Raw genomic sequence first — 141,900 nt, 5'->3', positions numbered from 1 at the left:
CTTGGGCAGCTGTTATAAATGTTTTTAAAAATTATATTATAGCATATGAATGCATTATGCATGAAGCAGACTGGCTCCCTCGGTCAAAATCGAGGGGTTGAGGGTCTGTCCATATAAACTTCCCTCGTCCACCACAAAGTGGAATGAACTTCAAAATGGCAGCGGGGATTCCCCGAGGGGAAGTGCTTAGGGAAGTTTGCAAGTGCGTGTCTAACAGTGGAGTGGAACGCAGCCTAAGACTGAGCTTAGGTCCCTGGTTTAAACCTTTACAAAATTAATCAGTTTGTCACAGCCTGAATTCATAACCTTAGTTCATGTGAATCAATTTCCTCACTCAGAATCAACAATTTGATTCAGAACCATAATGTGAGTCAGTTTAGTGAACAATAAACAAATTCAGTTTAGCCTAAACAGTTCAGGTCAATAGTTCAACTAAGGATCAGTAAATGAGTCAGTCTCAGCAGAGTTCGGGTTGCTTCGCCATTACACATTTCCCACAGAGTTTCTCCAACAGGAATACAAAGACAGAAATAACAAAGGGAAAAAAACAGTCTTGCAAATACAAGGCGAAAACAAATATTAGTAACTCATTCAAATAAATGTCAGTTAACCCATCAAATTAAACATCTCAACAGTTATACACCATAGTAGTTTTCACTTGATTTTTTATTGGCTGCAGCAAGTAATCACACAGACACACACACACTTACACACACAACGTGTTGATGTTTTTTAGCTGATGTTATTCATGACCCACCAGATGGCGCCACTCAGTACAATAAATAAAAATGCCAATATGAGTCAAAATTGTCCTACTGACCTGCACCTGCAGGACAAAACTGTGTGTTAAAATTTTTTAAAAGGTATTCTGTGTTTAATTGAGTTTGTTTTTATTATTGTTTGGCTTATATGATTGAATATGCAATATTCAATTTTATATTTATTTAACCAGGAGTAGACGGTGATAGAGGCAGGACACAGTGAAGGGTGAGATCAACAGAGCAACAACATTTCATACATAATATCAATTTATAGGAATGTATGTGCAAAAAAAAAAAAAAACAAGAAAAAGAGAGATGAAATCTTTAAATGTGACAAGAACAAAGCAGAGATAGACCAAAAAAAAAAAAACATCCTGGCAGAGAATAAATGTGAACTAAAACATGTGAGTCAGGGATCCGTATGAGTTCTAAAATATATTTGATCATTGCTGATTATTTATCCTGATATTTGCATACACAGGCTCTTTTGATTTCTGTAAGGAAACACAAACTCAATCAGGAACCTGCTGATGAGACAGTTAAATAAAACTTAAAAATAACAATAACAGAGTTTTGCTTTAAATTCACTCAGAATGAATATCAACTTGAGTTAAATAAATAATTGTATAAACACCACAAAAATAAGACTGCAGCAGTAGCTCCTCACTGCAGAACAAAGATCCAGGGGGAGGGGTTGGATCCACATCCGGGGGGTGGAGATTGGTAGGTTTAGGGGTGGGGATGGGTGGGCTTAGGGATCAGGGGCTGGAGACGGGTAGGTTTAGGTAAATATAAGGTGGGAGGAGTTGGATCTAGATCTTGTGATCTGCAATGAGGACCATCTCGACTGCAGAGCCAATGGGTGGAGCTGGACTAGGTTACGTCCAGAGAAGGGGTTGCTGGACGTCATTAGCTCTGCAGTGAGCACTACTTGCAAAATAGTGGTCCTAAAAGTTATTAAAAATGTAAAAATGTACGTGTTGTAGTTTAGTTGCAGCAAATGTAAACGATATTGTAAACGAGTGTGTATCCAAATATATTTGTTCAGTTTGTTTACCATTCAGAATGGTTCATGCCAATGCCCTAATCCCTTCAAAGGGTTTACCCTCTAGAGTGAGAGCTTCGAAGGGTGTAGGGGACCAAACAACTGTTTCTTGAAGTGCCCTTTTGCGTCATCATCCCGTGCCCACATGCTGAGCATTTCGGTTTGGAACGACACTTCAATATGGCGGCCATGATTGTTTTCACTCCAAAGTGCCCTTCGGAGAGCGATTATATCCTGTTTGGAACGCACCGACAGTTGTTTGGTCCCCTACACCCTTCAACCCTTCGAATCTCTCACTCCAGAGGGTAAACACTTTGAAGGGCATAGGGCATAGGGGTGAGCCCTTCTGAATGGAACGCAGGGTTCTTTTCTTCCAATTTTAAGCTAGAGTGTGTACGTGGGTACGACCGATCATTCACATCTGAACACAGTTTAGACACTAAAAACTCAGTGGTAAATAAAAAGCAGAAGAGTGTCTAAAGGCACAATTTCTTATTTAGTTTCCCCGACCACAGCAAAAACGGAAGTATACTATTTTAAACCAATTACTCACTATTTTGGAGTTTACTTACTTTTTTCCGGGAAACACAAAGGGTGGTGCAACACAGAAACTAAAAAGAGAAGATGCACGGAATGTTAATGGTGAGTGAAGCTTACTGTGAGTACTTTGAGCAAATTATGACAATACATAATAATTTCATCGTCAATAATAATTTCATCAATAATAATAGTGCTTTATTATTATTGAGGAGAAATACAACACTTTACTGCGTGATAATAAATCTAGATTGATGCAAATTAATTTACGAAAATACTTTGTTAATATTTACAGATGCAAACAGTGGTGTAAATAGCATAAAAGCATGATATTTTTTTTCAAACTGGTCCCTACTGAAGGTAATATGATCAAGCCTGACCACCCACATCTGTTCACTGTCTGTCATATTCAGTGTTGGGCACGTTACTTTACAAAAGTAATTAGTTATAGTTACTAGTTACTTCCCACAAATAGTAACTGAGTTTGTAACTGAGTTACATCATTATAAAAGTAACTAATTACCAGGGAAAGTAACTATTGTGTTACTATATATATATATATATATATATATATATATATATATATATATATATATATATATACAGTATGTTTATGTATGTATAAGTCAAATAACGTTGCCCCCAATGTTAAATGAATGAAATGGACAATAAATAGAATAGATGATTATTATAAAACATTGTAAACTAATCTAAACTATTTTAATGTTTCTGTGGGACAATGTGAGAGACACCTATCAAATACAATAGATTATTGTATTATCTGATATACTATATATATATAGTATAATATAATATATATTAGTGCTGTCAAATGATTAATCGCGATTAATCACATCCAAAATTAATTTTTTGTTTACATAATAAATATGCTCAGCACACACACACATATTATGTATATATAAATGCACACACATGCATGTATATATTTCAGAAATTTTTTTTTTTTAATATATTATAGAACTTTAGTAATTAGAATAACCATGTATCAATGCATATTTGTCATGTTGACTGAACTTAGGACTGGTGGTGGTGCTTAAGATATTGTTTGTCAATTATTGTTTCTATAAAATAATAATAATAAAAAATAAAATAAAATACTGATAAGATAACGAAACTACTATGAATTCTACTACTAATAACAATATAAAATGCACTAAGGATTAATGAGCTGCTGGGTTCATGAATATTAATCACGCTGTCTGCGTTCGCTCTAATTGATTTGCCGAAATCAAAACAGGGACAATAATAGGCAGAGATTTTCTTACTATAGTGAGATGAGAGGGTCTGTGTTACTTACTATTGGAGAAAGCGTAATGGCTAACTTGGATCACGTGTTCCTTAATAACCAATCACATTACAGCCTTGACGTCATTGAATTTAAGTCAGAGTTGTGTGACACTCAGTCGCCGTTTACGGATACCATAGGAATTAATGAAAAGGGCCATAAGCTGAATCCCACCTGTCGCAAAAAGTCTGTGACTTCTCTTATAAAACGACATTTTCTTTGATGTAAACTCTAAAAATAGTTCAATCCAAAAGTATTGTTTAGTGTAAAACATGCTGAAGATTAGCAGATAGGCTGTCCAATCATTAAATGGTGAGTTGTTTCCTCTAAAAAGCTGTTTATTCAGTGTAGTGAAGCCTCTCCTCCATTGACAACCATTAAAAAAAAATGGCCTCTGGTCTCCTTTCCCACGTACTGCCAGACCGAAAGCGTTAGCTTTAGCTTTACGCTTTTTCAGCTAATGGTTGCAGGCTTGCCTTCTAGTGGCTTTGATAATAGGTGAGCGCCGGCCAATGAGATTGGCCCTGTCCCAAACAGAACAGACTTCTACCCAACAGTCAATGCAGCATAGCATCACGAAAGTGCGGACTCAGAGGAAGACCGTGAGGGTTTAGGGTGCCATTTGGGACAGGGCCATTGTCGTTTGCGCATTAGTTCCACCCACTACCAGAGAAACCGGCAGTTCTTAATAGCTGAAGAATTCCAAAGGACCTCCATTATTTTGTACAACAAAGAATATAATTTACATATAGTGCGTCATTTCCGTATGTTATGTAAGACTCTCTCACTCTGTATCTTTCTTTGCGTGTGTGTGAGACAAAGCGAAAGTGAGTCATGCACCTTCACACTAGAGTTTACGGTAGCCTACATCAAATACAGCTACACTGCGCATCCATTCAGATGAACTGAAAAATGTAATTAAAATAAATTATAGTAACGCCACATTTTATTATCAGTAATGATAACGGCGTTGTAACAATAATTCGTTTGATTACTCGTTACTGAAAAAAATAACACCATTAGTAACACCGTTTATTTATAACACCGTTATTCCCATCACTGGTCATATTACACACAAAACTTCAGTCACCAAGCTTTAATCAGACTGCAACATCATCTTGCAACACAGTCACGAATGATCTTACCGTTTTTCGTGGTTTTGGTTTAGGCGGTGTAAAATCATTATCGTATATCTCGTGGATCACGACTGCATTAACAGAAATCACAGTCATGTTAAAACAACAACGCTTTCAATCTTACATTTAAATGTATGCCTTAAAAGCGATAAATATTTCAACATAGGCATTATTTTCTGACCTATTTTTCTCTGTTTGCAGCAGCACCTCACGACTGCAGCTACAATCAACAGAGATCCAGCAGCAACAGAAATCAGCACAATGTACAATAAAGGTAGGCCCTGATCTGTAATGAACAAAATGAGCCATTAGTGCGACTGAATCTGTCCGTATGATCTACAACAAACTCTATTAAACAACAGCACTGTATAACTGAGAGTAAATCGATGTTAATCTGCTGTACCTGAACATGTGTGACAGAGTTGACTGATGTCCAGATGTCTCGTCTGGTTGCTGATGGGATTGTTGAGCACACAGCTGTAGGTGTTGTTATCCTGATATTCCACCTCCAGAGGTAGAGAGAGACTGATGCTGAGATCAGACACACTGATGCTGGACAATAAACTGTTTCCTTTGTACCAGGAGAGAGTCACATGACCCACATTCACCACTGAACACAACAATGAACAATTCTGCTGTGATGATGATGATGATGGTGAAGAACATTGTGAAGAGTTACTGATGACAGGAACAGACAGACGAGCTGAAAACATGAGAGAATAAAGAGAAATCTAGTCTACAATCTTATTTTTGGAGTGTTTCTGTCATTTCAAACTACAAAATGATGAAACACCTCAATAGTTATTTATAGGAATATTCTGGTTTCAGGAAAAGCTACCAGTTAAACTCAACTGACAGTATTTGTAGCATTCAAGGTCACACGTGATCTCTACTCACCATAAACAGAGACACTGAATGTTTGTGATGACAGTTTCTCTCCACTAATCTCTACTGTATAGAGTCCAGCGTGTTGAGTTGTGATGTTTGTGATGGTCAGAAATCCAGTCTGATTGTCCAGCTTCAGTCTGTCTCTGAATCTCCCATCAGAACCATTAAATGTGGAGAAGATTTGCTGTTGTTTTTTAATTTTAGCTATAACAGACTTTTCAGCTCCAAATACCCACAGTACGTCGTCAGCTTGTTGTACTTCAGTAACAGTAGTTTTTAAAGTGACAGAATCTCCCTCCGTCACTGACACTGACTCACTAAACACACCTGATGAACAAACAGATTTTACACAGATTAAGGCCTCTGGTGGTTTACAAAGCCTAAAATCAGCTATAATTTGTAACTAAATGTGTAAAGGTTTCAAGGTTGTAAACTTTGAAATTAAAGTTACATTCACTATATCAATTTCCATTATTTTCCATGACATCTGCTAAGAATGTTACTGATATTAAGCCAAAAAACCTCCCAAAATATATATTTATAACTTACCAATCAAATGCCACCAACACAAACAGAACAAAACAAACACGTGAAACATTTTCTTCAGTTGTGAAAAGTAAAACACTTGAGCTATTGAACTCCCATGAAAGCGCTTGACCCTCCTACAGTGGGTGGAGGCTATTTGCAAATGATATATGGTATAAACAAATGCTTGTCTGGCTCTTTTTAAGACCTTATAATTGTAAACATTCTTAGTTCCATCATTTAACACTGAATATGTACAAAAGAAGATATTTTGAAGAATTTTGGTTACCAAACAGTTGCTGGTAGCCATTGACTTTCACTTTGTTTATTTTTCCAATGAGGAACAACAACTATTGGGTTTCTAACTTTCTTCAAAATTATCGGTTTGTGTAAATTATGATTTTTTTTTTGTTTGTTTGTTTTTCATTTTTGGGTGAGCTATCATTTTAATACCACCTACCATTTCACATTGTGGGACTAGCAGCTCATAATCTGAGTCAGACTGAAACCTGCGGTAAATTTTCTTTAGAAATGTGGTTTGGTCTTGGACAGACCATTTAGTGTGTGCACATTTTTAGTTTGTAGGTTAAGAGTTTATTTTTGTTCTGCTTTTTATAAATCTCACAGTTGATGCCCTCACAAAACAGCTTTAGGGTTATATAAAATACTAAATCCTTCATAAACGGTCAAATCAGAGACACAGGTCTAGTTTGATTTTTTTTTTTGAAAATGCACAGACTAAACAACACACTTAGTATTACACCAGACGCTTTCTTGGCTGCTATAAGCAATTAATGGCATAAAGATAATGTGGGTCAGTGCGTTCAAATCCAACAGCAGCATACATAAATAATTGAAATAAAAACATAAATGCTTAGAATGACACTGAATAAGTAACTTGATATGCACACAAATGCTTGGTCCAAACTGAGCTGCCTGTTATTTCCACTTCAGTTGTGTCATTTTTAAGTGAAGTGCTTCCTTTCTATAGTTTATATAGTTTATTTTTATATGTATGTAATTTAGTTATTTCTCTCTCTCTCTCTCTCTCTCTCTCTCCATTTTTTGTGGCTCCACTCACTATCACTATTACGAATCTACATCCCCTCCAGAAGTCTGAGATCTACTAGTGTGCGACGCCTTGTGGTACCATGACAGAGAGACACAAAATCATTTCCTTTCACTGTTCCTGGCTGGTGGAATGATCTATGCACCCCAATCCAGAATGCTGATTCCCTGACAATTTTCAATCAACAGCTGAAAACTCATCTCTTTTGTCACCATCTGACTTCATCCTAAAAAAAATAACTAAAAAAAACTTTGCTTCTCTTTATTTAATCTCCAGTCTAGCTTTTACTTTTTGAACAATGCCTGAAATTTGGTATTATGAGCACTTCCTGTGTTTATTTGCCTCTTTAAAGGGATCCCTGTATTAGGACTTGTATGGCTTAATATAACGTAAATGATGTCTCTTACTGAAATGTGTAGTAGAAAACCCATGAATGGTTTATGTTATTTAAAAAATTCATATCGTTTTGAAGGAGTGGATTGCAGATCAACAATGGCCCTCATAAAAATGTTAAAACAAGTATAAAACATCTTCATAAAGGAAACATCCACCTGAAAAGTTTGAAGTTTCCTTAAAAAATACATATGTTGAAGAGCTTTCCGTCTAATCATATCAGTGTTTGCCTCAAATTGTAGTTTATCATCAAACACAGTGCCTAAGTATTTGTACTCCTTGACCAATTCTGCCTGATGCCCCTTAATAGCAACAGGCAGCCCAGGTACAATATTCTTCTTACGGAAGTCAATGAACATCTATTTTGTTTTAGAAGCATTATATTTAAAAATGAGGCATCACACCATTAAATAAAATGATCTACCACTGGACCATGACTCCTGTCTGACCCAGTGAGTAGAGACACAATCACAGAATCATCTGCAAATTTAATAATGTGTCTCCCCTCAAAAACACTCTGACAGTCATCAGTATATAAAGAAAACAAGAGAGGGGACAAAACACAACCCTGTGGGGTACCAGTAGAAGACAACAATACATTAGAAGACACCCCTGTAGCATCAGAACGAGTCAGACAAAACTAAGATTCGATCAGGACATCGAAACATGAGGAGCCGAAATTCCAGGAGAACATGACAACGTCGTAAAGATGCCTATCTCCGACCTCTGGAGCAAGCCTAACCAACAAGCCTCTTCCAGAACAGTTTGCAACATTAAGACAAAAGAACACTTATTGATAAGTGTTCAACGCAGGAAGGAGATCGTCAAATTTGGGGTAAATAATCAAGATTAATGGTCAAAGAGATGGCCATCACATGTGTTCCACGAGAGAAATCACAAGCTTCTTTAGATTGACTTTTCCCCCACACATACAAGACAAAGAACCAGACGGAAATCCTTCTGTCCAAAGAACATGTCTTTTGGTCTCCACAGAACTACACAGAGACTTTCTTTTTCATATGCATATAAAATCATCCTAAAAGGAACTTTTCTAGGCATAACACTATATTATGTATGTAACCACACATTAGACTATCATGTTTTAAGCACATATTATGTATGTCTTTCTAATAACTATTGAATGACTTTAAGGTTAGTCGTGTTTGGTATGAGTTTGACATTTCTAGCTTGAAACGTTTCTTCCAACTGATTCTTTGTCAAATGTATCATATTCTGGTTATAGAAATCACATCCAAAATTATACTTTGCAAGAGTGTGTAAAATTCAGACCATGTGACTGATAACATGCTGATTTATGATGGAAGGAACAACCCTAGCTAAGATAGATGGGATGTGTCCAGAAGCCAAGTTTAAAACCTCAGGACACCATCAATTCTTCCCTTCTTCCCTTCTCCTCTTCTTCTTCTCGCCACCGCGTTTTGACGCTGTTTTAGCGCTCTTTGAGCGTGCTCTGGCCTACAGGCTAGTTGCTACTTAACACCACGATGAGAGAAAAACCACCTAGTCTCGTTACTCATTTTATTCTTTTACTTTAGTTTCTTTTCTTTCCGTTGAGTCTCATGTTCAAAAGTTAAGTTTGCCGCAAAGTCCAGCTCCGACTGCACCCACTTCAAACTTCAACCAGCAACTGACTCCGCATCCTCAGCCAACGCCCAACCATTGGCTTCCCAAGACATCACTTCAAAGACTACTGAACTTCCAGCCAATCACCAACTCGGGAAAAACCCTTTCCTGCAACCACGACGACAGAAGGGAATTCCTGTAACCAAAGGCAACGCAAGTAAAACAACTCCAGATTCTAACTGAACTGGTGCATTTAATATAATGGCTGGCTGAATGGTGTGGCACTAACAACCTGTCCCTCAATGTGAGTAAGACAAAGGAGGTTGTGATGGACTTCAGGAGAAACTCCGGTGATCACCCCCCACTGACCATCGACAGCTCGCCTGTGGAGAGAGTCAGCAGCACTAAATTCCTGGGGGTGCACATCACAGAGGATCTCACCTGGTCCACCAACACCATGTCACTCTCCAAGAAGGCACAACAGCGCCTACACTTCCTCCGCCGGCTGAAAAGAGCAAGTCTCCCTCCACCCATCCTCACCACTTTCTACAGGGGCACCATTGAGAGTGTGCTGACCAGCTGCATCACTGTCTGGTACGGGAACTGTACTGCAGCAGACCGCAAGACCCTACAACGGACAGTGAACACAGCTGCAAGGATCATCAGTGCCCCTCTCCCCTCCATCCTGGATATTTTCCTCACACGATGCTCCAGCAAAGCCAATAGTATCGTGAAGGACTCCACACACCCTCCCACAGTCTCTTCCAGCTCCTACCATCAGGAAGACGGTATCGAGCATCAGAGCCCGCTCTGCCAGACTGCTCAACAGCTTTTTCCCCCAGGCTGTGAGAGCCCTGAACTCAAATCACCCCGCCCCTCTCTGAACCCCCATACAATCCCCCTACCTCCTGAAACATGTAACGTGCAATTCAAGTGTGCTACACACAGGTGAGTGGGCCTGTACAAACCACCTGTAGTAGCACACTCTCCTCCTCTATGCGCACTAGTCACTTTTCACACACACTGCTGTGTGTACACAAATCCCACAAAAGAACTCCGTAATATATGTATGTTTACATGCTCATGCACTACAAATCCTCCTGCACTGTTCCCCAGCCAGCTGCTTGAACTCAATGTTTCTCCTTGCACATGTACAGTATTTATCTGAAGCATTCGTATAGTTTGTATAGTTTGTATTTTTTAGTTTGTATAGGTACTTTTTTATAGATAGTATATTTATATTTATAGTCAAAATCTATCAGTAGGATAGTTGTGTATAGGTTTATATTGTCTTACTCCATTGTTGTATGTCTGTATTTATGTAGCACCGTGGTCCTGTGAGGCACGACATTTCGTTCCACTGTATGCCCCCGCATGTAGCGGAATGACAATAAAGCTCAACTTGACTTGATAAATGTTAGCCTCATTGAGAAACTCAATGCGAGGGTTAATTAAGTGACTGATGGTTTGTTCAGGTCTATGTGATATAGCACATATTGCTATAAACTTGGGATTTCACATTCTCATTCTCTAAACTCATCCGTTCTCTCTTTCTGCAACGTGTGAATGTGAGAATGCGTGTGTTCATGTTAGATTAGTTTATGTCTTATGTTTATATAAATAAAGTCTTATTTATATTGAAAAGAGATGTATTTTGTGTTTTGTGCTTACAAGTTAATGTCTTAATCTGACGATCTTGTTACTGTGCTTATTAATAGTGTTTTCACTATATTTTGGATTTTAATATCCAGTGCAGAATTAATGTTATACGGCTCGTTCAGTGAATCGCTGCCGACTCAGTGATCAGCCGCAAAACAGTGATTCTGTTCAAATTCCCTATAAAATCATAAATGATTCCCTTTGAGCTAAATTAAATTAAATTATATTTATGTATCAAACCCTGCACCCCATTAACACGTACTCTTTGGGATCTACTAGTTAAAAAGTCCACCAACCAGCACACAATATTTAAGTCTAAATTAAAATTGTCAACAAGTTTCTTCGCCAGAATATGGGGTTGAACACAATTAAAAGCAGAAGAAAAATCAATAAAGAGCAAACGTACATAATTATTTTTACCTTCCAAATGTTTTAAAATCATATTTAGTAAGGTACAGGTGGCATCTTCCACTCTTCTGTACGCAAACTGCATAGGATCAAGTGCTGAATGTGTTAAGACTAAAATCCCCTTTTTTCAAAAGATTTCATAACCAGGGAAGTGAGTGCAACAGGCATATAATCATTAAAAGAAGTAGGGTTTCTTTTTTTCGCAATTGGCACTACTATGGAGTCTTTCCAAAGACGAGGGACTTTAGAAAGTTGCATTGATTCATTAAAAATAAATGAATAAATCCCTGAAAGCTGCTCTGCACAATTCCTCAACAATCTTCCACTGATATGATCAGGGCCTGTACTCTTCCTTACTTTAACCTGACCAAAGCAGCTACGTACATCAGCTTCACTAATTTGAAATTTAACAGAGGTGTCCGAAGTCACGATATTCCCACCATACTTCGACAATTCAGATGTAAAATCATGAATATCAAAGCGTGTATAAAATAAATTAAAATCATCTGCTAATTCATGATCAGATTTCCCACCTAAAGTAATACTTTTAATCTTCTGTTTAGTTCCAATTATAGACTTCACTCCATCCCAAGCTAAATGAGATTCCCCACTTATAAACATAGTTTCTACCTTTTCCTTATACTACAGTTTGGCTAATTTCACCTCATTTCTCACCTATTTATGGGCCTCTCTGTACCGAATACCATCACCTTGTTTATAATAAATATTTCTCAGATTAACCGCATTTTTAACATGTTTAGTAATCCATGGTTTGTTGTTCGGAAATACTATACAAGGTTTCTTTTTAATGACCAGATCTTCACAAAATACAATATAATTAGTCACAGTCTCTGTGAGATCATCTAAATCAGTACATTCAAGACATCCCATCAGCTCTTGAGTTGAGTCTTCCGACCACACAGGAACTAATCGTTTCTCAATTTTTTCCCTTTTAAGGACATGTTTATAAACAGAGGCCAAATAAACAGCATGATGGTCAGACAGGCCCAAAGGGGCCCTCAAAAAATGACTTATAAGCCCCTTTAATAGACCCATAACAGAGATCCAAATATTTCCCACATCTGGTAGGACAATCCACATATTGATCAAAATGGCTAAGTGTTTTGTCCATTTTACAGTGATTAAATCACAATATTGGGTGCATCAGGAGAAATGCTTTGCAACCTATGTACTGTTTTACATAAAATATCGGATGCATTTTTCACATTAGCCTTTGGGTGGATATACACAACAGAGATGAATATTTGTGGAAACTCCCTCGGCAAGTAAAAAGGGCGAAGTGATATCGACAACAGTTCAATATCAGGACTGCATACAGATTCCCGCAAAATAGCAGACTTGCACCAACGCTGGTTGACGTAGATGCATACACCTCTACCCAGAGTTTTTCCAGTCGCAGCGGCATCCCTGTCCAATCTCGACGGGACACAGATGCCCTCTGTTTCCAAATCAGAGTCTAAATCACGTTCTTTAAGCCAAGTCTCAGTCAAGGAAATAACACAAGCATTCATATAATCCGAGAGAAACCGATTGTTTGCTTGTAAATCGTCCAGTTTATTCCGGAGAGACTGGGCAGTAGCTACAATTATTGAAGGGAGTGGAATGCGATGTAATTGCTGTTTACGCAGTCTCTGACACAGTCCCCCTTTCTTTCCCCTTTTCCTCACCTTCTGACTGATGTTCTTCTCTGCACTGAAAAAAGTGCACAAGGCATGTCATTACTCTAAAGAAGTTGTTCTACTTGATTTAACTCAAAACATTAAATTTTCTGTCTAGCCATCAGTGTTATGTAAAAAGTTTGGTTGATTTAAATTAAAAGAAAGTCTTGTTAGTGTAAAGTAAATACATTTCTGTAAATTAAATAAAAATATTGGTTCCCATTGTCACGTGACTTCTAACGTCATCCGTGAGGACGTTCAGCTTTCCGCCATCTTGTTACACTGCATGGATGAACTCGGCGTGGTAAAACGGGAATCAAGAAAATTGGTAAGTAATTTTAAACATACGTTTGGGCGTATTATTAACATTATACATGTATGATTTCATAAAATATTATGTTGTACTGTTGTTTTACATACGGTTAGTATTACTAGTTTGACGGCTCTAACTCGGCTAGAAGGTTTACATGTTTCCCTCATCACGAATAAAATAATAATAATAATACAAGTAAACTGCTTGAGGTGAAACGTAGTATAAAGACTGTTTCGGGTATGCTGTAGTGCGATACGGCGCCATGTATAAAGTACAGGCACGCTTCAGACGCTTTGTATGGACTTCTGATTCTGGGGGATCTGATTCTGACTCCTCTGAGTTCGATTGCTTCAGTCTGTTGTGCTGCTGAGAGGTTTGTGTTTGTAGCTCCGTGTACCTTCGCTTTTTATTGAATCTCTACTTTACTTTCAATCCCTTTTGTCTAAAGTGATAATATATAACTTAATTCCCACCATATTTCTGGTGTTATCTTTCAAACTAATCTAACTAATTTGATCGTTCTCCTTTAAAAACCGCGAGTGCAGCTTGTTAGCCCGTTAGCTTGTCACTGGTGGTTCCATTTGCATTTCTATTCGCGCCTATTATTATTTTATTTTTTCCTCGCTCCGTTTTTCATGAGCTCATCAAACAACAGTGGTAAGTGGTAAGTTAAGTTGGTATCATTCATCAATCACGGTGAGTAATGGCTTCTTCTCCTGCTATTGTTGTTTGCACTGTTTGCCACATGTATAGTTTATCTGTCTCTGTCAGCAGCGAGGGATTCACATGTGATAAATGCAGGGAAATAGTTAGGCTGACAGAGAAGGTTTTAGAACTAGAGACACGCATCCAAACTTTAGTTGAGGATAGTAAGAATGTGAGGGCTGTAGATACTGCTTTGGATGCGACTAGCTCAAGGAGTCCTGTACATTGTTCGGTTTCGGTTGAGCCCGTGCAGCAGGGCAACTGGGTGACTGTGAGGCGGCATAGTCGCGGGTCAAAACACCACTCTTCCGTTCCGATCAGAACATCAAACAGGTTCTCCCCACTCGGTGACGCACCCACCGAGAAACCTGATGAAAGTGCTCTAGTTATTGGCGATTCTATTGTACGGAACGTGAAAATAGAGACACCAGCCACCATAGTCCATTGTTTACCGGGAGCCAGAGCGCCTGACATCTTGGCAAATTTAAAAGTGCTGACTAATGCTAAACGTAAATTCAGTAAGATTGTTATCCACGTCGGCGCTAATGATGTTCGACCGCCAGTCGGAGATCACCAAAAATAATGTTAAAGAGGTGTGTGAACTTGCAAGTACGATGTCAGACACTGTAATATGCTCTGGTCCGCTCCTGCTTACCGTGGTGATGAGATTCATAGCAGACTGTCGTCACTTAATGGCTGGATGTCTAAGTGGTGCCCGCAAAATAACATAGGCTTTATAGACAATTGGAAGAATTTTTGGGGCAGACCTGACCTGTTGAAAAGAGATGGTGTTCATCCCTCTTGGGGTGGTGCCGCTCTTCTCTCTAGAAATATGGCACATAGTCTTAGAGTTTGTACTTGACTAACTGGAGCCCAGGTCAGGAAGCAGACAGACTGGCTAAACCGATCGCCTGCTAGCCGCCTCACGCCACCAAAGTCAGTTAACTCTCAGCACATAGAAACTTTTCACCTAGATATCACACTATAGAGACTGTGTCTGTTCCCGAACTAGAAAATACAGAAAACATCCAAACCAAAGTAATAGTAACAATTTAATTGATGTTCAACAAATAAAAAACGATATAATACAGATAAACACATGATAAAGCTTGGCTTATTAAATATTAGATCCCTTTCTTCAAAAGCACTTTTTGTAAATGATATGTTCACTGACCATAAACTAGATGTGCTTTGTCTGACAGAAACCTGGCTAAAACAAGATGATTACATTACTTTAAACGAGTCTACACCCCAAGATTACTGTTACAAACATGAACCGCGTCCAAAAGGTAAAGGGGGAGGTGTTGCTACAATTTATAGAAATATTTTCAGTATCTCTCAGAGGTTGGGTTTCAAGTATAATTCGTTCAAGTAATGGTGCTTCATATAACGTTATCCAAAGAAACAAGTGTTAATGATAAATCCCTGTGATGTTTGTACTGGCTACTGTATACAGGCCACCAGGGCACCATACAGACTTTATTAAAGAATTTTCTGATCTTCTATCAGAGTTAGTGCTGACTGCAGATAAAGTCCTAATCGTTGGTGATTTTAATATCCATGTTGATAATGACAGAGATTCGTTAGGATCAGCATTTATAGACATTCTAAACTCAATTGGTGTTAAACAACACGTGTCAGGACCTACTCATTGTCGAAATCATACTCTAGATTTAATACTGTCACATGGAATTGATGTCAGTGGCGTTGAAATTTTGCAGCAGAGCGATGATATCTCAGATCATTATCTAGTCTCCTGTATATTCCATATAGCTAAAGCTGTAAAGCCAACTTCTTGTTACAAATATGGTAGAACCATTACCTCTACCACAAAAGACTGCTTTATAAATAATCTTCCTGACTTATCTCAGTTCCTCAGCATATCCAATAGCTCAGAACAACTTGATGATGTAACAGGAACTATGGACTCTCTCTTTTCTAGCACTTTAGATGCGGTTGCTCCTTTACGCTTAAGGAAGATTAAGGATAAGAGTCCAACACCGTGGTATAATGAGCACACTCGCGCCCTAAAGAGAGCAGCCCGGAAAATGGAGCGCAGCTGGAGGAAAACTAAATTAGAGGTATTTCGTTTAGCTTGGCGGAAAGTACCCTATCCTACAGAAAAGCATTAAAACTGCTAGATCTGATTACTTTTCGTCTCTTCTAGAAGAAAACAAACATAACCCCCGATATTTATTCAATACAGTAACTAAATTAACGAAAAATCAAGCATCAACAGGTGTTGGCATTTCCCAAGAGCATAGCAGTAATGACTTTATGAATTACTTCACTTCCAAGATCGATACTATCAGAGATAAAATTGTATCCCTGCAGCCGTCAACTACAGTATCGCATCAGATAGCGCACAATAGACCCCTGAGGAACAATTCCACTCATTCTCTACTGTAGGAGAGGAAGAATTGTATAAACTTGTTAAATCATCTAAACCAACATCATGTATGTTAGACCCGATTCCATCTAAACTACTAAAAGAGCTACTTCCAGAAGTCATAGATCCTCTTTTGGCTATTATTAATTCATCATTGTCATTAGGATATGTCCCCAAAACCTTCAAATTGGCTGTTATTAAGCCTCTCATTAAAAACCACAACTTGACCCCAAAGATCTAGTTAATTACAGACCGATCTCAAATCTCCTTTTCTGTCAAAGATACTAGAAAGGTAGTATCCTCACAATTATATTCCTTCCTAGAGAAAAATGATATCTGTGAGGAATTCCAGTCAGGATTTAGATCGTATCATAGTACTGAGACTGCTCTCATTAGAGTTACAAATGACCTGCTTCTATCATCTGATTGTGGTTGTATCTCTTTATTAGTTCTACTGGATCTTAGCGCCATGCTCGACACTATCGACCACGACATTCTTTTGAATAGACTACAAAACTTTGTTGGCATTAGTGGAAGTGCCTTAGCATGGTTCAAATCGTACTTATCTGACCGCCATCAGTTCGTAGCAGTGAATGAAGAGGTATCATATCGATCACAAGTGCAGTATGGAGTACCTCAAGGCTCAGTACTAGGGCCGTTACTTTTCACGCCTATATGTTACCCTTGGGAGATATTATCAGGAGACATGGTGTTAGCTTTCACTGTTATGCTGATGATACTCAGCTCTATATTTCTTCGCTGCCCGGTGAAACACACCAAATTGAGAAACTAACGGAATGCATAGTCGATATAAAAACTGGATGACGAGTAATTTTTACTGCTAAATTCTGAAAAACAGAGGTGTTAATTATCGGACCTAAAACCCCACATGTAACCTAGAACATTATCTAACACTTGACGGCTGCTCTGTCAATTCTTCTTCATCAGTCAGGAACCTAGGTGTGCTGTTCGATAGCAATCTGTCATTTGAAAGCCATGTTTCTAGCATCTGTAAAACTGCATTTTTCATCTCAAAAGCATATCTAAATTGCGACCAATGCTCTCAACGTCAAATGCAGAAATGTTAATTCATGCGTTTATGACCTCAAGGTTAGACTATTGTAATGCTTTATTGGGTGGTTGTTCTGCACGCTTGATCAACAAACTACAGTTGGTCCAAAATGCAGCAGCTAGAGTCCTTACTAGAACCAGGAAATATGACCATATTAGCCCGGTTCTGTCAACACTGCACTGGCTCCCTATCAAGCATCGGATAGATTTTAAAATCTTGTTAATTACTTATAAAGCCCTGAATGGTTTAGCTCCTCAGTACTTGAGCGAGCTCTTATCGCATTATAGTCCTCCACATCCGCTGCGTTCTCAAAACTCTGGCCGTTTGATAATACCTAGAATATCAAAATCGACTGCGGGCGGCAGATCCTTTTCCTATTTAGCACCCAAACTCTGGAACAGTCTACCTAACACTGTTCGGGAGGCAGACACACTCTGTCAGTTTAAATCTAGATTAAAGACCCATCTCTTTAGCCTGGCTTACACATAACACATTAATACGCTTCTATTATTCAAATCCGTTAAAGGATTGTTAGGCTGCATTAATTAGATCAACCGAACCGAACACTCCCCATAACACACGATGTACTCGTTACATCGTAAGTTGAATGGCATCTGCGCTAATGTTTGTCTGTTTTTTCCTAGTCTGTTTCTCGGTCCGTGTCCGATCAGATGGTGGGTCGGCGCCGGAGGTGACGTCTGCGGCCCTGATCGCCGGGCGGAGACCAGGACGCCCGGATGACCCCAGAGATATATCCCCAGATATATCAACCAAAAATAACAAAATAACTAAAATATAATAAAATACCTAACTACATAATACTACTATTGTTAGAAATTGCAACAAAATTAAAATAGAAATAGAAACTTTTGAACTGCGGGTTTCGTCTGGTCAGAGGAGAACTGGCCCCGACTGAGCCTGGTTTCTCCCAAGGTTTTTTCTCCATTATGTCTCAGAGGAGTTTTGGTTCCTTGCCGCTGTCGCCTCTGGCTTGCTCAGTTGGGGACACTTAATTTCTAGCGATTATCGCCGATTTGATTGCACAGATACTATTTAAACTAAACTGAGCTAGACAATGACATCTCTGAATTCAATAATGAAATGCCTTTAACTGAAAATTGAGTGTTTAATCTTATCATTATACATTACTGACACTCTATCCTCCAATTTGATACTGTTAAGTGCTTTGACACAATCTGTATTGTAAAAGCGCTATATAAATAAAGGTGACTTGACTTGACTTGACTTAACGTTGTTATGAAGTTTTATTATGATGATTTTATTGATTTATTATGAAGCTCGTGTTCGCAAGGTATTCGCTCTGCTTACTTTTGTGCTCTCTCATTTATGATTAATGTTAACACACAACGTTAGCTTTACACGAAGGCCCAAAAACATGTTAGTGATGTGCCTAAACACTTATTTTAACGTATCGCGTCGACCAGTATACCCGGTAAAGAAGTCGTCTGTTTACTTTTATGTGAGCCAGTTTATTTCTCTTTGTGTTTTGTAGGATGGGGTACTGCTGAACAACAATTATGACAGGTTTTGAATAATCCAGTCACATGAAAAACGTAAGTAATTTGCACCTTTTAATTATTGCTTTGGAGGGTCAGTTTTGTAATTTATCTTTCTTCTCTGCTATGCTCTACCTCACCATTCTCGTTGGCAAGTATATATGTGTATATGTATTTTTACAACTAGTTCTCAAAGTAAAATATTTTTTTCAGAAGTCTATTTTCTGTTTCTCTTTCTTACAGATTAATGCCGAATTTTTGCGCATCACGACCTTACCTTTACAATCGAGATTTATGGCCTCTTTGGACAGACAGAGCTCTCAGCTTCTCCAGGTTATTAGGAGCAAAGGTGGAGTCCTCCGTGAAAAAACTAAGGACACTATTAAAGTTATGGATCAGGTATTGGTTGCATGCGAACAAAATTGCTTGTGGCAATCAATTTAGTAGTGTTTTGGTCTAATAAAAACAATACATCTTGAATATTTTGTAGAGTCTGGACATAGACATCAGAAGAGAGTGCCTGCTGAAGTGCCTGATCATGTACCTTGGTGAAGATGCAAGCTGTCTGATCAAAGAATACCAGGTAATGTAGACAATTCAAACTACTGAAATTTTCTCCAACTATGTTTGCCTTAAAGTTATATTTCACTACCAAATCAACATTTCCCCATGTTTTACTCGCCCTCAAGGCATCCTAACTGAATATGGTTATATTCTTGAAGAACAATACAGGCAAAGTTATAATCCTACGTATCATTTTACTTCCAAGCGGTAGAATGGGAGTGAATTGTTGACTTTTTTGAAGCTTCAAATAGTGCATCCATCGATCAAAGGACTGCTCGACACGGCTCTGTGGTCTTAACAAAGATCTTCTCAAGCCTTGAGGGTGAGTAAAACATGGGGAAATTTTGATTTGGTAGTGACATATCGCTTTAAAGTAGTTCAAGTAATTGTGTTATCATTTACACATCAGCCTGTGTGACTTTCTTCCACAGAACACAAAAGAATATATTTTGAAGAATATTGAGCCCCTCATTCACTTGCATTGGTTTTGTGTCCGTACAATAATAGTGAATGGGGGCTGTGCTGTTCTGTTACCAACATTGTTCAAAATTCTGCAGAGGACAGTAATTCATACAGGTTTGAAATGACAAGAGGGTGTGTAAATGACGAAAGAATTTTGAATGTGAACTACTCCTTTAAAAGGGGTTGGTTCACCCAAAAATGCATTTTGAACACTGTTGAGTAGATTGATGAATGCCTCTGATTGGCCATTGTGGTACTGCACTCAACAATTATGTCTGTGATTTGTCTACAATGGTCAACGCATGGGATCGTTTGATTGTACAAGTGTTTAAAAGCATTTTCAAAGCCAAAGAGAGTGTAAAAGTACATCTTCACCCCAAAACGAAAATTTTGTCATCACTTACTCTACTCTTGTAATAAACCGTACAAATTTTATTTTTACGCTGAACACAAATGAAGATATTTTAATGAAAGTTAGCTACAGCCGTTTGGGCTCTACATTGACCTCCATAGTAGGAAAGCTAACTAAATTTTGTAATAAATTTTCAGATGAAGGGTGTTTTTTTTTTCTTGCACAGTCCCTCAATTACTCTCTGTTCTTGTATGTTTTAGGCTGACCGGAGGGAGGAAGCAGAGAGAAAATTTGAAAAGACCACCATGGCATTTTTTGTGATCCGTCAAAGTGATGCTCTTAGTCGTGCACTGGACATTTCCATTTTCATTGACGGTGTGGAAGTACTAAATGAGTTACCCTCTGTTGCATGTGCCTGTGCCATGATGTTTGGACTCATTTATGCACTGAACTTAAAATATCCTGAAGGACTCAAATATACCTTTGAGGCCTTTCAAAAATTAATCATGGACTTAGAGAGTAAGCAGATGAGCCGAAGGGTGCAAAACCTCTCTTCAAAGCTGCAGGAGTAAATTTGTTTCCTTTGACCCAGCTACAAAGTTCTGCTGATGGTAAATTTCTTTGAAGATGTTGGACTGTATAAAGCCTTTTATACAAAGTTAACTGTACTACTGTTTACTAAACCTGATTTGTTTTATCTTGGTTAATTTGTGTTTTATTTAGGGTTAGTTAAATAGTTTACCCAAAAATGAAAATTCTTACATTGTTTACTCATCCTTAAGCTATTCAAGTATTTAACTTTAATTAAATTTGGTTCAGAGACATTTTATGACAATTATGAGAGAAGTTTCATTTTTGGGTAAACTATTCCATGAAGGTGAAAAGACATTTATTTTATTTGTTCTTTCTACAATTGGCTAACCAGTTTTTGGGCCAAACTTTTTTTTAACTTCAGAAGAATTCTAAAGGTTTGATTGTGTAGTCAGTTCTAAGTGACTGTTCATGGAAAGATTGCATGTTTCTCTTCGAAAACATAACTGATTATTATGGTGAATTTACATTGTATCCAGTGTGTCTATGTATATGGATACTAAAAACTGTTATACAGTTTGTGTTTTTATAACAATACTATATACATTGTAGAAATGTTTTATGACAAAAATCATCAGTCTTGTTTTGTTCATAACATGACAGTTATTTTTAATAAAATTCTAAATCCAACAGCCAACTTGAGCCAACTTGCTTGTTGGCGTTTGTCTGTGCAGTGTGAATTGGCCTTAAAGAACAATTCACACCGCACAGACAAACGCCAACAAACACCAACAAACAAGTTGGCTCAAGTTGGCTGTTGGATTTAGAATTTTATTAAAAATAACTGTCATGTTCATGTAACACTCCCAAATATAAATCAAAGGAGAGACCAAAAAGGTCCGGACTGGACAAGATAAATTTAATTGGGCAGCAATAGCAAGAAGACTCAAGCCCACAACTTTAACAGATACAAAAATACAACCAATTCTAGACGATTTCATTACACAGCAAACACTAGAAGTACAACAATTCATAAGTGCATAAATTAAATACCACACATTAATCCACACCAAAAGAAAAATCACTCAATACAAGCCAAAACCACTCTGACTAATTACTTAGCCATCGTCACAATAAAATAGAGTATGGTACATGAAGAACAACCTACACTAATACCCTCTGCGCACACACACTCACCTACAAACACATATACACAGATACAAACGCTGGGGGACCGGCTACAATTAATCGATCACATTAAACCAGGTCTCCCCAGCGATTTAAACACTAAATACACCCACAAATGAATTAACCGGAGATGCAGGCAAATAATGGGCTACTAGCCTTCTTACCCGCCACCGGTGTTACGAGATTTTCGGTTTCCGAGATTTTCAGTTTCAGTGGGCGGAGCATACATGAATATGAGTTTCCCGGACATGCGCGTGGAACTGACAAATTCAGTTTACGCTCCTTGTATCTCAGGTTTAATGGAATATTTTTTAAAAAGGTAAATATATTTAGAGCGTTGCATAAACCTATGCCTAAACTACATTTCGTAACAGTTTTGATTAGTTTGCAGTATTTTGTTCACACAAACCTTCAAGTCGTCCCTGACTGAATGATTGCAGACATTCTTTGTGTAATGTTAGGATAAATCACCGCAAACCAGTTGTATACATTGATTTCAGTTCGTTAATTGTGCTGTTCATTTGTTGCTCGCAAAGCTTTAAAACTGTGTCTTATTAATTGTTATAATTTGTTGAATACATTATCTGCTACAAATGAAATAAACCTATATGAATGTATCTGTGGACATATTTTTGTATAGGGTGTGATCCATGTCTTAACTTACTCTGTTATATATGTTTCCCATATATAATATTTAAACATTTGTACAAACAAATATAAATTAAGATGATCACAAGTAAAGGTGTAAGGTTTCCTTGCACAGTGAAACCAAGAATCCCAGAACACCTGGATGATTATGTCTACACTGATTTCCAATAGTAGTGCAGATATAGACATGTGAACCAACAACCATTTCAATTATTTATATCTTCTGTTACCTTTTATGTTTTAAAACGGTCATCCTCTGGCAATGAATGAAATAACACCATATCAGTGGCCTAAGAAGAATTTTGCAACCTACACTGATGTTATTCTCTGTCATCTGTTCTTTGACCATGTGTTGCACTGTACTTATGATACACAATGATGATCATTTATACAAATGCATGATCTATTTTGATGCACAACATTATAAGCCATAAAGTTTAATAAACATTATTAATTAGGCTTTAAATAGAGGCACTTTTCTATAAATATAAAGTGGAATAAAGATTGGATTGTGGCCTTGACTATCTTTTGATATCTAGATGTTGCTATAATGTGTGTTGGTGTGGAAGTTTGATATTATTTGAGACAGTGACATTTTATTTTTAAAAATATGAATTCAATAATGATTCACACTCAAAATTTAGTCATGGAGGATGTGATTAATATAAGTTTTCCTCAGTTTTGAGTATGAATCACTATTGAATTCTTGTTACAAACTAAGAAGATTTATGCACCAAAACAAGACTACATAGGAGAAAAGAGTGTGATGTAAATATCCTTTTTGGATCTGCTGTATAAAAATATGACACATAATAAAGTTATTCTAAGATCATATGTAAGAGAGGTAAAACAACAACAACATATTTCTAAACTTGATTCTGGCATTTGACTAGTGACATTACCATTCAAAGGTTTTGGGATTACTATGTTGTTGTTGTTGTTTTAGTATTATTATTATTTTATTTTATTATTATTTTTTAAGAAATGTATGCTTTTGTTTGACAGGGATGCATTTAATTAAAAATGACAGTAAGTACATTTATAATGTTACAAAATATTTCTATTTCAAATAAATACTGTAGAACTTTCAGTTCATCAAGGAATCTTGTTACTGTGTAATGGTTTCCACACTTCATTAAGCACAACAATTTTCAACTCTAATAATAATCAGAAATGTTTCTTGAGCAGCAAATCAGCATATTAGAATTAATTCTGAAAGATCAAATGACACTGAAGAGGAAAAATTGAAATCTGACATCACAGACCTTAAAGCCTTAGTAGGCTAATCAGAATCAGAGCTTTATTGCCAAGTGTGTTTACATACACAAGGAATTTGTCTTGGTGACAGGAGCTACCAGTGCAAAGAAAAAAATGATAATACAGACATACATTAAATTATATATATAGAGAGAGAGAGAGAGTTGCTGTTAATAAAATAATTTTGTTAACATCAAATTAGTTGCATATTCTATTCCATAAAATGCCGTGAAGGCCTATTTGTTTTCTCATTTACAGTGTACCAAATATAGGCTACTTTATACACTTTTGTCCATACAAATTTGTTTAATCCAAAATTTTGCTTATGTATTAAAGGAACACTTTCATCCATGTGTGTGGTCTTGGATTCCTGTTCATTTTGTAAATATAAGTCAAACAGTTTGAAGAATCACACCAGGGCAGATTAAAAATGATTAGTCCACAGATACAAGTTTATTTCAGCTGTTGCACTCAAAAGATAACAATAGCAGTTTTAAAGCATTGCAAGCTAAGCTACAGCACAACAAACTGAATTCAATACAACTAGCTGAGGTTTGCTGTGCTTATCCTAACATTACACAAAGAATGCTTGCTATCATTCAGTCAGGGACGACTGCACAAAACGTGCAATTAATAAAAACGTTATAAACCGTTACAAAATGATGAACAAATAGGCATACGTTTGCACAACGCTGAAAATATTTTAAAATATTCCATCAAACCTGCTGAGATACAAGGAGCGTAAACTGAAATTGTCAGTTCCACGCGCATGTCCGGGAAACTAGTTAATATTCATGTATGCTCCGCCCACTGAAACCGAAAATCTCGGAAACCGAAAATCTCGTAACACCGGGCCGAGCCTCGCTGGTGACGTCACTGCCGCTGAACATGCTGCGTGGTATTTGGACGCATCTGCTCTCCACCGAAATCAATGGGGAGGATTGGCGTATCATATGCACGCAAAATTGGCATTTGGCGTATGCATTATACGCCATTGCAAAGTGTAAAGCCGTGTTATTTATACGCAGATTGATGAGAACTAATTAGTAACCTCTGTTAGAATATAACTATTGGTGTCTAGAACATGTACGCAGAGCGACCTACGAACTCCATCGAGAGTGTTGAAGCTGACTTCTGCTGATGAAACTGCAAACTGTTTTGTTCAGTAAATCTTTCTTCAATTGATTGCTTCTCTGGCTCCTGGTCTTTGTTCATCATACCTGGTCCTTGGGTTTTAACTGTAAATTCCCTTACAGTTTTATACATATTTTGGAATATGGGGGACACCATTATTTTGATGACGTAAAATGGTTGCACTCGGTGAGCTACAGGCGCTACCTGTTGCTATTTTTACCACAGAATAACTCGGAAAATAAAACTCTGATATGATGACCACAGCTACTGAAAGAGCTTACAGGTGGATATGGATATAATCATAGGCTTAAATCAAATGCCGTACTTTAGATTTTTCCCCACAAGAAGTCTAAACACCCCCAGATATCGAGTGAAATCCGCACTGAGAAACTCCTCCGGTGGCCGTGGCGTTAATGATAAGCGTCGGTATGTTTACATCCAAACAGGACGGCATCTAGAGTCTCGTCTCAGCTATTTGCAAGCTCTTTCAGTAGCTGTCTTCTACTAAAAGCCTCAAAACTTCAGGGATATACAAAGAACTTCCTTAGGAAGTTTTATTCGTCCACGGGCATCTTCCCATCATTTTCTCATCTTCTTATCGCTAGGAAAGCAGTGAAGTCTTACATTGCCTCTTTTGTCGCCCTTTGACTGAAAATTACAACCAAAAACCACACAATATGGTATTGTATCAGTATTTTATTTTTCGAGCTGTGTTGCGGTAAAAAGTGCAAATTGCTCACCGAGTGCAACCATTTGACGTCATCAACCCAGAATGTACTGTGCACATGTAATAGTAACAACATCTACCATCTGCTAAGTTGACTTAACTTAAACAAATTGAGGAAACCTGTTGCCTTAAAATTATTAAGTAAATAATATATATTTTTTAAAAAGTTAAGTGAACTTGACAATTCACTTAATTTATTTTTTTTTTAATTATCATTTACTTAAAAAATTTAAGGCAACGGGTTTCCTCAATTTTTTTTTAAGTTAAGTAAACTTAGCACTTTTTACAGTGAAGGTCTTTCTCTACCACTGTGTTTGTCAGTGAAAGATTACTAAAGTTTAAATAATAACGCTATTGTTCTGCTTGCAGGTGGAAATGTAATGTTGTAATTCCACAAGACTGCTCTCACATATTGTTCCCCCTTCCCCTTATGTTTACCTTGTTTTAGTTTTAAAATGAGAAGGGTCTGGCTGCAGACATGCACTTGCACTCTCAGACACCTGCACTTCCACAAGTGACGTCATTTGCAGTCTTTTTTATTTAACCTCTTAAATGTCACCGTCCACTCTGTGGGACGCATCATAACAGGAGTTCTGACCTTTGTCACAGAAAGTCTTCTTAGTTGCCTTTTTCTCTATTACGTATTAGAAATCATAAGAAATTATATATTTTGAAACCCATTTTAAAATCAGACATTGCATTACCATGGAAATGGTACATCAAAATCACCTTGCAAAATGTTTTCATTCATGAATTATAAAAATTTAAGTTTGGATAGTGCACTATAATGTCTATGTTCAAAACTGTGAGTGACAGTTAAGGGGTTAAGTTTTTTTTTTTTTTTTAATTGAATCTCTCAACATTTTACACAAGTAGCCAGGTGGTGAAGACAAGAAAAAAATAAACTAAATTACAAAGTCACTTGCAATCTCTACTTGCACTCTTCACTGCCTGCAATGTCACTTGCAATCCACACAAATCGTGCGTGTTGCCAATGGAGACAAGACGCTGTGGAGGTTAAACAATTAAAATGAATTTAACATCATAACATACAGGGTCCTGCAGCACAAAGTAACACACGTGTTTAAATATTTCCACACATGCTAGCATAACCAAATTTACAGTAGCCTATAGTTACCATATCAACATTATATGCTTTCCTGTAGCTCAAATAGTAGAGCATGGCGCTAGCAACGCCAAGATCATGGGTTCGATTCCCAGGGAAAGCAAGAGCTGATAAAATGTAAAAACTGTAACTTGAATGCAATGTAAGTAAAGCGTCTGCTAAATGCATAAATGTAAATGTATATATACAGAAAAAAAGTGTGCCAAAATTCAAAAGTCTTTTGAAGATATCGCTGAACATTTATTTTACCATAGTACATTTATATTTATGGCTTAAAATGCATTTTTCATCTCAGTTTTTATTACTATTTTAAAATGAGACAAATCTACTATTATTTTAATATCCAATCTGTTATTTATCAGTTTAGTTTATTTTTTATTGCCTTCACCACCTGGCTACTTGTGTAAAATGTTGAGAGATTCAATTAAAAAAACAAAAAAACTTAATAAATAAAATTAAATAAAATAAAAAACAAAAAGACTGCAAGTGACGCCTCTTGCGGAAGTGCGGGTGTCTGAGAGTGCAAAGTGCATGTCTGCAGCCAGACCTACTGTTACTGCGTGTTTAAACCTGTTTCTATTATAATCCCACAATACATTTGCAAACACTTGTGATTAGTTCAGTTCAGTAGGACTATTAAGTGCGGCTTGTTAGTGTGTGTGTGTAGCAAAGGATCATAATAAATAGGTTTATGGTGTATTTTCGTGCCTGTTGCCTGCGGAGTATGTGAGCCTCGACGGGAAAACAAAATAACTCTTGTCAGAGTGAGCTAAGTCAAGTATTAAGTCTCAAAAAAGCTTGTGTCGATCGATCTTTCCACAGCCCATAATGAAAATAAACACTAGTATATTTAACGATATGTTTAGCTTCCTAGCACACAATACCTCAGATTTTAGGCAGAAATCGTGGTCACGTTAATGATTAATTGAGGCACTTGTTTCATCTAGTTCGCTTCACAAAAAGAAGCAAAACAAAGTAAAGCTACAAAAAGCAAACTCCGTTTACGAGTTTCTGCAAAGTCACCACCAAAGACTGGAAAGTATTATTATATGAAAGTCGACGGGAGGGTAAAAGGCTATAGGAAACGCTGAGCGAGCGAGGTGCACTGGGCAAAATAGAAACTCTGGGAGTGGATTAGTGTGTCGTTTGCGAACGAGCCGATTCTTTGTAGCGAACGAGAAAAGCCGACTCCCATCGGGGAGAGCCGAATCTTCAGCCGGGACCTTATATTTAGCCCAATTTAGCAATTGTGAATGGTTTATGTGTTAGTAAGCATTTTTTTTATTTACTGTTTTCATAAAATCCTTATTTTTCTACATTTTCGTTACCAAAAAAAAAAAAAAATTCAAAAATTGAATAAAAAATTAATTGCTTACCAACACACAAACCAATCACAATTGCTAAACTGGGCTAAAATATAGAAGGCTCCGAGTGATACTAAATAAAGAGACATTTGGGAGCCGTGAGAGCCGGTGTCCTGACATTTTATCCTACCCGTCAGATTTTCCTACCAGGGAAATATTGCGTCTTTTTTCTCATGCTGAACAACAATATTTAATGTATGGGTAGGTGTAGACATTAATAAATCATAATTTGACAGGTAGCATTTTTTGTTGTCGAATTGTACTGCCTACTGTTTTAATGGGAGGTAGGACAATCTGACAGGGTAGCGCAAATCGCCAGAAAACCGGCTCTTAAGGGAGCCGAGCCTGGCGAATCTTTGAAAAGAGCCGAACTTTCCATCACTAGAGTGGATCCGGAGTCACGACAGAAAGCATTTAGCACTTTGCTCACACACCGTACATTGCCTGCTAGAGGAGCTCCTCCTGCACTTCCTAAGATCCTCAATTGTATAATTGCTAACTTCCACAGGGAAGCTCCTTGAATTTTGCTTTCACTTTTAATACCGCTAAAACTGCGTACCTATTAAAGCAGATGAACAGAACGCGTTTATGAATCAGAATCCGTATTCATTTTCTGAGGGGAAAGTTGATAAAATGAAGCTTGTCTTTAATTTGCTTGCATGGATCTTGTTTTTACTCGAGCACGGTAAGACCTTTTGTTACAATAACTCTCCCGAATCCGAATTCTGTGACCTTGTATAGTCTCTGTAGTGGCAGGTTATGGTTAAGGTGAGAACAGCGCATATAAAGAGTCCCATGGGTCTGAAATACAGTCTGTTCCAACGACTTTGTAAATAATCCGGCCAATATAAAAACGTGGCATGGCATTATATATGGTCAGTACATGTTGATATTATTAGATAAACGGGTCAAATGTAGCCTAAATTCGTTAATCTTATTTACATGGGAATATATATATATATATATATATATATATATATATATATATAAACAATATTTTATAGAAAACATCTGAACAGCATATTTTTTTATGAATCCAGGCATGTTTCTCTTTTCAAAATCTTTATGATATAACATTTTCACAGCAATATTGTTGCAGCATTGTATTGTTTGGTTTATTTAATTTTTTTCTTCAGTTGCATCTGGTGTTGGTTCAGATGAAGTGTCAGTGTTTGTGATGGAGGGAGATTCAGTCATTTTTCACACTGGTGTTGAAACAAGCCAACAAGAAGATATTAAGTGGTATTTCAGCGGCACTCGCATCGCTCAAATCAATGGAGCTCTCAGTTATATCTGTACAGATGTTAAGTGTAATAAAGGCACTGAGAGATTCAGAGACAGACTGAAGCTGGACAATCAGACTGGATCTCTGACCATCATGAACATCAGAAACACAAACTCTGGACTTTATGAACTGAAGATCATCAGAAGCAGCAGCGGCAGTGACAAAATCTTCAATGTTACTGTCAATGGTGAGTCATTAATGATTTTTGTTTTTTTCTTTCTTAAAAAGCTGTGGTTGAGCTCAGATGGAGATGACAACGCCTAATCATCTTTGACCACAAGTATGTGTTTATAAGCACAAGCCATGCATCATTAAAAAAAGAAAAAGAAAATAATTTTTAAAAAGTCAAGAAAGGGCTTGTTGCGTTCATCTTTCCAGTTCTTTCAAGTTGTGGAGTTTGCTATTATTTTCAGCAGAAAGATCATTCTGCAGCTGTTGGTTTGTGCTTCAGGTGTTCCTGCTGTTGAACATGATGAAGTGAAGAGAAATGAGGGGGAAGCTGTCACTTTAGATTCTGGTGAAATAAGAAAACCAAATGATGTGATGACATGGTTTTTTAATGACGCTCTCATCGCTCAAATTACTGGTGATCCCCATAAAACCTGTACAGATGTTCAGTGTAACACTGGCACTGAAAGATTCAGAGACAGACTAAAGGTGAATCAGACTGGATCTCTGACCATCAAAGAGACCAGAACCACAGACGCTGGACTTTATAAACTACAGATCATCATCAGCAGCAGCAGTTTCAGTATCACCAGAGAGAAGAGATTCAGTGTTACTGTCTTTGGTGAGTATATAATTCAGTCATTCAATGCATTTTCTTTAAGGAATAATAATATATATATATATTTTTTTTTTTTTGTGTGGACTGTTTAAAAAAGCAAGTTTTGACTCAGCAACACGTGACTAATGTTAGTAACATTCCAAGTGCATACTATCAGTCATTTTTTCCCTGTGACTATTGTTTTCTGATAACAGTTTCCTGTTGAGTTCACAAAGATGTGACGTTTTAACTGCTGTTGCTAAAAACAGCAGTTAAATCAATGCCATACAATTTTTTGACCAAAGCAGAAAGATGTACATATCAATCAAAAGTATATTTTTAAATACTGGATGGATAAGCCTATAATTATAGTAGTATAACTATAGTAGTAATGCCCGTCTGTCTTTAGCTGTTTCAGATTCAGGGTTGTCTTCAGCTGCTGCAGCAGGAATTGTTGTTGTTGTTTTGCTTGCGGCAGCAGCTCTAATTGCTGGATCGATTTACTGTCGTCACAGGAGATACACAAGAGCACCACAGAATGTAAGTATTTCATACAGCTGATCATTTACTGAGGGAAGAAAAAACTTTAAAAGAAATGGTTCTCATAATTATGTTCATAATGTAGGGTGTAACATTAATGTACAATGTGAATACATTTTTATCCTTTATTTTTATTTCCACAGAAGCAGATATTCACCAGTGATGTATTGTCAAAATCTCCTAAATAAACTAAATAGGAATTTAAAACAATAATAATAATAGAGTTAAATTTCTATTTCTTTTAGAGAAATTAAAAGAAAATGCCAATATAACAGTTCAAGCATAGATGTGGTATTGAAATCACAATACTTCAAATTTGTATTTCTGTAATACACAGAAGATGACAGCTTGATGCAGTTTTAGATACTGTTTTAAGTATTTAGGGAAAGTAAAAAAAAAAAAAAAATGTTTGTTGTTTGTGTAACTGACTCATCAGTTACTTTTACCATTTATGATTTATTTTTATTTTTTATTTTATACAGGATAATGATGTTAATAGGGGCATTGCTTTGAGGGACACAGAACATCCTTAAATCAGACTCCGGACAAGGCTGCTTAAAAAACTATGTAACATAATTTGTCATTTTGATACTTTCACTGAAAGGGACACTAAAGAGAATTCAGGAAAAAAATGGAGAGAAGAGGATCTGCTAAAACTGCCTTCAGAGTAATTGTGTCATGAGTCCAGGATTTCAATTTCAATTTAAAAACAATTTTTATTTTTGAAAATATATATTTTTTAATGAATTAAAACATTTAGCCTTAAATAGTATATGAGCTGTAATCAGCAAGTGCTTTATGCTTTTCACTATATGCATTTATCAAAGCTGCTGAAGTTTTCTAGTCAGGAATAATGAGTGATTATTTCTTTCTTATCTTTTGCACAAAGACATACCACACATCCGTTATTTTAAGTTATTAAGAGACAATGGCTGCGTTTTCCACAATTACCTCACCAAGAAAAGCATAATACATTTCACTCCTCACACAGTCTTATAGTGAAGAACACAAGTGCTCTTCATAGTCTGCACTATACTCATGTTTCTACTTTTTTTGACTGAAATCATTATGTTACTAATGTGTCGAATAGCATCTGAATAGCATTGCTTTGTATATGTCCACCAGCTACTCTGGAAACAAAACAAGCCTTAGAGATGCCTGGAAGTTCACTGATTTATTTGAAAGTTTTGCTGAGAGTATTTATGATGTGCAGTGCCTGTAACTGGATGCGGTGTTGAATTATTATGTTTCTCTGGACTGGAGTTATGTGATGTTTGTCCCTTGTCATTTTTTTTCTTTTCTTTTTGTCTGGGGCTAATTTTAAATATACATTTACATTTACGCATTTAGCAGACGCTTTTATCCAAAGTGACTTACAATTCAGGCTATACATTTTATCAGTATGTATATTTATATTTAAATAGCTTCAACAGAGATGTATTATTAGGTTTATTAATGTCAGATAAATATTTCGTAGTCATGTATGCAAGTTTTTTTGTTTTACCATAAATCAATAAGAACTGGAACAAATGTCACACGCTGGTGACGCCTAATGGCCAGAATGGTGTAAATGCAGTGAAAACACAGACAAAACGTGCACTAAAACACCTTTACAAACCAGTTGCAAGCATTTTATTGAAAATGCATTCTTAAATTAAATAGTCGCTTCTTTTTCTTTCTTCATTTTTGTTGTTTTTGACCAAAGAAACGCCCAATAAATGGATTGGTACGGACACTGCATTTTATTTTCAATCTCTTCAAGAAACAAGGGCTTAAAAACCAATGGTCTAAAAATAAGACAAACAACTACACACTTTTTTTGTTGTTGTTGTTGTTGTTGTTTTTCGGGACATTTTCATGCACGGCATCCATCTTTGATTTCTGTAAGAAAACACAAACTCAGTTAGGAACCTGCAAATGCGACAGTTTAAAGCTAATAATAGAATTTTGCTTCAAATTCACTCAGAGTAGAAATTAATTGTAGATCAATTGCACTATATTGAACAGAAATAAAGTTTTCTTTCATAATGTCTTTGCCTGGATGGTTATCTGAATGATTATTTCACATTGTCACTGTAGCATCAACACAGAAGCACAAGAAGAGCAGCTCGAGGAAATGAGATTACAGCCTATATTAAAAGTCATATACATCACATGACTTTTTAAACCGATGAATGAGCGAACATATGCACAGCTGTGAGTGTTTGAAACTTAACAGATTTCAGGCTTTAGTAAGGCAGAGGAAAAGAAATATAACATTTAGTTGTTTTCTTTACCAACTTGTCAGCTGCAATAATATTAGAAGTATAAGTTCTGAAGGTTTGTCACGACAGCTTTTGCATTGAAAATGGTGGCCTTGTAACTTTAAATGATTATATATATTTTCTTAAATGATTTTATGTTTGGACTGTATTGGCGGAAATCGGTAACTCAAACTTCTCTGTGTTAAAGGGATAGTTCACCTAAAAATGAAAATTCTGTAATTGATACTCACCCTCGTTCCAAACTTCGTTCATCTTCAGAACACAAATTAAGATATTTTTGATGAAATCCGAAAGCTTTCTGACCCTCCCACAGAGAGCAATGCAACTGACACGTTCAAGGCCCAGGCGATTCATCTGCGATAATGAATGCGCTATTGCGTAGCTTGTCTGTGAACTATGGCTCTGTGTATTAAATGCCGCTCCATCTGAAAGCAGGTGATGGAGATTTAATACTAATCATGGAACCGGCTTTACTGACGAGATGCGCATGACAATCGCACGCGATCAATTGCACAGCCCTAGTAAGGACATCAAAAAATAGTCCATGTGACATCAGTGGTTCAGCCGTAATTTTACTAAGCTACGAGGATACTTCTTGTGCGCAAAGAAAACTAAAATAACACACTGCACCTTGTTGCACACAACAAATTGTTAAATAAAGTCATTATTTTTGTTTTCTTGGCGCACAAAATGTATTCTCGTAGCTTCATAACATAACAGCTGAACCACTGATGTCACATGGACTATTTTAACGATGTCCTTACTACCTTTCTGGGCCTTGAAACATATCTATATTTGTGTTTCCGAAGATGAACGAAGGTCTTACGGGTTTGGAACGACATGACGGTGAGCAATTAGTGACAGAAATTTCATTTTTGGGTGAACTATCCCTTTAAGAGAAAACATACACTGTTGTTTACAAACAGATCAACATCTTGCGCTTTAAAATGCTGGCCAAATGCTAGCTTTCCCCGTTGTTCAGGTGCTCATGTATTTCCAAGTTGGTCAAACTTTTAGTGGTAAATAAAAGAGCGCAATTAGAGAAGGAGGAGCAACGTGTCTACACAGCGAATCAGCTTTAGTCAGACTAACTGACTGCAAAGCAATCATGAATGATCTTACCATGTTTTGTATTGTTGGTTTAACACAATACTGAATCAGTTCTGTCTTCCTCCTGTGTCGTGACTACATTAACAACGATTCAGCTTTACAGCTCAAATAATACACTAATTTTGACATAAAATAATTGTTTTTGTCAAAATGTAAGCTTAACTTTTGTACTTTTCCACTTTTATGCCATTAAAAAATGTAAGCGCTTCATTATTATTATAATTTTTTTTTTGATGAGTCAAAATGATTTTTGTGGTAATCATGCCACAAATGCTATGGATTAAGCTTAATTGTTACTGAACCAAAGATTATTTTAATAAAACAAGAATACGTCAATACGAACAAATTATGAGTCTACTCACCATAGACAGAAAGGCTGAATGTTTTTAATGATCCTTTCGTTCCACTTATCTTTACTTCGTAAAGTCCAGCGTGTTCAGTTGTGATGTTTGTGATGGTCAGAGATCCAGTTTGATTGTCCAGCTTCAGTCTGTCTGTGAATCTCCCATCAGGACCATCAAATGTGAAGAAGATCCATATTTTGCATTGATTTCAGCTATAATGTTCTTTTCACCTCCATATTTCCTCAGAATATTGTCGCCTTCATGTATTAAGTGACAGAATCTCCCTCCATCACTGACACTGACTCACCAAATACACTTGATGAACATATTTTACACAGATGAATGCACTTATTGGTTTAGAAAGCCTAAAATCAGTTTGTAACCTTACACCAAAAAAAAAAAAAAAAAAAGTCGACATATGAACAGATAGATGTATGTGAATCAATAATTTGATTTTCAATAACATGTTTTATCTGCTTGTAGAGTAAAATAAAAATGTTGCACTCAGTTACAGACAAGTAAAAGTAGTTTAAGTTTAATTCTGCTGGACACTTTCGATAGTTTAATATTTGGCTCATAATAACAAGCTTACTGAAAAGAGACCTGAATCGAAAGTAGATTTATCAGTAATAGGCTATGTGTGAATTTGCAAATGCAAATCCTTTAATTTGCACAAACAACACAAACAGAACAAAAGGAGCATGTGACACATTTTCTTCAGTAGTTCAGCTAAAACTCTGATCTAATAAGACTATCTGCTGATAACACTGAACCTGGTGTGTGAATCCTCCCACGACAAAGTTTGACCACCCTACTAGTAAACACGCACACTAGTTTACTCATGTTTACATATTTTATATATATTCTTATATATGCTCTTCTGGCTTGTAAGACATAAGAGTCAAAAACTGGAAAACATTTGTTAAAAAGGGGTAGTCGTGGCCTAATGGTTAGGGAGTCGGGCTTGTAACCTGAAGGTTGCTGGGTCGATTCTCGCGTAAGCAGGAATTGAAGGTGGGGATTGTGAATGAACAGCACTATCTCCACCTTCGATACCATGACTAAGGTGCCCTTGAGCAAGGCACCGAACCCCTAATTGCTCCCCAGGTGCTGCAGTAAGGCTGCCCACTGCTCCGGGTGTGTGTTCACTACTCACTGCTGTGTGTGTGCACTTGGATGGGTTAAATGCAGAGCACCATTTCGAGTATGGGTCACCATACTTGACAATACATCATGACTTAACTTAACTTAAAAATGTAACATTGATGCTTTCTGATAGGTAGTATTTGACTGTGGCAAATATGAACAAGTAGAAAATTGGATTAGTCAAACAAAATTTAATAAAAAATAAATCTAAGTTATTGCAAATGTCAAAGACCATCTACAGTCTCATTTTAATGTCAGTCTTACCGCACTCTCATTAAAAAAAGGTACAAACGCTGTCCCTTTCAAAATGTAGGCCTTTGTACCTCAAGAGACCATAGTACCTCAAAGGTGCATAAAAAGATTGTACATATATTAGTACATAAATGGTACATATTACAACGTTTTTAAAGGGTATCATCCATGCAACAGCTTTTGCACCATTTTTTTCTGCGAGTGTGTTGTGAGGCATGAGCAGCTCAGTTTCAAGTAGACATTCTGGTCCACACTCATACACACAGAAAAATAAGGGTTTAAAATTGTACCTTTTGGGTACAACAGCTTGCCCCTTGGAGCAGTACCCTTAAAAGGACATATTTGTACCCTTTTTACCCCTAATAGGTGCATATTAGTACCTTAAGGGCACATATTACTACTCTAAGGGTACGCATTTCTACTCTAAGGTACTAATATGTACCTATTAGGGGTAAAAAAAAAGATACAAATATGTCCTTTTAAGGGTACTGCTCCAGAGACAAGCTGTTGTACCCAAAAAGGTACAATTTTAAACCCTTATTTTTCTGTGTGTACCAGTTGGTGGCGGTGATGTTTGCTCGTTGTTTGCCAACCGCCAATAAACCAAAGAAGAAGAAGGAAACAGCTCTCGTCGTCTAATGGAGAGGGGTCTGGCTGCAGACCGTGGGCGAGTGGAGCTCCACTCTCGAACAGGAAATACGTCACCTCCACTTGAATTAATCAAGATGGCGTCTTCTTTAAATTGTAACTCAAATAATTTTATTTTATCATCGCTACAATGGCGAACTGACACTTTTCTAACGTGCAGTGCAAGCAGAACGCACAGAGCTTTCATGAAATTATGCACAAAAGGATGAAGAAACACAATGGAATATTTGTATCCTATAAAGACTGTGGGGCTACCAGGGAAATGGACAACGGGGAGTGCTTTTGGGGTTTTACTCCTCAGATGACCGCTCTGGCTACTGTAGCTGGGATTGCTTTATGGACGATGGAGGTCTTGGTACAGAGTGAAGTGTGTGTGTGTGTGTGTGTGTGTGTGTGTGTGTTTGTGTGAGAGAGCGCGTGCGCGCAATGTGTCTTTACTGTAACAATCACAGTTACTTGCAGTTCATGTGTTTTCAATATAGTGTAAGATTTTTTTTTTTTTTTACTCAAACAATTAAAACTTAAATTGTGGAAATTATTCATTATTTTACTGTGGTTGATTTGTATATGTTGTTATTTAGCTTAAAGTACAAATAATGTTTCATTTAATGTTCACTGCTAAATATCACAAACATAGTGTTTACTTTCTAAAATGTATGGAATGTTACATCGGTAGTTGAAATATGTATAGTTAAAAAACAAACATGAACAAAAGGCAGAGGCCCTCAAAAAGTGTATTTTAAACCTACCGCTATGTTTTAATGTCTGTAGTGCAAATTGCTGGGGGGGGGGGGAGACAGTGCTGTCGTGTCATAAACCGTAAAAACTTAGTTTATTATTATTATTATTATTATTATTCCGAAGATAAAAGTACAGAAAATATCAACACTGCTTACAAAGAGGTGACTATATGCAAAGCACCATTTATATATGCTTATATAGCAATTAATAAATATTACAAAACGAAAGCTTTAACAAAATAAATGAAAAGATGAAGTTTTTAAAAGTTTGTTCGACCAACATTTTATTTTTATTGCTGAAATCAAGAACATACAAAATAGTACAAAATACAAAATACCCACATAACACTTGAACAGACAATAATAAAATAAAACAGTAAAAAATAAATAAAGGAAAAATAATAATAATAGTTTTAGAAAATGAATAAAATAAATAAATAAATGCAATAAAGGGTCATTGTTTGACATAAGACTTCCTACACAAAAACTTTAAGTGCAGAGCAAATTCATAGCTTTCTTATTATTATATACTGAAATCAAATTAATATAATTCTCCATGTCTCTTAAAAAGACCACAAAGACAGGTTTACAATTTGAGAATTTGCATTTATGAATATAAAATTTGCTTAAGAAAAGAAGTAAATTTATAATAAAACAAATATTTTCTTTTGTGGGGTCTGAGTCAAAATACCCAAATATAATATTTCCCATTTGTATAGAAAATTCTGGCAAAAGCTTCATCTTAACAAAAGCACCAATATCATACCAAAACTCCTGAGTGTATTGACATGACCAAAATAAGTGGTCCACTGTTTCATCAGCATTTAAACAAAAAGAGCACGATAGCTCTACATCAGCTCTAAACCTTTGTAGAAATTACTTGACAGGATAAAACCTGTGGATCAGTTTAAAAGACACCTCTGTCTTGCCCGGACCAACATGGCGGCCGCATCGCTAGTGTAAGTGACGTATTTTCACAGGAAGTCTTGCCCGGACCAACATGGCGGACGCGTCGCTCGTGGAGGTGACGTATTTCCGCTCTTGAGTGGAGCTCCACTTGCTCCTATGTTTGCAGCCAGACCCTCTTGGGTCTAATGGCCAAACGCTGTTTCAGTTTCGTTTCTGTGTGTGTGTATATCTGCTTTCTCTGGCGGTTTTTAGGTTTACAATACAGAAACGTTAGGTGGAGAGTGGAGACACATACATTTGATGCGGGATGTCATTTATGTAAAACGAAACAACATGACCAAAACAAACAAACAAACAAACTAAAATTCCTAGCAGACGAATTGTAACGGATGCTAGTGCTAGTATTCGTGTTGCGGGTGCGTTATAAACAACAGGGAGGGCCGTTTAGTGTCCCTGCACACGTGTAGTAATGTTTTATTATCATGTAGCGTGAAATCCTCGACACATCTGATGCTCTTTATTTGACTGAAAGACTGTTTTGTGCGACGAGATAAACTCGACGGCATCGGCTAAGTAGCATCGTTGTGTCATTTTACTTACAATAAGTAATGAACGCAGATGTATTTATCAGTGTGTCAACTTTAATGAAAAGCTTCAGTCCTGTGTTCCAGAAACGAATGATTCATCATCCTGTGTTTCCGTGTTTTGCTGAGGAGAGGTGTGTTTGTTATTTAAAGGTGCCATAGAATGCATTGTTACAATATTTTAAATTGTTCTCTGATATCTACATATGTGACCCTGGATCACAAAACCCTAAGTCTTAAGTCGCTGGGGTATATTTGTAGCAATAGCCAAAAGTACATTGTATGGGTCAAAATTATACATTTTTCTTTTATGTCAAAAATCATTACGATATTTAGTAAAGATCATGTTCCATGAAGATATTTTGTAAATTTCTTACCGTAAATGTATCAACACTTCATTTTTGATTAGTAATATGCATTGCTAAGAACTTCATTTGGACAACTTTAAAGGCGATTTTCTCAATATTTAGATTTTTTTGCACCCTCAGATTCCAGATTTTCAAATATCTCAGCCAAATATTGTCCTATCCTAACAAACCATACATCAATGGAAAGCTTATTTATTTATTCAGCTTTCAGATGATGTTTAAATCTCAATTTTCAAAAATTGACACTTAAGACTGGTTTTGTGGTCCAGGGTCACATATAAGGTATGTGGCTTAGGTAAGTGCAAAAAAATCTCCATTTCTCCCTAGAATGAAATGGTCTGTTATTGGCTTATTTGGAAGGGTCATGAATAATAATGTTGAGCTCTGCTCTGATTGGCTGTTTCACAGTGCGACTCATTTCAGTAGCTCACAGCAGGAAGGAAACACAGGGAGGAAATATATATTTCAATGCTTTCTCTCGCAGTTATATCGTCGGGTTATTATACTGTATATAAAATGCGGGCATCAGGGAGCCGCTATTAATATGCGGGGCACTGAAACTGCTTTTTTTTTACTTTCACTTTCGAGATTCGCTATCGCACAAATTCTTTTTATACTATGGAGCGGCAGTACTTACCACACATTTTACAAGATCAGATGCTTGTCAGTGGTGCTCAGGATCTGTAAATCATTCGCCATCATCCTCAGTCATCTCTCCTTACTCTGTTTATGTGGTAAGTTAAATCTTATGTACTGTAATGTAACAGGCTACCGCTAGCAAGGAGCTAACCATATCCCTAGTGGCTCGCGTTATTTTATTAGAACGCGTTATTTGCTTTCCGTGCCTTTCTGAATACAGACACCAACCCATCCCTGCACTTCACATCCCCTGCAAAGCCTGGAACATAACATTTATTTCCGTGATCTGCCATTTTCGCTGTTGTCCTCGCTTGTTTCTTTACATTACCTGCAGAACTTCTGGTGATTCGGCTGTGCAGGTTCGGCTGGCATAGAACATGGGCAGGTATATGCAAATGTGGGGGGCGTTTTTTCAGTGGTCTTTTTTTATTCACAAGATTTACATATGAAAGAGGAAACAATGGTGTTTGAGGCTCACGGTATGTCATTTCCATGTACAGAACTCTTATTATTCAACTATGCCAAGGTAAATACAGTTTTCCATTCTATGGCACCTTTAAAGTGACCAGACTTATGGTGGACAATGAATCGGGTGAAAAGTCCCTCGGAGGCACAACGAACGAAGGACCCGAGACAAATACTGTATTTGAAATACAGACCAGAATATGACATAGACTATAACATATCAGTCATGTGGGCTCTTTTGACCAGTAAACATCCACCTACTCAGAGCACATTAGCATAGGTACTAATATTTACCAGTTAACACCGCACTTGCGTATTTGCTATTGCTTTTTTTCTACTAAAATTAAAACGAGAAGTCATTTGTATCATTAGTTGGATAACACTTCTTCACCCCATCACTCATGTTTTGTTCCCTGATCCTGAGGTGGCGTTACAGAGCTGAAACTGGAGCAGGAGCGGATATATTGAGCAGTCCATTTGTGTCTGACCTTTACAACTATCATTGGAAACTTAAGGTGAGATGATCATGATCTTAATCTGACACTTTAAACTTCAACCATTGTTTTACCTATGGACAGGAGTCCTGTTATGCTATTGAAAAAAAAACCTAGCTTTATCAGAGCTCATGCCAATAAAACAAATGATTAATCACCATCAAACACAAATCGTAAATTGTAAATCATACATTGCATTTATTCTTTAAATGACCCAGACACTGGCTGAAAAGAAAAAACAAAAAAAACAGATTCTGCTTAGAATGAATAGAAACTACACTTTTAGAAAAAAAAAAAGGTGCAAATTCTCACTGGTGTATTACTTTTTTGCCCATTTAGGTACTAATGTGCACCCTTAAGGGGTAAATAAGATACAAACGTGTACTTTTTGAAAAGGTACATGAAAGCTTTTGTACCTTTTTTTTCTGTGAGTTTAGTACTGCTTAACTGCAGGATCGCTGTATGAGATCATCATGCACACAAAGTACATAAAGTATGTTTTTCATACTAATATCTCTGTTTGATTTAAGACATTTTTTGTCCAAAATCAGCACTAATGATTTTAGTATTTTTAAGTAAAGTGGCTTCCCTGTAGAGCAGAAGTCCACCTTTTCATGTGAGCATAAATGAAAAAAATCCTTGCAACGACATGCTTACCACTCAGACTGATACCTCAGACACACTCGGTCCGTCACACTATTGACACCTCAGACACACTCGCTCCGTCACACTGCTGACACCTCAGACACACTCGCACAGCACACGCGAGTACACAAAGATCATATTGACACCTCACGCACACTTGCGTAGATACACACTCAAACAGACACTATTGAAACCTTAGACACACACTAACGAACTCAGCATTCAGACACATTCTCATGCACGGATCAAACCACATTTCTGTACAGATGTCAATAATCAATACCACAGCAGCGTTACTTTGTCACCTTTTGACGGGTAGTTTGCATCTATGTTTTGCAAACATGAAAATGCTGCAATGAAAATGCTCATTTATAGACCATAGTGTCTGAGGTTGTTGCAGGAGGTTCCCAGTGAAAATGATCTGACAATAAGTGTATTTTGTACTTAGAACAACACTGAAGTTTGATCATCATCTCATCACGATTGGTGCATATACCACATGACTCTCCTCTTCAACTTTCTGTAAAAAATGTATAAGACAATATATAATAATAGTTATATTAATAATAACAAGTCCTTTATAAACACATGGTGCAGTTGTGTGCGAGATTCATGTTATAGATCGTTATGCTATGAAATCCCATGTCTGCCATTAGGCCTGTCAAAATAATGTGACGTGTGGCACTTATCACACAATATATGGAAAGAGTGGACATCGACAGGTGAAAAGAAGGCATTGTTTGAAGCTTTATAGTGTTTTCCTTACAATTCCAGACTCCAGTGTGGAAGAATAAGTCCAAATCGACACAAAGCCGCAATTCACTGTTCTGGTACATATGTAAATGTAACAGTGCAAAATGGTGCTCTCCCACAGCAGCGTAAAGGGGTTTCACAAGGGAGAGAAAGCATTTTTGCATTCCACTTGTGCTGATTTTCTTTTCTTTTCCTTTCTTTTTTTCTTTTATATAAATGTGCATTAGATGAATGTCTTTGACTGACTTTTGCAGCATCTTGTGCACGCAATATTATGCATGCAGTACTTGCATTGTTATGTTATTACATTATCATTATATATTCAGTGGCAAAAATGGTCTTAAAATGACAATAATATCACAATTATTTCTGGGACAATGCATTGCCCAACAAAAAGTAGTTATCGTGACATGCCTAAGCGCCAAATAAGAAAAAAAAAAGCTCTGATAAATCATTATTAAAAAAATAAAAATAAAATAATTGTAATAAATTGACATACAAAATCAAATTTACGGGATTAAATATTCCATGTTATGACATACTTAAATCAGATTATGATATATACAAGTCAAAATTAGTATGTCCTAATTTCAACATTTTAAGTTTTTGAACTTTTTTTTGAAGAATTTGAACTTTATTTAAATGTTGTATATGATATTTTGAGCCTGTCCTCCAACAAAAAACGACCCTATAGGTCGTTTGTGCAAGCCCTTATTACGACCTATATTTACGCTTTTAAGTTAAGCGCCTCTAGCGCGCGTAAAAATAATGACAGTCTCGTGTTGCGTCTGTCGTCATGAAATGACGTATGACTGTCATTACCAATCAAAATGCGTGTTTATTTAAATGCAATATGTGGACTTTTTACACCGATCTCACAGTATTCGTACATATTTTACTAGGTGGCTAATTCGTACGAATGACCACACCTAACCCTACCCCTAAACCTACCCCTTACAGGAATCATTCAAAATCATGATTTTTAGTGCACATTTTATGAGCGCGTGCGTTCTCTGGGATCGAACCCATGATCGCATGATCACGTAATTACATATCGTCATATAACGCAATGCTCTACCAACCGAGCTACACGAAACCCGAACTATGACGCAGATAAAAGTGTACAAAACATTAATATGAAAATGTCCTGTTGCCGATAGGGGCGCAATTGTAGCATACGCTCTGATGGGTCGTATTTCAGGGATTTGGACAAACGACCTATACGGGCGTATTGGTTGGAGGACAGGTTGGATATTTTCAACGTTTTAAGTTAAAATTTTCAGTTTTTAATTTTTTAATTTCAATTTAGTATGTATATAATTTCTAATTTTGTCATAATTATGCTCATTTTGTTTATTTTTATGTGGTGGAAATGTACTTAAACATTATACAGATAAATTCAAAAGTACACAGTGACATGCATCAGACTCTGCTAAAATTATACGTTAACACTTTACAGTAAGGTTTCATTAGTTAACATTAGTTAACTACTTTAGGTAACATGAACTGAGAATGAACAATACTTCTACAGCATTTACTAGTCTTAGTTAATATTAATTTCAACATTTACTAATGTATTATTAAAATCAAAAGTCGTGTTTGTTAACATTAGTTAATGCACTGTGAACTAACATGAACTAACAATTAACAATTGTACTTTTTATTAATTAACATTAACAAAAATTAATAAATACTGTAGTAAATGTACTGTTCATTGTTTTTGTTTTTTCATATTTGTTAATACATTAACTAATGTTCACAAATGACACCTTATTGAAAAGTGTAACAAATTATACAAAGACTCAACAAATTAACAATAAATTCTCTTACCGACTTCTGTACGTTTCTTTTGTAGAATGTTGTCTCAGCGTAAGTGATCTCTACTTCACAAGTCTCTTCAACAACTGTTTTAACCAAAATAGATGCATTAAAACCACAACCTCCGTCTTAGTTAGATCTGGTTCTTCACAGCTTATGTGGTATTATTAAGGTTTTCAAATTTAACACCAAAATAACACTCAAAAGATTTCAAAATGGCATTAACCATTTTAATTAGCCATTAGGCCTATAACTTTTTTCCACACACAAAGAGTTCCTAAAATATTGTTTATCATTACATTTAGAGAGACATAAATCACACATTAATTTATAAATAAATCAAACCCAAATGGGATGTTTAACAAAGTAAAGCATTTTATATTCTTCATATTTAATCAGCACTTAAAGCTGCAGTCCTTAACTTTTTTTGGTTAAAAATGATCCGAAATCAATATTTGAGCAAGTACATAACCAGCCAGTGTTCAAAACTATCGCCTTACTTTAGCCCGATTCACAATGGTTAGCTTATAATAATGTTTTCTAATTTGAGTGGTACGGGTAGGTTTTCACGGGAAATTCTTGCATGCTGCTGCGTCATATTAAAGTATATTCCAGTTTTAAATGTGCTTCTGATTACAGATAGCCTGGGATTACACACGATTTGTATTTTAAAGAAAAACAGTTTGAAGGGAGCATAATAAGATATCTTAATAAGAAATTCGAATGGCATGACAATTAGATTGCACTGTACAGAAATAGAAATCTACACACTAATACACACTATACTCATTGTCAAGCAATGCTGATGTTGTCAACATTAATAATTTGAGAATAAAGTATAACAATAATAATAATTTGCATGGTTTGATATGATATGAGCTAACCGATCTTTAGATTTAATCACCATTGGTAGCGAGATTTATGGTAATGCTTTTTTCCTCAGTTGGTCAGAACAAACGTGGCAGACTTGTTACTTACTTGTTCAGATGGCAATATACGGTGAAAATTCTTATTTTGGGTCACACATTCCAAACCGTAGGCTAAAATATGTGATTGTGAAGTAGGCTACAGTAAATATCCACACTAGTGCGGTGACTGACTGCCACACTTACTCTTCAGAACATTAGAGTCATCTACGCTGAGCCGTACCGACTCACAACCCCACGCATTAAGATAATTCTGCACACGGCTGCAATTCCAGGTTTTCAAACAGAGATGCTGACAAAGAGGCAAAACTTATGGACTGCAGCTTTAAGTTCAACAAACACAACAAAAGCTATCATTCATATAAATTTTTGAGCATCAGCCACATCTTTACTCATGTAAGATTACGTTCATAAAAGGGAGGTAAGATAAAATGGAGAAAGCTTATTTATTATTAAAAATAAACATTTCTTTTGGCTATCAGTTGGCTAATAATTGAATTATTATTTCTTATTTTACTTGTTTAAAAGGAGAAGATAATACTTGCCTTCTTGATCAGTTTTTCTGTGTTTCCTGCAGATGCAGAAGATCATGATTGCTGCTACAATCAACAGAGATCCAGCAGCAGCAGCAGCAGAAATCAACACTATCAGAGAGATTGAATCTGGAGGATATGAAGACGAGAGTAAAAGAGAGACAATCATTAATGAAGTGATTGCATCGAACTGATCTACAACAATAGACAGAGATCAGGTCAGTAAATAAACACTTCAGTGCTGCTGTACCTGAACATGGTTGACAGAGTTGACTGATGTCCAGATGTTGAGTCTGGTTGCTGATGGGATTGTTGAGCACACAGCTGTAGGTGTTTTTATCCTGATATTCCACCTCCAGAGGTAGAGAGAGACTGATGCTGAGATCAGACACACTGATGCTGGACAATAAACTGTTTCCTTTGTACCAGGAGAGAGTCACATGACCCACATTCACCACTGAACACAACAATGAACAATTCTGCTGTGATGAAGATGATGAAGAACATTGTGAAGAGTTACTGCTGATGACAGGAACAGACAGACGAGCTGGAAATATGAGAGAATAAGAGGAATATGAATACAACAATCAGTTTATTTTCAATGCTGTGAATTGTGGTAATAATCAGAGTAATACATTTTGTGTTGAGTAAGTGTTTAGTGTTTTAACAGTCACTGAATGTGTCTGCCATCTCAAAATATAAAATGAATAAGCTATGTACTATGTAAATAGAATATATGAACATTTCGACAAATGATCTCTACTCACCATAGACAGAAACATTGAATGCTGTTGATGTTAGATTTGCTCCAGATATCTCTAGTTGATAAATTCCAGCGTGTTCAGTTCTGATGTTTGTGATGGTCAGAGATCCAGTTTGATTGTCCAGCTTCAGTCTGTCTTCAAATCTCCCATCATTATCATTATATATGGAGAGGATTTGCTTCCTTTTCTTCATTTTAGCTATCTGAGAGTTTTCAGCTCCGTATTTCCACAGTATGTCATAGCCTTCACATATTTCAGTAACAGTTTTTAAAGTGATAGAATCTCCCTCCGTCACTGACACTGATTCACCAAACACACCTGATGAACAAATAGATTTTACACAGATTAAAGACTGATTAGACCGATTTATAAACAGCTATTGTAAACTTCTAACTATTACCATAATAGAGAGACTGTTAGAATCAAGCAGACAAAGGAAACGTTGCAGCAGCGGTATTTAATGGAACACATATATACAGTACATAATGCTCAAATCTGTACATAATTATTTCTGTTCCAGATGGACCACATTAGTAGTAGTATTATTATTATTTATTTTTCTTACTTACTATTTAAATATCCTTTGTGTTCTCGCGTCATATATGTATGCATGTACGAAGAACACCTGAAAAAGCTGAAAAAACAAATCCCTTGTGTTTTTGCGCACACTTGGCAAATAAATCTTAAATATTAGATGTTTATGAGTACTGCAGAAGTATTTTTAAATATGTATATTTATTAAAATGTATTTTTAAAAAGACAAAAAAAAAGCCTGATATTTGAAAGCAGCTCAACAGAAAGTTCACACTTTCTGAATATTTACATTCACTGTAGTGTTTTCCAGATCTGGAATTGTCAATGTAAACTTCCTAACCCTAATCCCAACAACGGCCTGCATTCAGAATTAGTGGATCTTGTATTATATTCATACAAAATTCACTATTCTTTTGGCAGCAGCTTTATTTCTCCAAAACTGAAAAAAAAAATAAAAACCTTAAAAATATTTTATAAACTTACCACTCTGACACCAGCAGCACAAACAGAACAAGACAAACTTGTGAAACATTGTCTTCAGTGGTTCAGTGTGTGATCTATCAGCAGAACTGTTAAAGTGTAGTGTGAATCCTCCCCTGGCAGCGTTCGACACTCCTAGTTCACATCCTGCATTTGCATATGATCAGTGTTGGGCTCCTTACTCAAAAAATGCATATTACATATTACTCATTACTAGTAACTCATTTCAAAAGTAATATTATTACTTATTACTCCCAGCCAACAGTCTGGGGCTCCACTATGGTTTCTGGGCCCCTCAACAGCATATTCACTCGGTAGAAATCGCGTTCCCCCTCCATCGTCGGCCCTTGGAATCGTCCTAAGTTTGACTAAGCTAGCTTGATGCATTGGTGGAATCGCGTGTTTATGCACATGACAACGATTATGAAAATTGATAGGGATGATTGAATTTTTTTAATTTCAAATCATAAGCGATTGTGACAAAAAAGTAGCTAGACGTTTTTTAGATGGTAACTATAATATCATTGCTTAAATTTTTAGAAGTAATTAGTTACACTTCTGCTAATATTACTGTAATGATTTTCTAGTAACTAGTTGCATATGCATATGATACGTTATAATTAATCTAGCCTTTATTAGGATTTTTTAATGGTTTTAGTGGACAAAAAGTATTCTTAATTTTTATCAAAAGATTAAGGTTTCATAGTCACAGCTTTTCTTCTGAGAGTGTAGCTACCTGACTGTTTCAAATGGCTAAAAGTAGAAGAACATTGTGTGAATTGCGAATGAACTGCATTTCATGGTGAAATGGAACATAGTGATTTTAAAATTATGCATATTTATTCTAAATATTAGTGAATGGAAAGATCAAAGTACAAATTTAAAACTGTGTTACAATCTCACAGTGCTGGTTTTCCTGAGGTTTATTTTCTGAGTCAAACTGAAACCTGTGGTTAGTTTTCTAAATGTGGTTTGATCCGTTGGGTGGACAAATATATGTCAATGACACTGGGCATTCAGAGCAAGAGTGTTTAGTTTGAAGGTGAAGAGTTTCTTCCTGTGCTGCTACTATTTACAGTGTTTTAGACTCAAAAAAACAAAAACAAAAACAATATAGGTCACACTTTAGTTTAGGGTCCAATTCTTACTAACTGCACGTTATCGCCATCAACGCATGAAATGGGCCCAAGATCGTCGAGATTGAAAGAAAGTGGCCTGGTCTGATGAATCAAGATTTCTACACAAATTACCGACAGAGGCAACGGCACCTGGATGCACTGTTGGGTGGACACAGGCCAGCAGCGGTAGCGGTGTTATGCTGTGGGCGATGTTTTCTTGGGACATGTTAGGCCCCAATATCCCAATAGCGTAATCCCTGACAGCTGTCAGGTATCTGAACATCGTTGCAGACCAAGTGCACCCATTCATGGAAACTGTGTTCCCTGATGACCATTAAGGCCAAAGTATACTTCGTTTTTATACGTGTACGTTAGCGTACAGTATGTATTATACAGTTGAACACATAGCCTTAGCCATAGCTGGGCTATCCCATTCCCTCTCGCTCATGAGCGTTCGTCAATGTGTTGTTGCAGTTTCCGCTATTTTGTTGTTTTTCCATTTCTTTATTTTGTGAAACAGCTAGGGGCCAGTTTTACTAAACAGGGCAAATTAGCACGAGATCGCAATTCCAAAACAGTGCCAATGTGAATGGAAATTTCTGCGGGTGATTTACTAACAACGCGCAAATTAAAGAACACAGATGCAACATCTCATTTACATATTGACCAACGTAATATAGTTTTGGAGGCCAAAAAATGAAGGTTGCAAGAAGTTTTGATAGACCTATTGTGTGACTCTTATTTGGGGGTTCTAGGTCGTCTTTTATTTCCTGAAGCAAATTAAAAATAACATGGCTTGGCAAACTATATGTTTGGATAATGTGTTCTTCTGGCATTCCAAATAAATTAATACACGTGAAAAAATCCTACCATGGGTGCTCTGTTCTCTGCTGTGCCTCCTCTAGCAACAATAACTGCAGCCATTTCAAGTGCAAAATACTTTAAGACATGCTTTTTTGGGGCGTTAAATAATGGCGCAAATACCAGTAATTTGACGAGCACAAACGTTAGTATATCTCATTGCGTGATTCATTTGAATACTCTCCTCCCATAAATTTTGCGTCTATAAGGGAAACTCCTTCAAATGCATATTCAATAAGGTCAGGCGCAAAAATAACCATGTCTATGCCTTTTCAGTGCTAATTTGTTACTGCGCGTCTTTAGTAAAACCTGACCATAGGACTGAAGCCAAAAGACGGTTTGCGCTGGCCATAGGGCTGCAACAATAAATTGATGCATCGCAAATCGAGAAACGATTCTGCGATTTTCCAAATACATTGCGATTCTCTCTGGAATCGATTCTGGGCTTCGTTTTTAACAGTAGACACTGCGTGCTTTAGAAACAGCCATACTTGCGTCCAGTTCCTTACACACACACCACTTGAACCTCAAATAATCTTTCATAAAGTTTGAAAAGGTTGAAGTGGATTACAAGGGTGTTCACAGTGTGGTGTGTTTACATTAATCTTGTATCATAAAAGCATTCTGAACCGAGGTGCAAATACATTTAACCACTAGCCGAACACAGAAGCCCTCTTTAGGGCTCTTCTTCATTATCATTTGAGTGTGTGTTTAAAAACTAGCCTAGAGCGCCATCTGCTGTTGAAAACTAAGCTCAGAATCAATTCAAGAGAGAATCATGATGCATTCCGAAAATCTCCGAATCGATCCACGAATCGAGATGCATTGATTTATCATTGCAGCCCTAGAAACAACGGCCCAGGACAGTGTTGCCACCTGTTCGAACAACTGATTAGTGCACAAATTCAATGCACATGTGCATACAAAGGCTCCTACAGTACGCATACTATTCTGATGACAAAATTTGTGTCACTCGCACTGTACGCTGTCCCTCGCGTACTCACTTAAAATAGTTGGGTTAAAAATGACCCAACAGATAACCCAATGGTGGGTTACTATAGCACCTACCTAATGTTGGGTTATTTTAACCCATTTCATTGGGTAGTAATTTTTACCCAATTAATTGGGTTATAAAATAACTAATTTGTTGGGTTATTTGCCCAAAATGTTGCTTTAACCATCCTGGTATTATTATTATTATTATTATTATTATTATTACCACCATGTAAATAAATAATAATGCAAAACTTCAAATATATTGACAATACTTTATTTACATTAAAACACAATTTGCAAAGCTTTCCATTAAATATATATACAATAAATAAGCAGTTGTTTCAGTTTACCAAACAAATAAATAAACCAAACAAAGTTATATTCCAGCAAATGTAATTATAAGTTGCCTTGTAAGGCGATTGTGTTGAGGGAACACTGCACAGAAATATTAAAATATATATATATTGTTACAAATTAATTTATTTGCAATTATATTTTAGGGTGTATAATACAGGGAAATAAATAAATCTGTGTTACAGTCCAGCAAATGCAATAATATATAAAAATATATTGTTTCAAAGTAATGTATCTGCAACCTGTTTTACACATTGTAAACAGGTAGCACAAAACAACAACAACAACAAAAAAACAGACAAACAAACAAAAAGCTAGTCCAGCTCATCCAATTATAAACTGCCTAAGTAGGCGGCAGTGTGTTGATGGAACACCTCCTGGCACAGAATATATTGTGTGTTGTAGAAACTGCCAAACAGCAGCAGCAGGCTTGGGATATTCAATGTCCAAAACATAAAATAATTTAAAGCATGTATCAACAGCTTGCAAAAGGCTGTCTTGCTCCAGTGCCACTCCTCCCACAATTACGAAGGCTTGAGAGCAATTGACTTTATCCCCAAGCTGCAGGACATGAGGGAATTGTCTCCGTTGTTCCTCCTCCTCCAAGTACTGAATGATGTTTGTCCCAACCTTTGAATGGAATTTTGAAATGGTAAATATGTACACGTGGATCAAATAATAACCAAAATGTGTTGTCATAAATGTACTTACAGGCTGCAAATCAACGAATGCTTCTTTTGCCTCCTGGTAAGAGGGCCGAACCATCTTGCTGCCAATTTTGTATGGCAATGGAGGAAGGATAGCTGGGAGAGTTTTTAAAGCAACATCTCCAAGAGTGTCTTTACATTAAACAAAAAGAACAATGGAACAATCTATAAACAGGTGCAACATATATATAGGTAAAATATTCTAACAAGGCATGAAACTATAGAGCTGTAAAGCAGGATTTTCTCACCAGAAGAAATGTTAGTTTGAAGTGGAAGAAGATCCAAAGCTCTCTTCTCCGTCTTGCAATATGAAAGTATTCGTTGAGATGCATGTCCCCAGATCTCAAAAAGTTTGTCTTTGGCATGTGGGTATAAAATACCGAAGTCCTGAGCAATCTGAAAATTAATTAAGAAAAGGAACAGTTAAAACCACACTATAAGAGTACAACCAACACCCAATTTATGCAGTTTGTAAAAAACTTCATCAAATGAAGTTAATTGTTGTAATGGTTGTGTTTTGTATGGTAATGAAGCACAGGTACCTGAGATGATTCTCAGTGACTCACAAAAACACCCATTCTACAGCTGATAACCATTTGCTTAGGACAGGGTGTCCCAACTCTGTCCTGGAGGGTCAATGTCCTGCAGAGTTTAGCTCAACCCTAATTAAACACACCAGGTGTGTTGAGGAAAGTTGAGCTAAACTCTGCAGGACAGTGGCCTCCAGAACAGAGTTTGAGACCCTGGCTTAGGATGTAATCACCTCATATGGTGAAATAATAATAAAAGTACTGAAATGTATTTTTCTATAAATCTAAAAAATAAAAATAAAAATAAAAAAAATTCAAGCTCTTCAAATCAGATGAAGTGGGATTCATATTTTAGGGCAGGACACTTTTAATGTTTTCTTAAAATTACTGGAGAACCTAATTTTCCTATTATAGATTAAACAGTCCTTTACCATTCCAGGGGTGTCCAAAAGTCTTGGATACTCTTGAGTTATATCCATTAGAGATTTTGATCCATTTTCTCTAATCCACTGTGCTCGGTAGATAGCGGTTCCTCTCATAAATTCCTCAACTTGACTAACTGGTTGCTTACTCTTCTTAAGCCACTCTGTCATTTTGCTATTGTCTCCCTCACTCACTTCTGTGTCTGCATGATCAAAGAACATCAGAGTGATTTATATAACAACAACTTAAAAGTAACCTTTTAAGAATCATAACATTTTACTGGTCATTGTAACAGTTTGTACTTTGACTATACCTACAAACATAATATTGCCACAAAGAACAATTATTTAGGGCACATGTGAACAGAAGACAAGCAAAACATTTAAAATAAGAAAATAAGGGAACAAAATCTGTGGATTCTTTGGACACAGTTTCACAATTGACTGTTTTGATCACAGCACAATTTGGATTTAAGGAATGAAGGAAGAAGTAGTAAGAAAGTAGAAAGATCAAGAAAACTGTAACACTTTAGAATAATGGTCCGTTGTTAACAAGTAACTATGCAAGTAGTACTACATTAACACTTAACTTAATACTATTAACTAATAGAGAAGTAAGATTAACTAAGCAGTAAGTAGTAGCAAATTTAGGAGAAAGGTAGTTCCTTATTAGATATTTGATACTTATTAAATAAAAATCTCCTCATTGAGAACTACTTGTGAACTATGACCAATTAATAAAGAATAACCAATTAATTACTAATCACAACAGTAACGTCTTAAAAGTGAACAATTGGGGAGGACTTTTCTTGAATATAAATAATGATGTTTTACATCATTAATGAAGGCATCGACTGCATTTATATTGTGTTAAGCACAAAACAGCATATTCCAGATTACAGTGCCTGGTAAAATATCACTAGTGCATCACACAAATGTATGACTGTACACTATGTGTCAGATTTAAATATTTTGGTTTCCAGTGTTGGGTTAGTTACTCAAAGAATGTAATATATTACTCACTACTAGTTACTCCTTTCAAAGGTAATATTGTTACTTTACTTATTACTTTCTGGCAACAGTAATTAGTTACACTACTAGTTACACTACTTTTTTTTCACGCCCCACAGAAGTTGTAACTGTGTATCTTCCAGATAAAAATTTTCTAGAATGTTACTAACAACATATTTCTGCCTCATCATTTGACCAAAATCCACATTGGATCGCAGTCAGAAGTTATTAGAAACACTCAATAGTGACTGATAGTGACATTCAAGTAGAAGTGTTGTATTCATCTCATTAATTGTCATGTGTAGCTTGAAGTAATTTTTCTGTTACCCACATGCGATTAAATTTCGTTATGTATTTTATCAAATCACATGAGTTTGTAAGAAACGGTTTAATTTTCCAAAATATTTTCAATTATATTATATTAATATAATGTACCACATGCCGATAATGCAATATTTCTATCTGCTTTTCCATATTCCAAGCTTGCCTGCTGCACTGGGGACATCACATGCATGTGCGAGTCATGAAAAATATGAAAATAAATCTAGGAATTATTTGATTGTTAGATTTTAAATCAGCGGGGTTGAGGCATCAAAAGTAACTAAGTAACTAAGCTGTTTTATGGAAAGTAACTGTAATATTATTACTGAAATCTTATTAGTAATTAGTTACACTACTAGTTACTGCAAAAGTAATATTATTACAGTAACTAATTACTAGTAACTAGTTACTGCCCAACACTGTTGGTTTCACTTTATTTTGATGGTCCCTTTGACACATTCTATTGACTATAAGTAATGTTGCACCTACATTTCTACTGACTCTCATTAGAGTGTTAGTAGTGTATTAGTTGACTGGTAGGGTTAGGGTTTGATTAAGTTGACACGTTCTTGCAAAGTTACTTATAGTCAGTAGAATATCTGTTGGGAGACCAACACAATAAGGAGTTAGCAGATATGAAGCAGACAGTCTACTAATACTCTTATGAGAGTTTGTTCACATGTAGTTGCAACATTACTTAGTGTCAACAGAATGTTCAAAAGGGACCATCAAAATAAAGTGTTAAATTCCTTATTAAATTACTTAGTAATTACTGAGTGGTTAAGGTGTTTTTCACTTTAAAATAATGGTCCAGATCACTAGTAGTTCCTGCAGGCTGACAAGGTAACGTTTGAGAGGGGCTAATGTATTTTTCACTTTAAAGCTAAGGTGCTACTAAGGAACTACTAGTGATCTGGACCATTATTTTAAAGTGAAAAACACGTTAACCCCTCAGTAATTACTCACACATAAATTAATAAGTTATGTAATGTTTTATATCAGACACATGATACATTTGTGTGAAGCACTAGTGATATTTTACCAGTAAGTCATTTGGAGTGGGATACATATTGAAATGACATAAAACAGAGTTCATAATTTTGAACTAATTCAATCATGAGCTTGTCAGCATCACTTCCTAATTATTAACATTTTTAAGTGAATTATCGTTTTTATTATTATTCTGTTTTTGATTGAAATAAACAGAGAAATCCATCCTTTGGTAAGAGTAGAAGTCACAATTTCAAACTGTAGCTGATTTATTTGGGGGATATCATATTCATAAATTATTTTCCACAAAGAACCCAATTGTTCACTTTTAAGACGTTACTGTTGTGATTAGTAATTAATTGGTTATTCTTTATTAATTGGTCATAGTTCGCAAGTAGTTCTCAATGAGGAGATTTTTATTTAATAACTAATAAGGAATTACCTTTCTCCTAAATTTGCTATTACTTACTGCTTAGTTAATCTTACTTCTCTATTAGTTAATAGTATTAAGTTAAGTGTTAATGTAGTACTAGCTATTACTCCCTGCATAGTTACTTGTTAACAACGGACCATTATTCTAAAGTGTTACCAAGAAAACTAATAAGGTTTCTACACCTTCTGTTTTTTTTTTCTTACCTGGCAATAAAGTGATGCGATCAGTCACAGTAGCTCGGCGCTCATTTGTGGTCTGTGATCGCTGTGCTGATGCTGAACTGTGACTGTGGAGGCGCTTTCTGATGTTACGGAGTCGTTCCTCCAAAAACCCTGTGGCTGGATGGCGGTATCGCCCTGGTGTATACCATACTCCCTAAAACATATGTTAAAGGGATAGTTTACCCAAAAATGTCTTGAATATATCTTCGTTGTGTTATTCAAAAATACTACTGCAGTGTGAAGGTAACCATAGTTCTGTCAATTGCTGGGCATACTCACATATCCACTGCCCTCTGAATCTCTAAGGCATGGGAATTGTGTGACCAGGGCCAGAGCTAGCTCTTTTTCGGTCTGGTGATGGACTAATAGAAGGATTGTATAGATATTAGGTTACTTATGAGTAAACTATATTTACAGATTATGACTGACTTTATGTAAAGTAGAACAATGAATAAAACATCACTTACTATTCTCCAAACTTCTCCATTAAATGGGACACCAAAATGCGAACCATTTTTCTTCTGTCTTCAAGACATAAGTTGTGGTTTCGTTCCAAAGACGAGAAAATGGAAGACCCATGTGCGCATCCTCTAAAATCTGTCGATATCCTTATTGGAGAAAAACAATACTTTAGAATTATACATTATACATATAACTTCATAATGCTAGGATTCCTTAATATGTTTAATATTTAATATTTAAAAATATATATATATTTTCCAGAATCCTTTATCATTGATGTTAAATTTCTCTGACCAATTTCTTTGACCGAAACTTTGTAATTTATTAAGGTTGATGTGATGTGTGATTTTAAAGATCAGGGAAAGGGAAATACGTACAAATGAGGTTGCATTTTCCACAACAGTCAGTGTCACAGTAGGCACCTCAGTTACGGTATCATTGTTGTCAGATGATTCTTCTGGCTATATGTGAAGAGAAGACATATTGGTTTTTAGTTTCATTTACAGTATATGTTACATAGCAAATTGAATAAAAAAAAAAACAATTAATAACTGGACAATACAGCCCCTGTACAAACCCAATATATGCATTGCAGTTGATTTGTACACCACACCAAGAATTGGCTTTTTAAAATTTTAATAACAAACCTTAAAATTATAATATCTACATATAACCTATGTGTGTATGTCTATTTCATGTAAAAAAATAAAATAAAAAAAACTCTGCATCTTAACATCTTAAAAACGTCTGTAGCGCAAGGGAATGTAGTACAAGTCATCTTCTGCATTATATGATTTAACTGCATGCAAGGGCTGAAAATCATGCAGTGAGTTCACAGAGACAGCCTCGAGAGCTTCATCAGGGGACACTGCGTATGAGAAGTAATGGCGGTCAAAACCCACAGTGTGCCATTTTTTTACAACAAGTTTCACATCAACATTGAGGCCAATGGTTATGATAGCTTTTATCAGCCCAAACTGGGGTATTCCATCCTCTGTACATCCCATTGAGACTGTCATGCCTGGTCTGTACTCTGTGCCATTAACTACTACCCAATCAGGAACAAATACTTCAGCAAAGGGGTTCTTCAAGACCCTTCACAAATTCTCCTTGAATTGCAGCAAGAAATGAGCGTGTCCTGGTCCAAATTCTGTGTTTTTGGAGAAAATACTTTCTGTCAGTAAGCGGTAGCACAGCATCATCTGATTCCTGAAAGCCATGGTTTTGCATATGTTTTAAAATTACAAACAATGTGGCTCAGCTGTTTAAAAAATTATGTCTCGCCTCAAATCTCATTGTCCAAAATTGTTTTAATGGACCAATCTTCCGAATGCCTCTTGGGTAATGGAGGAGAAAGTGGTGTTTGGGTTTCAGGTGTAGATGTGGGTAAAGCTGCAAGAATACAGTGTGGTGTTCTGCAATGAGATGTTTCAGGTATATGGTGGCCTCTTCTGTGATGGAGGGGAGAAATGAACTCCATGCATGACAGAAGAAGCAGCAACAGTTCCCAATGTTTGTTCCATTTTGGTATTTTGTCTCCAATGATGATGGGCAAAAACCTTAAAAGCACCACATTTGAGCAGCAGTCTGTCTCATTGCCCCGTTAGGGTTCTTAAGTTCATGTTGTCCCAGTACACTAGGTTTATTGGAACTATCAGGGAATCCATAATCAAAACTGGTCAGTCTATAGTTTAGTGTTTCTAAACTCACATGCCCTTCAGCCACTAAGGATGCCAAGACCAACTTGACTTCAAAGGGTCCAATTCCCTCAAGAATGTCGTGCATGATGTCTGGGGCTACATTGTCCACAACACTGAAGCACTTTAACTCATCCAAGACACATTTTCGTTTGATTCCTGTTTCTGAATGGTTATTGGATGCCAAGTCTTCTGCATAATTTTGAGCATTGCAACATTTCTGGGTCTTCCACAGTCTGACTCCACATGTCTTCTTTGTGCACCTTACACCAGCGACAGCAGTGGTTAGCAGTGAAACTCTCTACATAGCCAAGGAGTGAATTCAGTCCTAAGTTGTCACCACAAACTTGTGCCACACTGATCTTTACAGTACCACAAAATTCTGGAGTGTCAATAAGGAGTCCCCTTACTTCTAAGTCCATAATGTCGTCAGTTATGCGCTGCAGAACAGAATCAATGCCATATGTTTTAGCATCATCTGATTTATAGACAGCTAACAGAAAGCATGAAGACAGAGAAGACAACAGCATGGGGGGCAAACATTTGATCTGGAAGTATATCAGTCCTAATTTGTGCACAATGGTTTTGGAGCCCAGGGGGTTAACAGTCTCACAATCGTCGTTGTACAAAAGAAGTGGGATGGAAAGCTCTTTGGAAAACAAGAAGTTGCGTTTGTAAAGCTCTCCATCATGAAAGTCTTGTAATACTCCAGCATCATGCACTGTGTTCTGGTAATCAATGATTTTTTTCATTGTTCCAGGTGTTTCAAGAACTTTTTTCAGAAGTGGACGCAATGGAATATACTGAAATGAATCAGGTACTGCTGTTTGTTTAACGATGCCAGATGCAGAATCGTGTCGCTGACAGTAGGAAACCCCTGGAAAATACTCAGCTACAGGCTCGATGAAACACCCTGTTTTTGTAAAGTATTTCATTTGTTTATATTCCGATTCAAGGTCTCTTAATGGCTCAGCAGCCCTCTCAAATTGAGCATTCAAGTTTTTCACTGCTTGGTCATCTTGGTGTCCAAAACGCTGAAACAAGGACATTGTCTTCTCCTGTAGACCGCCTACTATATCTGTAATTAAGCTTGCGGTTTGTTTGACAACAAAGTTGATAGCAGAATATGTTTGGCAAGATTTAGCTCTTAGCTTTGCAAGAAACAAAGCTAAACGGTTCGTTAATTCTTCTTTGTCAAAGTCATCCCACTCTTCCTCTGTCCCCATATCTTCAGTGTCTGGTGTTTGCACATTAGTGGATGGAGCAGTTTGTTGATGTGAAACTTCAGAAGATGTGGATGGAAAGATTTCTTTTGTTGGCCTTTCATCTGCTTGCATGTGATCTTTCAACAGATGTCTTTTGAAAGACCACATGTATGCAAATGTCCTACCACAGTTGTTCTCACAGCAACAGAAATATTTTGATGAACTGTTAATTCCATGAATGGCATTTAGATGTAAGAAATATTCTTTGTGGTTTGGGGTGGATTTTTTACATTTGAAGCATGTGAAAGGCATTTTTTTTTAGTTACTTACAGTGCGCAGTTGCTTGTAATAATTTGTGAATTTTACTCTTTGGCCAATTCTTGGTATAAGTGCATTTATGGTAGTCTCGTCAAGTAGCAGAAAGCTTTGTTGGTCAATTTCTTCCTCTGTAAGCGGGAAAATAAGACAAGTAAATTACTAACACTGCTGTATTTATTTATGAATGTATTTATGTATGCATGTATTTATTTATTTAAATCCTGGTCCTGGGGACCCACTGCTCTGCACATTTTGTGTCTCTCCCTTATTTAACACCTGATTCAGATCATCAGTTCAAAAATGTTTTGGTTTCAGGTCTTGTAACTATTATATGATTGTATATACATTTTTAATAATATAAATTTGATAAATTATCTTTTTTATTTACTTTTCAAAATGTTTATGAAAAAAAAAATTTAGTGTTCATGTCAATTATAAAATATACAGAATTCAAAAACAGAATTCTAATGCCATCTGCTGGTTAGAAGAAAAAAAAACCCCTGTAGGAATTACATTTACAGAAAAAAAGGGTTTTGACAATGAGCATCCAGCAGAGGGACATGATCCATTCGTTTTTCTGGATGTGGCCAGCAACTCCTACAGTTTTCAATATTGTGAATATACATTTAAATATGATAAAATAAGTTAAAATATGTTTTTTTTTTTTTTTGTCAAAGAATAGACAAAATAGGGGTGTCTGTTTTTGCAATAATGCCACATTTGCATTTTTAATGACTTTCTACATTATCTCTCACCTGCAAATATGTCAATTAAAGTTTCCAGGTTCCACTTCCTAAGTGTATCCTTTACATAGAAATCCATAGCATCCTGTTTAAACATGTTTAGTTAATAAAAAGTGAATTAACTAACAATCAGTGAAGCTGTATATGGAATATGTCACTAACCTACTATAAAATCACTGTAAAGTCACAACTTTATAGATAAAATCTTTCATATTTTGTCGTAGCTTTAAATTACACGCTTTTGTAACACAGCATAGCTACCTCCCAGAGTGGGCGTGTCGGATGGATGAGGCACAGAGGCAGAGCAGGGTCTTGAAGCCGATCGCGTTGTCAAATATCTGAAATATGTGAAAAATTTCCCAAAATGTATTAGGAAAAACAGAGAAAGTGAGGAAAAGCATCCCAGTCGTGTATTGTTGTTATTATTATTATTATTATTATTACTTTAGGTTTGCTATAAAACAAGCATCGGAGTCGAATTGCAAATACAGCGGACAAAAAGCAGTCGACAGGGGTAAATATGTAAATATATTTGTGGAGAAAATCAGCGATATTACTGTGTAAGAGCTTAAAATCACTTTGTAACGCAAAAAAATAAAACATATATGCATATATTGTATGATATTTACTTACCCGTTTATCTTCTGTCACAGTTACGCCGGTCGACCGTTGGAATTTAAAATTTAACCCAACTGGTTGCGTTGTTATACAAACAACCCAACAAAAGTTCGAAATAACCCAACATAATGACCCAATATGTTTAACCCAGATATTGGGTACAGTAAATAACCCAACGTTTTTTAGAGTGTATGCGTAAAAAGTGAAGTATACTTTGGGCTTTACCAACAGGATCATGTGCCATGCCACACTGCCAAAATCATCAAGGAGTGGTTCGAGGAACGTGATGGTGAATTTCTGTCAATGTCTTGGCCTCCAAATTCACCTGACACGAACCCAATAGAACAATTGTTGTCCAACTAGGAAAAGGGGGATTGCGCTACATCACCACCACCCTGCAAAGTACGGGAATTGGAGGACCGGTTGTTGAATCAGCGCCTCATTGCATGGCTACTGTTTTGCGGGCTAAAGGAGTTCCTGCAGTTAATTAGATGGCCATAATGTAATGGTTCATTGGTGTATATATCTAATTAAAAGCTACTATAATCTCTAATCTAGGAATACTGAATTTAGTTATTTTACTAGATCTGATCAGAATACATCTATTTTGTTTACTAAAGCTGTCACTATTTCACAGAACTAATTTTAAGTGTTGGGATTTTAACAACTAAAAATCAGCAGCACCATCAACTTTAGGAGCTTCAGTGTTTCTGTCACTGTTGGCTATAATTTAGTCATTCACTGCATTTTCCTTTGAAGAATGTAAAACATGCGATACATTTTTAAATTAGTCCATTAAATGAAAAAGTGAGCTATGACTCAGTATTTAAGCATAAGGAAGATCAACTCTATCTACCTTCACATGCACATCAAGCGACACCAAAGTTTGGTGACTACGTATTACGTCACATGACACTTTCAGTCTCTTGTTGCATAGTGCTGTAATGCTGTTTTAGCTGCTTTTATTTTAAACACACCAGATGGCGCCACTCGAAAAGCAATGACAATATAAAGACATTTTATTCTAATAAACCAAAGTAATCTGTGTTTAATTGAGTTTGTTGTTGTTATTATTACATATTATTATAAACATCAGCATAGTGACTATGAAAACAGTATTTATAGTGCACTCTATACTGTAAAAGTAGTGCTAATGTGATTTCTTGCTTTGGACACTAGAGAGCGATGATGTCCTTGTGCTGAATTTCTCAGTTTTCTCTTGATCAGTGTTAAGTCCTGTAAGGTTAACCTTGCTTGCTTTAAATATTTGAAAATCATTAACAGTTGAAAACATTTGTTATAAGTGTATAAAAGTAATCAGATGTAATCAGTTAAATTATATATTTTTTAAAAAGTAATTGAAATAATTACACTACTTATTACATTTGCAATCTCCAAAGTAACCTTCCCAACACTGAATACAATTTACAAGTTATACAACTTAAATAGTTTTCTTTAGGAGAGTGCATGCACAAATATACAGAGAATAAACAAATGTCAGAGAATAAATATGAACTAAGGCGTGAAGCAGGGCCCATGTGAGTTCTCTTGATCATCTTGTTTTGGTGACATTTGCATACACAGGCTCCTTCTTTGATTTCTGCAAATAAAAAAAAAATACAAAATACAGTCAGTGAGGAACCTAATGCAACAGTTTCACACACACATATAATTAAATTTTCTTCAAATTCAGAGTGAATACTAACTGCAGACCAACCTTTACAAGACCGTATTAAAATTCCTGTGAAATAAATTCTGTGACTGGTCATAGTTCTTAATTTTTGGGAAAACAAGCCAATGTGTTGTAGTAGACGTTCCTGCTACGGTCACTAGGAGGCTGATACCAACATCATGTACTCAGCATGATGTTAAACATGTTCACAGTTTAACACCGTCGCCAAATAAACAATCCCGGCGAGCCACATGTTGTTAACTCGCCCTGTTGTTCCCGCGCACGTTCCCAACATAATAAATTGAGAAATCTGTTCTCTGTTGTAAATAAAACAACGCGATTAAAAACGGATAAGCGTCTTAAGGCACCACTTTCTCATCATGTCTCTCCGACCACGATAAACACGGAAGTCTACCGTTATAACCCGAGATGATACAAACTTAACACTCTTTCTTCCGGTGTTATGCAGAAAGTTATGGGACTGACAGTTTCCATTCACTTTCAAAAAAAGGTGCAATAATAGTGAACGGCGACAGGCTGTCATTCTGCTGTCAATAGAACTCATGCAGGATTATTACGGTATTATTATAGACGATCTAATCATTGAATATAGTAGTAGTAGTAGTAATAATAATAATAATTTTAATTTAAAATTCACGTAAGCCACGTGACACGAGTCCGTTCATTCAATAGAATTCGTGCACCGAAAGTGAAAGTATGTGACAAATTAATAAGCAGTTAATAAATCGCAGATGAAACGTAGCCTATAACAGTTGTAAACATTAATGCAAACGGCTGATCATTGTGATCGGATCACCGAAAACAGTGATGCCAGACATATGATAATCATCGTATTTCTACGCTAATTTTGACCTCTGGACGATGTACGACCAATAACGGAAAAAAACCCATAAAGTACAACAATTTCAGAATTTTGTGAAACTTCAAATGATCGTTGTAATAGGGCTTCTACTCATTGACCAATCATCGTGGAGAATGACTCTCTCACGAGCACAAGTTAACGCTCTTGCTGTGCTTAGGTCAGTGTTTCCAAACTGAGGATCTTTAGCAATAGGTAAGCTACTAAGGTACGCCTGGTTATCTATTGTGGTCATTTACAGTTTGTGTCAAAAAGTTGCTGGTCTGGATAAATAGCTGTATTCTGTAGGTTTGACTCATGTACAGTAGTTTACTTCCAAATACAATAGGACTAATTTTAAGCTACTGGTACAATACTTGGACATTTCCAAGTGCTTCTCTAGCAGCTTGATTTCCAGAATGAATAGGCCTATATATAATTATTTTAATTTTCCAAATATATGCAGGAGAGGTGGGATAGAGAATTGAAATAGTACATATATGTGTATTCACTTAGTTTAAGTAGCATAAAAGCATGTACATGGTACTCCCTATACTGAAGGTAATAATCAAAGCTGACCATCCACATCTCTTCACTGACCATCTGATGCTATTGCACACAAAACTTAATTCAAACTAATTAACCACAACAACTTGTTGCAACACAGTCAAAATGATCTTACCTTTTTTTGTGTTGTTGTTTTACACAATGCTGAATCAGTTTTGTTTTTCTCCTGGGTCTGGACTGCATTACCGATAATCAACAACATGTTAAAACAAAGTTCAGTCTTATATAAAAAAAAAAATGTGCTTTACAAAAGATCATTATTTTGAAACTTGCGTTCCTTTTTTTTTTTTTTATCTCCAGACCTGTTTTTTTACATTTCCTGCAGATGCAGAAGATCACGACTGCAACTATAATCAGCAGAGATCCAGCAGCAGCAGCAGAGATCAGCACTATCAGAGAGACTGAGTCTGGAGGAACTGAAAGAGGATAAAAGACAGACAGTCATGCATGTAAGTAAATCTGTCAGTCGTGTGGTCCCGGACCTCCCATAAGCATTGGGACCCCCCAATAACACCCTATAAAACTATAATACTAGAAACATGAAACTAATGAAAATGAAAACTAAATGAAAGGATTTGATTGCTGTATTAAATTTAGACTAAAAATAGCTCATGTTGCATCGTATTTTATTTTTACGTGTCTTTACAGCGTTGCTTATTATAACCAATCACACATGATTCTGTTGAGCTTAGGAATGCAGTGGCCAATCAGAGGCGTTCAGATTAGTCATCGCTGAATTTTGTTTAGACTGAAACTTGCGAATTCCCTCATCATAAGTAACAGAAGTGCAGATGTACGTACGATAAAAGTAAGAAATTCATTTATCATACAGATTTTAAGAGGAGTTATGAGTGCTTAACTAGACTAACTGTGCTCATTTAGAGTGTTCTTTCACTGCATGATTCAGTCTAATAAAATGCATTTAGAATGCTGCCAAAATTCAAGATATGGGGGCAGAAAATGTGTATATTTAGGCTATATCATTTCATATAGTTAATCAATACAACACTAAGAGTGACATTTTTCACAAAAATCACAAATGTGATACTGATTTTAGCCTATACAACAGTTCAATAAACAAGAAGTTAATATTAACCCTCTGGGGTCGACAAACGCGTATACGTGTTTTGAGGCAGATTTTCCTGATAAGGCTGAAATGAGCTTGAATTACTCTGCCATTTTTGATCGTACATATAAGAGCAATACACCATTCGAATCTGTAAGGGGTCTACTTTTATGGACTTACGTTTTAGACACCATATTGCCTATTTTCGCTCTATTTCGCCAAAAAATGTTTCCAAACACAGCCACAGCACTGTTTCGCATCTCTGAGCAACATGACTGTGTTTCGTTCCTGAATGAATCGACCTTTTAAATGATTCTGGTTAGGGGAAACCCCCCAAGAGCTTTGACACAATTCGAACACTGCGTACCTGAACATGTGTGACAGAGTTCATTGATGTTGAGGTGTTGAGTCTGGTTGCTGATGGGATTGTTGAGCACACAGCTGTAGGTGTTTTTATCCTGATATTCCACCTCCAGAGGTAGAGAGAGACTGATGCTGAGATCAGACACACTGATGCTGGACAATAAACTGTTTCCTTTGTACCAGGAGAGAGTCACATGACCCACATTCACCACTGAACACAACAATGAACAATTCTGCTGTGATGAGGATGATGATGATGATGAAGAACATTGTGAAGAGTTTCTGCTGATGACAGGAACAGACAGACGAGCTGAAAACATGAGAGAATAAAAATGAATATGGATGAATCTGATCAACGCTCTTATTTTCATCTCAATGTGTTGAGTATGTCAAGAATACGGATTTTTTTCATTTTTAATTGCAATTTAAAATAATGGTTTTCTATTTTAATATACTTTAAAATATAATTTATTTCTGACACAAAGCTGATTTTTGATCAGCCATTACTCCAGTCTTCAGTGTCACATGATCCTTCAGAAATCATCATAATATGCCTATTTGATGATACTCAGTTATTATCAGTGCTAAATATATATTTTTTGTAACCTGTGATACACTTTTCAGGATTCAGTGATGAATAAAAAGTTGAAAAGAGCAGCATTTATTCAAAATAGAAATATTTTCTAACAGTATAAGTCTTTATCATGTTTTAGCAATAAACGTTTTAATTTCTTTCAAAAGAAGAAAGAAAAAAATTACTGATCCCAAACTTTTGAACATTAGTGTATATTGTTACAAAAAAATGTCTATGTGAAATAATGGCTGCTTTTTTTTTTTTTTTTTCATCAATGAATCCTGAAAGATGTATCACAGGTTACAAAATCATAAATTTTTTAATATATGGAAATATGATTTTAGTAATCATCAATATGCCACAAATGCTGTTGATTGAGCTTAAGTTATACTGAATATTCTTTTAATAAATAAGGAAGGACAGGACAAATTATGTCTCTACTCACCATAGACGGAAACACTGAATGTTTTTGATGTCAGATTCGCTCCACTTATCTCTAGTTGATAAACTCCAGTATGTTCAGTTCTGATGTTTGTGATGGTCAGAGATCCAGTTTGATCATCCAGCTTCAGACTGTCTCTGAATCTCCCATCAATAATGCCATGTGGAGAAGATTTTCTTCTTTTTTTAATTTTAGCTATGAGAGAGTTTTCATATTTCCACAGTACGTCGTCACCTTCACATATTTCAATAACACCAGTGTATAAAGTGACAGAATCTCCCTCCATCACTGACACCGACTCACTAAACACACCTGGAGAATAAACAGATTTTACACAGATTAAAGCTTCTGAGAGATTTGTCTTCAGTGTATGAAGCTACTCAGTCATCTACATAAAAATCACCTTGATATTTAACATCTGTAAAGAATGTTACTGATATTAAGACAAAAAATAGATATTTACGACTTACCCGTCAGACGCCACCAGCACAAACATAACAAAGCAAACACATGAAACATTTTCTGAAAAGTCTGATGTAATGAAACTATCTGCTGGAAGCACTTGAGCTGGTGTGTGAATCCTCCCACGAGTTTAACCCTGCATGTGGGTGCTTTACAGGTACTTTACAAATGATTTATAGTTACATATAAGTGCTCTTCTAGCACTTATTAAGACTTAAAACATTTTTAATTTTATTTAATACTGAGCATTTTTCTAAAGTAGTTGCTTTACTGTGATATTGCGTATGGTAAAAACACAACAAAAAGTGAATACTATCTTCTATCTCACATTGTTACTCTTGCAGCTCGTCTTCTGAGTCAAACTGAAACTGCTGCGGTTGACTTCCTTCAGAGATGTGGTTTGATCTGGACAAACTTGTAGGTGAAAAAAAGTTTCTTCATGTCTTGCTTTTCTTTTGAACCTCACAATCAGCTTTGCAGGCAAGTAAAATGCTTAGCATTAACCACGCATATACATAATTCCTTTAGGCTGGAAGTAGATGGCAATAAGATGTGGTGTGATGCTGTACATATCAGCAGTGTTGGGAAGTAACTAGTTACATGTAACGCAATTTAATTACAAAATAAAAGTAATTGTAATCAGTTACAGTTACTGAGAAAAAAACGTGTAATTAAATTACAGTTACTTATGAAAATGTTAAGGATTACAAAGGGGGTTACATCTGCTTTTTTTCACACACACTCCAACATACAGATTTAATTGACACCAATGTTTCAGGAGTTTAGAACATGCTCATTCAATAACTCTTTTATTTCCTATATGGCTTTGTGTGTAGCTATGCTTTGTTTGTTAAATGATTAACTGTTTTTTTTTTTTCCGAGGCATTGTTAGATTCCAGTGTTTCCTGTCATAGCTGTGCAAAGATTTGATTTCAAAAACAGTATCATAGCTAATCAAATATTTTTTGTTATGATTTTAAATATGTATTTAACCTCAGAATGATCTCAAAGTAAGTCTGATTTTGTGGTGGCTGTTTCAAAGGGGACATTGATCTTCCACAAGTTGGTATGATTCTTTAGGTTCTTCATGAACGGTCTGCAACATAGTTTGGTTAAAATTTCTCAGTGGTTGTGTGAAACAACAACCTTTTTATTTTGCTCTGTTCACAGCGACTCATTTTGGGGAATGTCCCTTTAAATGCTAATGAGCTCTGCTGAATCTGCCCACTCTTCCGTGGAAGAGCAAAGGCTATTTGCAAATAATCATAAAACATAAACTGTCAGACGTACGTCTTCTGGAGGTGCAGCTGGATCACAAACAATGTGTACTGATCTATCCTTGAGTTTTAACTTTTTAACAAAACCTGCCTTGAATTGTCCCTCGTTCAGAAAGCAGTCTGGAGTAAAATGATTTGCGCAGACATAAACGAATTTAGGTGTATTCGGTGGCGCATTGCCATTAAAAACAAAACTAATGCACAGCGTCCTCAGTGGCTCTGATGTCGGGAGAAAATTAAGATTCTTATGTTTATTGTTTATGTTCTTATGCATTGCTTACAAGACATTGTCGCTACAGCTGCTGGAGCGTGGAGAAAATGATGGACTTTGTACAACTGGCTGAGGGCGAAAATATGCTAATATTGGACAGTACTTCAGCAGATGTGGGCGGGGCCTGAGCAATATGACACCATACTGCTCAGAAAATCAAAACTGGATTTTTATTCCCGCACTGTCCCTCATTATCTTGTGTTTATAAGCCCCAGTTTGTTCAGTTTGGTTTCGTCGGGTCTGCTTGTTTCTACGTGTGTTTGCTCAGCTCCTGTTGTGATTATTCCCAGTGTTTCCTTGATTAAAGACTGTTAAACGTTTCCTCGTGCCTCCAGCGTCTTCCTGCAACAGCGTAACGTGACACGACCACTAACCCTATTCTAATCTAGACTAAAAAAACAGATTTTTAACCTGGCGTACCTGTAACACATTATCATATTTCAATAATTCAAATTGTATGGCTGCATAAATTAGATCAACCGGAACCAAAAACACTTCCCACAACATCTAATGTACATGCTTCATAAGAAGTATAACATCCACACTAATATTAGTCTGTCTGTCTCATCCTTATCCTAAGGTTACAGACAGCTGGATCCAGACCAGATGGTGAACCTGCACCTATATACAACCTCGTGACGATCCCATGTGAAGACCTCGTCGACACGTCAGCCATTAGAACAGATCCTCAACAAAGACCAACAAGAACCAGACAAGTTGCACAGACTCCTGTCTTTGTCTCCATACCAGCGTGATGAATCTGATCTTCAAGCAGAAGGAACTGGATGAGATATTCTGAATGCTACCGATCCCAATCTGATTTGCGATGCAGGCTGAATTATAATCATACAGTGTTTGTTTGCCAGAGGAGAACTGCCCACCTGTTTAATCTGTGAAGGTGAATGTTGTCTTGCATTTCTGAATGCCATATGTGTGTGTGACATTATATGACAGCATTATATGATATATATATGATATATTTTAAGGTCTTTGGTGAAGGCTTTAAGACCAAGCGGAATCCTCTGCTTCACAGCCAGCAGAACTCGCTCTAACGGCAATAACCTTCAGAATCCGTGCTTAGATTTTGCCAAATCAGTTTGGGCCAATGCAAACAACTTATTGATCATGAACATCCAGCAAGGCAGAAAAACATTAAATCTTCCCGAGGGAAGACGTATTTCATTGTAAGTTAATGCTTTTAAATGGAGGGGGAAAACTTCTCCCGTATTCTTACATTTGGACCTCATTATTGAAGGTTATTATTGATTATTGATTATTTCTTTAATTGAAAACAGAAGAAGTTTCCTTTAATTGAAAAAATAAGTAATAATAATAATATGCAAAATATGCATTTTCATTCATTCAAAGGCTATATGGTTGCAATACTATTTTAGTTCAAAACTTTAAGTGACATTGTTTAAAATGGTTTATTGACTGACGTTTCATAAACCTTCAGTTGTTATGCTTTCAAATGCCATGCCATTTGTTATTTAACAGTTTTTTCTTCTCCTAAATTACTACTGAAGTCACAATTCTATATTGGAATAATTTACTTATATGATTTACAATTTGTGTATATATATATATATATATATATATATTTTTTTTTTTTTTTTTTTGTATGACATTAACATTCGTATTAGAATAATTGTACATAAATAGGTTAAGCAAAACAATTGTGGTTGTTTCTGATAACTTTTTAACTGCAGGCAGACATGGCCTACATTATACAGTACAAATATTTGGAGCATCTCTTATTCTGTCCCTTATTTTCTTATAGAATAAACACTTGTTTTCTACCAGAATACACCAATAAAAACTATTTTATTAAAGAAAAAAAAAAAAGAATCACAGTTGTCCCTTATTATTTATAAGTTAATTGACAACCCTTATGCTGACGTAATTATCTTTTGACTCCCCTGACAGTGGCACCTTGCTCAAAAAAGTAAAATAATAATAATAAAAAAGGTCAATTGTTGGAAATATGCGAGCAAAAAATGGATAAAATGGATAACATTTTTATTTATTTTTTTTCCCATAGAAAATGCCAAGAATGTTTACTAAGTTAGGTAATCACTCTCCCTCCGTAAGGAACCTCCCAGAGTTCAGTTTCACTTTCTGCCTTCCGTCAAAGCAGAAGAATAATGCTTATGAATCAGAATCATTCGTTTTCTGAGGGGAAAAGTGGCGATAATGAATATTTTCTTTAATGTACTCGCAGTGACTTTGGTTTTACTCTACCATGGTGAGATATCTTATTCGTTACATTCTCTTCTCCGTTGATTTCTGTGGCCATAGGCCTACGCTGGCGCTGCAGTGATTTATTAATGGTCAGTTAACACTGTTCACAGAAATCGATGGTCAGCGGAACGCATTTTAAGTACAAAAAAAAAAAATTCAAACGAGATCAGATCGGTTTCATTTGCGTGAAAACAGTGTCATTTTACATGTCACGTGAGTGGGTATAAACAAGTAGCCTAACTTAAGTAGGCCTAAAAGTTGATATTTAATATCAGTTAATAAACGTATCGAGTGTAGCTTGGATGTAATGTGAGTCGCTTTGGTTGAAAGCTTCTGCCAAATTCATAAAATGTAGGCCTAAATTTTGCCTATACACGTTATTTACGTGGGAGATTACGGACTAAAATATATTTATAAAATGTAGAAAACATGGCACTGTGTTGTCATGTTGTGCAAAATAATTCTCATATATTTTTGTAGGTACTAGTTATCTATGTAATATTTATTATGAGTCTATGAAAACGTTTGATTAATTTAATGTTCAAATATATGTATAGGGAAAGGGGGTGAAAATATGAATATGAGGTTGTTGATTTGTGTTGTATGAGACTCGTGTATGTTATCTGAACAGTAAATGTGTAAATCAATGATGTGCTGTTTGTTTGCATGCATGACATTATGAATCCAGACATATTTCTCTACTCACAATCTTTTTATGATCTGTACACAAATACTTTCACAGCACTACTGTATGCATTTTTTGTTTGTTTGTGTGTTTCTTCAGGTGTATCTGGAGGCGGAGTGTCAGTGTCAGCGATAGAGGGAGATTCAGTGAGTCTACACACTGGGGTTGAAACAAAGCAACAAGAAGATATTAAATGGTATTTCATCAGCGTTCGCATCGCTCAAATTAGTGGAGATCTCAGTTATATCTGTACAGATGTTCGGTGTAATGCAGGTACTGAGAGATTCAGAGACAGACTGAAGCTGGATCATCAGACTGGATCTCTGTCCATCACAAACACCAAAACCACAGACTCAGGGGAATATAAACTGAAAATCATCAGCAGCAGTGACAGTGAAAAGATCTTCAGTGTTTCCGTCACTGGTGAGTCATTTAATGTGTGTTTAAATGCAGTTTGAAATATATTTTTTTAAATACAAAATCCTCCAGAAGCTGTTGGTTTGTTTTTCAGATGTTCCTGCCACTGAACAATATGAGACGAAGGAGGGAGAATCTGTCACTTTAGATCCTGGTGTAACAAAAAACCTAAATGGTGTGGTGACGTGGTATTTTAATAACATTCTCATCGCTGAAATCACTGGAGATCAGAGTAAGATCTGTGCAGATGAACAGTGTCCTGACAAATTCAGAGACAGACTGGAGCTGGATCATCAGACTGGATCTCTGACCATCACAAACACCAGAACCACAGACACTGGACTCTTTAAACTACAGATCATCAGCAGAGACAGCAGCTTCAGCATCACCAGAGTGAAGAGATTCAGCGTTACTGTCACTGGTGAGCAAAAGCCTTAGTCATTCAATGCATTTTCCTTCAAGGAATTAAAAAAAAATATATACATATATACAACCCAGTATGTGTTGGGTTTGGTCTGTGGACTGTTTGAGTCAATAACACTTTGATTGATGTTAGCAACATGTCAAATTAATAGTATCAGCCAGTTTCCCTATATGAGCCAGAAACAACAGAAGGTGCCATTTATAAGTTCAATCAATGTCATACAACTGATGTCTGAAGTAAAAAGTGAAATTGATGTGATGTGTGGCCAAATATGGTGTATTTAATCCATCCAAGTGCACACACACACACACACACACACACACACCATGAACACACTTGGAGCAGTAAATATCATTTGAAGATATTGCTAAATATTGGATTTATTATCATTCACTCTCTAGTAATAATGACTGTCTGTCTTTAGCTGTTCCAGATTCAGATCTGTCTTCAGCTGCTGTAGCAGGAATAGTTGTTGTTGTTGTTCTGCTGGTGGCTGCTGCTGCTGCTGTAGCTGCTGGTGTGTTTTACTGTCGCCGCAGGAGCCATACTACAGTGACACAGAATGTAAGTTTTACATATAGCTGTTTTAACAAGATATATGAGATTTACTGTGCAAAATATTACAGGAACAGTGGTATGAATACTTTTTTGTATTCATTTTGTTATATAACTCTAATTCTTTTTTTTTAATCGTTGACTGAAACAAAAACGTGCACTGTAAATAGTCATCCATCTTGTATTAAATTTATAACAATGCAGAACCAGATATTCACCAGTGAGGCAATGTCCAAGCATAAACTAAATAACAATTAATATAACAACACAAAATGCAAACCTTTGTCACAATTGCCTTATTAGAAAACACCAGTACATCAGTTCAAAGAATTCTAGATGTGATATTGAAATAACAATAATTCCAAGTTTACATTAAGGAAGATGACCATCTGATGCAGTTTAAGACTTTGTGTTAAATTATTAGGGAATGAAAACCTCTCCACAAACAACCGGAACAAACGCAAGTCTCTAGTAAACTCAAACTCAAAAAAAAAGAAAAAGAAACCTCATTCCACTTGCAACCAACTTTCATTTTATGTGTAAATATTTGTATGAACATAAAAAGATTCAACAACTAGTTGTCTTACATTACAGACACTGCTGTTTATTGCTCTGTTCACATCTGCAGTCTTCATGCCCCCTGCAGCAGGTCTATGTTATCTTCACACAGCTGATCAGAGACTAAAACAGTAGAAAGGTCTCTTTAGTGCTCTAAGTTATTGGAACTCTGACATTAATTTTCTTCCACCTGTAGACTTTTAGTGTCTTAATGAGAGTTTCACAAATGCATGCAAAACTTGTTTATGTTCATCGAACAAACATGAAAAACACTGTCTCTTTCCAATGAAGATCTGTAAAGCTTATGCGGATTATCTTTAAAATACATTAAACTTAAACATCAGACCTCCTCATTAATTTTACCTTTTGTGAATGTGTTTTCTTACAGGAGGATGATGATGGTAACTCGCCGCCTGAACCAAATAACATTCTTTTGAATTAGATGAGATGTCCTTAAACTCTGTTTACTCACAAAGTGACCCAAAGATTTCAGTAATCGGTACCAATACCAGTACAATTGTCACATCTATTATATAGCATACTAATTTAAATGACATCAAAAATGAATGCATCAGGGAAAAAAAACAGCAAGAAGACTGCCACACTCCGCACTAACACTTACCCCACATTTTTCTAAGTTCACGCTAAAGTGAGCGGCCATGTAATGATGCTACTACTTACATGTTTCTGAGAAGCCACATTTGAGGTCGAAGAACGAAATGAAGGCTTGCATGTCCTGACTGATGTACAGTAATTACCACACATAATAATCTGTCCATCACAGACTACGTGATTTTTTTTCTTTTCTGCAACTAAGCGACTAATACAATTCAGCCTCTTCTGGTCAACTAACGGTTAGGCGACTATTAGAGGGCACCCCTAGAAATTGATGTTTTTTTTAGTATATAGAGATTTATCAAAGCTGCTAAAGTGATTCAGACTGAAACAGAATAGTGAGATATCTGTTTCATGTCTTTTGCACTACAAGAAGTATTAATGCACTGATCTGGTTTGACATATCAGTCATTATGTCCTGCCTGTTCCTATCCTCACTGATAGAACTGACTGCGTTTTCAGAAATACTGCACCAAGGTGGGCATTACACTGGGGGGAGGGGGTGGGGGTTGTCAAGATGCATTTACTTAAGAAGAAAAAAATAGATATAATGTCTTGTTTTCTAAAAAAAAAAAAAAAAAAAATTTAGATTGTGTTTAATACAAAAAAAATAATAATAATCTACCAGTGCATCAGAAAAACTCAATTTAAAAAGAAAACATCAGCTGAGAATTAAATGATGCGAGCTTGACTAATGTCAACCTGACAGAACTAACACTATGCTTGATTATTTTGCTTATTATTTAACCACTAACTTTAACCCTAGGTAGTCATCCACCTTCAACAGAAAACACTGGCTGACCAATTTTGAATAGCGTAGCTTTTTATATGTACATCAGCTACACCAGAACTAAAACCAGCTTAACCCTCGTGCATCGATTTAAATTATAGCTGCAAGCAGCAATTATTGGGGATCAAGCACTTTAAGGCATGTAAACACATCATAGAGAGAAAAGACCATTCACAGCCAACACAGACAGTTTACAAGGGACATGCATGTGTTTTAGTGCTTTCTAACAGTTATTGAGGATGAGCCAATAGTCTAGAACTAGTTTGTGAACGTTGGCTTTTGAAATAATCTCCCAATATTTGACGAACAATTCGACTGACACAAGAGGCAAAGTTGCTCAGAATGACGAGTTCTACCATGCGGTCGAATGTCGTAGGCGTGTGCGATATACAGTCCTTTACACGTGAAAAACACAAAGGCTGATGGTGGCAAGATACACTAAAGTCCTTAAAGGCAGTCTTGGCGCCTTGGACAAAGACACTGCATGCCAATTTTCAAGTCAATCAGACTTAGGGTTGCATAGTTATAGCCATTTTTCCAATTTAAAACACCACTAAGTGGCCAGTTGCTGCGTCCTTTTTCATGTGACTACAGAATGCGCTCTTACATATCAGTTTACTGTACATACAGTTTGGTGAAAATATCTCATCCCAGTCATGAGTTACAGCCATTTTGGTAAACTTTGAACGTTTTGGCGCCCCTAGCGACCATGAATCGAAATTTCTACTTTATTTTGGTAATTATTGACAGTTAGACTCCAGAGAAGTTTTCTGCACCGGTTTGGTTCTGATCGGGCCAAAAACCTAGGACTACTTCTCAAAAGTAGGACGAAAATTACACGATCAAATCAGAGACATGTTTTGTCCATCTTGAGCCAAGTTAACTAATTTGTATGCCTAGTGTAAAATAGATTTATTAAAGGAAATTAGGGTGAAATAGTAAAATTCACTAAAATATACACTTCTGCCAAAATATATGTAGTTGCGGTTAACACAGTCAGAATGGTCGGGTAAAAGTATTTTAAGTATTGTTACACTGGCATTAAACCTTGCAAAAATACTTAATGTGTTGTTTGCCTGGAGGAATGTTACAGCAAAATTTCTATATGTAATGGATCAAAAATGTCATGTCATCTTTGTCATACACTTACTCTGTATAAACTGTTGTACTCTTTTTGTTGGGGGGATTCGCTCTGAAACTGGTCTGAGATCCTCCTGGCCATGATTAAAGCATTTCAGAGGAATTGTCTGGAGTTTGTCTTGTTATTGGTTACATCTTTCCTTGTGATGTTTTGTAATGAGAAGTGTTTCTAAACCTGTTGTCCAACAAAAGAGAACATTATAGCATGTTTTTACTTAATAACATCAGTCGAATGTTAGAAATAACTTGCTTTTGTGATCTGATGTAGCATCTTATCACAGAATGACAGAAATATATATTCTATACTGTAAAATTATTATAAATATAATTCATTATTACAGAAATACCCAAGCTGGTTTTAAGAACACATATAAACTATTTATTGATGCAGTCGAGTGTTTATTGTCTTAATGTTTCACCATTCAAAGCATTTCTATTGTCTTTTGACTTGGTTACAGCCTTAGCTGGATGCCTTTGTCCAATATTAGGGATTTCCTGGTGCGTCATTTCTATTACTTTGGATCACCACGCATATGAGGGTTTTCAGCGCTAGGGCGCTCTCTGGTACGGAGCCCTTTAAGGGACATGGTGGTGGGAAAAATTTGGGGTGAGTGGAAAAAATGTGAAAATATTTTTCAAATGTTTTGCGTTCCCTCGAGAAACTTTGCGCTCTCTCGCAAAACCAGTTGAGTTCGGAAAAACTCATCCTGTTTACTTTACAGCTTGCAGTGCTTCATACAGCTCCGTATGTTCACAATGGAGCGGTTCATAGAGTTTTATTTTGAACTTGGATTCAAATAAAGAAATACGTCAGTGCTAAGTTCAAGGCACAGTTTTGGGACATTCTAAAACGCTTAATGTGGCTTATGTTTTAAAACAGTGACATTGGAGGTCCAAATTCGAATATTACTATTAATAAAGCAGAATATCCCAGAATATGAACTCAACGCCCTGCACGTATAAGCTTTTTTTCTCCCCCATGAAACGCTTAAGGTATAGGCTAATGAATGCAAACAGTGATTTAAAAATACCAAATCTGTTTACAGTTTATATGCACAGCCCAGAACAGAACGCGCAGTGTTTTCTCCCCCGCAGACAAAACATTAAAAAAAATAATAATAAAATTGCTTTTCTGTGCATATAGTGTATATTTTAATAAAATATTAAACTTGGGCTTTTTATCACCATTTTTTTTTTTTTTATCTTAAGCCAAGTTAAGCGCACTTTTCTATGGGGGAGAAAGCGCTTATCGTGCAATTCAGCTCATATTTTGGGCTAGCATGTACACAGTACATATTTTTAATACATACTATATATAATAGCCTATAGCGTATTTGGTCTTTTTTATCATCTTCATTAGGCCGCGTTAAGCGTTTTATGAACCACTGCAAGCTGTTCCGTTCTGGGCTCATCTGCTTTTCTGTGCGTAATATAAACTGTAAACAGATTTGGTATTTTATAAAAATCACCGTATTTGTTCATATAGCCTAAGCGTTTTCTATGGGGGAGAAAACGCTTAACGTGCAGGGCGTTGCATTCATATTCTGGGCTATTCTGCTTTATTAATAGTAACGTTATTTTTAAGGTTATTAATATTAGCCTAATAATTGTATTAGTATTTATTATGATCCAGTTTGGTCCTCCAATGTCACTGTTTTAAAATATTAAGCCACATTTGTCATTTTAGAATGTCCCAAAACTGTGCCTTGAACTAAGCACTGACTGTATTTCTTTATACTTGAGTCCAAGATCAAAATAAAACTCTATGAGCCACTCCATTGTGAACGCGTGGAGCTGTATGAACCACTGCAAGCTGTAAAGTAAACAGTCCGAACTCAACTGGTTTTGTGAGAGAATGCAAATATCTTTGCGAGAGAACGCAAAGTTTCTCGAGGGAATGCAAAATTTTTCCCACCACCATGTCCCTTAAAGGGCTCCGTACTCTGGCGTTCAGTATGAATAAAACAGCTTTTACATGTGTTTAAAACAAATAAAGTTATGCTGCGTATGCAATAGCACATCTGTCAGTTAGGTTTTAAGTAATCTTAGCTGTCCTCCTAGTAACAAAAGTTACAAAGTCTTTAATAATTTACCAAATACATGCATTTTTCCTCCATAAGCTCAAAAAAATCAGTTCATGCATTAAGACACCACCAGCACAAACAGAACAAAACAAACATTTAAACATTTTCTTCAGTAGTTCAGTGTCTGATCTAATGTAACTATCCAGTAAAACACAGCAGAGTGGCTAATGTTGTGTGAATCCAACGACAGAGTTTGATACTGTTTTAATTCTCCTGGCCCTTATTTGTCTGACTGTGTTAAATCGGAAAAAAAAGTAGAACAAATATTGTGTGAATTGTGTATAAACTACATTTTATGATAAAATAGTACTTTTGATTTCATTTTTGTACATAATTTTATTTTAAGTTATTTTATACATTTTTTGACCTCCCTAGTATTATTGTTTCATATGAGAAGTCTTTATTTTGAACACTAGATGGCGCTCTGTGCGCCAGTTTCATACACACTTTCTATTAAATTAACACCTGCTGTTAGATTTAACAATTATGTGGGGGAAATGCCTACTCTGATAACAATTAATTTATATTATTATAGCAGATGTTTCACATATCTGTTACTCTCTTAAGTTATGTGATGTATCACACACACAAAACATAAGCACTGACTTGCTGCTAAAATTATACAAACACACTGGAATGTGTAATTTAGACACCTAGATGTTTTTTGTTTTTTTTTAAGGTCCAACTTTAATATTTCAGTTTGAATGCAGTTCATGTAATGTGTTATTGCAAGGTATATACCAATACACATTTTAAGCTCATGCACTGCAGACAAATTTATTTTGTGGGTAAAGTGGGCCATTCATGATTTATCAAAAACTACATTTCACAACAGTTCAACACTTTTTTAAACATTTCATTCTTTGCATTTTATTCCTTGTTAACTGTAGTAACAAACTAAATAGGAACTGTCACATTTAGTGTTTGCGCAGGAGCCCTGCTAGTCAAACTTGAACCAAAAACCAGATACATCAAACATAAATCATAAATTGTAAATCATACATTGCATTTATTCTTTAAATGACCTAGACAAAAAATGAAATAATAATAATATAATAATAATAAAAACAGAGGATATGACCTTTATTCTGCTTAGAAAGAAGTCTTGAGCTGGAAATAACTACTGAAACTATCACTGCTTAACTGAAGGATCACTGCATGAGTATATAAGATCATGGTGCATTTGTGCATATGATATTTTCATATACTAATATGAACAGTAACATCTCTATTTGATTTGAGACCATTTTGTCAAAATCAGCATTGATGGGTTCAGTATCACTGTATATAGTAAAGTGGTTTCTCTGCAGAGCAGAAGTCAACGGTTTCATGTAAGCAAGAACGGAAAAAAGCCCTTCAACCACATGCTACTGACACAGAAACACTTTTCACACCTCAAACACTCACGAACAGACATCAAACACAAACGTCCAGCAGTAGGCATGTTCTCATGCACAAGCTGTTCGTCTATCAGCAGATCAAACCGCATTTTCTGTACCGATGTAAATAATCAATACCACAGCAGGGTCTCGGTTCCTTTTGATGGGTAGCTTGCATCTACGTTTCTCTCTTTTGACTTAAGAGTGAAAAATGAAAATGCTCCATTGGGCTGTAAGAGTTACCTAATTCATTAAAGTCCTTGTATCACAAGGTAAAGTCTTGTGAAGTTTTAGGAGACCAGATGCAACGTGGTGATTTTCACGATCTCAAAGCTCAACCATTGACTCTGAGGTCGTTGCAGGAGGTTTCTAGTGAAAATGATCACACAATCTGGGTCTTGTACTATAAAAACATTGATGGTTGATCATCTCATCATTATTGGTGCATATTCCACATGACTCTCCTCTTTAACTTTCTGTAAAAAATGCATAACACAAGATATAATGATAACAAATAATATGGAAGCCCATTTCTGCAACATAAGATAACATAAAATGGCTTAAATTGTGATATATAGTCGAAACGAGTGTGTCATCACTTAAACTTTTTAATTCCATTAATTATGACTTAAACATCATCATTTTGACTTAGTATGTCATTTTTTTAATTTCATAATTATGAGTTTTGAAGTCATACTTTTTACTTTCATTTCATTATTATTATTTAAGTATGTCATAATTTCAACTTTTTATGTCGTAATTATGATTTACCAGAGCATTTCTGTTCTTATTGATGGAAATGGGCTTCCATTTTATGCAAACAAAAACACACTGATCTTCATCTGACTCTCTGCAGAAATTATACACATACACTCAGCAAATGAACAATGAAATGTCTTACCGGTTCCTCTGTGTTTGTTTTGTTGAACGTCGGCTCAGTGTAAATGACCTCTTCTGTAGAAGTCTCAACTGTTTCAACAATAATATGCATTAAAACAGCTAAACTCAATCCTAGACAATAGATCTGATTCTGAACTGCTTTTGGTCATTTAATAAAATGGAGAAAGCTTTTTTACATTTTTGAATTAAAATGAAGCATTCATGTTTTTGCATGTTCAGTGTTGATGCAGATTGAGAAACGCAGATTCTGTATTTGTGCGAGTGAGACGACTAAAGAGTGATGTTCAGTGTCATTATATACACATAGATTCTGATTTTAGTTTGATCTACAGAAATAGTCAAACCCAATAAATATTAATTTGGTTTCATATAAAGGATTAAATTATAAGATAACACTATCAGTCGACTAAAATATTTTGAGCATGTTATCAAAGTATTATTTGTTACATTACTTGTTTAAAAGCAGTAGGAATCACTTGCCTTCTTGATCGGTTTTTCTATATTTCCTGTAGATCCAGAAGATCCCGACTGCAGCGATAATCAACAGAGATCCAGCAGAGATCAGCGATATCAGAGAGACTGAGTCTGGAGGACCTGGAGGAGAGTAGAAGCGAGACAGTCATAAATGTCTGATCTACAACAGAACACAGAGATCAGATCAGCTTCGCTGTACCTGAACATGTGTGACAGAGTTGACTGATGTCCAGATGTCTCGTCTGGTTGCTGATGGGATTGTTGAGCACACAGCTGTAGGTGTTTTTATCCTGATATTCCACCTCCAGAGGTAGAGAGAGACTGATGCTGAGATCAGACACACTGATGCTGGACAATAAACTGTTTCCTTTGTACCAGGAGAGAGTCACATGACCCACATTCACCACTGAACACAACAATGAACAATTCTGCTGTGATGAGGATGATGATGATGATGATGATGAAGAACATTGTGAAGAGTTACTGCTGATGACAGGAACAGACAGACGAGCTGAAAACATGAGAGAATAAAGAGAAATATGAACCGAACTGTCAGTCTATTTTCAGTGTTGTGAATCAAGTGATAATGTGTTTTGTGTTGAGTGAGTGTTTAGTGTGTTGATGGTCACTCAGTATGTCTGTCTTCTTAAACTATACAACGATTTAACAAATGAATATGTAATTAGAATATGTAAACATTTTGACAAATGATCTCTACTCACCATAGACAGAAACACTGAATGTCTTTGATGATTTTTTGGCTCCGGCTATCTCTAGTTGGTAAACTCCATCATGTTTCATTGTGATGTTTGTGATGGTCAGAGATCCAGTTTGATTGTCCAGCTTCAGTCTGTCTCTGAATCTCCCATCAGGACCATCATATGTGGAGAAGATTTGTTTATTTTTCTTCATTTTAGCTATTTGAGACTTTTCAGCTCCAAATTTCCACAGTGAATCATCGTCCTCACGTATTTCAGTAACACCAGTGTGTAAAGTGACAGAATCTCCCTCCGTCACTGACACTGACTCACCAAACACACCTGAAAAAAAAAAACTGATTTTACACTGATTAAAGCCTCTGATGGTTTACAAAGCCTGAAAAAAATGCTGTTAAGTTGAGAACATCCAGAAGATCAGCAGAAACACAAAACAAAATGAAAGGTGAGATATGTGACAGATGTGTGAGAGCCACACCTTTAGGATGAGTTGCACCAATAAGGTTTAAATTATATTATAGCTGTATATCACTGCTATATTTACATTCCTTTGACACAGATGAAGAACAATAAATGTCTAAAATATCAACTGTCTTTATAAACTGCTGTAAACTGTTAACCGCTACCATTACAGAGAGACTGCTAGAATCAAGCAGACAAAGAAAATCGCCTGGAAAGATATTTATAGTATCAATTAATGGAGTAATATGGCATACTTTATGAAAAAAGGACACATTAAGAACACATTGGATCCTGGAGCTATAACGACCCCGAAGGGTTCTTCATAGTAATGCCCCAGTGTCTTCTACCACAAGAATTTTATTTAATATATATAATATATATGTAATATATTAAACACATACATGCATTAATTCTATATATGAACTCAAAGTAAACAGGTTTCCAAAAATAGATTTTGCAGTCATGCGACGTCCTTGATGAGTTTGAAGTAATAGGGTTCAAAGTTAATTTATCTTAAATGTAAAGGAACATTGGGATCAAAATGATGGTTTAAATGTACATCTACATATTTCAAAGTTTAAAGTTTAGCACAACAGACGTATTAGCTAAACCTTGATTTAAGCTTAGTCCTTATGGTGCAACACATCCTTAATCTTTCCTTTCAGAAGAAAATCAATGCATAAAGTTACATCATTTATTGCAGATGGATAGTACAAGTTTAATTGTGCCAGATATTTTCGATACAGATTGTAAATTAATAAAACTTATTTTCATGACCTTTCTAGATCTGGAAATTTTAATTTTTTATATGATAAAGAGAGACTAAAGTTAGTAGATTTCAAAATATTCATGATACTGAGAGCGGTCGATGAAAATAATCTTTGAACAGTAGCAGCAATTTTTATTACTCTAAAGTGGGAAAAAATTAAGCCATAAAAACGTTTTTCGAACTTACCAATCTGACGGCACCAGCACAAACAGAAGAAAACGAACATGTGAAACATTTTCTTCAGTCGTTCATTATCTGATCTAATAAAACTACCTGCTAAACCAACAGCAGAACTGTAAATGTGTGAATCCTCCCACAACAGAGTTCAACCCTCCTCGTTCACACGCTGCGTTTGCATGGTATAATTTTATAATTCATCTGGCTGTCATTACAACTTTAACTGTTCTTAACGGGCAAATATTCTATATTTATATAATTTAACTTGCTTTCTGTAAGGTACACTCTAAAGTACAAAAGCTGTCTTTGGGGCGGCACACTTTCAAAAGGTATCGTATTTACCAGTTAAGGGTGGATATTAGTATTGTAAATGTACATATTACTGAAAGGGTACCATCCCAGTGACAGTTTATGTACCTTTTCTGAGAGTGTAGTTTCCTGACAGTGTTAAATGGATAAAGGTAAAAGAATATTGTGTGAATCGTGGATTAATTTAATTGTGTGTGTGTGTTGAATTAACAAATGATTTTTACATTTAAAATTAAGTATATTTATTCTAATTTTAGTAAATGAAAAAACAAAAAAACAAAGTGCATAGATAATACGTCTGCCTCCTCACAGTACCAGGTTTTGTTGAGTCAAACTGAAACCTGCTGCGGTCTGTTTTCTACAGATATGTGGTTTGATTTGCTGGGTGGACAAACATCTTGTAGATGAGAGCGGGTATTTATTTCATGTGTGTTTAGCTTGTAGGTGAAGAGTTTTTTTTTTTTTTCCTGTCCTGCTACTATGAGCAGCTTTTTAAGACTCACTAAACTACTGAAACAAGCCAAGATGAGAAACTGCTTGACACTGAGAGAGAAACAATAACAAAAATGTCATATTTAACTTTTCAAAAGTTTAGAATGCTTTCTTTCTGGAGGTGAAGACTAATATGGAATCAGAGGAACGAGGGAAGAATGGATGCGGAGGAATGGAGAAGCCATTGGAGTCAGTGGGGCGACGGGCCCAAGTGCAGCCACAGGCCCGGAAGGCCACCTTGTTGCTGAAGCGCATCAAAGTGACACAATTTTCACATTTTATATTATGTCACATGACTTTTACAATCACCTGCTGCATAGTGCTCTGATGTTGCTTTAGCTGCTTTTATTTAAAACCCACCGGATGGCGCCACTAGATATAGTGAATGAAAGTAAAGACGGCAGAAAGGTGTAAATATGAGTCAAAGACATTAGTAAAATCAACTAGCTATCGGTTGATGTGTTGTATATTATAATAATAATAACCGTAGATTGTAATTGTATGTATTTATCAATACTGCTTCAGGGGCCTGTTTCATGAAACAAGTTTACCAAATAAGCTAGGTTTATTTTAGCTAGGTTTATCAAAATACGTCAGGCTAACTAAAATAATTAAGCCTGGCTTATTTGGTAAACTTGTTTCATGAAATAGGCCCCAGGTCGGTCTTCAGGTTTAATGGCAGTAATGTGTTGTTGTTCTGCTTATCACTGCAATAACTATATGTGACCCTGGATGACAAAACCAGTCTTAAGTGTCAATTTTTCAAAATTAAAATTTATACATAATCTGAAAGCGGAATAAATAAGCTTTAAAAGAAAAATGGATCATTTTGACCCATACAATGTATTTTTGGCTATTGCTACAAATATACCCCAGCGACTTAAGACTGGTTTTGTGGTCCAGGGTCACATATGCATTCTGTACAAAACAGCTGATTTCAAGATTTAGAGTGCGAAAAGAATCTTTGAAAGGTTTGAATCAGTTGTTTTGCAACACGCTGCTGACCCCTGCTGGACAGAACAGTGTAAAAGCATTGGATACCAAAACATGCATACAAACCACTTGCAAATTATTTCCAAAAGCTGTAATATATTGAATGCAATTAACAAATCATCTAATGCCATTAAATATGACGTGTCTTATGTGTGTTATTTTATTAAATTGTAGGACTTGTTTTATTTGTTTTACTGAGAGATTGGGTAATTAGACCAATAGGAGATAAAACTACATCTCTTCATTTTTATTATAAAAATGTGTCATTAAATGTCTAGAAATTGTAAAACTGATCTGAGATAGACACTGCTGGCTCATGGGTTTTCAGATAATCATCGCCCCCTAGCGGCGAACCACTGATATTTCGAAACAGTTATGACTTAAAGAAACCCAGTTGACCAAAATCACGTGACTTTGGCAGTCTGATTTATATAGCACACTGTGTCGGGTAAAAGCGCTATTATAGAGATGTGATTTCCCGCTTTCAACACCAGAGAGCGATGTTGTGATTGTGCTGAATTTGCCAAAATATCCAGTAGAGCTTATTGTGTGTGATAAACTGCATTCAATCGTTATTTATTTATTGATTGATTTACAGTGAATAATGAAGGCTTGTAAAGCTAGCAAATAGAACATTTAATTGAGTTTCTGAATGCTATATGATATGTGTGGGCCACTAAATTAAACTAATAGACTACATATAGCAGCAACATTTCAAGGTATAACAATGAGAGTGGATGTGCAAAAGAAAAAAAAAAAGAAGAAACATTTAATTAAATAAAATAAGGTGTGAGTCAGGACCCGCATGAGCTGTAACATTCATTTATTCCAGTAGATTGGGTATTTGATCATCGCTTTGGGAGGATATTTCCATACACATGGTCCTCCTTTGATTTCTGCAAGGAAAAATAGGCTATACAGTCAAATGAGAGCAACAGTTTAAAAGCATTTTAAAAATTATAATTGTATTTTGCTTCGAATTCATTCAGAGCGAATAGGCAGGCTTTACAAGACCTTATTAAAGCTTCTGTAAAATAATTTCATTTACTGGTCATAGCTTTTAAGATTTTAATGATTGTAGCTTATGAATTATTTAATGATCACTGTCATGAATACTTGATATATATTTTAATCTGGAGGATAGCCTCTATATTTTCTAGTAGGCATTTACTTTAATTACAATTAACTTTAATTGTATATAAAAAAAAAAAAAAAATATGCAATGCAAGTAAATGGTGACTGAGGCCGACAATCTGCCTCAAAGAAACTCATGCGGGTTTGTAACAGTACCTTGCATAAATGAAGACCTTTTTTTTTTTTTTTTTTTGGATTAACTAATCATTAAATAATAAGCATAATTTGTCAGTAATATCTTGTTGTTATTGAAGGAAAATGCAATCATTTTCTGCATTCTAATACATTTTGATTTGTGCTAATGAATTTATAGGTCTGCAAATGAATTATATTGCACACAAAAACCCAGTCAGCAAGTTTCAATCAGACTGACTGCAACAATTTCTTGCAACTTCTTACCTTTTTTCTTGATGTTGATTTACATAATGACAAACCAGTCCTGTCTTCCCCATGTGTCTGGACTGCATTAACAATGACATAACACATAAAACAAAAATTTTAATTTTATAATGACATTTGTGCCTTTTAAAAGATAAATATTTCAACATATGCATTCATTGTTTGATCTCCTGAGCTATTTTTTTTTTTTTTTTTTTACATTTCCTGCAGATGCAGAAGATCCCGACTGCAGCTACAATCAACAGAAAACCAGCAGCAGCAGCAGCAGAAATCAACACTATCAGAGATACAGAGTCTGGAGGACCTGGAGGAGAGTAAAAGAGAGACTTGAATCAGTCTGATCTACAACAATAGACAGAGATCAGGTCAGTAAATAAACACTTCAGCGCTGCTGTACCTGAACATGTGTGACAGAGTTGACTGATGTCCAGATGTCTGGTCTGGTTTCTGATGGGATTGTTGAGCACACAGCTGTAGGTGTTTTTATCCTGATATTCCACCTCCAGAGGTAGAGAGAGACTGATGCTGAGATCAGACACACTGATGCTGGACAATAAACTGTTTCCTTTGTACCAGGAGAGAGTCACATGACCCACATTCACCACTGAACACAACAATGAACAATATAATGATGATGATGAACTGTTTGAACAGTTAATGCTGATGACAGCAACAGACAGACGAGCTGGAAGACATAAGAGATTAAAGAAAAATATTGATAAATCTAGACAACAATCTTATTTCCAGTTCTTATTTTGTGAGTGTTTCTATCATCTCAAACAACAAATTGACTGAGGGTGAAAGACATTTAGGTGTCTGCATCAAAAGAAAAGTGATTTTATATACATAGAAAGCACATTAAACCCAAGTAAAGTGTCTACATTAATGTTTCAAATAATTTGGGGAAAATAAAATGTTAAAATGTGGGTGAAATAATGGGCGGGGTGCTCCTAGGTTGAAATGGTGTTCTGGGGGCACCTATGCACAATGACCGTTTTATTAACTAAGATTTGATTCATCGCACTACTGCTGCTATAGCCCAAGTGGAACTGTTTTCAAATACGTTACCATGCATTAAAGACAGGGGCGTAGTTTGTGTGTGTGTGTGTGTGTGTGAATCACCGTTATGCGCTCGAGAAGTGTGAGAAGATTTGCGCGAGCCATTCCTATCCTATATTAAAATATTTTTAACCTCTTAACTGTCACCGTCCACCCTGTGGGACGCCTACGTTTACTTCACTATTTTACAATTAAATCCTAATCTAATCATGACAAACTATATATCGTTGGAAAGGTCTAAGACTCCTAAATAGGTATTTTACCACTTTATTTGTAAAAAAAATTATGTAGGAAAAGTAATAGATTAATTTATGACAAGAGTGCACCTGAAAAATCTACATCATAACAGGAGTTCTGACCTTTGTCATAGAAAGTCTTCTTAGTTGCCTTTTTCTCTATCACGCTTTAGAAATCATAAGAAATTATATATCAGTTGAAAACTTAAAATCTCAAAATTCATCCTTTGAAACCCATTTTAAAATCAGACATTGCATTACCATGGAAATGGTCAGTGTTGGGCATGTTACTATAAAAAGTAATTAGTTATAGTTACTAGTTACTTCTCACAAATAGTAACTGAGTTAGTAACTGAGTTACATCATTATAAAAGTAACTAATTACCAGGGAAAGTAACTATTTTTACTTTTTAAAAATTTTTCAAATGTCAAATAACTTTGGATGCCCCAATATTAAATATGTTAAATTAATGAAATGGACACTAAAAAGAATAACTTATTATTATAAAACATTGTACATTAATCTACACTATTTATCTACTGACACTTATTATCAGTCAGTCAAGCATTATAATATAATATTATGATAATTTAATATTATATGATGATAGAACTTTAGTAATTAGAATAACCAAGTATGAATGCATATTTGTCATCAATATAAAACGCACTAAGGATTAATGAGCTGCTGGGTTCATGAATATTAATCACGTTGTCTGCTTTCGCTCGAATTGATTTGCTGAAATCAAAACAGGGAGGATAATAGGTGAGCGCCAGCCAATGAGATTGTCCTTTGTGCATTAGTTCCGCCCACTAACAGAGAAACCGGCAGTTTTTAAAAGCTGAAGAATTCCAAAGGAACTCCGTTATTTTGACAGGAAAATACAACAAAGAATATCCTTTGCATGTAGCGCGTCAATTCTGCATGTTATGAAAGACTCTCTTGCTCTGTATCTTTCTTTGCATGCGTGTATGTGAGAGAAAGCGACGGCGAGTCGTGCGCTTCACACTAGAGTTTATGGTACGTCAAATACAGCTACACTGCGCATCCATTCAGATGAACTGAAAAATTAAACTCTAATAATATAATATAGTAACGCTACATTTTATTGTCAGTAATGGTAACGGCGTTGTAACCGGGAAACAATAATTTGTTTGATTACTCGTTACTGAAAAAAATAACGCCGTTAGTAACGCCGTTATTCCCATCACTGGAAATGGTACATCAAAATCACGTTGGAAAATGTTTTCATTCATGAATTATAAAAAAATAAGTTTGGATAGTGCACTATCATGTCTGTGTTCAAAACTGTGAGTGACAGTTAAGGGGTTAAACTACTCATGACCACCTTTACTATAATTTATCACGTTTTACTGTAGGCTTATTTATTGTGGTACATTTTGTCTAACTTGTAGAATTTATAATAGATAATCTGTTAAGGCAGTGGTTCCCAAACTGGGGGGCGCGACCCCTAGGGGGGGCGCGGAGTTATGATAAGGGGGGCGCGGCAAGGCTAGTGTATATACAGTCAGCCGATATTTATAGGGACGCACCGAAATTTCAAAAGAGAAAAACGGTCTAATGAGCCGAAAATATAATTTTATTGGCTTGTGATTTTTAAATTCAGTATCATTAAAATTGAGTTAAATTAAAAAGTCTTACAAAAATGACTTATTTAATAAAATAATAAATAATTATTACAAAGCAGTTTTGGTTTCGGCCATTGATGTCACCTCTGATTCAACAACAAGGCTTCAGTTTAAGTCCAAGGCATTGGCTGCATTTTGGATTGGAGTGGAAAAGGACTACCCATTGCTGGGCAGGAGAGCCCTGGCAATACTCCTTCCTTTTGCCACATCCTACCTATGTGAGATAGGGTTTTCTGCAGTTGCCTCAATCAAGACAAAATACAGATCAAAGCTGGACATTGAAAATGAGCTAAGAGTGGCAGTCTCACAGCTGCATCCCTGATTTGAGAGGATCTGCAGCACAAGGCAAGCCCATCCCAGTCACTGAAAAGACTGTGGGACTAGTAAGAATAAGTCTAAATCCTGCAGTTCAAAAATGTTCATTTTTGACAACAAAGAGAAAATCTGTTGAAATGAATACTGTTACATAGTTAATAATAATAATAATAATAATAAATAAATAAATAAATAAATGTTGAAGCTGCATGCTTTACTTGTAATGCTTCTACTATTGACTAGTTCCTTATTTAGTTTTTTTTTTTTTTTTTTCAGTAAGTTGTCACACACTGAATTTGTGTTAATTACCATTAATGAATTACAATGTTTCAAACAAATCCTCCTGGAGGTGTGTTTATGTGTATGTGGGGGTGGGGGGGGGCCTTCATTTTTTTTATTCTGCAAAAGGGGGGCCCGGCAGAAAAAGTTTGGGAACCACTGTGTTAAGGGAATAGATTTTTCCTTAAAGATTTATATTACAACTGTGGCATGTTGTAGCTATTGTTTCTAAAGGCTGTTGTTTCTGATAACAAATGCAATAGGCCTATTAATAAAAAAAAGTCATTATTGGCCTGGTAATGATTAATATTCTAGCCTTATTATAACAAATGCTACAGTTAAGAACTATGGTACTTTTTCATAAGAGTAAGTACAAGTCAGAATCGAGAGCCAATGGGTTCTGATGATGAGTGATGGAAAAACCTTCAGATACTCCAATGATGGCAGATTAAATCATTAAGAGCCTGATGAACTGTTAAGGAATAAGAAATAAACAATATCAATATAAGAAAATGTTAAGTTAGATTGACTTCCCATGGCGTGTTGAATAAGAACATTCTGTCAAACTATAGCCTAAGCGTTTAATTAATATAAAATACATTATATATCCTATATAAACAAGTAATTGTTAACTAGCCTATCACTTTATTGCAGTTACGCAATCAACCAACTTTGCATGTGTGGTGGATAGCACAAAATACCATTTTACAAAAATAAACATTTAAGCAAACAAACAAATAAATAAACCTCAATAACCCCCCACACACACACACAATGTTCAAACCAAGACTACACCATTGATTAAAGACATGTATCATATTAGAGACATGTGATATAATTTGGCCAGTTACAGTCATCTAGTAGGCAGCCATTGCTGTTTTAACATTTTAACGAAGATCTCTACGATTGTCTTGAAAAGTGAATTGTTGACGTCTTCAAGATCGTTCATGATATAAAATCATCATATTTAAAACAAGTTATGTGAATGTTTGGACTACTCACCATAGACAGAAACACTGAATGTTTTTGATGATTTTTTGGCTCCGGCTATCTCTAGTTGATATATTCCAGCGTGTTGAGTTGTGATGTTTGTGATGGTCAGAGATCCAGTTTGATTGTCCAGCTTCAGTCTGTCTCTGAATCTCCCATCAGGACCATCATATGTGGAGAAGATTTGTTTATTTTTCTTCATTTTAGCTATTTGAGACTTTTCAGCTCCAAATTTCCACAGTGAATCATCGTCCTCACGTATTTCAGTAACACCAGTGTGTAAAGTAACAGAATCTCCCTCCGTCACTGACACTGACTCACCAAACACACCTGATGAACAAACAGATTTTAGTCTTCTGATGGTTTACAAAGCCTGAAATCAGCAGTCGTTTGTGACTAATAGTGAATTGGAAAACATTCAGAACAACCACAGAAATGCAAAAGCAAATGAAAGGTGATCTACAAACATGGTATTAGCTTGCCCTTCTGTAATATGGGACAATTAGATCAGTAGATGTGTTTGAGATGTATTTGTAAACTAATATTTAGAGAGGTTTCGCATTTGTAAAGCACAGAAAGCTGGATCGGTCCTTGAACTACCTCTCACTAGTCTAACCGAGGAATACAAGTGTTCTTAAGTAAGACTGCAGATGACACTGAAGGATTCCAGAGACGAGACCATCATTACTGCTGCTCCTCCCCTGGTAACTGGGTGGAAGTGGACATCATTCGATGCAATGCAGCCCTGAAACACAAAGACATTGTAGGGCAGGTCCAGCAGGGAAGAGGAGGTTTCGGCTTGAAAGCACAAACCTGGCGAAAGGCTACAACATCAGACCAGAGAACACTGGTGTGTTGACAGGAGGAGGCTGTGAGAAGAAAGAAGGCTGTCTCTCTTGCTAAGCAGGGGCAATGGATGCAATGGGGAGGTTTGGAGAGGAGAAAGATCAGCTGGAGGGAGCTTTGGGAAATGCAAGCAAACAAGATTAGCTTTATCATCAGAGCAATGTATGATGTGCTTCCATCACCAATCAATCGCCAACACATCATGACAGGCTGCAAGACCAGTCTCATGCAAGGAAGATACACTGGAGACACAATCAGGTGCTCAAGATCCTTCTGAGAGCAAGCAGAGCATGACCAATTGACGTTGAAGTAGCAGCCAGTGGATTTGGCACAAGTGGAATGATCCATGCTGGGCAAGTAAAGCAACATAAATCACTCGCGAACTCCCACTTCTCAACCTTTCAGCCAACTGCCATCTTTACCAACAGGGTAAATTTTGGGAATATTGAGCACAGGACACAAGCTGAGGATTGATCTTCCTGCAGCGGGCCACCCTTGTGGAGGGTGTATAGTGTTGAAAAACCAAATCATCTAATGATGCAAGGGTACACTAATGATGATGTGACCCGAAATGGCGCCCTGACCAAGATTTATCTCCCATACATCTAAAAAAAAAAAAAATCCCTACCAGTTTCTAGACAGGGACAGTTTCTAACTTCTAGTCCATATTTTTATATTTTTATTTTTATTTTTTTTATTCTGTGCTTAAAATATGGTTCCTGTAGTGGTAACCATGGTGTATAGTAAATAAATACTATTGAACTGTGGTTACTGTAGTAAAACCATTTTTTTTTTCTCCCAGATTTATTAACAACAATTACAGAACATAACATAATCCATTTGATAAATACATTTATTTGCACAAACCAACTTATTATAATAAACATTACACAAAAAAAGTGTTGAGGTCGTTTTTTTTTTTTTTTGGATCAAAAATACAATAAAAACTGTAATATTGTTAATATTATTACAATTTCAAATAGGCTGTTTTCTATGTCTATAATCTGTTTTCTACGTGAATATATGTTTAAATGTAATTTATTGCTGTGATCTGAGCTGAATTTTCAGCATCATTACACAAGTCTTCAGTGTCGCATGATCCTTCAGAAATCATTCTAATATGCTGATCTAATGCACAAGAAATATTTATATTATCACAAAGAAGAACATTTTTAAATAGATTTTGCAACAATGTAAACAATGTCCTTTACTGTCACTTTTGAACAATTCTGAAGTTCCTGCTAAAGAAATAATATTGCTGGTTAAAAACCACACTATAGGATATATATTTTCAATTGATCCACCCACCCATACAACACACTGCATTTAGAGTCAGGGGGTGTCAATTTTCCACAGGATGGTCGGGGTAAATTGCTCATTCTTTGTCTATAGAAACATTTAAATATTTCATGTATTGTAGCTTCCAAAGGGCAGTACTAAAACATAAGAACTTTAAACAAAATAACCAATCAACCAATCAGTTTCCACAAATTCAACTGTGTGAAAAGTCTGAAAAAAAAAAAAAAGTTAATAATGTCTGTTATCTCAAAATGTGTCAATTGTCCTGTTCAAAAGTTTACACCCCAGGGCTCTTAATGTTAGGTTATGTGTTGCTTTGAGCATCAGTGAATGTTTGCAACTTTTGATCATCTATGTAACAACATGTATATCAAGTACAAGAATCAAACTTCTTTGGTTTAAATTCAGTTATCAGATGTTTAAATGGGGTCTGTATGTCAAGTAAGTACTGAATCAGAAAAATAAAAAAAAGCTTATGATCTCTCTTTATACATTTATATTTAATCAATCTTATCATTGCAAGATAATGTGCTAAGTTTTTGAAATGTCCCCCAATCATGCAATTCTCAAATTGGGCCTGGCATGAGATTTGAAGGCGCACTCTAAAAATGCTGGATTAAATACAACCCAGCGCCGGTTAAAATATGGACAAACCCAGCGATTGGGTTGTTTTCTACCAACAGTTGGGTTAAATGTTTAACGAAATGGCATAACGAAGAATTCACATTTCCATTTCCATGACTTTTAAGATCTGTGAATAATGCTACTGACATTAACCCAAAAATATATACTTATAACTTACCAATCAGACGCCACCAGCACAAACAGAACAAAGCAAACACGTGAAACATTTTCTTCAATTGTTCAGTGAAAAGTCTGCGAAAAAGTTAATATGTCTGTCAGCTCATCTTCAGACTCAAACTGAAACCTGCTGTGGTCGATTTTCTTGTGAGATGAAGAGTGTGTGTTTTTGTACATGCGTGTTTAAACTGTAGGTGAAGGGTCTTCTTCCTGTCCTGCTTTTATTGAACCACAGTCAATGTCTTCACAAAACAGATTTACAGTGCAATAAGAAATAATAAAGAAACAGTCAAATCGGAGTTAGCGTTTAAACTAGACTCTTACCCATAATGTGTCGTTGATAGCATAAACAGATTGGCAGCTTAACAAAATGCTAAATAATATACCAGAATTTTTCTTGGTTGCTACTGTAGCTTTAAGCGGTTTTGATGAAAAATTGCATTCAAACTCATTAAGGCATTTTTAGGGCTGTGATGTTGGGCCTCTTTTGAGCACAACATGAACACAACGAGAGCTGACGTGTGGAATACGCCACAAAAACCAGCACGACAAATGTTCAGCGATGGCCCGACATCACAGCCCTAAAAATAATGGTAAGATAGCGCCGCTTTGGTTTCAGTTTGTATATCTGCAGTTCTAGTTTCAGTTTCCCTTTTTGAAGACTGTTTTATAGACTGTTATTTCCTAATGCTCGAGACACACTGCACGATTTTCGGCTGTCCTAGACGAAAGATTGTGAAACAGTTGTGGCGATTTCTGTAATCGATGCTCCTATTCGGTGGTTCTATGTCGTAAGTGAGAGAGGTTCAAAGGCGGCTGTCGTCACGGTCTTTCGACCAAAGATAGCCTGCGAAAATTTTCTGTCAGTGTCAGAAGTTCAGCATGATCATCGCACAGTGTGTTTGCTGCTACGACCCACATTTACTGACCGGCCAATAAAAATGCGACATGAAATCAACGCGACATGGCGCTAAAAATAAAACTTTCTCTTTCGCCGCTTCCACTTTTTTCAGCACACATAAAAACTACAACTGCCAAAGTCAATAGGTGTAATCATCATACCGTCTATGTCGTAACCAAGCTTTTTAGATCCATGACGCGCACTGTGATTTGTAATGATCGTATAGGACGCAACTGCATGCTTATTGACAGTCACCTGTAGGCCTTATGGTGTGTTTACTTTAAGTTTAAAAATACTTAGAATAACTCAATAAATAACAAATTTACACAAATGCTTGGTCTGAACTCTTACACAGCTTTCCACACAGCTGGCTATCATTCCTTTTTTGAATCAGTTGTGTCACGTTTCACTCTGTTTTAGAGTAGGGGCACACCAAACCAACACTAAAAAACTAGTGCTGAAGAAAGCTGACTGTGGCGTCGCCTCGTGCAACTAGCATGTACACTCTGCACTTCGTGAGAGAACATAACTCTCCCACACCAGCAGGTGGCAGTCTGTTTCGGCATTTAAACAGGGAAACCGGAAGAGTAACCATTGTTTACACCAGCCGTGCTCATTTCTGATGTACTGATGTTCTGATGTAGTTTGTTTTTTTCAGTCATATCTGCTTAGCGGTAAATGGCACTGGCATTGTCAGCCCTTAGTCATTTTCTTGTGAATTTAGAAAGAAATAAATGGATAGAATGACAACAAGTTTTTGTCAGTTCTATTTTTTCTTGTGCGCTCATTCGCTGAGCTGAATAGCCAATCAGAGTTCTTTTTCTTGCCAACGAGCTCCGGCGCTGATTCGACATGTCGAAAAACCGCTGACGGTGTCCAACTAGAGCCAACAGTGCAGAACACACCAGAAAAACCAAGGCTGACCGACGCTCAAAAACCACCCGACATATGCTGTATGGGATTGAAGCGCTCATTGTTGTTTGGTTTACCGTAATCCCACTTTTGCTTTGACATGTTCTTGACCTTTTTAATGTTTGAAGGTCTAAATGCATTTTGAGTTTTGTCTTGCACTTCTGTAACTGAAGCTGAATGTATTTTCCAACGTAAGGCGTCAATCATGGTCCTGCAGCAGCTAAACACCCTCTTGCTCCACCTACTAGAGTAGCCACACCCCAAACTCATGCTATTGGTTGAGCTGGAAAGTGATTGACTGAGCAGATCACTCTCAGGCCATGTCCCAAATGGCACCCTAAACCCTCATGGTCTTCCTCAGGGTCCGCTCTTTCGAGACGTAATGCCGCTTTGACTGTAGGGTAGAAGTCGGCTGCATAGCTCGCAGGCTTGCGAGCTCAGCAGAAGTGCGCATCGAATGCGCTAAAATGATGAATGGGACGCGGACGCGGACGCCCAATGGTCTCGTGGACTTAACGGACACGCGCACGCAGCGGCCAGTGTAAGTCCTCAAGACCGAAAGTACACATGAAGTGTGCCATTTGGGACAGGGCCTCAGTGTTTTGATGGTGCTCGATGCTCACACTTTTGGGGGAGATAAACCCATGAATGGCATACTAATAGTCATCAACGAACAATAAACTGGGTTAAGAGAATGTATTATATCATTATAAAAAATCTTCACCTTTAAGAAAATAGTGAAGATTGAATTATATTGAATTAATTCTCTACTGCCGATACTGGTAATGTTACATATTCATTGACTTACTATCCTGAAGTTTTTCTGGTCCACATTTTCTTGTGTTTTGGACAATGATATAACAATTCCTAATGACTAATACTAATAATATTTTTCCCCTTTTTTACTATATTTGCTTTTTTCACTTGCAAGTAAGTGAAATGTCCTCAAATATCCAAAGTATGGAGTAGGATTGTTGAATATTGTTTCTGCTGCTCTTTTCCCAGACTTGTTATTGGTTGCAAACGCTTGAACACAGCATACTGCAACGTATTTACTGTTGTGATCCTGCCTATCTTTTGTTCCCTTATGTGCATTTGACAGGTGGCATTTGTCTTTTGTATTTTGTGTATTCTCTTTTGTGCGTTCTTAGGGGTGGAGTCAAGAGCCCCCCTTAATCTACTTATATATCTACTACTCAAAACATGTAGATACAACATCTACCAGCAGGTGCTTATGGGACAAAAGAAGATGCTCTGTCTTTTTTTCTCTGGACTCGACTCATGGTTTTGCATAAGCATAAAAAACGGCAGAAGCGATCACTGCGTCATCGCTCTACCTTCAATAGGGAGGCTCCCAAATCTCTTACACTTAAACTAACGATAAAATTGCATTGCCACTAAAGCAGAAGAACAGAGCACTTTTATGAATCTGATTCTGGATTTATTTTCTGAAGGGAAAAGTGGTGGAAATGAAGCTTCTTTTTAATTTGCTCGCTGTGATCTCAATTTTTCTTGACAATGGTAAGACCTTTATTTGTTACGTTTTTTCCCCCGCTGTCACACTGATTTCTATGAGATATTTTAGGCCCTTGCCAGGCTTTAATGTTCAGACGAAGTCTGAGAATTGAAACATATGCAACTAAGACTACTCAATAAACTCTGCTCCTTTTTATCATCATCACTTCGACTCTTCTATGGCTTTGCTCAGTCAACGTCTTGACTGATAGAAGACTATTAATACAGTTTTGGGTACCAGACGATACTTGTTGTTAATGGATTTTGGGTATTAGACAACTTTGCAGACTAATTGTTCTGTTACCAGACAAAATGGTTATTTTCTGACAGGATCTGGCGTCTGAGGCTGGATCTGATATTTCTGGTGTGGAGACAGGATCTAACTTGTGTATTGTAGGCCTAGATTGTGTATTGAGACTCATGTATGTTTGCCTGAGCAATGAATGTGTGAATCAATTATGTTCTCCAGCACTATTGTATGTTTTGCTTGGCTTATATGCTAACTGTTTGTTCTTCAGGTGCGTCTGGTGTTGGATCAGATGTAGTCTCAGTATCAGTGAAGGAGGGAGATTCAGTCATTTTTCACACCCACGTTAAAACAAACCAACAAAATTGTATTAGATGGTATTTTAATCACACTTGCTTCACTCAAATCAGTGGAAATCTCAGTCATATTTGTACAGATGTTCAGTGTGATATTGGCACTGAGAAATTCAGAGACAGGCTGAAGCTGGACACTCAGACTGGATCTCTGACCATCAGAGACATCAGAACCACAGACTCTGGACTTTATGAACTGAAGATCATCAGCAGCAGCAACAACACCAGTGAAAAAAGCTTCAATGTTACTGTCAATGGTGAGTTGTTTAATACATGTTTAAATGCAGTTTATATGTTTAAAGTATTGTTGATGTGTTTCTTTTTTACAGTGATATTTAAAGTTATTGTCTTTACCTGTATATTAATTTACATACAGTATCTTTACAAACTTACTGTGCAAATGCAGTTTGTAGAATTATCTCACTTTATACCAAGGGTCCGTAGCGCCCAGAAAATTTTGCAAGTGCCATCTACATATAAATGTGGGATTTACTCTCGAAATTGCAATTGACATAATGATACCAGCACGGGACAAAAATGTGGCATGTCAAAAGATATGCGCAATGTAAATGCAGACTAATGGAATAATATAAAAATATCCGTATCAATATATTTTTTGAAATTCTGCTCCAGTTATTTGTAAAAGTGATGACTTGTACATAATCTTAAATGTCTCACTGTACATTGCTACTCTTGTTGGTGGAGCCATCTGCATTTTCCTAGAAAACCCTCACTAATTCCAGATACTCAGCGATTCTGGATTGCCCATCTAATAGAAAAAAAAAAGTGAATTTTAATAAACTTGAACCTAAAGTTAATCTAAATGTTTAATTGTCCTTCTGACTAGTAAAATTAAAATATATGCATCTGCCAATCCATTAAAATAATTTGACAGCTGTGAACAACTAATGAATTGTGGTTTTTAAAGCAACAAGTGCAAAAGCTCAATTGTAATACTGAAAAGGTAATACTGTATGCAGTCAATGACGTGCATAGTCCTATAACACAAAATGACTGGTTGGTTTCTATTAATGTCTCTATCGCCTAAAGGGTTCATGCTCTAAAAAACATTGCAGACCATTACATTATTAAACAGCTTATTTTGATTTAAGTCCCATTCAGATTAGGACAATAATTATAACGACAGCTATAGTGTCCACAGCAAAGCACAATTTATTCATTTATTATTATTATTTATTTATTTAACCGGGAAGGTCCCATTGAGATACAATATCTCTTCTACCAGGGAGTCCTGGTCAAGATAGGCAGCAAAGAACAAATTTACAAAGAAACAGACATCACCACACAATGAACAAACGTAAAACACAATTTTCTAAAAAAACAATACAAATCTTAGTCAGTTATTAAAACATGTACACTGTTCTGTATAAACAGATTTTAAAATATTTTTAAACATAGCAAGAGATGGTACAGAACCCATATGTAATATACCTTGAAGCTCATTCCACACATACGGAGCATAATTAGAAAAAGCAGAACGACCCATCTCTGTATGAAAAATCGGCATCTTAAGTAAAAGTTTATCTGTTGATCTGGTATTATAAATATTTGTGCAGTATGTCAACAAACTAGATATATACTGTGGTAATTTACCCACTAAACCTTTTCAAATAAATTTGAAACCTTCTCTTTTCAGAAATGTTTTTTTTCTCCTTAAGCTCAAGGAAGTCCAGTTTGTCATTTCATATAAATTACAATGATGTGTACGGACAGTGGTACCAGTAACAAACCGTAAAGCAGCATGATAAACTACATCCAATTTTTTCAAAACATTCTGAGGTGCATGCATATAAATTATATCACCATAATCCAATACTGATAAAAGAGTACTTTCTACTAAACGTTTTTGAGCAGCAACGGAGAAACATTTTTTAAAACGAAAATAAAAACCTAGCGTTGGTCTCAATTTCTTTAAAAGACTATCGATATGAGAACTGTAAGTCAGCTTATCATCGAGCCAGATACCAAGATATTTGTAAGATTCAACCCTTTCAATCTGTGTGCCATTTAAAGTTTTTAATCATACAATAATTTAATGGTAATCTGGACCGTGTAAAAATCATGTATTTAGTTTTTTTTTTTTTTTTTTAGCATTTAACTAATTTTAAATTACCAAGAGAAGTCTGAAATGAATTAAGAGCATTCTGTAAAGAATCCATTGCCACTTTTAAAGATGGAGCCATAGTGTAGAGAATAGTATCATCTGCATAAAAGTGTACATTTGCTGGCTCGACTCCTTTACCAAGTTCATTTATATAGATAGAGAATAAAATCGGCCCCAAAATTGATCCTTGAGGAACACCTGTCTTCACTATTAAAAGAGCAGAAACATATTAGGTTCTGTTTATTAAAAGCGTGATGCAGTTTTGTTATCTTAAAATGCTGGTGCTCTTGAAACAGGATGGATTCTGATTGGCTGTCAGTGTTTTTATTGTTTATCAGCTGGAAAAATGTTTCCTATAAGTTTTTCCCTGTGCTGCTATCATTATAGAAGTGGAGTGGACTCTGCAATTCTTTTATATTTAGAATGATTTTTAGATCTGTCATCATATCCTTGTTGTGAAAGGGCCTTAAGCCATTTCCATTGGTAAGCTGTTAGTTTCAACAGGTAATGCTTTTCACAAGAAGCTGCAGTTGAGTTCAGATGAAGTTGACAATGTATAATCACTCGTTTCTGACCAGCTTCTGTTATTATCTGTTTAAATAATAAACAAAATGATCCTCCGGCAACTGTTGGTTTGTGTTTCAGGTGTTTCCGCTACTGAACTAAATCAAATGAGACATGTGATGGACGGAGAAACTGTCACTTTAGAATCTGGTGAAACAAATTACACAAGTTATTTAATGACGTGGTACTTTAATTACGCTTGCATCGCTGAAATCAATGTAAGTATGAGTAAGATATGTACAAATGATCAGTTTAATAATGGCACTGAGAGATTCAGAGAACGACTGAAGCTGGATCATCAGATTGGATCTCTGACCATCACGAACATCAACATCACAGACTCTGGACTTTATCGACTACAGATCATCATCAGTGACAGCAGTTTTTGTATCACCAGAGTGAAGAGATTCAATGTCACAGTCTTTTGTGAGTGTATAATTCAGTCATTCAATGCATTTGTTTCCTGTCCGCTCTCAGAGCTGTGATGCTGTTTTAACTGCTGTTGCTAAAAACAATAGAAGGTGACATTTATTAGTTAAATCAGAGCTGCTGACCAAATTGGAAAGGTGTAAATATCAGTCCAAAATATTCTTAAATACCGGATGGATTATCATTCACTCTGTAGTAATAATGACCGACTGTCTTTAGATCCCGCAGCAGGAATATGTGTTGCTGTTGTTATTCTGCTGATGGCTGCGGCTGTAACTGCTGGTGTGATTTACTGTCGCCAAAAGAAATATAAACCTACACTAAAGAAAATGTAAGTATTAACAAGATATGACTTACTGTTCATCAATCCTCCTCCTTACTGTTACCAGCTGTGAATCTGTGTTTTCTTGCAGGAGAATGATGTTAATATCTCGCCACAGAATCCAAAAGACATTGCTTAAGGGACTTGGTATGACGGTGAATCAGACCCACGATGAGGCTGCTTATACAATAATGTAATATCATTTTGATACTTTCATTGAAAGAGACACTAAAGAGAATTGCGAAACGATGGAGAGAAGAGGATCAGCTGAAACTGCACTATTTGGAGAAATCGACCAGTTAATGACTTATTTATAGCTGTTTTGTGTATTAATGTGGCCTTTAAAAATCAGGTAGTTGGTGAATACTTTTCTGAGAGTATTTATGATATTCAGTGCCTGTAATTGGACTCAGTGTTGTTATTCTGGTGTTAAACCTGAAAAATACTGAATGTGAGGCACATTCACATAATTAACAAAGTTGTGTGTACTTGCTAAAAACAATGCTGTTAAATTAGAGTAAGTCTTCATACATTTGGTAGATATATTTTTATATTCATTTTTGGAATGTGCAAAAATGAGCCAGTTTTCTTACTTTTCATTGAGGCATTTCATGAGGTCCTGATTAGTTTGTTGATTTTATTTGTCGGCATGTGAGGAGGAAAGACCCCGTTGTGTCATTTGTCTTACCTCATATCTCATTCAGTTTTTTTGTGTTCAGCTGCTTAGACAAATATTGTGTTTCTTGCGCTCTTTTCCTTTCTGTGTTCCTTACCTTTACATTCACCAAGGGACAAGTGTCTTGAAGTAAAACCAACAGAAACACTATTTTCTTTTGAAATGGACTAGAAAAATCTTTGTATGTTTATGTGATATTATTAAAAACATGATTCACTCATGACAAGCGGGGTTTCTGTGTCTCTAAAATATTTTACTATAGTTTCTACATCCTGTGACATTGTTATATGATGATCTGGCAACAATATTTGTTTTTGCTATTGCCCTCTATATTGTTCTGTTTTCCTTTCTGCCATCGATGGTAGGCAATTTCAGACACAGCTGAGGTTAACAGAGGCCAATCAAACAAAACTCACAGAGCGTGTTTGACTGATGGATCTAGAGGCCTGTGAAAAACACTGTACACTCACATCTCTTCCTTTATTTGCATTTTCCAGTTGACAGGTTGTGTTGGTTTTGTGTGTTAAGGGTGGAGTCAAGCTGCAGGTGTGTGTGTGTGTGTGTGTGTGTGTGCAATGTAGGACCGGCCTGCGGTCCCTATAGGGAAAAAAAAAAAAAAAGTAAATAATGTTTATCTGCACTGTAACAATGCAAACAGGTTTTCTGTAAGGGGTAGGATTGGTTTAGGGACCGCGGATGGAAAATATTGTTTGGTCAGTATATAGAAGTATATGGAAAGTCCCCACAATTCACAGAAACAAACATGTGTGTGCGTGAGTGATATTTCCATTACATGACATTAATAAAGAAATATGCTTATTGTAGTCAGAGTGTGTAGCTACAACATCTTCCGGCATGCTTAGGCTATAAAAATGCTCTGCCGTTTTTTCCCTCTGGATTCAGCTCATGATTTTCCATTTCTTCTTCATCTGAGCTCAGCCTTCCTAAACAACTGGCTCAAAGGTCTTTTTATTGTTAAAATAACCAAAAATAATAAACTATCCTTCAAAACTAAAGCAGTAGTTTCAAAATCTTTAAAATAATAAAATCCAGACAGTGTTAGAAGTAAGCCATTAAATATACTAATGCCATGGGCTACGATATTTTACAAACGGAACACGGCGAAAAATTTTTTTGCATATGCATATTTCATCACGTTATCGGTTTACTCTTGATAGGTCAGTCATGAACGATTCGTTCATTTTGAACGAATCTTTAATATGACTCGAGAATCACGAGTTGTCTCAGAGAGCGTTCTGTAGGCTACAGGAACATAAATGATTAGTTCACCTCCCGCGTCGTTCGTTCATCGTGTGACAACCGTTTTCAAACACATTAAATGTGGTAATAAATTGTTGGTTAATGATTTAAACTTGTCCATATAAAGCAAGAATACTTGTTTACAGATTGTTATCTTCAGAAAATATCATGCCATATAATAGATATTGACTTAATTTTGGATCAGCTGTAATTATTTTTTTCCTCTAATGATACATCCCCTTGTTATATGATTTATGTCATTACTGAATAAAAATTAATTAAGGGTAGAACATTAAAATGTAGTGTTAAAGTATTTAGGATTCATTGATAATTACCTTTTAGTCCATAATAAATCGTAAAAAGTTTACAAGTTGTATTTTTAACTGAATGTAAACCTACAGATCCATTCACAGAACATTAAAAAGAGACTGACATGAACAAGAACAGGATTTTCAGAAAATGTTTATTGCACATGTCTTTTGATAATTATATGGTATGCTAGTTAGGCTACACAGGTGCAACATGCAGTAACGCATTTGAAAACTCCTGAGGTGAATCATTTTTGTTTCAGTTTATCTGTGTGCTACGTGACAAAATAATGAACGACTCGACCCGAAGACTCGGGAGGTGAGGTGAACTAACTAGACTGCATAGCCTGAAGACCCAGCTAAGCAACACATTAATCATTTGTTTCTCATAAATTTGGTCTTGGCTGCTTGGCTGTTTTATTCTTATTCGAAATGTGTCGCGTGAGTAGATGTGGTGGGGAATTTGACTACATCCTAGCATTGTAATGACATTCTTTTGAGATGAACGAAAAGATTCGTTCATTTTGCTGAACGAGATTCAAAGATCCGAGTCAGTAATGAAACCTCATCACTATTCCAGGGAGGCTCCCGGATTTGAACTACTGGAATAACTTCATCGCCATTTAAGCAGAATCTGCATCCATGAAGGGAAAAGTGGTGAAAATGAAGCCTCTCTTTAATTTGCTAATGGTCTTGTTTCTAGTCGACAATGGTGAGAACTTTTTTGTTACTCTCTTTCAGTTACGCCGACTGAACACCTGCTGCAAACGATAAAAACGAACCTAACGCAGTTTCAGTGGAGTGAAAATGTAAATAATAAGGTCAAGTGACTTGGTTTAAATAAGTTGGTATATTTTGAATCGGTCCATAAACTGATCAAATGTATCTTGAGTGTAACGCGAGTTTTTTTTTTTTTTTAGATTAAATTTTCCGCTAAATTAATAAAATGTAACGTAGCCTAAACGTGTTGCTTCAAGAAAGCAACCACATTGTTTCATTTTCTTTCTTTTATTTTAATTTATTCATTCATTCATTTGTTTATAATAATTTATCATAATCATTTTATTATTCCATTTATAATTATCATTTAAACCATGTATAGGCTACTGATTTCATTGATATATTGATAACAAGGGAAAAATAATAACAGCCTATAATGTAGTTTAATCTTATGATGTGTGGTTTTAAGCGATATTTGTGTTCATGAATAAGAAATAAGAGGGAATTTATTTTTTGGAAATTTAAGGTTTATTGGACGATGTTGTGCAGCAGTAATTTTCCATTGCTATCGCTTGTGGTATAATCACACTTGCTGGATTTGTGCTGGTTGGAGGAAGTCTGATCATTGAAACATAAGCAACTCAATTCAATAAACTCTGCTTCTTTTGTATCATAAATTCATCTCATGTTTCTGCTCTTCTATGTTTTGCTAACTTCTTGGCTGACAGAAGACAAGAAGACAATATTTTGGATAATAGATAACTTTGCTGACTAGTTCTGTTACCAGAAAAAAAGACAAAAAAAAAAAAAAAAAAATGGCATCCGGGGCTGGATTTGATATTTCTGGTGTGGGGGCATGATCTAACAGTGTGGATTGTGTATTGTTCAAGATCATCTATGAGACTCATGCATGTTTGTCTGATGAGTGAATGTGTGAATCAGTGATGTTCTTCTGCTGTTTGTTTGCATGTGTTGTGAATCCAGGCATATTTCTGAATTTAACATCTTTGTGATATGTAGAAAAAAAAAAAAAAAGTTTTCACAGCACTATTGTATACATTTGCTTGGCTTATGCTAACTGTTTGTTCTTCAGGTGTGTCTGCTGTTGGATCAGATGTAGTCTCAGTGTCTGTGATAAAGGGGGATTCAGTCATTTTTCACACTGGTGTTGAAACAAGCCAACACGGATATTAAATGGTATTTTAATGACAATCGTATCGCTCAAATAAGTGGAGATCTCAGTAATATTTGTACAGACGTTCAGTGTGAAGATGGTGAAGAGAGATTCAGAGACAGACTGAAGCTGGATCATCAGACTGGATCTCTGACCATCATGAACATCAGAAACACAGACTCTGGACTTTATGAACTGAAGATCATCAGAAGCACCAGCAGCAGTGACAAAATATTCAATGTTACTGTCAATGGTGAGTCATTAATGAATGTTTAAATGCAGTTTATATATGTTTAAAGTAATGTGTTTCTTGATTTTTTTTTTTTTTTTTTTTGTCTTTAGCTGTATATTAATTTACACACAGTATTTTCACAATATCGGAAGTGACACCTACATATAAATGCAGGATTTACTCTCGAAATTTACTCTCGAGCTATATTATTGTCCACACCAATGCACAATATCATTCTGTTCATTAAAAGCACTGCAGTTTTGTTGTCTGCCACTTTAAATGCTGGAGGTCACTAAGCAGGATGACTTCTGATTGGCTGTCAATGTTTTGATTCCTACAATGTTTTTTCTCTGCTGTTATTGTTATAGATGCGATGTGGACTCTTGTATTATTTTATATGTAGAACAATGTTTAGAACTATATCTTCATAATTATTGATATTGTTAACCTTGCTGTGAAAGGCCTTAAGTCATTTCCATAGTTTTAAAAGTTCTTTTTTTTTTTTCACAAGAAGCTGCAGTTGAGCTCAGATGAACTTGAAAGTAACCACGCCATCTCTGACCAGCTTGTATTATTATCTGTTTGAATTAGCATTTGATATGTAAAGTGTGTTTGAGCACAATCCAAAATGTTTCTGTGCAAATGGCTTGTGCAAGTGCAGTCATGTTCACAGTTCTTTCATGTTGTGTTGACACCCTCCAAAAAAGAAAGAACCTCCAGCAGCTGTTGGTTTGTATTTCAGGTGTTTCTGCTGATGAACAAAATCAAATGAAGAGAAAGTCTGCAAAGAAGGGAGAATCTGTCACTTTAGAATCTGATGAAACAAAAAACCCAAATGACGTGATGACGTGGTATTTTAATGACACTCGTATCGCTGAAATCACTGGAGATCAGAGTGAGATCTGTACAGATGATCAGTGTGATGGGAGATTCAGAAACCGACTGAAGCTGGATCATCAGACTGGATCTCTGACCATCACAGACACCAGAACCACTGACTCTGGACTTTATAAACTACAGATCATCAGCAGAGACAGCAGCTTCAGTATCGCCAGAGAGAAGAGATTCAATGCTACTGTTACTGGTGAGCACAGAATTCAGTCATTCAATGCATTTTCTTTGAGAAATTTAAATAAATAAAATCAATATTTTTAACTGTTGGGATGTGGACTGTTTAGAAAAAGGGAGCTTTGACTCAATAATGCTTTGACTAATGTTTTGAACATGAAAAATGCATAAAATCAGTAAAATATCATTTTTCCCTGTTGATTTCACAGTGCTGCGATGCTGCTGTTGATAAAACAGATGCTGCCATTTATCAGTTAAATTAATTTCATACAATTGATGACCACCGTAATAGTGCAAATTTCAGTCGAAAGTATTGTTGAATACTGGATGGATTATCATTCACTCTGTAGTAATAATGACCGACTGTCTTTAGATGTTCTAGATTCAGGTCTGTCTTCAGGTGCTGTAGCAGGAATTGTTATTGCTGCTGTTGTTTTTCTGCTTGTGGCTGCAGCTGCTGGTTTGATTTACTGTCGTCACAGGGAATATAGACAAACACCACAGAATGTAAGTATCACATACATCTGATTTAACATAAATGTACACAGTGTCATCTTATTTTAGTTCTTTATTTTTATTCTAGTAAATCTTGTGTTTGTAGTTGAAACATTAATCCTCCTCTTTACTTTTTACCATTTGTGAATCTGATTTCTTACAGGACAAAGATGTTAATAACTCGCCACCGAACCCGAAAGACATTGCTTTGAGTGACACAAAACATCTTTGAATCAGACTCGGGCCAAGGCTGCCAATAAAACAATGTAACATCATTTATAAATTCAATGCTTTCATTAAAAAGGACACTAAAGACACAATGGAACAGTGAGGGATTGATGTTTGTTGGAATGTAGAGGTTTATTAAGGCTGCTAAAGTGATCCAAACAGGAACGGTGAGACATTATCTGTTTCTTGTCTTTGCACTTGAACTGATCTGGTTTGACATTTCAATGACTAAACTTGCCGGCTTCCTGCTGTTACTGTTGGTGGTTTAACTGGTATTGTTGCTGTTTCAGGAAAAATTTATTGTCATTACTTTGCTAATGTTTATGGTTTAAACAACACTATCCCTTAGTCATCCACGTTAATTAGAAAACACTTTCCACCAGCTACACTGGAACCAAAACCAGCCTTAATATGCATGGAAATGAAAGTGGCCAAGTATAGAAATGCAATTAAATTATAGTAAGTCTTCATACATTTGGTGGATATACTGTATTTTATCTTCGTCATTGAAATGTGCAAAAATAAGTCGCAATGCGGTGCTGATTCGTTCTTTCATTTTATTTATTGGCTAAAAGGAGATGTCTTTTTTTTTTCCCCATTATGAAGTATGTTCAGCTGTTATTGTTGAATGTGATTGTTTTTATGTTATTATATTTTGCTGATGTGTTTATCTTGTAGAATATCATCACTGTGTGATGAACACTATTGCTTTCACTTAAATGCTGTACTTGGTCAGTCTACCTTTAAGCTTTAGGTTTTCCTTTTTTTCTCTTGTGCTTGTGTTCCCTTGTAAATATTTTCAGATCGGTCATTTAAGTGTGATTATGCTAAACTGAAAAGCCTGAACCACAGATTTTACCACAAATCATTAAGTGGACATGAATGTTGTAATTTTGCTAATCCTATTTTGTTTTTTAATAAGCTGTTTTTAGCATAACAAATATGCAGTGCATTGCACTCTAGAATATTTATATTAATATATTTCGTAAACAAGAAAATGAACTTGAAAAGTCCTTGTATGTTTATGTGATAAACATTATTAAAAAGATGATTCATACATAACGATTGAGTTAAGTGTTCATACCGTGTTTTTTAAATATTGTGTGTATGTGTTTTCAGAAATAACTAAGCTAATATTGGATCATTGAGTTATAAATCATGCTGATGCACTACTTTCACCAACAACTTTATTAAGGTTGTTACGTCCTGTGGCCTACTGCTATCTGGTGACCATTGGCAACTGTGTTTGTTTTTGCTGTCAGTGCTATCTCCCTCTCTATTTTCCACTGTCTTCTGTGCTGCTGCTCTGCAGGTACTATTTGCATACTGCACCTTATTTCCTGGTTATCAACTAACACTCCATTCACTGGCTCCTGCAGGAAGAAGCCCAGCAATAAATGCAGCCAAAGAAGCACAGCAAGCAGAGACTTGGAGGTTTTCCCTCCCCATGAGGCTCCTGCCCCAGACAGTTGTTGCTAGTGATGGGAGAAACAAAGCTTTTCAAAACATTGAATCAATTGAAACAATCACTTAAAATGATTCACGGTTTCAAATCGATGAAAATGCCACACACTGGTGACCCCTGCTGGTCAGAACAGTGTAAATGCTGAGAAATCTCAATTCAAGCAAGGGTGTGGACAATAATGTACCTACTAAAAAAACAAATATAAAAAAAAAAAAAATAAATAAAAGGAGTGTGTTTTATCTGTTAATTAGATGCACGTGAATGTTGTGTTGTATGTTTCGACATGGAAAGCAGTTATCTGCGGCATGGAAATCTGGATATTATGTTTGTAAACATCATACTTTTTTCTTTTTTTTTTTTTTCAGTCAATGTCATAAAACTAGCGAGCTAAGCCAGTAGTAGGTTATACTAACAGTGCCATATGGCTGAAGACACACACAAAAAAAAAAACTGATTTAATTGAGTGAGTCATTTATGCTGGATCCGCTCCGATTGATTCTACCTCAAACCCAATACATTCCCTTACGAAAAATAAGTTTATTCAAGTGTGCTATTAGTATACTTCTTTTAAACAAAAAAACAAAAAAAAAGGAAAGCATACTTTTATTTACTTTTTATGTAGGCTACTTCTCAGAAATGGGCTTTATGTACTTTCAGAAATATACTTAAAATGACATTTAAGTATACTTGACTTATACTTGTAAAATTCTAAATATATTTGAGCTCCTTGTATCCATGTTTTCATTGTTATATGGTAGGGGGCGCTAGTACACATCTTCTGTACAGAATTTCCAAAAAAAAAAACACAAGTGAAGAAGAAACCGAAACAACAGATGCTTCCACATGTAATCTGACACGATCATCAGACATAAAACAGCATCAAAACTGTGTAACGTAATGGAATAAAATGTCGTCCAATGAAGAGGTAATAATGACTGTCAAGCTTTGGGGTGTTGATTATCATTCTGAATCCAATTCATAGTCTTTTTTCAGCTTTTTGTTCAAAATGTTTATTTCTTTTCTTTTTTTTTTTCTTTGTTTTTTATGAAACACCCACATTCAAGTGTTTATAAAAAAAGAATGCATTAAGCTAGAATAAAATGTATCTGTTTACAAGAAGATACTCTGTTCTTTCTTTTGTTGTCTTGTATGTTCAGATATTCATACAACAAAATATATATAAATGAATACCTAAATAGTGACATAGTAGTATACTTAAAGTATAATGTAACGTTCACTTAAAGAAAACATACAAGTATATTTGCCGTATAAAATTACTAAACTAGTTTACAGAGATTATACTAAAAAAGTGTACTAAAATGCTACTACAAGTAGTAAACTATCAGTATACCTATAAGTTGCAGTACAAGCTAAAAACATTGATGTAAACTAATTGTGTACTCAAAGTTTGCTACTGTTATGCTTAAAGTATACTTAAAAGTATACTTTTACATACCAGAAAGTGGGCCAATTTAGTCCCAAGGAGTATTGAAATAGTACACTTACGAGTATACTACTAGTACACTGATATTTGTATGCTTACTACATAAAGTATACTTAAAAATATACTTGAACATTACTTAAGTATACTTAATAAAATAAACTTGAAGTATACTACTTTTTGATAAGGGCTAGCAAAAAAAAAATCAAACAAACAAACAAAAAAAACTTTGGAGCGGGTTTGCAAATAATTTTATTCAGATTGGAACAAGTATCGCAAATCTTTTTTTTCAGATTTTTTTCTTTGTTAAACAGTACAAAACATAAAACCATTAAGGATAGTTCACCCAAAAATGAAAATTCTGTCATTAATCACTCACCCTCATGTCGTTCCAAACCCGTAAGACCTTCGTTCATCTTCAGAACACAAATTAAGATATTTTTTATTAAATCTGAGAGTTCTCTGACCCTCCCATAGACCGCAAGGGTCCTACCATGATCAAGGCAAAGAAACGTAGTAGGGACTTCGTTAAAATAATCCATGTGTCATCAGTGGTTCAACCGTAATTTTACAAAGCTACAAGAATAGTTTTTGTGCAAAAAGAAAAAACTCCAGGGGAGACGGATTGTTAAAGGGGTGGTTTACTGCTTTTTTTCTTTGCTTGATTGTATTTATGGGGTGCAATATAACATGTCTTTGTGTTTCGTTTGTTAAAAAACGCCTTATTTTTCATATATTTCACCTTTGTTGTAAGCCGCTTTCTCCTCTGTCATTTGAACGACCGGTTGACTTCCTGATTCTCTGAAACCACTCCCTCAGAAACAGGCGATGGGCTCAGATTGGTTAGTTGGGCCGGTGTGTTGTGATTGGCTAAACTGCGTACTGCACATTGTCAGGAAACTTCACGCCCATTACCTTTACGGGCGACAGCTGCATGTGCTGCGGTCAAATGTAAATAATGGTGTCAATATTGCCGTATCAGTTTGAGCCAGAATCAGACCCAGAAAGCGGTAATGAAGAGAGTCAAGCAGAACTTCCGCAAGCACGGCTCTTACAAAACGTTTCTGAACGGAAGTTAGTACACGTTTGTCTTATGCACACAAAATAGCATCGAACTAACTGGCTACTATAACCAAACAGCGTTGGCTTGTGTTTACGTTCTTGATCAAATCGAAAAATTACGTCATAAAGTATACATGGAAAATACATTTACAAAATTAGTACATAATTACAAATTCGGGTCCAAAATGTTTGTACGCGTTTGTCAAAGACACACGAAATAGCATTTAACTAACTGGCTATTAAAGCCAGCGTTGGCATTTGTTTACGTCCTTGATAAAACTAAAATATTACGTCTGAAATTATACATGCAAATACATTTAAAATGATTAAATCTTACTTACAGGTTGTGGCCCAACAACTGCTGCCTCTGGTTTTAAAGTTGGAACTGCTCCATGTTTTAGTAATAGTTTCTGTGTGAATCCGGCATTGAACTCGTGTAGATTCTGGAAGCTGTCTTCCGTAAAATGCGCAGCACAGAGAGCTAAATTAGGATTGTAATTGTCAGGAACATAATCAAACATAAATTTTAACCATTGTTGACGAACTACAGCATCCGTAGGAAGCCTGAACACAGAAGACCTGACAGCTGGGTGAAAATAACACCGTTTCGACGGCATGGCTACAACTCTCCACTATAACTCTTCCTCTTCGACAAAGCCACAGAACATGGCCTTGCCCCCTTTTTTGCATTTTCCAGAGGGAGGGGTTGATGGGTTTATTACGTATGCAACCCGGGAAGTATCTCGTTGTAGTCCCATATGAGTCGTTTTTGTAGGCATTAAACTTCCTGATTTTTAAAAGACGATATCTCCGCTTACGTTGAACTTTCAGCGCAGCAACTTTGCAGATACTGTTCATGCACCAACAGCAACATTACACACTATTTAAAATGAAAAAAGTGAAATCGCAGTAAACCACCCCTTTAAATAAAGTCACTATTTTTGTTTTCTTGCGCACAAAAGCTATTCTTGTAGCTTCGTAAAATTGCGGTTGAACCACTGATGTGGATTATGTTAACAATGTCCTTACTACGTTTCTGTGCCTTGATCGTGGCAGTACCCTTGCTGCCTATGAAGGGTCAGAGAGCTCTCGGATCTCATCAAAAATATCTTAATTTGTGTTCCGAAGATGAACAAAGGTCTTACGGGTTTGGAACAACATGAGGGTGAGTAATCAATGATATCAATTAATTATCCACCCCCCACCCCCGTGCACATCACTGAAGATAGGTAGATAGATAGATAGATAAACTGTAATTTTAAAATCATTTATTTTATATACTTAAAGAATTTGGCATTTTGATCATCTCATCTGTGCTGACAAACACATACTCTATGACTTGATCCTCCTCTTCAACTTTCTGTAAAAAATGCATAACATAAGATATAATAAATTATTTATTTTTTTAAAAAGTGGTATATCAGTGGTTTTGGGGGAGAAAAATAATAATAGCATGAACTGTACAGGCCTAACTATATGTTAAATTAATACCATAACACAAGATGAATTGGCAAATTGACAGTTTTATAAATACCTAAACAACAACCAATATATAGCCAATATTGTATTAACATTAGCCCGAAGTGAAAAATTTCATAAACTAATTTGTGCCAAAACACAGTAGTTTAAATGTTTGATTAAGTTTCCTCCTTCCTTTGAAAGTTAGAGTTGTTTCTTTTGTACAGTTATATGGTTATTTGTATTATAATATCATATCACGACATGTTACTATGATAGATCATCATTATCCATACAAAAACACAAGCACACACTGATCTACATCTGACTCACTGCTAAAATGATACAAACACACACAACATAAATTAGAAATAAATTATCTTACCGATTTATATGCGTTTCCTTTGTAAAACTTTGGATCATGAAACGTAACAGCAAAAGTGATCTCATCTTCACAAATCTGACCTGTGTGAACAACAGAAATACTGTACATTAAAACTACAAAACTCAACTAGATCAGTTTTTTTTTTTTTAACAAAAATATGTGTTATTATTAGGGCTGTCAACATTTAAAACATTAATTCACACCTGGGCCAAATGCAGGTAGATTTCAGCAGTGCCAGGACACACAGTCACTTCCACTAGCCACCTTGGCGGGTTGAACTTTATATAGCCTACAGTAACAGAGGTCGACTTTTGTGGGACAAGCATGGATTTTTGGAAGGGGCAAGTGAAAAATAATTTTTGCCCGACTGGACAACTAATTAAAATTAAAATTTAGGCGAGAATAATTCTAATTTTATTATATTTAGTGTAAAAAGCAATTGATAATGGATAATCAACAGTAACAAGGTTGCGCCAGTTGAGGCTCACGCAGCCTGTCTGTAACGTTATGTGAAACATCTCATGGAGAAATCAATGTAAATAAACACAACTGCACACAGATGAAACATACTGCGTTAAAATGTAACTTACATAGCCTAGTTAAGCACCATGACACGAGAGTTTCCCTGAAAACCACGATTGCAAATTTGACATTGATTTTATACAAGGCTTATACGAGCCTACAGTATTGTCAAAGTTGACTGTTTTTGCTCGATTTGGTTAACGAAAATAGTTCAGAAGAAAGATCACAGCAAAATAGTCACGCATCTCTGAGCAACACAGCTCAGTGATGGTTGAGCTAAAAAATAAAGATGGCGTCTGAAAGTTGCATTTGGTGGTTAGTTTGGGTGTAAATGTATATTTCTGATTAACTTTTTGCAACTTTGATGTTATTTCTATCGCGAAATTAGTATTATAGTAATTAAATACTTGTTTAGTTATCACCAAAACACGTTCTATTTTGTTGTAGATCATTAAACCATTATGCTGCCTCAGAAGCCTGTCCGAAATCAGCTTTGTGAGGTGCCTTCGTGCAAAAACGCTGTGTTACTTTCTCAGCTTCAACGACTCCCGGCGGCAGCGTAACAGCTCATCAATTCATGTTCGTGCAAAGGGATGAGACGGACAAAGTTACCGATGCATGCCATTACTCGTTCTCATGCTGTCAAGTTTACAGTGCAAAATAGCTCCGAGGTGGACTTAAAATAAAGCAGAATACAACTTTCTTCCTCTGTTTTTAACTGCACAGCTCACAGTGAGAGCACGTCAGTCCAGCACATTTCACTGAACTACACTACACATAATGCATCTCACTCTGTACTACAACTCCAGTACATAGTTGTCTGAAAGCGGCAACTCCTATTTCCCCTATCCCGCAACAGCTGCCTGCAAAGTCATTGCCTCATAAGGCAGTGAGTCAGCTGCCTAAGTTTTCAGATGCAGCCATAAAGACAGGCACTTGCTTCATTCTTGAATGACTCAGCCGTCTGAACAAAGCGTTTGAATGAAAGCCATGACTTGCTGGCACCTACTGGCGGCATTTTTCTTCTTAACCTACCTTTGCATTTTTACAGCATTTCATATTTATATATTTAAAAAATCGGATTTAAAACACCAAGCTCATAACATTATTTATGCTATTATAATTTTGCAGTGTAAATGCATCTAAATGCCACTTCACCTGCTTCTGTTTCTTCTGCAGTGGAAATATCAGATTTGCTAATACTGATTTAATTTGATTGGTAATTGCCCTGTATTGTCTTATTATATTAAGTGAACTTATTAATGAAATGTAATTTCCCCACAACAAAATTGTGGCCTGTTAAAATGCTGAGTGGCTAGTAAATTTGGAAAACCTCTAGCCACAGTGGCTGGTGAGCAAAAAAGTTAATGTCAAGCCCTGATGCACGCACAAAAATAAATGTTGCAGTTACAGTAAATACAGAATAATTTTTTGTGTGTGTGTGAGATGAGTAAAAGTAAAGAGCTGCCCAGGCCAGATCATTGCAAAAAATAAAAATAACCACACACATTTTTAGGACCTAAATGGTGTTACTTACATAAATTATATTAAATTATGATTCATTAACATATTTAGAGTAGTTTTTTAAAGGGTACTGTTATTATTTTTATAACACTTGTTAAAAGTTGTAGGTAACACTTGCCTTTTTCAGTTTTTCTACAGCAGATGCAGAAGACAATCAACAGAGATCCAGCAGCAGCAGCAACCGAGATCAACACTGGTCTCTGGGGACGTGAAGGAAGGTAAAAGAGAAATCTGTGTCTGATCAACAACAGAAGACAGAGATCAAGTCAGTGAATAAACCACTGCTGTACCTGAACATGTGTGACAGAGTTGACTGATGTCCAGGTGTCTCGTCTGGTTGCTGATGGGATTGTTGAGCACACAGCTGTAGGTGTTTTTATCCTGATATTCCACCTCCAGAGGTAGAGAGAGACTGATGCTGAGATCAGACACACTGATGCTGGACAATAAACTGTTTCCTTTGTACCAGGAGAGAGTCACATGACCCACATTCACCACTGAACACAACAATGAACAATATGATGATGATGATGAAGAACATTGTGAAGAGTTTCTGCTGATGACAGGAACAGGCAGACGAGCTGGAAACATGAGAGAATAAAAATGAATACGCAAAAGGAATACTAATAAAAAACGCTTGGTTTAATGCACCAAGTAAACGCTTAGTATAATGAGAGAGTGAGTTTGTCATCTCACTTACTGGAAACTTAAATAAGTTTAACCCTTTGATACACAACATGGATCTAAGTTGACCCGAATGAGTTTATTTTTTCTATATCTTCGCAAGTAATTAATTTCATAATTCGGTATTCCAGGAATTCCTCAATTAAAGGGGTGGTTGATTGCAATTTCACTTTTTTAACATTAGTTAGTGTGTAATGTTGCTGTTTGAGCATAAACAATATCTGCAAAGTTGAAGCGCTGAAAGTTCAATGCAAACAGAGATATTGTCTTTTAAAATTCTGGAAGTTTAATGCCTACAAAAACGGCTGGTAAGGGACTACAACGAACTACTTCCCGGGTCTGATACGTCACGGACCCAGATAAACCCCGCCCTCGGGAACATGTAAGGAAGGGGGCGAGGCCATGCTGTGCTGCTTTAGAGAAGAGGAAGAGAAAACTAGGGGTGCATGTAAAAATCTATTCATATATGAATCACGATTCTGTCTTTTAACGATTCTAATGGATTCACAAGTTTCAAAATTAATGTTCTAAAACAGCCGTTCTTAATCCTGTTCCTCGTGTCGCCCTGCTCTGCATCTCTCTCTCTCTCTCTCTCTCTCTCTCATCCAGATCGTCAGATCAGCTCCAACAAACTGCTCCAATTATACATTTTCACATAGCAATGAGGAGCGTTTTACATGGGCGCGTGTGCGGTTGCCGTACTGTATTAAAGCTTTAATCAGAATAAAACCGTATATTAAAAGCTAACATAAGCAGTAGCATAATAACAGCGTATCTAAAAGTATGAGACAACAAATAAACAAACAAACATACCATTAAGAGCCGTGCTTGCACATGTTCTGCGCGATCCTCTTCACTAATATCCTCTGCGTCTCAATCGGGCTCAAATTGATAAGCAATATAGACGACGCCATTGTTTACAATACAACCGGAGCACATGCCGCTGAGCTGAGGGGCGGGACATTTAGACGCACGCTCGGCAGTTTAGTGAATCACAACATACTGAGCCAGCTAACCAATCAGAGCCCATCACGTATTTCTGAGCGAGGGGCTTCATAAAAACAGGAAATAATTAAGGCGTTTGTCAGAGAATGGACAGAGTGGTGTGGAATAAAGGTAAATTATATGAAAAATAATGCGTTTTTAAAAAAACTAAGCATGAACACGTTAGACTGCACCCCATAAACACAATCAAGCCTAGAAAGAAAAAAAACAGTAAACCACCCCTTTAACTTGTTTTTGACCATCACAAATCCTTTATTACTTTTTTAATAAAAATCATTTTTGTATCACTATGTCAGCCTCGTGTCGTGTGTTTTCCACCCTCTTGTGTCCATATATGGTCTTTTTCCTGTCCTAATTTAGTTTGATTGTTTAGATTCTGTTCAGCTATGTGTGTTTATTAAAACTCTTGTAACAACTCGACTCGACCCAGCTCCTACTTCTCTCTTAAAACAGTGTCATTCGGTCATTTCTGCACCTATCTCTCATTTCATAAATGCTTCTCTTGTCACTACTTCTTTTCCTCAGTCACTTAAAATCGCTGCAGTTATCCCAGTTCTCAAGAAACCCAATCTCGATCCTTCGGTTTTATCCAATTTTCGTCCCATTTAAAACTTGCCATTTATTGCTAAATTATTGGAAAGTACTGTAGCAGCCCAGCTTCGGTCCTTCCTAGTGGCAAATAATTTATTTGACCCATTTCAGTCTGGCTTCCGTCCACAACATTGTACAGAAACTGCCCTTGTAAAGGTAGTTAATGATTTATTACTCTCTTGTGACACTGGCTCACTATCTTTACTTCTGTTACTAAACCTCAGTTCTGCCTTTGACACTATCTCTCATCTCACAGAATTCCGTGTAATGTTCACGGACTTAATTAACCCCGAATCTGTGGTGGCATCACGGAATCGCCGAAAATTCCGTGATGGGCTCACAGAAGGCATCAGCCGTGGTCCATGCACGGATTCACTGGTTCAACACCAGCGCTGCATCGGACCACGTAAAAAGAGTGACTCCGATGCAGTTATACTTTCACTGGAGTACCTGACCCCACCCCTACCCTAAACCTACCCAGTTCTGAACAATAATGATGACGATAAATTATCGCGTCGGCATATTGAAAGTGTTGAACCAGTGGATCCGTGCGTGGAGCACGGCTGATGCCTGTCACTGACTTACATTGGTATCACTTCTGTGAGCCCATCACGGATTTTTTTCTGTGAGCCCATCACAGAATTTTCGGCGATTCCGTGATGCCACCACAGATTTGGAGGTTAATTAAGTCCGTGAACATTACACGGAATTCTGTGAGATCATGTTGTCTCATGATTTACTCATCTCTCGACTGTCGGCTGTGGGTATATCAGGTACTGCTCTTTCCTGGTTCTCTTCATATCTATATGACAGACAGTTTTACATTTCTGCTTGGGATTTCAGATCCCCTAATGCCCCCCTAAAACAAGGCGTCCTCCAGGGTTCCGTTCTTGGGCCTTTGTTGTTTATTATTTATATTTTACCACTGGGTCAGATACTACAGCGTCATGGCTTTAGCTATCATTTTTATGCTGATGACATTCAAATCTACACGTCATGCAGGCCTTCTCGATCCACATAAATCGACAAAATTTATGTTTGCATGCAAGATATTAAAACTTGGCTTAAATCTAATTTTCTGAAACTAAATATGGAAAAAACTGAGATCATCATTATTGGTACTCCATCACTTAACACCAAAGTTCCCGCTGACTTTACTTGCGATATTACTGGCACTTTAATTACTCCATCTAGTATTGTTAGAAATCTCTGTGTTATGTTTGACCCATCTCTTTCATTTCAGTCTCATATTAACTCTTTCTCTAAGTTAGCATTTTTTTCACTTATGACAAATTGTCCAGCTCCGTCCTTTCATTAGTACCAATGATGCAGAAAGTCTCATTCATGCTTTTGTTTCATCTCGTCTCGATTACTGTAATGCCCTTTTCGTTGGCTTGCCAGCTACCTCTATTGCTAGATTACAGTATATTCAAAACTCAGCTGCTCGTATAGCTCTTTACTATCTTTGCAATCTGCTCCTCCCCTATTCTCCACCACGTTCATTGCGGTCCTCTGATTCTCGCCTTCTCACCATCCCACAATATTGCCTCTCTTCCATGGGGGGCAGATCATTCAGTGTTGTTGCCCCTAAATTATGGAACTCTCTACCCAGATCACTCTGTCTTGCCAATAGCCTGTCTGAATTCAAATCGCTGCTCAAAACTCACTTGTTTTCAGAATGTTATCTTTCTTAGTTAACTTCTGTTTATTCTGTCTTATGTTGTATATTACTCTTTGGATTTCTGATGTTCTTTTCTTTCTGTTTACTGTTTGATGTTTTCCTCCCACTTCTGATGTTTATTGTAAAGTGTCCTTGAGCTCTGGAATGGCGCTATATAAATAAAACTTAATAATAATAATAATAATAATAATATTATCTTGTGTATATTAGTTCCTGTCTATTCAGTTAGTTTTGGTCTGGTCTACTCGTTACGTACCCTGTGTTCCTGTGTGTCTCAGCCTTGCCTTGTCTTGCCCTGTTTATTTGGATTAAAGACTGTATTTTGAGTGCATCCTCGTCTCCTTGCTTCCCTCGTGTGTGTGCACTGTGACACACTACCCCTAATGTACAACATGGGTCTAAAATGGCCCATATTCATTTCTTATGTTATTTTAGTTGTGGATGAGTGTTTCTTTGCTCAATCTTTGAATGAAATGCATTTTATCATTTATCATTTCAGGTATTCATTAAATATCTTGTTTTTGATTTCCACAGTTCATTATATTTATTTTACCTTTTTTCAATTCAACATTTATTCAGCATTTATTGGTCAAGTATGCATAACACACAAGGAATTTACTTCCGGTATAAGGCGTCGCACACACACACACACATACAATTTAGGGAAAACGGCTTCACAAAAAACAACAAACCACAAAAACAAACAAACTATGTGGGAGCACCCTACTGAAGTTGCGATTAGTGGCGCCATCTTGATTTTTATCCCTTTTTTTACTTTATAAACAAACAACGTTTTTGTATTTCTACATCAATTTTACATACATGGGTTTAAAGTGACCCTTATTCATTTATTTTTTTGTCATAAATCAATGTAATTGGTCGCCCTTTATGTCTGTCAGTGTTCCTGAAAAGTAACAGTTTTGCACATACAAGGTTTCTGTCTGACAGTGACGATATTATAAGTATTGGCTTCATCACTGTCTCCACTCCACCAGTAAGCTGGTGTGTGGTGTGCATTCTGGTACAATATGGCTGCCATCGAGTATATACTCGAACAAATGTTTGACGTGCATTTGAAAATATTCTTGTGCTTTTGATTTTCTTTATCCAGAGTTTTAGTATGGCTGGTCTCAATCAGATTAATGGCTGAAATGGTTGTAAATGCTACAAAGAGAACATGATGATGAAGATGAGGCAATTAGTCCTGATTCAGAGTCTGAAATATCTGATGCTGATGACTAGACTATGTGCTACTGGGTCAGTCTGGAGTTGTGGATGTAAATCCAGCTCTTCTAGATGAAGAGGACTCTGTGATGACATTGAAGACTTGTCTGATGAGTCCTCTGAAGAGGAAACTCAGACCCAGTCCAATAGATTGAGTAAAAATGGTTCACATCTACTCTACATGTAAGTGGAGAACACGGAGGTGGCCCGTGGTTCTGTGGTACAATGTGCTTGATGTTACTGTTCTGAAATACTGTACTGTTCTGTTTTATTTTATTTATTTTTTCAAAATTTTCTTTGTCCCTCCATCTCCCACAATTCCTTGTAAGCTACAATTTCTAGTATACTACATTTCCATACAGGGAGGACTACATTACCCATATGCCCCTGGTTAAGGTCTATAAATAGACCTCACTTCCTTCCTTCCTTTTGCATTGGTGAGGTGTGGGTGTTTGAATGGGCACCCAACCATGTCCGTTCCTTAGCATGCATTAAGTAAATTTGTTTTCCAATTGTATAATTTGAATTTGTTTATTTGAATTGCATAAATATTTAATCGTTATTTGGATTGAGTACATTGCTGATGTTTATTGATGAATTGGTTGTATGAGTTTATTTCTTTTTGTATTGTTTGTAGTGACATAAGAACATCCTGTTCATCTTGTTAATGCTCTTCTTTTCTCAACATCTGTGAATCTGCTCCATGTGAATTTGTGAACATCATGTCATGTGACTCGCTAGAGACTTGCTGCTTCAAAGGAATAAAAGAGAGCAAAGGACCGGTGTTCTAGTGTTTTAATCAGACATGTCACCAAGTTTCTAAAATGATAACGAACTTTGAATGTTCTAACATCTTCTATTCAACAGTTACCACCCTCATTGCCTACACCAGGGGCGGCCAGCTTCGGTCCTGAAGAGACACAGCCGTCTCTCCAGAACTGACACTGACCATCCCTGGCATACAGCTTCACTTCTTTTTCTTTTATTCAGTCACATTCACTACAGTTGCACTACAGACAGTTCACTTTCAGTATTATCGGTTGTCAGTGATATCTGTATGTTATGTGTGATAAAATGGCAAATAAACATTTCAAGTGTTAAATGTGCTGGTCTAAATAACTGCTAAAATAATTATTTTAAAAAAATGTCTCTTTTGTTTTATCACGCTTGCATAGATGGGTCATTTTTGACCCATGTGTGTAAATTTGATTTAGTAAAACAAAACCTAGCAAAAAAATGAATAAATAAATAATATGTGGTCATTGAAACGAGATATTTTGAATATTCATGGATCGTGGAATTCAGATATCAGGGAATATTAAAAGCTCAAATAAACTGATTTCAAAAGATATAATAATAAAAAATGCCCAGTGAAGTATGAAATAACAGGAAATGAATAGTTATTTTAGACCCATTTTGTGCATTAGAAGGGGATTGCATAGCTTGTGCATCACAGGGTTAAAATGTAAATCCAGTGAAACAAAACAAGAATATGTACCATACTCACCATAGACAGAAACATTGAATGTTTTTAATGACAGTATCTCTCCAGTAATCTCTAGTTCATAGAGTCCAGCGTGTTGAGTTGTGATGTTTGTGATGGTCAGAAATCCAGTCTGGCTGTCCAGCTTCAGTCTGTCTCTGAATCTCCCATCAGAACCATTAAACGTGGAGAAGATTTGCTGTTGTTTTTTAATTTTAGCTATAAGAGACTTTTCAGCTCCAAATACCCACAGTACGTCGTCAGCTTGTTGTACTTCAGTAACATTAGTTTTTAAAGTGACAGAATCTCCCTCCGTCACGGACACTAACTCACTAAACACACCTGATGAACAAACAGATTTTACACAGATTAATGTTCTTGTTGGTTTAGAAAGCCTGAAATCAGTTTGTAATCTTTAATAGCAGCAGCGACATGTAACACAATGAAACAAATATGAACAGATATACATAAGTCAATCAATAATTTTATCTGTTATGTGCTTTAACATTATTTTCTGTAGAGCAAAATAAGTAAAGTAAAAAGGTTATGCTGAATTAATCATGTTGAATTACAGTTTGAAAGTGCAAGTTTAAATATATGGATATCATAAATACATTTTTTATTATAAAATTTCCACGACATTTGTAGTTTTTTTGTTGTTGTTTGTTTTTTATTGCTCAGGAATGATTTGCATTTGTAATCATTGTGAAAACAAAGACAGATTTGAACACAGTAGAGGAAAATAATCAAAATTGAACCACAGCAGGATCTTATTACTCTGAGACGTGAATAAATTATAGAAATGTTTATAACTTACCGGTCAGACGCCAACAGTACAAACACAACAAAATGTGAAACATTTTCAGCTGCTCAGTGAATTCTGATCTAATAAGACTATCAATGAAAGCACATCTGATCCAAACAAGCACAACAGAACTAATGTGAATCCTCAGACGACAGAGTTTGACTCTCCTAATGCAAACACACATCCGCATATGAGTGTTATATATAGTTAATATCAAAACTACATGTCATGGCAAAACAGAGCCTACCTCTTGTGATTAAAAAAGGCTGTGTGTATTTATTCAGGACTCAGTTATAGCAGATAGTTCAGGTAAGAGTGGACATCTAGTGCATGTGTTTAGTTTACAGGTGAAGAGTCTCTTCCTCTCCTGCTGCTATGAATAGTGTTGATCATGAAGATAAACTGCATTTGACACAGAGATAAGAAAAGCAATCAAAACAATCATAATTTTTAACACTGCTATTCATAATTTAGTCTCAAAAAGATATATTGTTTTAGAAATCAATAAAAAAAAAAAACAGTAAAACACGTTCACATTCAAGAAATAATTGGTTTGAACTGGGGTGCTTTATTACAGGTGTAATAAATGTGTTATGATATGCATTAAGTTACTGAAGATCTTCAATGAGATTGATGTATGTTTGTCTTATGACTGAATTTGTTTGCATGGCTTACATTTACAGACAGGATCATCAGACTGGGTCTCTGATCATCACAAATGGCAAATGCATTTTCCTTATAGTTCATATACAGACAGATAGATATACAGATAGATAGGCAGGCTCCTGGCCGTAAATTTAGGTGGGGGAAAAAAAAATTCTTTTTTTTTTTTTTCTCTTCACATAGAAAACATAAACAAAACAACAACAACAACAACCAGACATGCCAACAAGTTAGTGACCTGATGCAGAGACAGACAGATTCCACCAGGTGGCGCCATTTATCAGTTAGATTAATATAATACAAATGAAGCTCAGTGTAGAAAGTTATAAATATCAATGGAAGGATTCAACTTTTGACATATACTCAAGCTAACTAGTTGTTCATATCATTGTGATATGAGCCCAATGCCCAATCAACAGTAATTTTATAAGCATTTATTTTATATTCTCAAATAAGATGAAAGTTTGATCATCTGACAGGCATGTATTCCACTATTTTATCCTTCTCTTCAACTTTTTTATAAGCATAAAATATAATTTAAAAAAAAATATTTAAAAGTTGGTTTTAAACCAGTGGTTTTGGGTGGTGGGGGGTGGATTTTTCTTTTTAAACTGTATTTATTTATTTATGGAACTACACTGCAGAAAGAAAATATGCCTACTTTCTTAAGTTACTACGTGATGATCATTATCCAGACGAAAACACAAGCACACACTGATCTACATCTGACTCACTGCTGAAATGATACAGAGACACACAGCATAAATTAGAAATAAATGATCTTATCGATTTATGTGTGTTTCCTTCGTTGAACACTGGATCATGAAACATAACGGCAAAAAGGATCGCATCTTCACAAATCTGACCGTGTGAACAACAGGAATACATTAAAAGTACAAAACTCAACTGATCTGTTTTTTATGTGTCAAAATTGACACATTTCCACACATGTACACAATTAATTCTATACACTTAATGCTTGAATATGGCTTTAGCCAATTTAATATGATTTTATTATTGTTCACACACTTACACAAAGTTCCTTCTAGCAGAGTAAAACAGTGAATACAGAATCAGTTTGTGTGTGTGAGACTAGTAGAGAGCTGCTCAGTCGCTCTTGCAGATAAAAGATAAAAAATATTGTTCTAACTTACCACTCTGACGGCACTAGCACAAACAGAGCAAAACAAACATGTGAACCATTTTCTTCAGTTGTTCAGTATCTGATCTAATAAGACTATCCACTAACACAGGGTTCCTCAGATCTTTCCCTGGAGGGCCAATCCGCTGCAGAGTTTAGCTCCAACCCTGATCAAACTCACCTACCTGTGATTTTCTAATGATCTTGAAGACTCTGATTAGCATGCTCAGGTGTGTTTGATTAGGGTTAGAGCTGAACTCTGCAGGAAAGTGGATCTCGTGAGCCAGATTTGAGGATCCCTGCACTAACATCACTCAGTTCACTTCATATGAATCCTCCCACCAGAGTTTGACCCTCCTAGTTCATAAACTACATTTGCATATGATATAATGTTATAGTTCATCTGGCCATTAGTAAGACTTCAGCTGTTCTTAATTGATGAAATAGTCTTTATTTTTATCATTTAACATACTTTTGTTTTGTTTTTTAGCTGCCTGACTGAAGAATATTGTGCAAATTGTGTATATACTGTATTTTATGCTAAAATGGAGCAAAACTCTAGTGATTACAGAATTGCTGTGTGTATTTCTGCAGTTATCAGTGTTAGTGAAAGGAAAGACCATGAGTACAAAGTTAAAACCGTCTGCGATCTCACAGTACCAGGTTTACTGAAATTCATCTTCTGAGTCAAACTAAAAGGTGTTGCGGTCGGTTTTCTTCAGAAATGTGGTTTGTTACGCATATGCATATGCAGTTTGCGTCCAGCAGATATTCTCCTAAATAGCGCTACAGTGACACGGAGAGACAGAGAGGAGACAAATTGTTGAAAAAAAGTCGTTATTTTTATTTTCTTTGCTTACAAAAAGTATTCTCGTCGCTTCATAAAATTCAGATTGAACCACTGATGGCAGATGGAGTATTCTGACGATGTTTTTTTATACTTTTCTGTGCCTTGACTGTTATTTACTTGGCAGTCAATGGGACAGTCACAAGCCTCCCGCTTTTCATCCAAAATATCTTAAATTGTGTTCCGAGGACGAACGAAGCTTTTACGGGTTTGGAACGACATGGGGGTAAGTGATTAATGACAAAATTTTCATTTTGAGGTGGAGTATCCCTTAAATTGAGTTTTTATTATGAACAGGCACACGGTGGCAGTGTTTAGGTAGATGTTTTATTTAGTTAATTATATTGTCATCAGCAGTTCCTCTGTGAGAACAGCAGCATCTGTTTACAGATCAGGTAAAAGTAGCAAAGTTAAAGGGGTAAACGTTTTACAGAGGGCATTTTCTGCTTTAGACACGAAAGCGATGGTTTACAGCACTATGCATTCAATATTCAATTTTATGTTTATCAGTCAGGAGCTTGGCTGCATGATTAACAGTTTAAAAACATGAAAGAAAAAATAATAATTTTGCTTCAAATTCAGACAGAGAGTGAATATTCAAACCAACACTTATGAGACCTTAAGGTTTCTATTTAATAATGAATTTGCTATAGCTTAAAAACCCCAGTCCTGAAACAAAGAAGTGGAACTGAACATAATTTAAGTAACAGGATGCCTTCCATCATGTTTTACTCCAATTGTTTACTAGGTGAAAATAGTGTTTTTATTTTTTATTGAATTATGATGGATCTGTTTTGTGAACCAAACCCATCTGTCACAGAATTTAGTAACCATGTTTTGACTTCGAACAGCAGTGCTGTTTTATTACACTGAAGAACAGATGAAAACGAAAGAAATTATTAACAACCACTGAACATCATGTTGAGAGATTGATCCTTGTCTTCATTCAAAAAAAAAAAAAAAAAACAGAAGCATAACATAAGATAAAATATTTTAGCTATTTTATTTGTTTATTTAAAAAATAAATCAACTATATCATCATTTTTGAAAACAAAAAAAGATTAAATTATAGTAATAACAGCATGAATTGCACAAACATATATGTTAAATTATAACCATAAAGCAAGATGAACAGGAAAATTGACAGTTTTTAATGTCTAAACAACAACAGAAATATGGCTAAAATTGAATTAATATTAACCCAAAGTGAGAAATGTAATCAATGAATTTGTGCCAAAGCAAAGTAGTTTGATTGAGTTTCCTCCTCCCTTTAAAAGTTAATGAGTCAATTATTGTACTACTTTTGCACAATTATATGTTCAGTTGTTTGTCAAAAACACAAGCACCCACAGATCTACATCTGATTCACTGCTGAAATAATACAAACACACAACATAAATTAGAAATAAATGATTTAATACAATTAAACATTACTGTACTAATATGTACACATTAGATACTAATGTGCACCTATATATTTATGGGAAATAAGGTACAAATGTGCACCTTTAGAAAGAATACTGTCCCTTTGACAGATTTTGTACCTTTTAGTTGCAGGTGGTTTTAACTTCTATATTAACATTTACAGATGAGTAAAATATAAACTAAATTTTAAAATGACTACAGTGAGAGGGGGAAATTATTTGATCCCCTGCTTATTCTGTACGCTTGCCCTCTGATAAAGAAATGATCAGTCTATAATTTTGGCAGGTTTATTTGAACAGTGAGAGACAGAATAACAACAACAACAAATATTCCAGAAAAACGCATTTAAAAAAAGTTATAAATTGATTTGCATTTTAATGAGTGAAATAAGTATTTGACCCCCTATCAATCAGCAAGATTTCTGGCTCCCAGGTGTCTTTTATACCTGTCCACAGAAGCAATCAATCAATCAGATTCCAAACTCTCCACCATGGCCAAGACCAAAGAGCTGTCCAAGGATGTCAGGGACAAGATTGTAGACCTACACAAGGCTGGAATGAGCTACAAGACCATCGCCAAGCAGCTTGGTGAGACGGTGACAACAATTGGTGCGATTATTCGCAAATAGAAGAAACACAAAATAACTGTCAATCTCCCTCGGTCTGGGGCTCCATGCAAGATCTCACCTCGTGGGGCTTCAATGATCATGAGAACGGTGAGGAATCAGCCCAGAGCTACACGGGAGGATCTTGTCAATGATCTCCAGGCAGCTGGGACCATAGTCACCAAGAAAATAATTGGTAACACACTACGCCGTGAAGGACTGAAATCATGCAAGGTCCGTACAGCCCGTCTGAAGTTTGCCAATGATTCAGAAGAGAACTGGGTGAAAGTGTTGTGGTCAGATGAGAGCAAAATCCAGCTCTTTGGCATCAACTCAACTCGCTGTGTTTGGAGGAGGAGGAATGCTGCCTATGACCCCAAGAACACCATCCCCACCATCAAACATGGAGATGGAAACATTATGCTTTGGGGGTGTTTTTCTGCTAAAGGGACAGGACAACTGCACCGCATCAAAGGGACGATGGAAGGGGCCATGTACCATCAGGGCCAGGGCATCGAAGCCAGCCAGGGCATTGAAAATGGGTCGTGGATGGGTATCCCAGCATGACAATGACCCAAAACACACGGCCAAGGCAACAAAGGAGTGGCTCAGGAAGAAGACACATTATGGTCCTGGAGTGGCCGAGCCAAAGTGAAGCGGTTTCTCAAAAGGGACTTGGGTCATGACCAATGTTCTAATTTTACTAATTTTAATTAAAAAAAAAATGTCTTGCTGAGCAAAACTTTTCTTTATTGGGTGGAGAATATTCTTTATACCAGACCTATACAGCACGCACACAAAAGCATGTGTAACTTTTAACTTTAATTTGCCATTTATATTTGATTTGACCCTTGATGTAACTAAATGTACATTTTACGTTACCTGAGAAAACATTTTTACAGTATAATACAATGTTGTTCAAAAGTTTGGAATCAGTTCTTTAAAGTTCCTTATGCTCGTCAGTATCTATTTGATAAAAAATAATGAATATTTTTTCATAAAAATAGTGAATTACAATTTAAAATGTTTTTTATTTTAATATGCTTTAAAGTGTAATTTATTCCTGTGAAGTAAAGCTGAATTTTCAGCATCATTACTCCAGTCTTCAGTGTCACATGATCCTTCAGAAATCATTCTAATATTCTGATTTATAATCAATGTTGGATACAGTTGTGCTGCTTAATATTTTTTGGGACCGGTGATATTTATTTTTTTTGTTTGATAAATAAAAAGTTAATAACAGCGTCTATTCAAAATAGAAATTTACTATTTAAAAGTTTTGGGTTAGTAAAATATTTCCTTTAATAAATTACTTTTATTCAGCAAGGATGTGTTAAACAGATGAAAGGTGATAGTAAAGACTTGTATTGTTAGAAAAGACTTCTATTTTGAATAACTGCTTTTTGACTCTTTACTAATCAAAGTAGGATCACAGGTTCCAAAAAAATATTAAGCAGCACAACAATTTCAACACCGATTATAAATCAGAATATTAGAATGACTTCTGAAGGATCATGTGACACTGAATACTGGAGTAATGAGGCTGAAAATTCAGCTTTGCTTCACAGGAATACATTTTAAAAGTTATTAAAATAGGAAACCAATATTAGAAGTTGCAATAATGTCACAATACTGGTTTTCTTTCTGTATTTTTGATCAAATAGATACAGCCTTGAGCATAAGAGACTTTGGCACACATACTCTAATGAAACCTGTAAACCTCTAAAACTAACTATAGCGATAGCGACTCGCTAGCGGTTTGCCCAAGCGTTGCAATTCGCTTGCTAGAATTCCAGCAAATGGTTTTCGAAACTAACTTTTGCATGTGCATGGCATATTTCTTTTGTAATCCATATAGCTTAGAGTTGGAAAGTTCCATAGCCTTTAATTTCATAAGGCATTGACAATTTGAGTGGCGGGTCCTAGGTCTGCCATTGGAGCTTAACAAGCAGTTGGCCAAATTATGTTTTGTAGATGCTCAGCTTTAGCAAGATGTCCCTTTAAACCAAACTATAAACAGTTTGAGACTCAGCTAACAAAAGCCACAGAAACAAGAATCTTGAAGTTACATGCAGTTTATTAAAATCACTGAATTACATGACCACAGTAACTTCTCCACTAGAAACCACTGTCTGTCCACTCGAGATGGTCTTGGCATGAGTGTCTCTCCCTGCAGGAGAAGTTGGTAAAAGCGTGAGGGGCATTTCAAAAACGCATTTCATAAAGTTAAGTTACAGCAAGTACTCACTCTTCCTGGTGCAGCTTTGCTCACAGGAGCCAGAAGAGGGATGGCACACCTCTGTACTGCAGTGGATGAAGACCTGAGGGAAAAAAAAAAAAAAAAAAAAAGTTAAGCCATAGAATCAATTTAAGTAGTAAGTGTAATATTAAGGGTTCAGGAAGAGCAAGAGAGCATACGGTTTCCTGCAGAGGAGCCAGTGAGGCTGGATCTACAAATGTGAACATCTTCACAACAAAGCGCTTGTAGTGGGTTGGGAACTGAAGACCAGATGATCCAGTCACTGGAACCAGTGTGGTCAGATAACGGTCATCCTGGTAAGGGCATCTGAAAGGGAGAGAGGTTAGAAAGTGTCTCTCAGCAGACTAACTGGATAAAGATTGGCATTACGCTTACCCATCAACCAGAAGATCCCACTGGGGGAGACTGAGTGGGTTGGGGGTTGAAGTCGTCCAACAACGCCCCAGAATCAGGAAAATGTTGGGGTCAGTCCTCTCCATAATGCGCACCTCAACATACACAGGCTCTCGCAGGACTTTTGTGACAGGATAATCAGCGTCACTGTAGTAGGACGTGTAGGCCTCATCCCCTGAGGAACACTGGGGTTTAACCAGACTCACGTTTGAAAGGCTTTAGGAAGACACAGGACAAGACCTTACCTTCAGCACAGCCTTTGGTGACGCATTGGCCATTGGCCAGTCTGAGCTCCACCCTGAGAGGTCCAGGAGCAGCTACTGGTGGAGGTGGAGGAACAGAGTTGACCTCCACAACCAGAGCTTCAACAGAAGTTACAGAGTACCTACACTGGAAGAGAAGCCTGGAAAACAGACGGTGAGCTTGTAACATTTATCAGATTAACATTCACACCAAGTCATAGATCACTTACTCAAAATGACTGTCCCTTGTGATGGAACCAAACGGTCCAATCCCCACTTCATAGGAGGAGGTCATTCTGTTCTCATACACCACATATCCACCATCCTCCTGTGAATAGGAACAGTGTTGGCATCCAGGCCATCATAAGCAAAGCAGAATAACACCAGAAGCGGCTGCTCACCATCACACTCGTGCCACATGTGGTCACAGGGAACTGGTATATAGCAAAAGAAGGTGTGGACTCCACAGGACCGCAAGGCCAGTCGTTTCCACCCAGTAGACGAACCGAATCCAGACTCAGTCGAGGCAGAGTAACATCTCTAGACACCACTACCACAAACTGACCATCTCTAATACACTGGACAGTCACTGGAACAAAGGCACAAGAGCAGGTTAATTCTGAGAATCTGTTTAACATGAACAGAATAAGACTGAGAACACTTACCTGCTCTCCCATAGTAACACTGCTGTCCATTAAAGCAGCAGTTGATTGCTTCACACTCAGCACCACTGATCCCAAGTTGTCCACACTGGATCTGCTCATAATCAGCTACAGCACATTTACCAAGGGGCTCTGCCTGCGCCACTGGCTTCTGAAGCTGAAACTGCTGAGGAAACCGCTGGTCAGTTTGCTGTTGAACTGGCTTCTGAAACCGCTGGTCAGTTTGCTGGAACATCAGCGCTTGAGGGTCCTGGGGCAGATTATTCCTCTGTGGAACAGCATGACAGAAAGCACAAACTGCCAAAATCTGAACCAAACACTGACTTCCAGCCATCATTCAACAGTTAGTCATAAACTGAAAAGGCTGCCCTTTGGTCTTTTTGTACTCTACAGACTTCAGCTAATTAATGATAGCTCCTCCCTCTTCATTAACTGTAATGATTCCCCAGACTTGCACAAGTGGGAGTTTATATATCATTGGTTCTCAAAATTCAAGTCTTCTTTCTTATTTTGAACATGGATATAGACACAAACTTAAGCTGAACTCAGCAAATCTTACTAACTTTACCATTTCTGTCATATAATTATTTATGGAAGAGCTAGTATGGTAGCATGCACTCCAGATTCAGCCTTGGCCTTATCCTTTGTACTACACTGGTTGAATAGAATTGACACTTTAACAGTGGGGAATGAAACTGGGGGAATTAAATGCACTATACAATTAAAATAACTTGACTTCACTTTCAAAAGCACTCAACTTTTGAAACTTTGGAGCTAAACTCTGCAGGACACAGGCCCTCCAGGAACAAGTTTGGTGACCCCTGATCTAGGATTTGGCTTTGTTTGCGTGTGCAGACCGATCGGTGTATGACATCGGTTCCTTATGTTTTCAAAACGCTCTCGAGGTACTTTTAATCAAAGCAATATAGAAATCCTGGCCAGGACACGTCTGGGAAAAATGGTTGGAAACAAATGCAACAGGTAAATTCTTCAACTGAAACATTCTGTGCACCAGTTTTGATTGCTTTTGGCGCTCGGGAAAAAAAGGGTCTTTGTCCTAGCTTTCTAAAACCAGTTTGGAAATTCTTGAATTAAAAGTTACTACTATAATCTAAATAGAGTGAATGGGGTGCAACCCAAGAACCAGCCTGCTTCTGAGAAACACTCAGCTCCTGCAAAATACAAAAGAGAAAGAGAAAGAAAAATCAAAAATCAGTTACACAAACAAATCTAACAAAATACACATTGAAAGCACAAATAAATTATACTGTCACCATAACACAAAGATGACTAACTCAGTACTGATCAGGATCATAAGGCTTCATAAATGACTGAGATCACCAATACCGCATAGCGGTAATCACTCTAATTAATAGAAACTGTTACAAAGACAGTCAAAATCAAGACTGAGGCGTTAGTGACAGTATCAATAGAATCTAAACGACAACAAATAAACAAAGAAAGAAATGTATATATATCCTAATACAACACGAACACAAGACAAAAACAGAACATCAAGCCCACTTAATTAATTGGACAAGAATGTGACGACCCAAAGCAGCAGCGCGGCCCAAAGAGCGGGGATAGAAGAGAGCTGCGTTAAGGTGACTGCTCACACTCAGTCTACCTCAATGCATACGGGGACCCCTATATTTAGATGGCATAACACCCACACACTGGGAGTAAGCAGCACACCACATGCACACACAGCCTCGATGGACCAACGTCACACTACATATTCTACAGCAATGAAAGAAAGGGGGGGCGGGCTTTCGACCATGACGCACTTCAGGAGGCATAGACAACAGGTTTATATACCATAGCAGAGCGATACCTCATTGGCCATATGTTTAAGTGACGGTGACGTTTCAGACTCGGCACAAACCTCACTACATATTTAAAAAAAAAAAAAAAAAAAACACACACACACAAGGACTGAACAGCGTTGAGGCGAGTAAATAATGACTGAATTTATATGTTTGAGTGAAATAACCCTTTAAAGCCCCAAATAGAAATTGTATATAGTAGTACCTTGAAGAAATAAACTTTAATAATAATAATTCCTTACATTTATATAGCGCTTTTGTAGGCACTCAAAGCGCTTTACATTGTGGGGGTCTCCTCATCCATCACCAGTGTGCAGCATCCACCTGGATGATGCGACGGCAGCCATAGTGCGCCAGAACGCCCACCACACACCAGCTTACTGGTGAAGAGGAGACAGAGTGATGAAGCCAATCAGCAGACATGGGGATTGTTAGGAGGCCATGATGGTCAGAGGCCAATGGGCGAATTTGGCCAGGATGCCGAGGTCACACCTCTACTCTTTTCGAAAGACATCCTGGGATTTTTAATGACCACAGAGAGTCAGGACCTCGGTTTAACGTCTCATCTGAAGGACGGTGCTTTTTACAGTATAGTGTCCCCGTCACTATACTGGGGCGTTAGGACCCACACAGACCACAAGGTGAGCACCCCCTGCTGGCCTCACTAACACCTCTTCCAGTAGCAACCTAGTTTTCCCAGGAGGTCTACCATCCAGGTACTGACCAGGCTCAACCCTGCTTATTAAGAAATAAGCAGCTTTATTGAGCGTTTGTGCCCAAGGCACAAAAAAGCATTTACATTTTAATTTTTACATTTTAATTAATTTTTTTTTTTTTAAATTTACAATTACGCATTTGGCAGACACTTTTATCTGAAGTGACTTACAATGCTCTTATTACAGGGTCCCCGATCCCCCCGAACCTGGAGTAAAGACACCGGTGGTGACGACTGCGGAGATGACTTCCTCATCCTCTCTGTGCACTCAGGCAATGATAGCCTCGATGTCTCTCCCATCCATGATCAGATTCAGTCTGACCGCAGCAGTGAGGGACGTGATGGACGGAGAGACAGGTGAAGGTGGACACAGTGGTCTTCATCAGAATAAAGCTGCAGAACTGGACCGGCTGTGTTGAGATGCAGTAGATGTGGGTTCACTGTCTGTAAATACGATTGTCAGAACAATATGTTTGAATAAAGCTTTGCTTCATGTGTTGTTGACTTTATTGTCATGGTTACTTTTATTTACATTTTACTCATTTATTAATGTTTCCTGTTGTTGTCAGTAAATAAAATGTAATTGTTTCATTAACACATGCATTAATTCATTACTTGACTGAAAATTGAGATGTATTCACCTTGGCTGCATTTGTCTAGTGTGTAGTCATGCATGGCTATGGCATATGAAAAAGCAAATTACATTTAGTTTGTTTTACTAAAAAATAAAATTAATAAGTGTTGGGCTACCAATGCTTTCTGAGGTAATCTTAATTTCTAAGTAGTAATACTTAAATTTTTCGAGTGTAAAATCAACAGTCTTCTCCAAAGACCATTTCTGTCATAGATCTTCCAGCAGCTGATCGACGTCTCCTTTGTGCAGATATTACACACATTGAGCAAAACTGTACTAGGTAGGGTTATGGATTTATTGGTGCTATGAGGTGTTTGTGCACCTGTCGCTCTTATTTTCTTTTTATCTGCTACCACCTCCATCCTAGTACATCCCTGCATCTCTTTCTATTCCATCCCATTCTATCATCTGTAGCACAACTGTATATACAATCATTTATGTTTCAAATTATTTTTCTTTTTCATTTTTTTGTTTATTTATATTTACATATGTGTATTTTCATCTTATTTTTATTGTCTGTGTGTCGTTGTTCTCTCTGTGAACTGGAAGCTTATGACACTAAAACAATTCCTTGTATGCAAGCATACTTGGCATTAAAAGCTCATTCTGATTCTGATTATTATTTATTACTATTACCGCAGAACATACAAATGGTAGTATCTTTAACAATGAACAATCGTGACCAAAAAAAAAAAAAACAACTATAATGGGTTTACGTACATCATACTGTAGTATGAGATTATATACACAGGGTAAAAAAAGATTAAATATCTTTGAATAATCATAAAATTCATACAATTATAATGCATTAAAATTGCATTTGTTTTTGTTATTTATAAGCCTCAGGGATGAAACGAGAGAGACATTCAACAAGAAAAAGAGGAAAAAAAGGAGATTTAAGCCAGTTTTGCGTGTGGATGAACAATTTTGCACATAAAATTAAGAAATTATTAACATATTCAAGAGATAACGATTTTGGTTTTTCGTAATAAAAAATAATATCTTTAAGGATTAAACTGTGGGTTTTATTAGTAGAGTTAAAAATATTAAAACTTAAACCAACCCAAAATTGATTAGTTATACTACAATCATAAGGACAGTTATTTCTTCAACAAGACCAAAAATGAGCAAATTTCATCAACATCAAAATATTTACAGATATATCTTTTCGCTTATATCTTTTATGTTTGCTTTTGCACTTGTTATAATGAATGGGTCTTTGAATCATTGGTTCACACGATTCATTTAAAATGCAGATTCATTCAGAAACTAAACACTGCTGTGTTGCTCAGAGACACACAACAATTCTGCTGTGGCTTTAAAGGTAATATGTTCTCTGCAAAATTGAGCAAAAACACATAATATTGTGTTTAAAATATAACACAATATTAACTTCTTATTTACTGAACTGTTGTATAAAATCACATTTGCACTCGGGACAAACAGCACTCGTGTGATACTGCTCTCGCTGCACGTATGATATTATGAGACAAATACACATAAAGGGCCATTTAATTTATATAATTATAATGCATTAAAATTGCATTTGTTTTTGTTATTTATAAGCCTCAGGGATGAAACGAGAGAGACATTCAACAAGAAAAAGAGGAAAACAAGGAGATTTAAGCCAGTTTTGCGTGTGGATGAACAATTTTGCACATAAAATTAAGAAATTATTAACATATTCAAGAGATAACGATTTTGGTTTTTCGTAATAAAAAATAATATATTTAAGCCAGTTTTGCGTGTGGATGAACAATTTTGCACATAAAATTAAGAAATTATTAACATATTCAAGAGATAACGATTTTGGTTTTTCGTAATAAAAAATAATATCTTTAAACTGTTGGTTTTATTAGTAGAGTTAAAAATATTAAAACTTAAACCAACCCAAAATTGATTAGTTATACTACAATCATAAGGGCAGCTATTTCTTCAACAAGACCAAAAATGAGCAAAATAACATCAAAATATTTACAGATATCATATCTTTTCGCTTATATCTTTTACGTTTGCTTTTGCACTTGTTATAATGAATGGGTCTTTGAATCATTGGTTCACACAATTCATTTAAAATGCAGATTCATTCAGAAACTAAACACTGCTGTGTTGCTCAGAGACACACAACAATTCTGCTGTGGTTTTAATATATTAATATATTATATATATTAATATTAATAGGTAATATGTTCTCTGCAAAATTGAGCAAAAACACATAATATTGTGTTTAAAATATAACACAATATTAACTTTTTATTTACTGAACTGTTGTATAAAATCACATTTGCACTCGGGACAAACAGCACTCGTGTGATACTGCTCACGCTGCTTGTATGATATTATGAGACAAATACACATAAAGGGCCATTTTTTAGAGTGTAAGATGATGTACAGGTCGGGGGGCGGAGCCAGTGCGATAACAGTGTTAAAATATTTTAATCTCGTTATTTTTTCATAAGTAATTAGTTAAATTAACGCTGACAGCCCTAATTGTTACATTAGTAAGTGTCTTTGTTAATTAATTCAGTAAAGAAATATATGATTACCTTTAAGAATGAGTTACTGAATCATTTACTCAACTGATTGATTCAAAAACAAATTTCATCCAGGAGTATCTGTTTCATGCATTTCTGGATTTGTTGCAATTATGATAACGTTTTGATTCAATATACATGTCTCTTCAACTGTGAATGCAGGCTCTCTGACTGCACATCATTATCAGACATGAAATGTATAAATTTATGAAGTGTATATATGGAATCAGATTAAGGATTATTTCCAATACATAGTGGTTACATTGATAAACGTTCACTCTGTTACGGTTAAATTTAGCAAATAATCCGTGGATCACACAGGCCTGATGGAGGCATTACTTTCAAATTGTGTCTTTATCATACTCATGAATATATAATCACAGCGACAAATCATGAGTCACAGAGGCCAATCAGATCGCAGGACGCGCCGCGCGCTGGAGTCTGGAGATTCAAACTCGCTTGAGTTTACTGTGGTGTTTATTGGAGTTTACCTCGCTCGTGTGTGAATGTAGGACTCTGAGTGACATGGAGGCTTTTACCGTCAAGAGTCGCATTAAGAGTCTCCTGCGCTCGCCGTCAATCAAACTCAGAAAGAACCGCAGCGGCCGCATCAAAGAGAGTCTGTCCAACAAGGTAAAGTTATTATTGTAGCGCTGCACTTCAGTACCGCGACAGAATGTATCAAAAACAGCCAGAGGTTTGTAACAATTATCAAATGTTTCATCACTGTAACAAATCTGAAACAAACCGCTGCGTGTTCTGAGGAGTTCGGGTCCTTTGATCTGTTTCTGACTGTGTGTTTGGTTTATTTCTCTGATTAGTTTGTCTTTTGATCTTGTGTGAAGTTAATCTACTGAAGATCTCAGTGTTTTCATGTTGATTTGCGCACAGATGATGTTTTCTGACGCTTTCATATGTCAACATCACTGGTAATCGGGACTAGAGTCAATGATATCGACAGAACAAACCTCTTAAAGGGGTGGTTGATTGTAATTTCACTTTTTTTTAACGTTAGTTAGTGTGTAATGTTGCTGTTTGAGCATAAAAAGGGAGGGGCTTAAAAAAGTGAATTTGCAATCAACCACCCCTTTAAACACATTAGCACATTCCCATGATGCTCCTTTGTTGACTTTGAGCTGATGAATCAGTGTGGAAGGTCTTTAGTTCTGAGAAACAATGATAATGTCATTAATCAGCAGTAAAGCAAATTAACTTGCTATCTTTAGATAAGTTGTTTCCCACAGTAAATACTGTTTGAAAAAATAAACGCATGAAAATAACTAGGTTTCAGTAACTTGCTATATATATACTGTGTGTGTGTGTGTGTATGTATGTGTATATATAGTGTGTGTGTTTTATATGTGTTAGTAACTTTTGTATATATATATATTATATCGATATAATTTATTAAATGCTTATTATTCATGTTTATTTTATAAATGTTAAGACATTTAATGTATAATTTATTTTATATTTACAATTTATATATATATATATATATATGTATGTGTGTGTGTGTGTAAAATTATTTATTTAATTTTTTTGTTGAGATTCAACCATTAATGTTTTGTTGTCCATGTAATACAGTGATATGTATTTTGACCCCTGTCTGTGTGGATTCTATAATAGTTCATGTTCTTTCTATCGTCTCAGGTGACTCTAGAGAAAGTTCTGGGCATCACGACTGTGCGAAGCAGCGATTTAACATGCGATCCGTGTTCAGGAACGGTGGCCTATCCGGCCGGGTGAGTTCATAACATGCATAAAGATCATATATGAAGTTAATGGATGCATATTGACCTTCATCTTGTTTAATTTGACATGAGTGATGTCGAGGTGTTGAGGTATGACTCATAACTAGTTCTCAAAAATCATTTTTTAATTATTATTTAAGTAGGATTTTTGTGGAAAGACATAAAATATATTAAATGAAGAAATGCATCAAATTATGCCATCTACCTGATTGAGATTGTTGCTAGTGTTTTCTACAGTAGGTGTGTTGTTAAGTGTAAGGAAAGCAGATCTCAGTCCTCGTGGCTCTTTCCCAAGAGTATTACAGCGATTAACCAGCTTTTAATGAAAATACAAAGATTAGTTGAAGATTTAGGCCTATTAAGGGACTCATGCAGTGAACGCAGTGCTTGTTTCCGTTTCATTCAGGTGTGTCGTTGTGTTACTGAACCCGGCCAAAAACACACAGCAGCATCTCATCAACTCATCCAGGTGAAAACTACAGTATCACACGTTATTCAGTAACGTCAGCCGTAAATACTATAGTGTTTGTGTTGAGAGTCATCCAGATGTTAAAGGAATAGTTCACCCAAAAATGAAAACGTGCTGTAAATGTGTTCACCCTCAGATCATCCCAGATCATGATGAGTGTGTTTCTTCATCAGGTTTGTAGAAATGTGTCGCTGCATCAGTGTCTCAGCAATGGATGCTCTGCAGTGAATGGGTGCCATCAGAATGTCCAAACAGCTGATAAAAACATCACAATAATCCACACCACTCCAGTCCATCAGTTAACATCTTGAGAAGACAAAAGCTGAAACAAATCCAGCATTAAGACGTTTTTAATGTCTAAAATATGAGTCCAAAATTCATAATAACTCTTCCTCCAGTGAAAAAGTGTTCTGGTCTGAATCAGGAGAGAAATCTGCACAGATCAAGCACCGTTTACAGTCCAAAACAGCTCTAAAGAAATATGTGGCTGGATTTTGATGTGAGAGACAACAGGAGGTGCACTTTTTCACTGGAGGAAGAGTTATGAATTATGTACTCGTATTTTAGACATTAAAAATTAGAGTTCCTAATGCGAACACACATGCACATATGCATGTTATATATATAGTTACATGTGTAATATCACAACTATATGTCATGGTAAACCAGTCTACCTCTTGTGATTTAAAATGGTTGTGTATCTTTACTTACCACTCAATTATAGCATATGCGGAAAACTAGAAAGTTAAAACCCTGTATGATCTCGCAGTACCAGTTATACTGAGCTTCATCTTCTGACTCAAACTGAAAGCTGCCGTTTTCTTCAGACATCTGGTTTGATCTGTTGGGTGGATGAACATCTTGTAGATGAGTGTATTTTCACTGCATGTGTGTTTAGTTTGTAGATAAAGCATTTCTTCCTATGCTGCTACTATGAATGGCTTTTTAAGACTCTTTAGTCTATGAAAAAAGATGAGAAACTGTTTGACACAGAGAGAAACAATAACAAAATGATCATATTAACATAAGCTTTAGCAGCAGTGTTTCTGTCATTGGTGAGTATTCATTCACTGCATTTTCCTTTGAGGAATTTTAAAATACAGTTTAATATTTTTAAATCAATCCAATAAATGAAAACGTGAGCTTTGTCTCAAAACATAATCAATGATTTTCACATGAATCCTACTATCAGCTGTTGAATAGTGCTGTGTTTTAGCTGCTGATGGTCAAAACTCACCAGATGGCGCCACTCGGTAAATATGAGTCAAAGATATTGGTCAAATCGATTGTCAGTCTATAATAATAATAATGTATTTATCATTACAGCTTCAGGCTTGTCTTCAGGTCCTACAACAGGAAATTTAGCTGTGTTTAACTGAGTGTTAACAAGCAACAGAAGGCAGTGATCAGGTATACATTTTATTGAGCTCATATTGGTTCATCATCAGTTCCTCTATGAGAACAGCAACATCTGTTTATAGGACAACCTATCGGGTAAAATAGTGCTGTTATTACAGATGACACTTTCTTGCCATGACTTCTTTATCACATGTGTGGTACTGTACACCACTGTGCATTCGATATCCAATTTTATGTTCATTTAAATAACTTAAAATCAAACAATGTGATGCAAAAGTGAGGGGGAAAAAAAAGAAGAAAACATCTTGGCAAAAAATAAATGTAACAGAAGTGTGAGTCAGGGCCTGTATGAGCTCTATCATTTATTCCAGTAGAAATGGAATTTGATCACCGTTTCTTGGCGACATTTGCATACACAGGATCCTCCTTTGATTTCTGCAAAGAAAAAAATACAGTCAATCTGACGCAACAGTGTTAAAACATTGTAAAATAATTCATTTGCTATAGCTTAAAAACTCAAAAGTCCTGAAACAAATTAGTAGAACTGAACATAATTTGAGGAACAGGGTTGCCTTCCATCATTTTACTAGCAGGCGTTCATGAATCAGGCCGGATCACTGTTTGCGTCCCTAGGCCTATATCTTACGCCCGTCATTTGCATCAAGATGCATTTGCGTTGCCTACAGTCACTGTCCCGTATCGGTGGAAAATCTGCTTATCCAAATGAACGATGTGCGATCACATTGTCTCTGATAATCAGCCTCTTGTAGCTGGTATTCTGCACTACATGAATCTTATTCAACCTTTATTCACCTGTTTCCATGATGGGCTGATACAACATTTTCACATGCTCTTTAGTTAGTTTTTTAGCGGAAGTCTTGTTCTTCCTACAATGCTGCGTTTGATGAATTAATTACACAACATTGATTTGTGTCTCATGAAGAGAAACACGCAGGAAATGCATCACCAACCAAATAAAAACAGATTATTTACATAAATGTTGTCATTTGTTGCTTTCTCACCGATATACCGGATGATTTCGAGATTTAATCTTGCAAAAACAAAAGCACAAGCCTTTTGTGTCAAGTTGTTGACACGTCGGGACCAGATGTGAGATCCACCAATCAGAGAGGTTTCTGAATCTCAATTGAATTTTTGATTGGTTTAAAAATGAATGAACAATCTCCCGTTTTTCCGTGGGTGCTCGGCCATTAAACGACTTTTGTGTTTGCTGTCTTTGGGAGACTTGATGACCATTTATATAATAATGTAATGTAGTGAAAGTGATGAATTGTGACTGAGGCTGACATACTTTCTAAAAGTAACTCATATTATTGTATTTGGGGTAAAAATACAATACATTTATGCAAAATTAATTTTATACCCTTGCAAAACAGACACATGTATGTTACAATAAGGTGCAAAGTATAAATCAATTTATTATTAGTCAGGTAAAATTTTATCATGCCAATTACATAATGAAACAATTAGAAAGGATATTGTAATTGTGAATCACATTGTAACCGCGTGGCAACCCTGCTCCTGTACATAGATACTGCAGCTATATGGGGAATAGCCAAGTGATCCACGCAGGAGACAAATTTAACATGTAACAGTTATCCTAATTTTACACAAGACACACGGTCTAGAATGCATGTATCTACAACCTCTTACCTAAGTATGTTCAACGAACACTTACAGCCAAGCAATCATGTGTTTTAAAGAATAAACTTAACTAGCCTATGTGCACATGTAGAAGCACAAACAACTGTACAGTGTGTTCTATGGGCACAATGTGTTTAACACTATTACATTTTTTAATAAAAACAAAATGCATACCTGACAGCATGAGAGACACACAGCAGTAAGAGTTCGAGTGCAAAGAACCAGTCTCACATATGTTGTGCGAGGTTTTCTGATTACAGAATCCCAAATGACAATAATGCCGCTTCGCTTATATACCCAGATAGATGTAAAAACAAATGACCTTTTGGTGTTTTTGGTTCTAGTGCTCCAGGGTTGCACAATTCTACAAAAGTTTTCAATATTTCTCATAATACAAGTGACTACTGTGAAATTTAGATGATTTTTACCAATCACACAGAGACCTTTAGAACGATACCAAACATGAAGGGGTTAAGATCATGAATTCTTAAGAAATAGTATTTAAGTCTGGCAACTTGAGTTCTTAACACTTCTGTGTCAACTTTCAATGGCCTGGACCATATGCCCAGGGGGATAGGAGGGGGCCTACGGATGGGTGAAGGGACAGGTGAGCAAATGGTCCTTCTTCCAGATCTTCCTGTCAGATTAGAAAGTTTGTTTTGTCGCATGGCATGTGTATTGCGAGAGAGTTTTGGCTTCACGCAGAATTAATTTCAGAAGGAAATAATTTTACTCCTTACAATCTTACCATTTT

The 141,900-nt window shown here is 36.3% G+C and overlaps 14 protein-coding genes and 2 long non-coding RNA genes across 22 annotated transcripts in view; 7 read left to right on the top strand and 9 right to left on the bottom strand.

Moving 5' to 3' along the window:
- The window catches only part of LOC131531042 (SLAM family member 9-like), a 25,357-nt gene extending 2,655 nt beyond the window's left edge, over window positions 1-22,702 (bottom strand). Inside the window, exons 1-7 of the mRNA XM_058761594.1 lie at window positions 22,248-22,702; window positions 5,683-6,000; window positions 5,189-5,488; window positions 4,967-5,071; window positions 4,795-4,856; window positions 2,379-2,417; window positions 1-1,255 (exon numbers count right to left, since the gene is read on the bottom strand). The exon at window positions 1-1,255 is cut by the window's left edge and continues 2,655 nt beyond it. Coding sequence (XP_058617577.1) covers window positions 1,205-1,255; window positions 2,379-2,417; window positions 4,795-4,856; window positions 4,967-5,071; window positions 5,189-5,488; window positions 5,683-6,000; window positions 22,248-22,308 — 936 coding nt within the window. The 5' untranslated portion in view covers window positions 22,309-22,702 and the 3' untranslated portion in view covers window positions 1-1,204. The remainder of the gene's footprint in view (window positions 1,256-2,378; window positions 2,418-4,794; window positions 4,857-4,966; window positions 5,072-5,188; window positions 5,489-5,682; window positions 6,001-22,247) is intronic.
- On the top strand, window positions 13,020-21,587 carry LOC131531052 (uncharacterized). Of its 2 annotated transcripts, XM_058761608.1 has the most exons (5): window positions 13,020-13,318; window positions 18,983-19,043; window positions 19,230-19,385; window positions 19,477-19,569; window positions 20,625-21,587. In XM_058761608.1, the coding sequence occupies exons 2-5, from the start codon at window positions 19,035-19,037 to the stop codon at window positions 20,934-20,936; spliced, it is 570 nt and encodes a 189-aa protein (XP_058617591.1). In that variant the 5' UTR covers window positions 13,020-13,318; window positions 18,983-19,034; the 3' UTR covers window positions 20,937-21,587. The 2 variants fall into 2 exon arrangements, with proteins under 2 accessions (XP_058617591.1, XP_058617590.1); XM_058761607.1 differs by lacking the exon at window positions 13,020-13,318 and having other exon boundaries at window positions 18,416-19,043.
- A 6,007-nt stretch (window positions 22,703-28,709) lies between the features above and the next one.
- On the top strand, window positions 28,710-32,962 carry LOC131531040 (uncharacterized). Of its 2 annotated transcripts, none has more exons than XM_058761591.1 (5): window positions 28,710-29,024; window positions 29,476-29,811; window positions 30,076-30,414; window positions 30,800-30,930; window positions 31,074-32,962. In XM_058761591.1, exons 1-5 carry the CDS (start codon window positions 28,928-28,930, stop codon window positions 31,116-31,118), a joined length of 948 nt encoding a protein of 315 aa, XP_058617574.1. In that variant the 5' UTR covers window positions 28,710-28,927; the 3' UTR covers window positions 31,119-32,962. The 2 variants fall into 2 exon arrangements, with proteins under 2 accessions (XP_058617574.1, XP_058617573.1); XM_058761590.1 differs by having other exon boundaries at window positions 28,720-29,024; window positions 31,413-32,962.
- A 5,518-nt stretch (window positions 32,963-38,480) lies between these two features.
- On the top strand, window positions 38,481-46,474 carry LOC131531053 (uncharacterized). The gene is made up of 3 exons (XR_009268559.1): window positions 38,481-40,914; window positions 45,613-45,786; window positions 45,998-46,474. It is a non-coding gene; the product is annotated as an uncharacterized LOC131531053 (long non-coding RNA).
- LOC131531044 (natural killer cell receptor 2B4-like) lies at window positions 41,072-47,809 on the bottom strand. 2 transcript variants are annotated; one of them, XM_058761596.1, is made up of 6 exons: window positions 47,350-47,809; window positions 46,336-46,650; window positions 45,819-46,115; window positions 45,581-45,697; window positions 44,122-44,195; window positions 41,072-42,058 (listed from the first exon to the last, which is right to left on the bottom strand). In XM_058761596.1, exons 1-6 carry the CDS (start codon window positions 47,396-47,398, stop codon window positions 42,008-42,010), a joined length of 903 nt encoding a protein of 300 aa, XP_058617579.1. In that variant the 5' UTR covers window positions 47,399-47,809; the 3' UTR covers window positions 41,072-42,007. The 2 variants fall into 2 exon arrangements, with proteins under 2 accessions (XP_058617579.1, XP_058617580.1); XM_058761597.1 differs by lacking the exon at window positions 47,350-47,809 and adding an exon at window positions 46,902-47,289.
- A 2,819-nt stretch (window positions 47,810-50,628) lies between these two features.
- Window positions 50,629-55,889, bottom strand: LOC131530244 (uncharacterized). Its single transcript, XM_058760394.1, has 7 exons — window positions 55,886-55,889; window positions 55,590-55,672; window positions 55,293-55,464; window positions 52,344-52,537; window positions 51,631-51,778; window positions 51,387-51,514; window positions 50,629-51,305 (listed from the first exon to the last, which is right to left on the bottom strand). The coding sequence occupies exons 1-7, from the start codon at window positions 55,887-55,889 to the stop codon at window positions 51,000-51,002; spliced, it is 1,035 nt and encodes a 344-aa protein (XP_058616377.1). The 3' UTR covers window positions 50,629-50,999.
- A 259-nt stretch (window positions 55,890-56,148) lies between these two features.
- Window positions 56,149-60,530, bottom strand: LOC131531054 (uncharacterized). Of its 2 annotated transcripts, XR_009268561.1 has the most exons (4): window positions 59,997-60,530; window positions 59,748-59,820; window positions 59,005-59,120; window positions 56,149-56,233 (listed from the first exon to the last, which is right to left on the bottom strand). It is a non-coding gene; the product is annotated as an uncharacterized LOC131531054 (long non-coding RNA). The 2 variants fall into 2 exon arrangements; XR_009268560.1 differs by lacking the exon at window positions 56,149-56,233 and having other exon boundaries at window positions 58,236-59,120.
- A 54-nt stretch (window positions 60,531-60,584) lies between these two features.
- LOC131531048 (SLAM family member 5-like) lies at window positions 60,585-66,774 on the bottom strand. The gene is made up of 6 exons (XM_058761600.1): window positions 66,367-66,774; window positions 65,900-66,208; window positions 64,885-65,190; window positions 63,754-63,867; window positions 63,567-63,628; window positions 60,585-61,953 (listed from the first exon to the last, which is right to left on the bottom strand). The coding sequence occupies exons 1-6, from the start codon at window positions 66,413-66,415 to the stop codon at window positions 61,906-61,908; spliced, it is 888 nt and encodes a 295-aa protein (XP_058617583.1). The 5' UTR covers window positions 66,416-66,774; the 3' UTR covers window positions 60,585-61,905.
- A 3,200-nt stretch (window positions 66,775-69,974) lies between these two features.
- LOC131531046 (uncharacterized) lies at window positions 69,975-75,434 on the top strand. Its single transcript, XM_058761599.1, has 5 exons — window positions 69,975-70,151; window positions 70,932-71,255; window positions 71,344-71,670; window positions 72,098-72,237; window positions 73,175-75,434. The coding sequence occupies exons 1-5, from the start codon at window positions 70,100-70,102 to the stop codon at window positions 73,226-73,228; spliced, it is 897 nt and encodes a 298-aa protein (XP_058617582.1). The 5' UTR covers window positions 69,975-70,099; the 3' UTR covers window positions 73,229-75,434.
- Window positions 75,435-77,836: 2,402 nt separating this feature from the next.
- LOC131531043 (natural killer cell receptor 2B4-like) lies at window positions 77,837-82,395 on the bottom strand. Its single transcript, XM_058761595.1, has 6 exons — window positions 82,302-82,395; window positions 80,891-81,208; window positions 80,368-80,679; window positions 80,175-80,288; window positions 79,696-79,763; window positions 77,837-79,270 (listed from the first exon to the last, which is right to left on the bottom strand). Exons 1-6 carry the CDS (start codon window positions 82,348-82,350, stop codon window positions 79,220-79,222), a joined length of 912 nt encoding a protein of 303 aa, XP_058617578.1. The 5' UTR covers window positions 82,351-82,395; the 3' UTR covers window positions 77,837-79,219.
- A 2,294-nt stretch (window positions 82,396-84,689) lies between these two features.
- LOC131531049 (SLAM family member 9-like) lies at window positions 84,690-93,530 on the bottom strand. The gene is made up of 6 exons (XM_058761601.1): window positions 93,096-93,530; window positions 90,161-90,478; window positions 86,017-86,304; window positions 85,819-85,923; window positions 85,620-85,681; window positions 84,690-84,982 (listed from the first exon to the last, which is right to left on the bottom strand). Exons 1-6 carry the CDS (start codon window positions 93,142-93,144, stop codon window positions 84,935-84,937), a joined length of 870 nt encoding a protein of 289 aa, XP_058617584.1. The 5' UTR covers window positions 93,145-93,530; the 3' UTR covers window positions 84,690-84,934.
- Window positions 93,531-96,250: 2,720 nt separating this feature from the next.
- On the top strand, window positions 96,251-101,290 carry LOC131531041 (uncharacterized). Its single transcript, XM_058761593.1, has 5 exons — window positions 96,251-96,428; window positions 96,941-97,279; window positions 99,793-100,137; window positions 100,360-100,471; window positions 100,554-101,290. The coding sequence occupies exons 1-5, from the start codon at window positions 96,377-96,379 to the stop codon at window positions 100,657-100,659; spliced, it is 954 nt and encodes a 317-aa protein (XP_058617576.1). The 5' UTR covers window positions 96,251-96,376; the 3' UTR covers window positions 100,660-101,290.
- Window positions 101,291-102,908: 1,618 nt separating this feature from the next.
- On the top strand, window positions 102,909-107,685 carry LOC131531051 (carcinoembryonic antigen-related cell adhesion molecule 1-like). Of its 2 annotated transcripts, none has more exons than XM_058761605.1 (6): window positions 102,909-103,025; window positions 103,287-103,418; window positions 104,520-104,853; window positions 105,575-105,916; window positions 106,274-106,407; window positions 106,559-107,685. In XM_058761605.1, the coding sequence occupies exons 3-6, from the start codon at window positions 104,760-104,762 to the stop codon at window positions 106,625-106,627; spliced, it is 639 nt and encodes a 212-aa protein (XP_058617588.1). In that variant the 5' UTR covers window positions 102,909-103,025; window positions 103,287-103,418; window positions 104,520-104,759; the 3' UTR covers window positions 106,628-107,685. The 2 variants fall into 2 exon arrangements, with proteins under 2 accessions (XP_058617588.1, XP_058617589.1); XM_058761606.1 differs by lacking the exon at window positions 102,909-103,025 and adding an exon at window positions 103,045-103,147.
- A 6,918-nt stretch (window positions 107,686-114,603) lies between these two features.
- LOC131530243 (SLAM family member 9-like) lies at window positions 114,604-122,893 on the bottom strand. Its single transcript, XM_058760393.1, has 4 exons — window positions 122,836-122,893; window positions 121,173-121,490; window positions 114,771-115,061; window positions 114,604-114,680 (listed from the first exon to the last, which is right to left on the bottom strand). Exons 1-4 carry the CDS (start codon window positions 122,891-122,893, stop codon window positions 114,613-114,615), a joined length of 735 nt encoding a protein of 244 aa, XP_058616376.1. The 3' UTR covers window positions 114,604-114,612.
- A 5,801-nt stretch (window positions 122,894-128,694) lies between these two features.
- LOC131531430 (zona pellucida sperm-binding protein 4-like) lies at window positions 128,695-130,552 on the bottom strand. Its single transcript, XM_058762172.1, has 8 exons — window positions 130,194-130,552; window positions 129,930-130,117; window positions 129,759-129,856; window positions 129,532-129,689; window positions 129,269-129,461; window positions 129,052-129,199; window positions 128,882-128,954; window positions 128,695-128,803 (listed from the first exon to the last, which is right to left on the bottom strand). Exons 1-8 carry the CDS (start codon window positions 130,525-130,527, stop codon window positions 128,727-128,729), a joined length of 1,269 nt encoding a protein of 422 aa, XP_058618155.1. The 5' UTR covers window positions 130,528-130,552; the 3' UTR covers window positions 128,695-128,726.
- Window positions 130,553-136,304: 5,752 nt separating this feature from the next.
- LOC131530735 (mitogen-activated protein kinase-binding protein 1-like) overlaps window positions 136,305-141,900 on the top strand; it is a 6,216-nt gene continuing 620 nt past the window's right edge. Inside the window, exons 1-4 of one of the 2 annotated variants that reach the window (XM_058761170.1) lie at window positions 136,305-136,532; window positions 137,553-137,644; window positions 138,060-138,122; window positions 138,296-139,406. In XM_058761170.1, coding sequence (XP_058617153.1) covers window positions 136,425-136,532; window positions 137,553-137,644; window positions 138,060-138,122; window positions 138,296-138,350 — 318 coding nt within the window. In that variant the 5' untranslated portion in view covers window positions 136,305-136,424 and the 3' untranslated portion in view covers window positions 138,351-139,406. Of the gene's footprint in view, window positions 136,533-137,552; window positions 137,645-138,059; window positions 138,123-138,295; window positions 139,407-141,900 lie in introns of those variants that run through there. The other variant, XM_058761171.1, reaches the window with a different exon arrangement.

This window comes from Onychostoma macrolepis, chromosome 22, assembly GCF_012432095.1.
Source record: "Onychostoma macrolepis isolate SWU-2019 chromosome 22, ASM1243209v1, whole genome shotgun sequence".
Classification (NCBI taxonomy): Eukaryota; Metazoa; Chordata; class Actinopteri; order Cypriniformes; family Cyprinidae; genus Onychostoma; species Onychostoma macrolepis.
The sequence above is the reverse complement of the archived record's forward strand: the minus strand, read 5'-3'. Positions and strand labels throughout refer to the sequence as shown.

Bases quoted from the DNA above. Each gene is read 5' to 3' on its own strand.
- LOC131531052 (XM_058761608.1), top strand. The intron at 19,386-19,476 runs GTATTGGTTGCA...AATATTTTGTAG, and splicing joins CTATTAAAGTTATGGATCAG to AGTCTGGACATAGACATCAG. The intron at 19,570-20,624 runs GTAATGTAGACA...TGTATGTTTTAG, and splicing joins GTCTGATCAAAGAATACCAG to GCTGACCGGAGGGAGGAAGC.
- LOC131531040 (XM_058761590.1), top strand. From the start codon at position 28,928: ATGAATCAGAATCCGTATTCATTTTCTGAGGGGAAAGTTGATAAAATG. The intron at 29,025-29,475 runs GTAAGACCTTTT...TTTTTTCTTCAG, and splicing joins CTTGTTTTTACTCGAGCACG to TTGCATCTGGTGTTGGTTCA. The intron at 30,415-30,799 runs GTGAGTATATAA...GTCTGTCTTTAG, and splicing joins ATTCAGTGTTACTGTCTTTG to CTGTTTCAGATTCAGGGTTG.
- LOC131531044 (XM_058761596.1), bottom strand. From the start codon at position 47,398: ATGTTTCACAAGTTTGTCTTGTTCTGTTTGTGCTGCTGGTGTCAGAGT. The intron at 46,651-47,349 runs GTAAGTTTATAA...TTTGTTCATCAG, and splicing joins GTGCTGCTGGTGTCAGAGTG to GTGTGTTTGGTGAATCAGTG. The intron at 42,059-44,121 runs GTAAGAGAATTT...CATTTTTTACAG, and splicing joins AAAGAAACGTACAGAAGTCG to AAAGTTGAAGAGGAGAGTCA.
- LOC131530244 (XM_058760394.1), bottom strand. The intron at 52,538-55,292 runs GTAAGAAAAAAA...TTGATCATGCAG, and splicing joins TCGCATCACTTTATTGCCAG to ACACAGAAGTGAGTGAGGGA. The intron at 51,515-51,630 runs GTGAGAAAATCC...TTTAATGTAAAG, and splicing joins TCAAACTAACATTTCTTCTG to ACACTCTTGGAGATGTTGCT.
- LOC131531048 (XM_058761600.1), bottom strand. From the start codon at position 66,415: ATGTTTCATGTGTTTGCTTTGTTATGTTTGTGCTGGTGGCGTCTGACG. The intron at 63,629-63,753 runs GTCTGGAGATAA...TCGGTAATGCAG, and splicing joins CAGGAAATGTAAAAAAACAG to TCCAGACCCAGGAGAAAAAC. The intron at 61,954-63,566 runs GTAAGATCATTT...TTTTATTTGCAG, and splicing joins AAACAACAACACAAAAAAAG to AAATCAAAGAAGGAGCCTGT.
- LOC131531046 (XM_058761599.1), top strand. From the start codon at position 70,100: ATGAATATTTTCTTTAATGTACTCGCAGTGACTTTGGTTTTACTCTAC. The intron at 71,256-71,343 runs GTGAGTCATTTA...TTTGTTTTTCAG, and splicing joins CTTCAGTGTTTCCGTCACTG to ATGTTCCTGCCACTGAACAA. The intron at 71,671-72,097 runs GTGAGCAAAAGC...GTCTGTCTTTAG, and splicing joins ATTCAGCGTTACTGTCACTG to CTGTTCCAGATTCAGATCTG.
- LOC131531043 (XM_058761595.1), bottom strand. From the start codon at position 82,350: ATGTTTCACATGTTCGTTTTCTTCTGTTTGTGCTGGTGCCGTCAGATT. The intron at 80,680-80,890 runs GTGAGTAGAGAT...TCATGTTTTCAG, and splicing joins ATTCAGTGTTTCTGTCTATG to CTCGTCTGTCTGTTCCTGTC. The intron at 80,289-80,367 runs GTACAGCGAAGC...ACTCTCCTCCAG, and splicing joins ACTCTGTCACACATGTTCAG to GTCCTCCAGACTCAGTCTCT.
- LOC131531049 (XM_058761601.1), bottom strand. From the start codon at position 93,144: ATGTTTCACGTGTTTGCTTTGTTCTGTTTGTGCTGGTGGCGTCTGATT. The intron at 90,479-93,095 runs GTAAGTTATAAG...TTTGTTCATCAG, and splicing joins GTGCTGGTGGCGTCTGATTG to GTGTGTTTGGTGAGTCAGTG. The intron at 85,924-86,016 runs GTACAGCAGCGC...ACTCTCCTCCAG, and splicing joins ACTCTGTCACACATGTTCAG to GTCCTCCAGACTCTGTATCT.
- LOC131531041 (XM_058761593.1), top strand. From the start codon at position 96,377: ATGAAGCTTCTTTTTAATTTGCTCGCTGTGATCTCAATTTTTCTTGAC. The intron at 97,280-99,792 runs GTGAGTTGTTTA...TTTGTGTTTCAG, and splicing joins CTTCAATGTTACTGTCAATG to GTGTTTCCGCTACTGAACTA. The intron at 100,138-100,359 runs GTGAGTGTATAA...GACTGTCTTTAG, and splicing joins ATTCAATGTCACAGTCTTTT to ATCCCGCAGCAGGAATATGT.
- LOC131531051 (XM_058761605.1), top strand. From the start codon at position 104,760: ATGAACATCAGAAACACAGACTCTGGACTTTATGAACTGAAGATCATC. The intron at 105,917-106,273 runs GTGAGCACAGAA...GACTGTCTTTAG, and splicing joins ATTCAATGCTACTGTTACTG to ATGTTCTAGATTCAGGTCTG. The intron at 106,408-106,558 runs GTAAGTATCACA...GATTTCTTACAG, and splicing joins ATAGACAAACACCACAGAAT to GACAAAGATGTTAATAACTC.
- LOC131530243 (XM_058760393.1), bottom strand. From the start codon at position 122,893: ATGGCGCCACCTGGTGGAATCTGTCTGTCTCTGCATCAGGTCACTAAC. The intron at 115,062-121,172 runs GTGAGTATGGTA...TCATGTTTCCAG, and splicing joins ATTCAATGTTTCTGTCTATG to CTCGTCTGCCTGTTCCTGTC. The intron at 114,681-114,770 runs GTACAGCAGTGG...TCACGTCCCCAG, and splicing joins ACTCTGTCACACATGTTCAG to AGACCAGTGTTGATCTCGGT.
- LOC131531430 (XM_058762172.1), bottom strand. From the start codon at position 130,527: ATGATGGCTGGAAGTCAGTGTTTGGTTCAGATTTTGGCAGTTTGTGCT. The intron at 129,690-129,758 runs GTAAGTGATCTA...TCTGTTTTCCAG, and splicing joins ACAAGGGACAGTCATTTTGA to GCTTCTCTTCCAGTGTAGGT. The intron at 129,462-129,531 runs GTAAGGTCTTGT...AGTGTTCCTCAG, and splicing joins CACCAAAGGCTGTGCTGAAG to GGGATGAGGCCTACACGTCC.